Genomic DNA, 129,713 nt, shown 5'->3' on the forward strand with positions numbered 1-129,713 from the left:
GTTCGGTCGTAGCTACTGAGCTTTGGGGCATATTGGATGGATTACACATACTTCAAAAACAAGGATACAATGAGGTCACCATTCATTCTGATAGTCTAGAGGTTGTAGCAGCTATTAGCGATAACAAGCCTAAAAGAACCAACTCTGCTTTAATCAAGAGGATTCAACAGATCTTTGTTAATGAAGAAAAATGGTCCTTGAGATATGTTCCTAGGGAGACTAACAAGATTGCAGACGCATTAGCAAAAATGACCCTCTTGAATGACGAAGTTTTACACATGTTTGATGACCCCGTATAAAGATACAAGAAATTCTAAAAGAGTAGAGCACTAGAGGCAATTTATCTATGAATACATCATTGTAATCTTTTGTTTTATTTTACCAAAAACAAAAACCAACTCTTTAAAAGTCATTGGAATTAATAGGGTTAATTTAGGTGTTTTAAAAAATTCTATTAAATCTTTCAATTTAATAATTATTTTTATTTTTTTAATATTCCCTACCCATTATTTTGTATTTAGCCATTTTTATAGGTTAAACATAACTATTATAAATTAATAAATAATTTTGGGTAAAAAGACATCAAATTATATAGACAAGGATAAATCTTATAGGTTCTAACATATTTGCTTTTTTTTACACAATGCCTAGAACTACCCATAGCCTTCCCCAACCCATAAATAGGAGGATAATGCGCTTTAGTGCACTCGAGCTCATGTCTTCCTACATTGGCAACAATGCCCATAGTGTAACGACCCAAAATTCGTGGGCACCGAAAAAGTACATTATCGGGCTTCCATCTTAGAAAATTGAACTTGTAGATAAATATTGAGAAGATTTATGAGTCTAATAGTGTGTTTGATTAGATTTTTATTTAGTGAATTTAGCCTAATTTAAAATAATTAGGAAAAAGGATCAAATTGAATAAATAATAAAAGTCTAATTATAGATTAAAAGAAAGTTAAAAGGACTAAATAGGTAAATATGCCAAGTCCCATAAATGAGGCGGCATAAGTATGATAAAAAAATTTAGATTTTTATGTTTTAAATATATTATTATATTATTTTATTATAAAATATATTATATTATATTATATTATTATGTAAAATAAACCAAAATTATGACAAGTGTGTGGTAGAAATAAATCCAAGTGTATAAATAAAATACATATATTTGTGATTATTATGTATTTACTTATTATCTAAGTAAAATTACTATATTAATATTATGTTATTATTATTTTTATATATATCATAATAGAAATAAAAGAATAGGAAAAAAAAAGAAACAGAACAGAGTAGGAAGAGACGAAACAGGGGAGAAAAGAAAGAAAGAAAAAGAAAAAGAGAAAGAAAGGAAAAACTAAGGTTTAAAGTTTTAAAGCTTTAAAGGTAAGTCAATCACGTCCTTTTCTTTTAATTTTGATGTTTTAGAAGCCTTAGAACAAAGTTTTGTTGAATTTAAGCTAAAATTTTGAAAGTTAATAGATTTTTGAGTAGGGTTTATGTTGACTAAATGATGGAATTGAGGGTTTATTTGATAGAAAATTTGATTGGAATTGAATAAATGATTGAATTGTAAACTAAACTATAAGTTTTGAATTTTAGGGATTAAATTGAAATAAATTTGAAATTATGAAAATATGATAAAAATTAGATAGTTAAATGTGAGTTTGGCAAGAAATTGAGTAGCAACAAGGTATGAATTGAGAAAGAAAAATATATAGGTGTAGTTAGGATTAAATTGGAATTAAAGTAAAAGTTAGATAAAAATTTCAGCAATTAAATTGTTTTGTGCTAATGATTGTGAAATTATTTTAATTGTTCGTAGCTAATATCGAGCTTGAAGCATCGGCCCAAAAAGGAAACGAAAAGATCGTCGAGGATTAAATCCGAAGAGAATTCTGGTTTGTATCACTATAATTCAAACTTTATTATTATTAAGTGTTTAATTTGCTAATTATGTGTGGTAAGTATCTTAAGGTAAGTGTTTAATAAATGATAAATTTATAATGTGATATTGAAATTGAAACTGATGCTGAACTAAATTATGGAATACTGGATATTGTTTTGAGTACTGAGTGAATTGTGAAAATACTGAATATTGTATGTATAATGCATTGAATTGTGAAATTACTGAAATAATTAATTACTGCAATATTGTGAAACTGATTGAAATAAGGAATTTATAATTGATACTGAACTAAGATGGAAATTGTACTAAAAAGTGAATTAAATTCCCTATTAACTAGTCGGGCTAGTCGGATATAGTTGGCATGCCATAGGATATGAAAGAGTACGGGGTATTTGTCGGCTTACTGATCAGGCACTTATGTGCCGACTACTGTTACTGTTACCGATTCAGCACTTTGTGTGTCGAATACTGTTACTGTTACCGATTCGGCACTTTGTGTGTCGAATACTGTTACTGTTACCGATTCGACACTTTGTGTGTCGAATACTGTTACCGTTACTAATTACTGTTTACTGGTGTGTTTGGTTGGAATCCGTGTATCTGTCGAGTCCGAGTCAAGTTAATAGGGACAAATGGAATAAATTTACTGATAAAACTAATCTTGAATGATATAGTATATGTGAAAGGTGAAAATTGATATAAAGTAATAAGAATGGTATTTATATATAATTAATTGATAATATAAAAAGATTGAATTATTCATTAAGTAATGCTAATTGTAATGAAAAAGTATGTGTGTGATTTAATGTATTTAATTATAAATTGAATTATAGTGATACCACTGAGTATATGCATACTCAGCGTACGATTGTTTCCGTGCGCAGGTTGTAGAAGTCAAGTACTAAACCAACATCCAAAGCCAGACCCGACTTCAGCAAACTTTTGGTGATGTATAATTTCTTTTGGTAATGTAGCATGTACATAGGATGTGTATAAAAGTTATTATGTTTTAAATATAACTAGTTAAAAATGTCAATATTATAAGTTTAAGAATTATAATGAAAGAAGTTTATCCATTTCAATTTAATTAGTACATTGTTAAATTTAAATTGATATTATATTGATTGAGTTTGATTAGAATGTATTTAGAATAGAAAATGAGAATGTGAAATAAATTGGTTGAATTGGTTATGTTTGGAAATGATATGGTTTTAATTGCAGGGGATTTTATGTGAAAATAAGCAGAAATGTTGTCGAAATTTATAAAAAAAATATATTCGAAATACTCGAACAAGTTTCGTTCTACTTTAATACATGTTTTAGACTTTGAGAGTTCATCATAAGGATTTAGTTATTCAATTATACTATGAATGTTATTTTAATTATGAATTATTCGTAAGTTGTCTGATAGGTCCGGTAATGCCTCGTAACCCTGTTCTGGTGACGATTTAGGGTTAGGGGGTGTTATACATACCAATCGAGCTAAGAAGTTAAATAGTTTTCAATAGATTATTGTTGATAAGGACCTTGATTAGTTAGCAATCAATTGCATAATAATAAAATTAATAGTTAACTATAAATTTTAAAATGTATAAAAGAAACTACGAATTTAAATAAAAAAGTTGATAATTGCTTATTAACTATTTCTAACTATCAATCATGATTGCTAACTATTTCTCAATGCAATGACTAATTTAATTTAGGCCTGCTCTTTGTGGCACGTTTTCTCTCTGCTCTTTGTAGCACGTGATGTTTTTCTTTGTCTTTTTCTTCTCCTTTTTGTTTTTGAGAATTTAGTTCTAGATAAAGTTGGTCTAGTAATGGATGCAAATTTAGCTAGGTTATCTTTGGAAGATAGGGAGGAGGAAGGGTGGGATGTTACGGGGGGAGATAGTGGATACGAACCAACCTCTTACAAGCTTTGTTTGGTGGGAAGTTTTTTTATGGCTAGTATTGTTAGCTTTTAGGCTATGACGAACATGCTAGCAAATGTTTGGCACCCTTGGTGGTGTGGTGATTTCCAATTTAAGTGATAAATGATTTCTCTTTCACTTTTCGTATGATGTGGATATTAATAGGGTTGAACACGATGGCCTTTGGACTTTCAATAGCCATTTTTTGGTTTTCCATAGACTGAAGGAAGACGAAGATCCCAAATCAATCTCGTTACTCTACGTAGATTTCTAGGTACAAATACATAATCTACCGAATAGGCTGATGTCTGAAGTTTTGGCTAAACAATTTGGTAATTTTATCGACCAGTTTATGGAGTATGATACGAAGGCAGCCATGAGGAACTTTCAAAATCATATGAGAATCCGAGTTCGGATTGATATCCGGCAACCATTGTGTTGACAAAAGAAATCGTTATTAGGTACGCAAAATTCTATTTATGCTACCTTTAAATAAAAAACTGTCTTTTTTGTTTCTTGTGTGGGAAACTTATACACAATGATAGTTTTTACTCGAAACGTATTCATAACAACAAAGCAGAAGCTGTTATGGGGTGGGATGCTTCCATCCAAGCACCGTCTTAAAGGGTGGTATCGAATCAAAACAAGTGGCTTCAGGAAGATGTAGAAATCAAGGGCACGGATTTTGTTTCCTCCAATTTAGGAAATGAATTTTCTAAAGAGCTAGATTTAGAATATCTATTTGTTAATCAAATCAGCACCAATCTGGGTCTAAACATGGGAGGTGCGAATGGATTGGGCATAAATAGGGGCATATTGCTTGATACTAAATATGAGGATTGTAGATAAGAATCAACAAAGAAAAAAAAAGGTGCAGGTGGAATTAATGTCTCCTAAAGTTTCTGATTTTATGGATTCTGATGGGACCACACAAGGGCTGATTATTGTTCCTAATTTTGATAATCGGTTGAGCTTGTTAAACGGGCTAGTTGGGCCCAATGAATATCCTAAGTTGGTTCGTTCGTGGGCTAGGAAACCTGTAACGATCCAATAGTCACGGATATCGGAAAGTGTATTTTCGGGTTTCTATTTTTGAAAAACAGATTCGTAAATATTTAATAAAAATATTTACGAAGTTAGTTGTGTGGTTAATTAGATTTTAATTAGGTGAATTTGCTTAATTTAAGAGTAATTAGGTGTAAGGACTAGATTACATATAGGGAGAAAGTTAAATTATAGATTAGAGAAAAGTGAAGGACTAAATAAGTAATTAAACCTCAAATTAACAAATGTGTGGTATTGGTAATGACATGTGTAACATTTAAATACATACATTTATAATAATTATTACTTACTTATTATTTAAGAAAATATTAGTATATTATATTGTTATAATAATTAAAACATAAAATAAATGAAAGAAAAAGAATAGAAAAAGAAGAACAAAGTAGAACGAAACAAAGAAGAAAAAGAGAGAAAGAAGAAAGAGAAAAAAATTAGGGTTTTCAAGAGTACAATGCTTAATTGGTAAGTCAATTTAGTCCCTTTTTTCTTGTAATTTTTATGTTATTAGAATCCCGGTATTAAATACTACCTGACCCATGTCAAAATTTTAGAAATTATTAAGTTTTTAAGTGATGTTTATGTTGAATCATTTTTGTATTAGGGACTACATTGATAGATTTTTAAGCTAGAAATTAAATGTAAAGAAATAAAATTAGTCTCGATTTAAGAACTAAATTGGAATTTAGACAAAAGTCGATGTGAAATAGCTCGGAATTCCTGATTTGTATTTCTATAATCCGAATCTAGTTATTAATTATTGTATTTTGATTTAATGCTTATGGTAAGTGGTTGATGTGAGTATTTGGTATTTTGATATTGAATTGAATTAAAGTTAATGGAAACTGATTGAATTGGTATATATATTATGATTGTATTGATTATTTGATTTGAATTGAATTTATGTGATTATATGAAAAATTGATATTGATTATTGGTTGTTTTTGAAATGTGAAATTTAAACCCTATTAACTGTATCGGGCTGAGTCGGATATAGATGGCATGCCATAGGATTGGAAGAGTTCAGGGATTTCTTCGACTTCAAGTCAATGAGACACTGGGTGTCAATTTACTACTTCGGATTAATTCGATGAGATACTGGGTGCTAATTTACTTCGGTTTAACTGATGAGACACTGGAAATCAACTTATTGCTTCGAAGTATCCGATGAGGCACTGAGTGTCAAACTAGTTTGTTTTGGTTGGATCCGTGTATCCTCCGAGTTCGTGTCATGTTAATAGGGGTTATTAAATAATATAGTGTTATGATTAATATTGAGTGGTGATTTGAAATATGGTTAGAGACACATGATTTGTGTATTTATGAATTGAATATAAATGAATAATATTGTTGTTCAAATGATTTGTGTTCATATTGTGAAAAGCTATCTGGGATAACAAATGATAAAAATTGAATGTGTTATAAATATCTTATTTATGAATTGAATAATTGTATGACTATAGTTATTGTATGTTATATTATTTTACTTTTAAGTATTCGGATTATAGAAATATCACTGAGTTTATACTCAGCGTATGGTTTGTTTTCCGTGCGCAGGTTAGGTTAAAGTCAGATTGTCGATTCAGCATCCATCAACAATCTCGAACTCAAAACGTGGTAATGTATATTTCTTTTTGTGTCGGCATGTACCTAGGATGTCTTATGCTTGTCATTTTGGGAAGTGAATGTAAATGATGTTATAAGATGATATTGGTTACTTATATACATGATTATACGTGTTAAGTTGAGGTTTAATATGAAATGTTTAAGTTGATGCATAAGTGAGAGTGATATAGGCAAATTTGGTTTGAAATCGGTATCAATTTAGAATTGGTTTAAATGGTATTTTATTTGATTGTTTTGATAATATATGTGAAGTACCTATGAGGGTACATCGGTTAGGAAACTAGGATGATTGTTTTGCCATGTTTTAAAGGTATTAAATTGTGTTTTAAAGTGATTGAACGATTGGTTTTTGAGTTGCTTGGTGTTCAAGGTTGTAGGGAAGGGTAAACTTGATGTTTAAGGTTCATTTTGAGTCCACACGGCCAGACATACGGGCGTGTGACTGGACCATGTAAGACACACGGCTAACACATGGGCGTGTATCCCCTGTTTCTTTGAAAATTTTTGATGTTTTCGGAAAAAAATTCCTGGAGCACCCGATTTAGTCCCAATTTGTTTTTAACACATATTTTGAGCCTTGAGGGCTCATAAAAGAGACAATATTTGATCTGAAAAGTCTAGTAATACCCTGTAACCCTGTTCCGACGACGAATAAGGGTTAGGGGGTGTTACAGAACCCACGGGTTGTTTGTAGACTTCAACATTGGTTGAAAAAAATAAACCCCAAAATTAATTTTCTAATTGAGACTAAAGTGTCAGGTGTAATGATGGAGTAGATTAGACGTAGATGCCGTTTTAAAGAGGGAGTTGATGTTGACACGAAAGGATCGAGAAGAAGGTTATCGTTAGGATGGGAAAATGATTTTTCTGTTAACACCCGAGAAGTTCATTCTCATTTTATCGACGTAGACATTACTGATGATGCCAATGGTAAAAAATAGAGGCTTTACCGGGTTTTATGGAGCTCCAAATGAAAGGTTTAGGAGAGAGTCCTAGAATTTACTAAGACAACTTGGGAATAAAAATGTTGGTGCATGGATGGTTATAGAGGACTTTAACGAAATTGTTTATTCTTTTGAAAAAATGGGTAGCAGAGCTAGAAGAGATTGTAAAATGGATGAATTTTATTCTCAATTTTCATATATACACATACAGCACTAATTCATATAATCATTTTCAATTTTATATCATTTATCAAGCTTACGTTTTATAATCCCTATTAACTTGAGTCGAACTCAGACGGATATACAGATCGTCCAACCAATATACCAATTTGACACCGAAATGCATTTTCGGATAAATTAAAGTAAGGGAAGTTGACACACATAGTGCATACTGGTACACAAAGTGCATAAACCCGTACTTTATCTGATTATATGGCATGCCAACTATATCTGACCTTATCCGAACAGCTAATAAGGTAATCAATGTTCCAATTACATTATATAACCAATTTTCATATCATTATTATCAATTCATATATATATAACCAATACCACATAGCATAGTTCAAACTATTTTCATATCATAAATCATATATCAATTGAATCATATTACTTTCTGTTTTATTCAATTCAATCCACTATCTCAATATTCAATATTAATCACAATGAATCAGTTCATACGACCATTATATAATCACCTTGATATTTAATCACGCAATTAACATGAATATGCAAACAATTAAATTGATCTCGAATCATAAAAGTACAAACCGAATCCTCGCGTCACTCGTCGACAACTCTCGTTTTTCCTTTTTCTCTCGACGTCCCAGTATCGTCTTTAGCTACATACAATAATTCAAAAAAGCACACAATATCAAAATCCATCCAATTCAAATTCAAATACAAAGCTAAATATATTTTGTATTTTATTCAATTTAATCCCTATACTCGAGATAAGCATGTCTTTCGATATTTAGCATCAAATCAAAATTTGATTTTACATTCTTTCATTAGGGACCTTATATTTTCTATTCCCAGAATAATTTCATAACAGGTTTTCAATTTATTCAAAACTAACTATCAAGCTTATAGCTTTACAATTTAGTCCTTATCATAATCTAAGCTTAATTCTTATTAATTTCAAGTCTAATTCATCAATTTTCTAGATTCGCCCTGACTATTAGGGCAATAAAGCTTATGCTCTGAGATGCTCTTTCATGCTTAAGTTGGTGAAAGGGAAAATGATGAAAGCTTGAATAAATATTTTAATAAAGTAATGACAACAGTAATAGAAGGCATCCCTTTTAAAATGGATGTACTTAGGTATGAATATCAGGGGCCTTTAGTGTCCTCATAGTGGTCTTTTCATGTGACTAATTGGAGCTAATATCCTTATTTTAGGTAGGATTGTATCTCCATGCATTTTGTTGATCCTACCCTGTAACCTATGGCAGGTATCATTGTCAAACTGTAGTGACTTGTTACTTGCATGCTATGTATCAGTCGATCATCTTGTAAAGTTAGAACGTTGGGTTGTCCTCATTTACTTGGACTTGAGGCATATTCTCTTACGCCTGAACCTTATTTTTGATGGCATCATCTATATCAATCCTGGATATACCAAAAAGAACATTAACAATCATGGATGGCATAGGATGGAAATTGAGAAGACAATGAAAATGGTTGTTTATAGTTGTGATTCTTTTGGATTTGGAAGAGATAGAAGCAATATACATACGTACTATGGGATTATTTTCCTTTCCTAATATAACCGAACCTGGCAATGGCAATGGCAATGGCAAAGGCAAAGGAAAATTGGCAAATGGCGTGGAGTACCTTCTTTGTACATAGCCAATAAAAAAATATATCATTTTCAGAGTAAGTCACCCCCGGCCCGCTGGCTAGTCCCTTCCCTTTAATTCATTTTGTTTTGCTTTCAATATATGTATTTTGGTAAATTACAAGAACATGGCAAAACTCGAACAATAAACACGACTAGCGTGACTCGTACCTGGGCCACACCTGAAGCAGTAAACAACATGAACATCATACTATCACTTAGGGGCTCAACTTTCATTGTTTAGCTTATAATTATTATAATCATAATAATGTGTAACTGAAAAAGGAAATGATAATTGATGACGACTCACTAAACTCTTACACTAGACCACCAAGAAAGGAAGTTAACCCTAGGCTGCGGATAATGTGTTTGTCCATTCCATGAGAGCATGTATCCAACATTTCAAACCACTCCCATTAGCTGAGAGTTTAAACATCAAAGGGATAAGAATTCAACTACCACCATTAACATTAACTCTTGAAACCATATTAATACAAACTCTACCCTGCATTCATCCACAAGAAACAGTGGCACGTTGGTTCCAAACTCATCCATTATCCAATTTTCATTTGAATTTAACTGATTACAACTCCCAAGCCATCTTTCAGCAGCATACCAACATTCTTTTTTCTATTCTTAACAACAAAAAGAAAAAAGAAATATGGCGAGTCCTTTTCATTTTCTTTCCTTCCTTCATAGTTAGGCAACTCCATAATCAGCCTCGCCAATTGTCCTTCATCTGCCTTATCTCCCGGAGTGCTTCAACAGGAGACTGGCAACCAATACTCCCCTGCAAATCCGATAAATTTCCACATAAGAAAATATGTATACCACGTCACAAATCAGTGCAAAATGGTCCCAAAACAAACAAATGAAGAAGAGTAAGCATAAGAACATCTTGAGACTAGTACAAAAGCTTGAGCCATAATCTGCAACAGTATAACATGACATTGAAACATATGTAGATTTGTCACTTTAAAGGTGTATTTTATGGTAAGGAGTAAACCTGAAGTTCAGGTAGGTCAACTCGCATAAATGGATTTGTCTCCATTTCTTCCTCAATGGTTGAGGGAATGGTGGGTAGACCAGCTTTGCGCTGACCATTAGCCCAAGCTAACTTCTGTTGTATCCTTGCATTTTTCGGCTCAACTGTCGATGCAAATTGCAGGTTCTTCACTGTGTACTAGAGAAACATAGGTCCAAAAAATTTCATTAATCTTCAGAAATGAGTAGACATGCAGCAAAAACAAAATTATTGCAACCAAAAGTGTCTTCTGTTGAGGTGTAACAAGTTCTTCACCAGTGTACCAGAGAAATATAGGACCAAACATTTTTATATAGTTTCTGAAATGAGAAGAAATGCAGCAAAAACAAACTCATTTGCAAATGCAGAGTTTCTTCTTTTAAGATGTAACAAACTTTGAAAGAAATTTGGGAGTATTCCTCTAATTTCAAAGATTCCATGAATTATTCAGCACAGCAGATTAATCCAGCCTTGAATAGACACTCCACAGACTGCAAATTTATCTTCACCTTTTACTTACACAATCATTGCTAATTTTCTAGTTTAAGATTCATGTACCTTGTAAGCTAGCTTAACTAAATTTCAATGGCATGTGCAGCTACAGACATTGTCAATATATGCTAGCTTGCCATTCTTATGCCAAACAGGAAATATGGCCCTCTTATCTGATGAAAATATATATAGAAGTAAAAACAAAAACAACCATAAGAAGACACCCAAAACAAAGTAGAACATGCAGTACAGCATCAATAAGCTAACTAGTTGGTCAGACAACATCAATATGACTGCCAATCATATATGTGACGCGTACTGTCAAACTAGTTTTTCCAAGTTTATTCTTTCAAGAAATGACTAGGCATTTGACCATATGAACTGGATAATAAACCATTGCATGCCTAAGTATTATACCCGAAAATTTTCCTTAGCCAGGACCTTTGTGGACACTGGATGCTGACAAGCATACATAGTGAATATCTAAAACAATTCAGCATAGACTACAGAGACAGACAATAAATGGGAAAGGGTAAATCTCTGTACCTCATGGCCACAGTAGACACGAGTTGGCTTTGGCAGTGAACCCAGTGTTACACAGAGTGATTGATACATCTGTTCGGCTGTGCCTTCAAAAAACTTCCCGCAACCAGCAATGAACTATACAATGAGAAATGACAAATTATTTCCAGACCAATCAAAACGACAGAAGTAAACAAGATAAAGATAAAGATAAAAGATCTACCTCCTAACCATCAAAAAGCCTTTTGGTAAGAGCTAAAGTTTTGTGCCTAAAACTTAAAGTTAACAAGGTAATATCCCAACAATTGGGAAGAAACTCAAATGCTCCATGCAAGTAAAACTTACACAACAACCAAGAACAACTTGCCAAAATAGTAGCCAAGGGAAAAATGGAATTAGTATCATGTACTGAAGAACTCTGCATCTTAAAAGCTTAAGCCAGTAACTAAGGAGATAGAATTCGTTTTGGACTTGAATAAGCTTCAATCAGATAAAGGAGAAAGTAACAAGTAACAGCAAATATGTGTATATATATATATTATATGTATGTAAGAATGAATGCATGCATATAAAGGAAAAAGAAAGATAGAGGTTCAAACTTACGAGGGTATCTCCGGTAAAAACAGCAGGGTCCTCCCCGTCTTTGCCTGTGATGTAGTAACTAATGTGACCCTTGGTATGGCTGATGAAAAGATGAGAGGGTCAGGGCAAAGAGGGATTCTATAAAAGTAAAAACTGAGATATAGAAAGAAAGAGAAACAAGCAAACGCAGGGAAATAATAACAAACATAGAAGGTTTGTAATAGAAGAGAAGAGTAAATAATACCAAGGGGTATGAAGAGCCAAAATGTTGAGATGAGAGCCAAGGGATAAGGTATCGCCGTTTTGGAGCTGATGAGTGCAGCCCCTAACATTATCAAGGGAACCACCATATACCTTGATCCCAGGCACCAACTGCTTTATCTTATCATTCCCACCAGCGTGATCCCTGCAGATTGAATTACAAAGCAAACAAACATATTCCACTCCGAATTCTTCTACAAGCAGTCAATCTTAAATGAAAAGCATAGTGATTACCAGTGGTGATGAGTGGTAAGAACAAACTTGAGGACAACCCCATGCTGATTTGCTACATCAAAAACTTTCTCCGCCTCCACAGGATCCACCACTGCCGCCTCTTTTGTGCTTTCATCTATCACCCTTTTTTATTAATTAAAAAAAAAACCGAATTCAACAATTCATCAATCAACAAACAAGAACAAAAAAAAGAGAATTAAATAAAAAAACTCACAGATACGAGTAGTTGTCTTCTAAGCATGGAACCTCAAAGATTTTCATATTTTCCTTTGAAGTTGAAAGTAAGGAAAATTCCGGACAGAAGAAAAAGAAGGTAGGTAAATTTGCACCAGATAGAAAATTGATTCCTTTTATTTGTTTATCTATTTATTTCTGGTATTTTCTAGCAGATGATTTTCTTATTTGTTTGTACTGCAGTTGTGTCATGTCTCCGGTCGAATTTGGATCGGATGCTGATAAAATTTTAGATTCCATTATTGGGTTCAATTTAACTTAAAAAATGTACTTAATTTTTTATTCAAACTTAATCTAGATTATATATTCTAAACTTGACCTAAATTTTTTGGCTCATATTATGAACTATAATATTAATACATTTTTCGAAGTATCGATAATTTTGCTTAGGCAATGAGATACTTTTGAGAAATATATCGATACTTTGTGTTAAGAGTATTCAAATTGAGTCGGGCTAAGACTAAAAAAATTACTCGAAGCCTCATCTAAATGGAAAAAAAACTTTTTTTTTAAATTTATTTTTTGAATCTATATTTTTACCTAAATACTCTCACTTTTTGAGCGATTCTTCGAACTAAACCGAATAGTCTAAGGACAAATTTAGTTTGCAGCAAAGACAGAGAGTTGGGCCGAACCATTGGCCCAACTCGGAGGGATTTTGTTTGGATCACTCATAGTCACACTTGACATTTGTTAGTGGCCGTCAGACAATCGAAGAAAAAAAGAAGAAGAAGAAATGGGGAAGCAGCCGGTGAAGATGAGGGCAGTGGTGTACGCTTTATCACCGTTCCAGCAGAAGATAATGGGTGGGCTATGGAAGGATCTGCCTGCCAAGATTACCCACAAGGTCTCTGAGAATTGGATCAGCGCTACTCTTCTTCTCACCCCTCTCGTCGGCACCTACACGTAATTTATTTCCCTTCCACTTTAGGGTTTCATCCCATCCCCCTCTTTTTTTTCTTCGATTTCTCACCGTATCTTGATCTATCTATGATTTAAGTTTCATTCTTTCTTTTATTTTCCAATCCTAAAATTTACTATTAACTTAAACATTTATATAAAATGTTGCTATCGAACTAGTTCATCTCCTTCAACCATATGTTTATATGTATAAGCTTTACGTTAGCTCTAATATATCAGTTCAATCTCAAACTCAAATAAAGAAAGCTAAAAAAATCTGGGCAATTACTTCTTTTTTAACAGGTTTTATCATATATGCTTTTTTTTATACTATGCTTAGAACTAACCATAATCCCTCCCAATCCATAAATAACTCGAATCTATATACTCTGCATTGATAACAATGCCCATGTCAGTTGAACTAAGACTCAATCGGCAATCTGGGCAAATACTTTTGATTCTATGTTTTATCATAATAGCATATTAAATCGAAAATAGAAAATTCTAGAAAGAGCTCCTTCATATAAGCATTTTATCAGCTCCAATATTACACTACACATTACAAAAGATTCGTTTTACCCAAAACATTACAACACTTGTAATAATTTTTATGAGAGTTATCATAATTTATAAGACTGGGTAATGTTTTGTGCAAATTATAATTTGTGTAATTGAGTAATGTTAGTTAGAGCTGATGGAGAACTTACAAGTGCAATTTAACTCGAGGAGTTCTAGGATGAGCTTTCTAGAATTAGAAACATGCCTTTTCTGTACAACTTAGCCAACTTAACGTAGGAATATGGCTTTTTCTGTACAACTTAGCCAACTTATACCCTACATGCCTTAGCTGTTGCACTTCTTCTGGGAGGAACAAGTGGAAAACAAGAAAGAGCAATATGTACGGTATAACCATGGACAGTATGTTTTACTTGTTATAATTTATCATTTTTTCTTGACTCGTTATGAATATTTTTGTTCTTGGAATGGGACCTCACCCTCCCCTTCTCATGCCTGATTAAGTGGAGCGGAATAGATTGCTCTTGCTCATGTATGGCAACAGTTTCAATGTGATTTGATTAGTGTTATATGCATGGATTGGAAGTATTTTGCTATGTTACCTGAATTCTTTGTTTTTCGAGGAGTATCATGGATATGATATCGATAGTATAAAATTTAGAAAAAGAAAAAACAGTGCACATCCATATCCCACATGCACCCTTGAGTCCAACTAAAACGGATACTTTTGTGATGAATATTGAGCTCCACTTGAGACTGCTCATAGAAATTCAAAAGTATACATGCACAGAATCCACAATTTGTTAAGCACATTGACTTAATGCTTAACATGTATTTTGTCTATTTAACTGGGTGCAGGTATGTCCAAAATTTCAAAGAAAAGGAGAAGCTGGAACATAGGTATTGAAACTATTGGGAAGCCCCCATTTTGGTGCTACTATACTTTCATGCATTTTGGTTGGGACTTGGACTAAGTTTTGAGTTGGTGTGTTTAGTTATGGATATGGGATAATGAAATTGGAACATTATCTTCTTTTTGGTTAATAAATTTGTGGATTTGCTCTTCAATATTTGTGTGTGCAAATTATTAGTGATGACCTTGAGCATTTAACTGTGAGTCCTCTAGCCAAACGGTCTCACGTAAGGAAACACCTTATCCTTTTGGTCATAATATGTTATTGGGATACCTTTTTTTTTTTAAAAAAAGTTAAAGTTTTTTAATAGTAACATTTAAGGTGAGATCTTATTTTAGTAGGATATTTTTAAATCAACGGTAGTGGTTAAAAGACAGAAATGAGAATATTATAGTCATCATGACTAAGTCATGTCAAAAATTAAGAAATTGTGCTTGTAACTTGGAATTTGTTAAATTGGTTGTCAAATACGTTATTTTCCTTTAGAAATTAGTTTTTCTCCTTTAGTGTTGAAACCGGTTGAATTGGGTAAAATGTAAACTCATATTTCTCAATACAAATTTTATGTGGCATGATCAATGATGGCATCTATTTAAAGACACCTTTTGGTAGGATCTCGTGGGATCTTTTAAATCAATGGTTGAAATTAAAAGGAAGAAAAGGAAACATACATAGACCATTGATAATGCCAAGTCGGATTTTGTAGATAACTGTTCAAACGGTTCCATATACAAGCAAGGGATTTTTCAATGAAGCTTCAACTGAAAGAAAAACCATTCTCTCTCTATTGCAGTGGAATAATACAAAAAAAGTTGGATTTAAACCCCAAAAGCTTCAATTGGGATTTTTGTTCAAAGTATTGGGGAAAACACTGAAACTGTTGTCAAGCACCTTCATCAGTAAGTACAATAATTTTTGTGGTTTTGCATGATTAAATGTGAAAAATATTGTGCTTATACAGTTCTAAGAATGGCTGAATGTTTAGGACCAAAAAAAAGATGTTAACTTAAATGAAGAATCAGAACAGGGAAGGCCAAATATTTTTGGGAAGAGACGGGTTCATGATTTTATTTTATTTATTTAACAACACTACTAAATTATCATCAGAGGAAGTTGGAGGAATGGAATTCAGTAGCTTAGATGATGCTCAATCGTTTTATCTAAGCTATGCTCATATGCTTGGTTTCAATGTTAGGTTTGGAGGAACGAAGTCAGACCCAAAACTAGGGATGTTGTTACTGTATTTATATTGAAATAAAGAAGTGGAGTTGTTGGAGAAACACATCGACAATAATAGGAGTTGAGAGCTTAAAAATAAAACTTGAACTAGATGTGAAGCGAAGATGCGAACGACGTTCAAAAAGTGTAGAAGTAGATGGATTGTTACGAATTTTGTGAAAGCACAATCATGAATTTGTTGTACATCATGCACAGAATAATCTGATAAGGTCATTTCGTGAAGTTCCAGCCGGTGTAAAGGCTAAAGTATTAGCGATGAGACGAGCTGAAATCCAACCTTCCTAGATGATGTCATCCTTCGCTGTCCAAACTGGGGGATGAGAAAATGAGCTTCAAGAATTAACTTGTTGCAAGTAGAGACGATAAAAGCAGTTGAACACGGGGATTCAAATGCTACTTTAGAATATTTTGAGTCGAGAATAATAAATATCCTAGTTTGTAAATTACTTTTACCAAGGATGAGGACAACCGTCTTCAGAATATTTTTTGGGTTAGCTTTTACAATAGGACGAATTAGGCATATTTCAGAGATGTCTTTGTGATCAACACGACCTACAAAAAGAAGAAGAAGACATAATCTCCCACTATTGATGTTTGTTAAAGTGAACATAACCATAGATAAGCCTAATGCAAATAGCAACACCAAAGCAAAATTGGTGTTATTTGCAAATGTCATATCTTGAAAATAATGACAAAACTTCGACTTCCTTTTCTTCCCTGCAAATTCACCATCAACATGTTTTAATTTTCTTAGGTCAAACAGAAAAAAATGCAGAATATGCTAGTAGTGTATCAATAGTGGGTTTTTCTAAATTTTTATTTTATTTTGAATTTTAATATATATAATTTTTAATAGATTTAATAAACATGCTATGTCAACAAAGGTATCAAGTGATGTGATATGCCGTGTTGGACAAAAACGTTGACCGTTAATTGATAGGTAAATTTTGTCAAAAAAATTTTGCAATATTGTGGATGAGATTAAAACAAAAATAATGCTAAGGGCTGAAGTTAAAAAAACCCAAAATGTTGAATATTATAATTAATTAATTTTAATAATGATTATGAAAAAAAATTATTTTATTAAATAATATATATAAAATGATTATTATCTTCTATTGTTTCATTTTAATGAGCATCTTCTATTTAATTATATATTAACATACACAGCTGGTTAGAATATAAAAATTTTATTTTTGTTATTGAATTATTAACCTAAAAAAATTTATAAAAAAACTAAAAAATATAAATCCATCAAATGTTAATACAAAATCATAAACAAATATTAGATTATGACACATTTATTTCCGTAAAAAATTTAAAAAATTGATAAATAAAATAAATATAATTCTAGTTGAAATGGCAAAGTCTATATATTAAAACTTATAATGTTTTAAGTTATAATTGACGTAAGTGATGAAATAACCCGATAAAGATATATGGTGTGCCACTTATATATCATACTAATGTATATGAATCGGTTTACTCTTTGATCTATCTTACAGAGATTAATTTACTCATTTTTTAGTAAAAAATCAAAATACAATTTAACTCTTAGTACAATGGCCTTTGTGGTACTTTTACCGTTTTTAGATAGTATTAATGGCATGAGTTTAAAGTTCATCGAATACAATTTTTTTTTATTAATTTTACATGTCAAAAGATAAGATAAAACAACTTCACCAAATATAACATATCTAAAAGGTTAAATTCTATTACTAATCCCTGTACTTTATGAAAGTTATGGATTTAGTCACTATACTCTATTTTGGTCGGTTTTAGTTTCTGTACTTTTAGAATTGGTCAATTTTAATCCTTGTACTTTTTTAATTTTAAAATTTTAATCACGACCCAAACAGTAGTAGTTAAATATGTTTGATTAAATTCAACTATTATTGTATTATGTGTACAGTTGTAGGTTTAGTCCATATTCTCCAACTGGATCATTTTATATCCCTATATTTTATAAATTTTAAAGTTTTAGTCTTAACACAAATGACAATGCTAATCCATTAATTGAAATTTTAATAAGTGAAAGTAACAAGCTAATATGATATTACACATATGATAATATGTTTGCCGTACTAGATTTTGGAAAATAGTAGAACTTAACTTAATGAATTTAACAGTTATTATTTGGTGAGGATTAAAATTTTAAAATTTAAAAAGTACAAGGACCAAAAATGATGAAATTAAAGTACATAGACTAAATTCGAAACTTTGGCAAAGTATATAGACTAATAGAAGAATTTAACCTTTAAAATATGATAAGATACTTTAGTAATTACTCAACGAGTTAATCTTACAGCTCTTCACACATCCCATTCCCGCCGCCTCGTCTTGCTCTTCAGACCCAAGCCCTTTCGTTCCGACTGACCAGCAAATTTAATGTAATTTTTGTAGCCCTAAACTTAATCTTCTGCTCTCTGCCTCTGCCTCTGCCTCTGCCTCTGCGTCTCATACTCTTGCTCTTGGTTGTTTTTTTATTCGTTAGACTGCTATTTGTGGCCTTGAACCGTTTCTAGTGGTGTGATGTTTGGTCACACCGCCGCAACTGCGTAATAGAGGCCGTGAGACATCATTAGGCCACTACTATTTGAAACACTGCTTAGAATATGATATGGAGATGCCGCTGGGGCTTCCTGCCTTCAACGCCAGCAACCGCTATCTTCGCATCATTTCGTTTGATATCAGTTCGCCTTTTTTCAGCACCAGAGGTAAGTTCAACCGATAAAAGTCAAGCATTTTCTGGTGAAAAAAAGACACTTATTATAAATCCTCAAATCGTTCACTCTACTCTACTCAACTGCCCTTCTAATTTGATTGCCTTGAGCTTTTTCTTATGGTGTGCTAAGCAACCCAATTATTTTCATGATGTTCAAGCGTTTGATTGTATGGTTAATGTTGTCTCCCAGTTAACTAAAAAGTATCTAACTGTGAGAAGAATTGTTGGGGAATTGGAAAATATTGGTTGTGTGATAAAGCCACAAACTTTCTTGCTTTTGTTGAGGATTTATTGGCGTAGTGCATTATATGGAATGGTTTTTGAGACTTTCCACGAAATGGCCGCTTTTGGTTTTACTCCTAATACATTTGCACGTAATGTGGTCATGGATGTTTTGTATAGAATTGGTCATGTTGATAAAGCTATCAAGGTTTTGAATGATACCCACTTTCCCAATTTCTTGACCTTTAATATTGCTTTGTGTAATTTATGCAAGTTGAGTGATTTGTCTAACATTTCATATGTTAGTAGAAGAATGATCCAGCTGGGATATTATCCTAATGTTAAGACATTTGAGATGATCTTGAATTGTTTCTGTAAAATGGGTAGGCTAGCAGAGGCATATCAAGTGTTAGGCTTGATGATTACGCTTGGAGCTTCTGTATCGATGAATGTTTGGAGTATATTGATTGATGGGTTTTGTCGGTTGCATCAACCTGGTTTGGCTTATGCTTTGTTTAAAAAGATGCTTCGGACTGGTTGCTCACCTAATCTGGTGATTTACACTAGTTTGATCAAGGGATTCTTGGATTCCAGAATGGTCAATTCTGCTTCTAGCATTCTAAATAGAATGGAATGTGATGGATATGTTCCTGACTTGGTTCTCTGTAATGTATTAATAGATTGTTTATCTAAGGTTGGGAGGTATGATGATGCATTTGGTATTTTTCTGAGCTTGTCTGACAGAAATCTGGTACCTGACTCTTATACATTTTGCTCTTTGTCATCCAACATATGTTTGTCCCGGAGGTTTTCTCTTTTACCCAATATAGCTAGTGGACTTGCAATAGAAGGGGACCTAATGGTCTGTAATTCCCTACTTAACTACTTTTGCAAGGCTGGCTATCCATTGCATGCTGTACAGTTATATGATTACATGCTTGCTAGAGGTTTAACACCTGACAAGTATAGTTTTGTTGGATTACTTAGCGGGCTATGTGGAGCAGGAAGATTTGATGAAGCTGTTAATGTTTATCAAGCACTAATACGGTATTACCCTGGTCTTGATGCTCATGTCCATACTGTTATCGTAGATAGGCTCATAAGAGTTGGTAAATATCACAGAGCCTTCAGATTGTTTAGGAGGGCACTTGAAGAGAAATACCCTCTAGATGTTGTATCATACAATTTTGCCATCTATGGACTTTTTAAGAGTGGAAGGATATATGAAGCCTATACACTGTACAGCCAGATGAAGGAAGTTGGTGTTTTTCCTAATGCACACACATATAATTTGGTCATCTCTGGTTTCTGTAAGGGAAGAGATCTCAAAATGGTCAAACAGTTGATGCAAGAAATCAGCAAGACAGAAGTTGAGTTGGACCATCATACGATAAACAGTGTTATTAAACTGTTGTTCAGATCTTATCCATATCCTTCAGCCCTCAATCAATTAATTGAGATGTGTAAATCAGGTTTGATACCTGACGAGGCAATGTATGCACAATTCTCCAAGGGGCTTGCATCTGGAATAAATATCGGTCATGCTCAGCACTCACTCATGAGGGATCAACTATTGGTGGACCCATCTAGCTCTGATGATATTCCTGATGTGGCTGCTTCTGTGGGCTGAGCTGTTGTCGGTGAATAAGTCATCTCATATCTCAGTGGACAGAGCAGCTGTGCTTTAATTCAATGCAGCTGTGCTTACCAGCAGAATGTAGTCGTAACTTCAAAGGTAAAAGTTGTAGCTCTTTCCATTTGATAAAATATTCACCCTATCTTACTGGCTCTTTTGACCAATGCTTTACTAACTTCGATCAAGAAAACATTGAGAACCTTTTACAATAACTTTGGTGTTTCAAAAATTTTCTATATGAATAAAAAATTCTCATCTGTGTAAAAATTAACTGAAACAGGAAAGACAGCAGAGGGAAAGATGAATTGATAAATAAATCAAGGACTAATCGCTGTGTGTGGATATCTAGGGGATACTGCTGAATCACTCTGTGTGGAACTCCTCTTTGAGATGTTGAGAGATAGTGTCTCGAGGAAACAGTTAATTTGTGGATGGTTAGTGATAGTGAAAATTGTCTGCTTTGATGTTTATTCCTCAATATTGATTTGTTATGTAATTCCAGCCAGATTGAGATCCCAGCTATTATTTGAGAGCCCACCTACACCCAAACTTCTGAATTCCAGTAGCTCATTGGTAGGTCTTCCTTCTTTCATTGGCCTATATATAAATATAAATGTAACTCTTTTGGGTACTTTATTTGGTACACTTGCATTATAGAACTTCCAAGTGTCCCCTATATGTAAATTTTTAACCAACCCCGTTTATGGAGTAAAAAAAACTCTAGTACCCGTGCTTTTTCTGATTTAATTTTTTGTTTCTTCAGGCTGAAGATGCCTCTAAAATGGTTTCAGAAGTAGCTGCTGCTGCTTGCAGGCTTTGGTCCATTGAAAGATGAGAATCATATTGGTAAAGGTATGGAGAAGATAATACCATCATCTAGGAATAAAGAGAACACCCACCCACAGATTGAAAATCTCTGCCAAGAATTGGGCAAAAGAAACAACTTCAGTAGGATTATTCTCTCAAAATCTTTATAGAACACCTTAGATATGATTCTTTGTTATTGTATTGTTTTGTATATCCCTTACCCCTACACTGTCTTAAGGCCAGTTTTGCATTACTTCTCAAAAGTATTTTTGGGACAAAAAGTACTTTTGAGATAAAAATATTGCTAAACAAGATACTTTTGAGCTTTACAAAGTGCTTTTGGGACAAAAAATGCTTTGCAAATGCAGAAGTAGAAAATTTTAGCTTTTGCTCAAAAGTATTTTTTAACCCAAAAATGCTTTTGAAAAGCAATGCTAAACTGGTCCTTAATTTTGGATTGGTGATGATAATCTTTGTTCCCAAGGAAAGTCATTATCAAGATGGAAGAATGAACAATAAGAGAGAGATAAGGCAAGCTGTAGTCATTGTTATTCACAGTATTATATTTCTAAATTATCATTGTAAATACTTTTATTATAAGTTAGAATTTAATTTCATTAACATTTTTATTAATTATAATTACTTTATGATAAGTAAAACAAATAAATTTTACATAAAATTTTATTTCTTGGAGTTTAATTTTTCATTATTAATCTTAAAATCAAATTGGCTTTATTTGATGAAAATATATATAAAAGAAGAGCTCAAATTGGATTGAATTTCCTTATTTATGGATTTTAATTTATATAATTTAAACATGGAATAGACTTTAAATGTTAAAATATTCATTAATTTTGATAATTTGTAAAATATATAATTTTATGTTTTAAAATATATATAAAATAAGGGAAATTGTTTTATAAGTTACAAGGATAACACGTATTTGTACGGTAAATAAATACGAAATTCTTTAATTTCACTTGTGGAGTTAAAAAAATGTATTGTACTTTAAAAAAAAACATTGTTAATGATACAAAACACTAACATATAAGATAAAAACAGTATCATAGAAGTCAATAAACATCGCGACACTCAATTTTTTCTTTATAGAGTAAGGTTAAGTCGGGTCATATTTGAGTTGAGATATTGTATTATATTAACATAATCTATTTGTTTAAATCTAACCCCTCCTAAAATATGAGACTTGAAGTTGTTCAAGTATATCTAAATTTATAAATGGTTAAGTTATGCTTATTTTAAATCCATTTAAATTTTTTAAAATAATTTAAAAAATTAATTTATTTTTTTAATTTAATATTTAATATTTTTATGTTTTTTTATTAAAATTTTAAATAAATACAAGTTATCATATTTTTTAATGTTTATATTATAATATTATTTTTACGTAATATAAATTATATAATATATAAAAATAAAATAAAATAAAATAATATATTACAATATTAAAACTGAGACCAAAACTTCGAGTTTGGAGGGGTAATCCGACTTTTGAAGGTTTATAGGGCATGGGTTGGGGTTTGGGCTTTTTGGTTGGGTTAATGGGCTAAGGTTGAAGTTGAAATGAAGAAATAAAGACGGCTAGGGTTTTTGCATTATTCGAATCATTGCAATTCTCTTCTTCTCAAGGCCAGACGACGACATGGGGAGGAGTAAGTTTCTCTCCTTCCTTCTATTGCTTGCCAATCGCCCTTACAGCTGTTCTTGAAATCTTTTTTGCTGTGATTTTAGTTAATTCATTGATGTTTTTATATATATTAGTAACGTTGAATGCTGTTTGTTTTCCTTTCAATTTTTCGTACTTCATTTTCCACAATTAGGTTTTACATTTGCTACACTCCTGTAGTTGCATGCTAAACAAAAGCCCTATGGCATCTGGATTTATTTTCTACCCATCACTCACTACCAGTCTCATCTCCATCACCATCTGCTTTTTTTTTTCTATTGCCATCTGAAAAAGGAACTTTTAATTTCAACTTACCACAAAATTTTCAGTTTTTCAACCCTAAACCCTAAACCTTACTAGGTTCAGCTAAACCGCTCTAAATTGGCATTCCGTGTCAGTGCTTTTTAGCATTATGATTATTAGTCATTTCAGTTTTTCAAACCAAGTAAGAGCTCTTTGTAATAACCCTATCCCTCATTTCTGTCATATAGGGTTCTGTTTTCCATGTGTGACTCAGTTAATTGCTTTCATATGCTTCTACAAAATCTTGGGAATGGCTGCTAGGGATTAGCTCATTTGGCTTACTGCAGCGCTATAGAAAGCATTAGAAGTTTGTTTGCGAGGGTGCTTCAACTAAATTTCTAACATGACAACATATTGAAACATCTATTATGTCTCCTTTTCTTGTATGCCTTAACTAATGTTTTGGTTTCTAGAAACTTCTCTTACTAACAGATTCATATTATTTTATATTTCTATCATGCATTCCATAAGAAAGTGATTGTATTCTGTTGATATTGAATGTCATGCTTGTGTTAGTTTTCTGAACATCTTCCTTATAGGACCTGCAAGGTGTTATCGCCAAATCAAGAACAAGCCATACCCAAAATCTCGATATTGCCGTGGTGTTCCGGATCCTAAGATCAGAATTTATGATGTTGGGATGAAGAAAAAAGGTGTTGACGAGTTCCCTTTCTGTGTCCATCTTGTCAGTTGGGAGAAAGAGAATGTCTCAAGTGAGGCGTTGGAGGCTGCTCGCATTGCCTGCAACAAGTACATGGCCAAATTTGCTGGAAAGGATGCGTTCCATTTGAGGGTAAGGGTTCATCCCTTCCATGTTCTGCGGATCAACAAGATGCTTTCATGTGCTGGTGCTGATAGGCTTCAGACTGGAATGAGGGGTGCTTTTGGGAAGCCTCAGGGAACATGTGCAAGAGTTGACATTGGTCAGGTCCTGCTTTCAGTTCGTTGCAAGGACAGCAACAGCCACCATGCACAGGAGGCCCTCCGCCGTGCAAAGTTTAAGTTTCCCGGTCGTCAAAAGATTATTGTTAGCAGGAAGTGGTATGCATTTTCTGTTTCTTGGACATCAAATTGAAATGCTTGAGTTTGTTCTATATAATGTTTAAGTGTGTATTTGGGAACAAAAGCTCTGATTTTTGCTTGGAAGTTTTTCATTTTAATATATATTCTGCACATATTTGCAACGTCGTGTCACCTATGTTATTGAAATACGGTTTACAATTATTTTGGTATTGTCAGGGGATTCACCAAGTACAACCGCGCTGATTATCTGAAGTGGAAGTCTGAGAACAGGATTATGCCAGATGGTGTGAATGCAAAGGTAGTAAAACGACTGATCTCTTTCAAACAACCAATGATTTATTCTCTGTGATCTTGTGAATGTAATACATCATATAGCTTTTCATAGCTCTTGTGAAGGACTTACTTCCCTTCATGGAGCTGAATATTTTCTGTTTTCCTACTACTGTGTTTATTGTGTTTTTAAAAGCGAAAGTTCGTGTTTATAATGTGCAGCTTCTTGGATGCCATGGACCTTTGGCAAATCGTCAGCCTGGGAGAGCTTTTCTGAAAGCATCATCTTAGGACATTGGAGTATCTAGAAAAATTTGAAGGGCTCCCCAAAAACCTCTGTTGGAACTCTTTGTTAAGCTTATTATTACTTTAACTATCCTTTTGTTGTGTTGTATCATTCCTCAATTGAACAGATGTTGTTGAGGTTCAAAATACTCTGTTTATTGATTTGTTGTTCAAACAATGGCACTGAGTTTGCTATGGTCTTGAAATTATCATTTCCCTTTTGTTTCTTTTTTAGTCTTTTATTTCATATTTATGTTAAACATATTCTTTTAAATTTTAGTTGATAATGAATATAGGCGAAGCGGTGATGATTTTGTATTTTAATATTATTGAACTCTAGTTTAATATTTAAATTTTATAATTTTTATTTCTTTTATTCAAAGATGTTATAGATCATATCGAAAATTGATTCGAATCGAAGAATTTGGATGATTAATGGAATGCATGTTCAAAAATTGTGATTACCTAAAGTCGAATTGAATTTTATTTTTTATTTAATATATAATTAATTTTTAATTTTTTATGATATAAAACAAATGTTTTATATTTAAAAACAAGGCTTATTTATCAAAATAAGTTTTAAAAATTCAAAACAAAAAATTAATATGAAAAAACTTATAATGGATGGTTCAAAAAATCTAAATAGCCCAATCGAACTGAACAAATATTATCCCTAGTTATAATAACATTACTTATAATTTTTAAAAAAAAAATGAGTGTTTTTTTGTAAGTTTATCATTTGAGTTGGTGACTCAATCAAGAGCGAGACTATTTTAGTAAAATGCTTAAATATAAGTATATTATATTATCAATATTACTATTTAAAACCTTGGAAAAAGAATAAAATACATTTTCTATTAATGGTTCCTATAATTATTTTGGTAATGCTTTTGTCTTTTCATATTTTTTGTAATATTTAAATAAAAGAACTAAAATTAATTATAATTTAAAATGAGTATTTATAATTTGATAATTGATTTGTTGACATAGGTAACACCAACACAGTAAAATGTTAAATATAGATATTAAATTATTAATACTATTATTTAAATCCTTAACTGATTTAGTGTCACAGGTTAACCAGTCACCAATTTAGTTGGAAAAGATTAATATATCATTTCTATTAAATAATTGCTACTATTATCTTGATAGCGTTTTTGTCTTTTCATACTTTTATGTAATCTTTAAATAAATAAAAAATAAAATTAACATATTTAAGGATTGAACACATATTTAATGTATTTATAAACAAGTTATTTATCACTACTTCGATAATCATTATTAAATAAATTATTAAAAAACAAAATTTTGACAAAATATTTTCTCTTACATTGTGTATATAAATAATATCATTAATTGAGTTGGTGATATAAATTAGCTCCATATTTACCTTTTTTTTTTTACTAAGATTTTTAATATTGAATTTACCCTTCTCCCTCCTCCTCTTTCCCTCTCCTCCTTTTCTCCCTTTCCCTTACTTGTAGTTGCTCTTGTTTGCTTCTAAGGTGGTCACCGACTGCGTTGTTGTCGTTGACCCTCGTCGGAAATAGTCCGCTCCATTCTCTCTTGCCACCCTTTCTTCCTTATCACCTTTTCTCCATCTCTTTCTCCCTCTTCACCTCCATTGCCACTTCCTTTTTCTCTTGCTAGCCACCCTTCATTTTCCGGTGAGTTTGTTCGGTATTACTGTGGTTTCTCCCTTGATGGAAGTCTCTCGAGTCGGCACAAGTCCAAGCTGACTCGCTTTTGACTACATCTGATCTAATGGTTTTAACGTGTTAGTCTTTTGGGATGGTCACTAGCGGGTACAACGCTTCTGTTTTCTGGTGGAAGACACCTTTGGATGGAGCAGGTGCTCTAGATTTACAAATCAATGTTAATGTTTTAATTTAAGCGACTTTCCCATTGTTGGAGCGTAGACTGGTGCAAGTGTGTATGTAAATTTCTGATGGTCTTCTGTTCTACAAGTATAATAGAAATCCCTTTTAACTCATCTTAGGATTAAAAGTCTTCTTAGTTGCTTGTTGTACAAGAATTTGATGATCTTGATTAGATTGAGGAAGAGGAGGATGCTGAGCGACAACTTCAACAGGCTGAAAGAAAGAGTCGTCAAGAAATTGAAAAGCTTGAACAAGGTGGCAATCAATGATTGCTGGTTAGGTTTCATTGTTTCCCCTCCTTTCTTTCTTGTGTATATTAAGTTTCTGAAAGTTTACTTGCTGGATAAATTGTGACTTGCATTGTACTGCCTGTGGCAGTTGCTGTCTCCATACATTTTGAGCGTCTTGTAGGCAAATGGCCTTGTTGGAACACATAAATTTTGCAATCGAAGTACTTTTCATAACATGACATGCAATTTTTGCTTTTCCCCTCTCATCTTACCTTGTTCGACATTCTTTCTTACAGAGAAACAGGTTTATAATCTATTTTGGTACATGTCGAAGATGAGTAACAGTAGGAGAGTCCTCATCACAAAATAAACATATTACAGTCTTTATGGAAATATCCATAATTACGTACAAATCTATTTGATGAAGCTATTTGGTTCCTAATTTTACTAGGCAAAACCTCTTTCTTGTTCTAGTTTTAGTAAATTTACTCTCCATTACGAGTTAATTTTACCACCAAGCTGGCTATCAGACAACAACCAACTTGAAATTGGTCCTCCTAGCGGCTAACTTTGTTTCCAACATTATGGCAGTTGGGAAAGGGAGTTTGAGCAAAAAAATGGAAGTTATGGGGACGATGTGACAACATCCAAATGTTATGCCAATCTGTGCTTATATACTATTCAAAGAATGAAAAGCTGATAGTCTACAACTACATACCAGCGGGTAGATTGTTCACACTCCTGCATGGTATGCTATTGCTTATCTCCACTCGGTTGCAACATCATTTAAGTGATTACTTTCTTTAATGCCCTTTTAATTCTCTTAATATATAGAAGGCTTGGACGGAGATTTTAAGCCAAAGAAAGAACGATATCTATTGACTTTAACCATTCAGAGAAGATCTTGTTACCAAAATTTTGTCTAACATATTAGAAAAAAGAGGAGGGCATTGCTATTCATTAGAGAGTACTATTGTGAACTTATTCTTCAAACTACCTTTAACAAATGCAGGGCTCCAAAAGGATGATCAAGTTGTTTAGAATATGTAATGCAGCCTGTAGATGATTAATAATCAATGAAGCCCTCACAGTTGCATAGAACTAAGTTGACTTAGGAAGGAAGAAACCTAATTGGTAGTTGGCCACCATAATTCTTAAATGAAGCTAGATGTCAATGCTAAAAGAAATATAGTAGAAAATCTGATTATAATCCTTTTAGCTAATGACACCTGGTCTGTAGTGAGCTTACCACTTGGAAGGAAGCCAATAGGTTGCAAATGTTATTCAAAAATGTTGATGGAACTGTGAATCAGTTCAAGTCAAGATTAGTAGCTCAGGGCTACTCTCAAGTTCCAGGTCAGTCCTGCAGTAAATTCTCCTATAGTGAAAATTTTGTTTTCTCTTGCAGTTTCAAATTAATGGCAAACCATGAAAGTAGATATAGTTCAACCATCATGCTTTTAAAAGTTTGGAGCAAATGGTACACCATTAGTTTGTGAGTTGCAAAAAGCATCATATAAGCTATGACAGGCCCCAAGGAATTTGTGTAACAACCTGAAAGAGTTCCTGACAAGCCTCCATTTCCATGCCTCAAAATTTGACACATCCTTGTTTATACTAGGGACAAAAGTTATTGTTACCTACCTTATTGTCCATGTTGATGATATATACTTATGACTGGAAGTTCTGAAGAAGTTATAACTGATGTTGGTAGCTTTCTTGAAGAGGTTTAAAGCTACAAAAGTGTGGTAGGTGCCCCTCAATACATTTGTCATACATCGCCTTGTTGGGAAAATAGGTACGAAGGCGATCTATTTTTCGTTAGCGTTGAAAGATTCAATTATCAGGCTAAATTTAATCGAAAGGTTTCCGAAATAAAAATGAGTAAAGGGAGGTAAATACTTAACTTATTAAAGAAGTTAATAATTATTATATAAGGTCTAAATTGTAAGGTAACTAGATTAGAGGGATTAGTTGAGAGATTAAGTAAAGCTCTTGATTACAATTTAACCATCACAATTATTAAGTTACTAGTGTCACGGGCCGCAGTTCAAAGCCCGTGACCAGCGCACCAAATGCATCCAATGGAGGTCTGTTGCTCAGATGGAGATCATTTGGCCCACAAGAACTGGCTCGATTCAAAAAGATATTGGAAAAGCCTGTCAGATTGAAGCCTGGTTGGCCCGATAGCGAAGAGATGGCAACTTAGGCTAATATGGTAACTAATCTTAGAAGATAGAGGGAATCATATCTTGTAAAGATTAGATTAGATTTGATAAGGCTTATCTTGTAAATCCCTGAAATTAAGGGATATGGTTAAATCTCATCCGTCGATGTAATTGTATCTTGACCGTCGGTTTTGGGGGAGCTCAACTATAAATAGAGAGCCTCCCCCTCATTTGTACTGACTCCTGAATTGTTTCATTATTCTTTGTGAATAAGAATTGAGAGCATTTACTCAAACTTTTCTCTCAAGCGTTCTTGCTTTTGTTCATCTTTCAAAGATCGTTCTTAATTCGTTCTTCCGCTGTTCTTCGTAGAAACTTTAAGGGAATTCTGTTGAATCCTTTATTGTTACGAGTTGAGCTGACTTAGGCGTTTTTACGGTTGAATCCTTTATCGGTGGAAGTTAGGCTGACTTAGGCGTTTTTAAGCCAAGAAACTGCCTAAGGCCGCACGGATGTGTGGGAAAACTCCAAGTTCGTGACAAGTGGTATCCGAGCCAAGGTTTGAACCAAGTGATATCTGAGTTGTTGGTTCAAAGGCACCGTTGGGATGTCGAGAGAAGAGTTCGAACAAAGGTGGGCGAGGAAGTCTTTGAAGGAGACAATATCGGCAGTAGAGGAACGTGTGGGTAAACTCGAGGGATCCATGGAGGATGTAAAGGAGGCACTCGATGGGGTCGAGGATCACATAGCAAACTGGAAGGAGCAGTCCAGAGACTATGTAAAGATGTCTCTTGGTTCCACCATGGACAAGGTAAACGAGTTGTTTAATTCACACAGGGATAAGCTGTCGGAAAGGAATGATGCTCTCGAGGCCATGATGATGGCTTTGAAGGAGGAAACAATGGCCACGACGAGGGCTTTGACCACAAGAATAGAGGAGCTCGAGGGAGAGCTAGCCTTGTGTCAAGCAGCCGTGGGGAAAGGAGTGGCAAATGCAGCACTCAGTAATGAGGATGTCCCAAAGCCGAAAGAGTTTGTGGGGACAAGGTCTGCATGTGATGTGGACAATTTCTTGTGGAGGATGGAAAACTACTTCCGTGCCAAAGGCATCATGGAGGATGCGGTTAAGGTAAACACTGCTTCAATGTTTCTTACTGACATTGCGCTTTTATGGTGGCGAGGTAGGACCACAGATAAAAGGCATGGTGAGATTGGGACGTGGCAAGAGTTCCAATGCGAATTGAAGGGACAGTTTTATCCAGAGTTTGCCGAGGAAGAAGCTCGGGCAAAGTTGCAAGGGATAACGCAACGGGGCACAGTGGGGGAGTATGTTCGAGAGTTCAAGGAACTCATGCTCCAAGTTTTAGATGTGACCAATGAAGAAGCATCGCTTGCTTTTCAAAAGGGATTGAAGCCGTGGGTCAGACAGGAGGTGGAACAAAGAGGTGTCCAAAAGCTGTCGGAAGCCATGACGGTAGTTGAGTCCGTGATCAAGCTTGGTCTAGGGAAAGACAAGCTTGGGTCTTCCAAGTCCGAGGAAAGGGGTGTATGTGAAATGAATCACAAGGAAGACATTGTTAATGGCAATGGCAACGGCAACAATGGTGGTAATGGGAAACCACGAGTTGGGAAGAAGAAACCCAAGAGGAAAAGGGACAAGCTGAGATGCTTTCTTTGCGATGGTCCACACATGTTAAAGAAATGTCCGAAGAAATCCGCGCTTAAGGAGAAGCCGGTGGGTAAGGCCTTGGTACTTGGTTCGAGCGCAAGGGGTGTTGAAGCCAAGGAGGCCGAAAGCGAGAAGAAGCCAGTGGAGTGCTTCTTGTGTCATGGTCCGCATAGGTTGCGGAAGTGTCCGAGGAAGTTTGTCATCGAGGGGAACGATGGAGCAGACAATGAGCCCAAGAAGGTTGGTTCGAGCAGGGGAAAAGCCGAAGCTAAGAGGGCAAAGAGGAGCAAGAGGAAGCGAGTAAAGTGCTTCCTATGCCGTGGTCCGCATGAGTTGCGGAACTGTCCAAAGCAAGCCGGAGTCAAAAGAAAGGCAACGTCTGAGCTTGGTGAGTCGTCGGAGGGACTTCCACCCAAGGAAGAGGTGAGTTTGTCATCGAACTTAGTGGAGAAAGTTGCGATGAAAACAGTGAAGTTGGGACCAATGAGGCTCAAGTTGAGTGAAGCGTCAGAGTTGGCCGAGTCATCGACAAGGCTTCCACCTATGGGAGAGGTGGGTGATGCATCAGACTTCAAGGGAAAAGAAGTGATGCATGAGGGACAGTTGACTAGAGTAAATGTGAAGGTACATTCCGAACACTGTGATAGTGTTTTGCATTCTAACTTGTTAACTTGGCGAGAACATAGGGGCCCTTTCGAAGTTCTTGAGCAAAGAGGCCGAGAGACTGTGGGCAAAGTGAAGCCAAGTGTGGTGAATCAAGAGGATTCTATTCGAGCAAGGTTAGAATGTGGGCAAGAGAGCGACATAGCTTCTTGTCATCGAGATGTACGAACGAGTAGGACGGTTCGAGTGAAGAAGCGACGTAAGCCGAGGCAAAAGTCCCGAAGGAAGGGGAAGGCTAAGGCATTGAGACGAGACCGAGGCGAATCTAGTCAGTGCCATTCGGAAGTCGCAACGAGGACGTTGCGAGAATGGGTGGGGGAGAATGTCACGGGTCGCAGTTCAAAGCCCGTGACCAGCGTACCAAATGCATCCAATGGAGGTCTGTTGCTCAGATGGGGATCATTTGGCCCACAAGAACTGGCCCGATTCAAAAAGATATTGGAGAAGCCTGTCAGATTGAAGCCTGGTTGGCCCGATAGCGAAAAGATGGCAACTTAGGCTAATATGGTAACTAATCTTAGAAGATAGAGGGAATCATATCTTGTAAAGATTAGATTAGATTTGATAAGGCTTATCTTGTAAATCCCTGAAATTAAGGGATATGGTTAAATCTCATCCGTCGATGTAATTGTATCTTGACCGTCGGTTTTGGGGGAGCTCAACTATAAATAGAGAGCCTCCCCCTCATTTGTACTGACTCCTGAATTGTTTCATTATTCTTTATGAATAAGAATTGAGAGCATTTACTCAAACACTTTGTGAGCGCTCTTTCTGTTGTTCTCTTGTAGCTTTTTTGGCACAATCGCTTCCGCTATACAAATTGGTGCCTTGGAGGAGTTCTTAAGGAATCCTCATTCGAGTTAAGGCTGACTTGGGCGAGTTTGGACGAACGGATAGCCTAAGGCTGCACGGATTGCGAGACGAAAGGTCTAGCCTCGTGACACTAGATAACCATGCTATTAGCCATGGATTTCCACTAACATGTCCAATTAATTTTAGCCATTAGATATACCTTATTAGATTTATTAAGTTAAAATTCAGGGTAAACTACTTAAATAGTCTCTTTTATTTCCCTCAGGTTACATTTTAGTCACTTATGTTTGAAATGTTATGTTTTAGTCACTCACGTTATCGCGTCGTAACATTTTAGTAACTAAGCCGTTAATTACCGTTTAATGATGTAACGGTAAGCTGACGTGGCACATTAAATCATCATTTCAAACACAAATTTTGATTTATTTATACAATCAGTCCCCATATTTTTTTGTTTTGAGCAATTTAATTTTTTTTCTTTTATGTTCATCTAACTTTCCTTTTTTTTTCTTTTTTTTCATTCTCTTCTGCTTCTCCCTTCTCCGTTTTTTTAACGTAATTTTTCTATGTTTCCATTTGTTAAAACTAGTCTCTATACTTTTATTTTTTTGAACAATTTAATTTTCTCAAGTGAGGCGAGCTTCTGGACTAGTTTTAACAAATGAAAAACATAGAAAAACTACGTTAAAAAAATGAATAAGGGAGGAAAACAGAGGGAGAATGAAAAACAAGGAAAAAAAAAGGAAACTTGCAAGAACATAAAAAAAAAATTTAATTGCTCAAAATGAAAAAATATAGGGATTAATTGTACAATTTAACCTAAATTTTTTGTTTGAAATGATGATTTAATGTGTCATGTCAGCTTATCATTACACTGTTAACGACAATTAACAACTCAATGACTAAAATGTTACAACATGATAACGTAAGTGACTAAAACTTAATATTTCAAATACAAGTGACTAAATTTTAACTTGAGGCAAACAAAAATTACTATTTTGATACTTTACCCTAAAATTTAAAAGATAAACGTGACGATATCCTACTACTTAGTCGGCAAATACGAGATTGGTAGTGAAGATCTTTGATGATACGGGTCATTTCGGTATTTGACAAAGTGAGGTTCGAGATGTTCTCTTTCAGCAAAATCTAAATATTATTATTGATGAGAAGAAACGAGATGATGTGGAAGAGAAATATTGAAAGACTATCAATCGTTTGACACGTGATACACACCAACACTACTGTAGCTTAAGTAAGAATGTTTTCATTATTGTTCTCTTCATCTCTATTTCTTAATTTCATGTATTTTCTAGCTTAACTACTTGTTAATCACTTAATTATAAGTGGCTTTACAATAGTATATTAATAAATTTTTATTTTAATATCAATTTAATAATACTTAATTTAAAAGTTCTTCAATAATAATATTAATAAATTATAGTTTTAGATATAATTTTTTTTGAACAATATTAATATTAATAAACAATAATAATTATAATAAATAAGAAAAATAGTAATAATGTTAAAAATAGTGAAATTTAAACTCAATCCAAATTTGATCACTTATTCAAAAAGAATATATATAATTTTAAGGGTAAATTATAAAAATAGTCACTTTTGTTTGTCTCAAATTACATTTTAGCCATTTATGTTTGAAATGTTACGTTTTAGACACTTATGTTATCGTTTTGTTACGAAGTGGTCACTCTACCACTAAACTATGTTACCTCCCTAACGACAATCCTACGTGGCAGTCCAAATGGGTTTTAAATGTCAACTTTGATGTTTAGTTGCTGGGATGAAAATATGTTTTTAATTAAATAAATTTAATTTAGACTACCACGTAAGGCATCCAAGTTGACATTTAAAACTCATTTGGACTATCATGTAGGACTACCATTAAGGAGATAACAGAGCTTAACGGTAGAGTGACTACTTCATAACAAAACAATAACGTAAGTAACTAAAACGTAATATTTTAAATATAAGTGACTAAAACATAATCTGAGACAAACAAAAGTGACTATTTTTATAATTTACCCTAATTTTAATTTATATTTTGAAGTATTAAAACATGTCTGTGTCATTCAAATTTTAAATCCTAAGTATAGGGTTGACCTCTTCTAGCTGTGACATAAAAATAATTCAAGAAACCTCCCTCATAAATTAAACAATGAAATTATTATTATAACTCACTCACACACCTTACCTCTTTTTATTGGTTTATACAATTTGGATTTTATTTTATTTTATTAAATTTTATCTAAACTTAACTATCGATATTTTACAAAAAATCAAATTAATTTTTTCAAGGCTAAATATTAAAACTTAGAGTCCAATTTTTTTAGGAGTTATACACGTACATATGGGCCAAATCTTTTCATGATCATAACAAAGTGCTCTAATAAGGGTTTTTTATATATTTCATCTTAGTTTGTAGTAAAAATTAAGTAAATATTAACATGTTTAGAATAAATTAGTAATAACTAAATTTAATATTATTTTTAAAAAATACATGTCAATTATTATGCAAATTATCACGTCAACGCCATTACAAATTAACGCTTTAACATCATTTTTATTAAAAAAAACCAATATGATTTTTTTAAAATATAATAAGAAAAAAAAACCATTAAAGGGTGGTTAAATGTAACATTCAACTTCACCTAAGACACCGACAGGTATTATGCCATCTCATCAGACAGTTCCCTTTTCCTTGTCCCCCACTGCTTTACCTTAAATTTCATCAGCGCCAACTTAAAGTACTCCTCCTCTCCTCCTTTACCTTATTCAGACTGCACAAAAACAAATAAAGGTAGCAGGAGAAGATGGTGATGATGATGAGGTTGTCATGTCTTGGTTTTGGAAGTCAGGGTTTTGACTAAATAAAGCCTCCTTAAACATTACGAAACCCCCCAAACCCACTCTCACCCCACTTCCATATACCATATACCATAGACCATAGACCATAGACCATAGATCCACCTTCGCCTTCCTTTCCAATTCCATTCTTTTGTTGTAAATTATATTATATATCCATCTGTTTGCAGAGCCTGGGAGATATTGGTTTGTTTCAGTACTGCTACAACTATATATATATATAGCTACGATTGATAGTTGACTGTTGCAGAAGACAATGGTAGACATGTGATGATCCCTGGTTTTGTGGAGCAAATATGACGGGTGGAACAAATCCAAAAGTTCGACTAGTTAGATGTCCTAAATGTCGATTGGTTCTTCAGGAAGTCCCAGATTTTCCTGTATATAGATGTGGAAGCTGTGATGCTATTCTTGTTGGTAATTTCCTTCTTATTAAATGTCAAACTTTTCATGCTTCTTGCCAATCAAAATAATCTCTTGCTTCTTGTATTACTCTTTCCAAGATGGTTACATGACGATTAATCTTGCTTGCAGCGAAAACTCAAAAATCCATTGCCAAAAGCACCTCTGTCTTGCAAGCTGCTGACAACTTATCTATTGAAGGGCACCACAACAAGGATCGTGATACATCCAGATCCAGTAATAGTTATAGTTATAGTGATTGTGAAAAGCTTGATGAAAATGGATCAAATAAAGGACAGAAAAATGGAAAAGGACAGCTCCAGTTGGAAAATTTAGAATATTGGAATGCTGAGCAGCAAGGAGTTTCCAGTGACACTTGTTTAAAATCCACAGAGCTTCATCATGAGAGTGTAGCAGAGGCAAATAACGATACCTTGCGGTTAGCAGCCAATGACAACCCACAAGCTACAAGTGAAATAAATTTAGCTGTTTCAGATGATCTCTTGGAGCAACCTCAGAAAACTGAACTCGTGTTTGACCGTTTAAGGTCTGTTGATACTTTTGAAACTTTAGATTTTGGTAGCCCCAGTTCTGGACTCAGTGGTCCTGATGGTGGAATGGATGATCAGAAATTACATTCTCTTAAAAATAGTTACAAGGCTGCTAGCTATCTTGTTCCTGAAGAAACACACCCAAGGGACAAGTTACCAGCCAGAGGTACGATGGATGGTAGTTCTGGAATGCAAGATCCTGCAAGAAATCTGTCATCAGATTTGTCCAAGAAGAAGCATTTTGCCACACAAAAATACAGCAGGTGGCATCGAGATGAACCCCTAGAACCTGGAAACTGGCCAAGACTTGACATAGATGAATGTCCACCTCACATTTCTTTCTCTAGAAAGGCTTCCCTGCGCAGGTACGAGCATGCTGGCCCTTCACGTGAATCGCAGGATGAGTTCCCTTTTGATTCAACCTTCTATCCGCATGAGAAGATTGAGTGCACTGAGCATGAAAACATGAAACTGCTAAGAATGTTGCATGAACTGCAGGATCAAATCACCAAAACATGCCATCTTAATGGAAGGTCTTCCACTGATGCACCATGGAGGCAAAACCCTTTTCCTACATATTGCTGTCAGGAGCCTCCTGAGGATGAAAATTTTTATCCTAGATATCATGGAAGACATGGGCAGAAGAGCAGCTGGAGCCAGCAAGGTGGATTCGCTTGTATGCCTTTCTCAGGAGGTGGATTAGACACTAGATATAGCATTGACAACTCCTGTTTCTACTGCCATCCTCAAGACTGGAAGCTTAGTTCAGAACAGTTGCATCCACCCATCTTTCGACATGACCGAGAACTCTGTAGAGCTCACCTCGGTCATAGTTGTTGCAATTCCTCTAGCTCTTGTTCCTCTACTCCACTAGGATATTTAGAGTCTGATTTTTGTAATTGGAACCATGTAATTAAATCTGATGATCAGAGGTACAGAGATCATGAGTTGAAACGGTATTTGAGGGAGAAACATCATTCAGTCAGGCGACATCTCCGGCCCACTGCAGGAGGAGCACCTTTTGTAACCTGTTATTTTTGCTTCACAACATTGCAGTTACCGGCAGACTTTTTACTTTTCAAAAGGAAGTTGCATCAGCTAAGATGTGGTGCTTGTACAAAGGTACTTAAGTTTTCTTTTGTAAAAGGAATCCATATAGTGCCATATGAACTTGTTGCTGCTGCACCTCCACCATGTGAAGTCAGTGACCGCAGTGAGGCAATTAATGCAGCGGTTTCGACATTAGCATCTTGTAGCCATGGTGTTCTGCAAGCAGATCCTATGTCTAACTCTGATGATTGTAGTCACACTTTCAGTAAAAGCTGCTTCACTGATGGAGATCCTGTTTCTCCTGGCAATACTGACACCAAAACTATGTTTTCTAGTTCTTACGAACATATGGAACAGAGGAAGGACTTTGTTTTGAAGCAGTCTCAAAACAAACATAAAACTTCAACAGAAACTTTTGATTCAGCTGAACCTTCTTCAACTATGTCCAGGTCAGAGGAAGTGTCCCTTGAAGAGTTGCCACCAACTGGTGGTATGTCGCTTCATCACCTCATGGGATATTCTTCACCAAACCAACTGATATATGGATTGGTATCATCCATATCTGGCACAAGCTCAGTCCATTCCGGTGAAACATCAGACTAAATATCTTAGACTGTAAAGTTTGTTTCTCAAGGTAATAATTTTGCATCTGATTAAAGCAACATTTTTCCTGGCAAGTTGCTGCAACAGTAGCACGAAAGGCTCAGTGACCTATTTCATGATAATAACTTCAGGGTATGAGACCCATCATGTCGGGATGAAAAGGAAGAATCATCAATACTGAGATTCCAGAGGGGATGATTTTCTTGGCATTGTTATCTATATAGCAGCATAGGAAGAAACAGAAAAGCATTTATCCCATCCTTTATCAAGTATTATTATAGAACAGAGGAGTAATCCTCAGGTTTTGTATTATGAGTTCATGAAAGTTAATAGAGGAGATATTGACTTGATTTGTTTGGTCAAATTAATTTGTGTTTGAGATGATGCTAAAATATCCTGCATTCTTATAACTCAAGGAAGCTATACAAGTTCTGTTCATTTAACTGTAATTATTTCATACAGAAATATTGTTCTTTTCAGCTTTCCTTCCGTCAGGGTTCCATTGGGGCTAGGGTGTTTTTAGGGTTTCTTGTAGGGCTTTTTTTCATAAATAACCTAAAAAAAATTTAATTACGAAAATGACACATTTTTGAAAAATATGACGAGAATGACATAAAATAAGCAGTGTCAGGAGGTGCCAGCATCCCGATGGCCGGCACCTAACTCCATCATCATGTAATGGCTACGGCTTGATTGGGTCGGGAGAAAAATAATAAATTTTTTTGGTGCCAGCACTGCAATGGTCGACACCCATATGTATTTTTCCCAGTACCGTTTACAAAATATGGATACGACCCGGTTCAAAATAAAATAATATTTTTTATTCAGTGCCAGTTGAAAATAAAATAATTGTAGGACTCGTCCCACCCCTTATGCATTTTCTCTATATCCTTCTGTTTTGCAATCCATGCCTTGTAGTACGATAGCGTGTAATCATACTGATTGTGAATATTGACAATTAGAATCGGTACGGAAATCTTAGAATTCTCTTCTGCCATAGATAATATTATTTCGTATATCATGTCCGAGCCTAGCCTCGGATGATCTTGTGTTACACCTGCAACAGTAGGAGTTAAAGTCAAATACAGGGATCATTTTTAGGTCATATAGAAATATCGGGTCATCGCATGATGCACCTGCAGCAACACAAGTATGAGAATTGGTATTCTTTTTTTATTGTCCACAATACCGTCTTCTTTTTAAAAGATATCATGATTTTCCATTGGCACCTGCTATTACGCATTGCGCACTTGGCCTCAAATTTCTCCGACTGAGATTTAGTGACATAGTAGTTCACACCGTGCTTGACGCTGAACCCCTGAACCGCAGCAAGAAAAAATCTTTTGGCCTAAACTCCATGCCAACTTGTAATTCCTTGACATTTGACGAAAAACTTGCATGGCCAAGTCTTTTGTGCGGGAGATACAAGAACTCTAACCCACCCTCAGCTGAGAGATCCACATTATGCATGTGGCTAGGAGGCACATATACCCTACATCCAAGATTTGGTTTGGAGCATTGTCCGAACCATCATCGTCAAAATCGTTAGGTTCTGGCTCAATTGGAACCTGGTCTGGTTCGAAAAATAGTGCTACTTTTGAATCATCCGGCCCGACTTGCTGAATCGGATTGAGGTCGGATTTAGATCTGCCACCAACATCTATTGCCTTTTCGTTCGCACTTGCATATTCATCCTCAGCTGCATATTCATTCGCAACTTTCGGCAATACCTAGTACCATATGCTGGGTTGGATGTCCCTTTGTTGAATCCCAACGGAGAGAGTAAATCATCAGTCCTTCTAAACCCCGCGATACTGCCAACATTTGCACTGGATTGCCAATTGGTGTAGGTTGACAGCATACCAGCATAAGTGCTTCTGGCCCAGGACATCGTACCATCGAAGTCAAAGTCAAATGCACTCACTAAATGCTGTGCTCGGGTGTTGAAATTCAGGTTACTGCTATACCCCGAGTGATGGACGGAATAGTCGTCGAAGTTAAAATCGTTGCCTAAAACTGAAGAATGTCTCCCTATTGACGATTCCGAAATATCGTAATGACCGTTTTGTATTAAAGCAATGAAACCACTGCAGCACAACCATGTGATAGGACTTTCTGCTTCCTGTTCGGTTCCAACATGACTCGGAGCATTGGTCGAAGACAAACCGGCTTCATCAACCTCCCTAAATTTGACATATAACTCGAGTATAACATTGCTGCTTGAGCAATGCGAATCCAGCATCGCCTCGAGCTCCGTATCACCAGTCACATGAAAGAGCTCATACTTAAAGGGATCTAGTGAGGCCAAATATCTACATTTCAAGCTCAAAATTCTTCTCCGACTTGAACCCTCGACTTTTCTCCTAATTTTTGTTCGTAGCTCACGCAATTATATGCTATAATTGAATGCCAACTTTGTTGATTGGGCTCCTGTAAATACGACCCTAATGCCCGTATTGCATATTTGACCGTTGTAATAAATTACAGATTTCACCTGTCGACTCATCCTCCTCCCATACGAAACAAACTTCAAATGGTTTAATACAGAAAAAAGCTCAAAATCAGATACAAGAGAAAAACAAAGGGAATGCACTAACTGAATGTTTTGCAAACTGATGTGGGAATGCAACGTCTTTTAATACGAACAAACAATGTGGGAGAGAGGGATGCTTGAAAATCTTACCTAGGATTCTCGGGAGCAAAGCATGGAGAGTAGGTGGTGAAAGTTGGGAGAGATAAAACACGTCTAGCTGGAAGTGTTTTCCCTAACATGTTTAGAGGAAAACACTCCAGCTAGATGCGTTTTATCTCTCCCAACTTTCAATACATGCGAAGCACATTTCTCTTTTCCTTTTTCCTTCCATTATCTTCTCTCGACCTATAAAAAGGGAGACTCCCCCGGCCTAAACCCCTCACCTTTAAATTTTTCTCTCTGGGTTTTTCCTCTCGCTTTAGTGTTTAAATTTTTCGTCAGAATTATTTAGTCGTCAGTGATGCGATAGCGCTTGGAGACACACACATCTTGTGATTAACATAGAAACCCATCATCTGCAAATCAGATTTCGAGGTGACAATGCTTTATAAGTTCATGTATCAAGCCTAAGTAAAGGTCCCGGTCGACGGGCGTTATGCAATCACAAGTTGGAGTATAAGGTTGAATCAATGAATTGATGATCCCTCCTTTTAAAGTGGACGACTCAGCCAACTATTTTTATAGGAACCTCATGGCATTGGAGCAATGCTATTATCCGAACGATACTTTCATTAGGGACCACGTCTTTGTTCTCAAAGTCACGACAACATTTTTCCATTATAGATACACATATGTTTGCCTAAATTAGCCGTATATGTCAAAAAATATTTGGCCAAATAGACCATTTTTTGAAATTTTAGAAAAGTAAGCAGATGGAAACACATCGCAAAAAAATCGGGTTTTGGGGTGACGGTGTTTTATATGGTCATAGATTTTAAAATATATGAAGGTCCAGTCGTTATATGATCACGAGTTATAGTCCAACCTGTAATTATTTCATAGAAGCAATATTGTTCTTTTCAGCTTTATCTACAAGTTGCACTGAACATAATATTTAGTCCACTTCATTTTTCCTTGCATATACATAAAAGAAGCGAAAAGAAAATAAGCAAAATCTTATACATCTATAATTGCAGTTTCTATCTTAAGTTGTCCCTATAGTTGCTTCTTCTATTAGACACAATGGTTATCCTTTGATCCTGAAGCATGTTCATGTCGGGGGCAAGCAACCGTGTGTAACGGTCAAAATACAGAAGTTGTTTCATTAGAAGTGCAAACTCCCTCGGAAATCGCAGTCCATATGACTCACTCACCCGAACCTGCAAAGAGCCGAAAAATTAGAAATGACCAGGAGATCAATATCACCATAAAGAAGATCCATGAAGGTTGCAATTACTCTCAAATACGTTAACAATCCCCTTTTACTTCCAGTCCAACTATAATTCACAGAAATAATTTGCCTCTGTATTTGGTCACTGAAATGTTTAAAAAGAAAAGAGAGAGAATATGCCATGGCAACGGCCTTTAAATATACCAGACATATTATGGCAATACTAGAGTTTCTAATAAAAGGGAACTGGGAGTCCAAATATCAGATGTAATTCAAGTTTGACATGATAATTGCAATTAACTGTTGCCTTATTGGCTTAAAAACTTTGATAACGAACTTCATAGTTCATAAAATAAAACAGCTTACCACATCAAGAAAAAGTGCATTCATCTGTCTCTCATCAACAATTATATTTGCAGAGACAGCAGTTGCATTTGTATTTGTCCCTCGGGCAGTGGCGACAACTACCTCCGTATCAATTTCCTGCATTGATTAAAAAGAAAAAAAAGCTTAGAACTTGAGCAAGGGAAAGTTTGACCAGGAACTTCATAAGAGATAACTAATTAGTCAAGGAGCTTTGCCGGTCAGCATCTTTCAGTAGATTTTAGAAAATAAGAGTTCTTCATGTTCCCACTACAGAACTCAACTTTATTTACAGTCAACACAAACAATACCTATAAAATTGAACAGTAATGCCTCAAAAGTCTCTGATGGTTTATCAATAGCTTATATACCAGTGGATAAATTATCCATGAGAGTCGACTTATTGGTCCAAGGCAAAGTAATATTAGGTCAACAGCAATTTATCTGTTTAAATGGAGGTTTTGTGATTGAGCCTGTGCGTGAAGGCACATGCGCTTCCAAGGATATTATTGTTTGTTTACTTGTTCTTGGTAAGCATCTTGGGTTTCATATGCTTGCCTGTATAGATGAAAATATTTTTTCCAAATCTCTTGCAAAGGCCTTGGCATCAATATTCTGATTGGTTGCACCCATTTCAATCAAGGCAGATGCCATTGATTCGTACTCTTCAGTTGCAATAGATGCCAAAAAAACTTCCATAGCAGCCCATGTCTTTGGTGATATTCGTCCAACAATACCTGTATATTCAAATAATCTAATGAGAAATATACTATTGCTTGTTGACAATAAAACTAAAACATAGGAATCATATAAAATCAACAATGCAATTGCAACATCTTTAAATTTTAACGTAACATTGTGAATTCAACCATTTTAATTAGAGTTCAACACTTACAAGTTAATGCTAACTGTGGTTAATAATGGATGTCAAGAAAGAACATGAAGAGAACCCCTTTCAAGTCCTAATTATAATCAAATAGGATCTTCTTAGGTCTACTTACGGAAGCATCATCAGATAAAAAGATGTAATTGCTTTGGGGTTCCAGTTCGGATATCATGCACAGGAAGACAACGTTTCCAGCATAAAGAAGTTGCTAAGAAGGTTAAGTCAATAAGCCAACATGTAACATCCCAACAATCAAATCTAACTTATTGCGATCAAATTAACAAATATGACCATTCATGCTCATTTCTTAACTGCACAAAAAGTCAAAAGCTAAGTAGGGTCATTTATCCAAAATTAGCGACTGATGCTCCTTCACCCTAAAATAGAAAATATCAGATTAAAGTTGGATGAACCGGGCACCATAGGAAAAAAGAAACTTACCAAAATCAAGAAACCCAATGCGGCCATCACGCAGTAACCATAAATTGCCTGCATGCACATCAGCATGGAAGGTTTCACATGCAAGTAAACTTCCAAACCTGCGCATATTGTTCATGTCAACAACATAAATGCTTCAACTGCATTCCTGTGTCTCATTATATACATTCAAATTTCAAAAAGCATGTCAATCATTCAAGTCTTACCAGACATTAAGTGCAGTTATAAGACTATTCTCTGGGCTAGAGACAAGTGAGCTTATAGAGTCTAAATCAGTAAGAGGAACTCCATAAAGCCTCTCCATAGTCAAAACTCGCCGCGTGCTGCAATAGTTATACACTCTCGGGGCTGTTGCCTGCCTTGTTAATCCCATGGCTTCGAGATATCTCCTGAAGGATTCAATATTTGTAGCCTCCTTATTGAAATCAACTTCTTCAAGCATGGATTCCCGTATGTCTTTAACAATACCAACCTACTGAAAGGAAAAATACCTTATAATAAAAGCTTTTTAAACATCAGAACTTTAAAGTGTGATAGATACGGATGCAATAAAATGCAAAAATATCCCAGGCTTATGTAGTTTCAGAGATTAGTTGCACACACGCTATTGAGCTAAGCTTGCTAACTGATCCAACATTTGTTGGTTTGGCCAAATAATTAACAAGCAAAATGATACCTAAGCAAAGAGATAACCATTACCTCAAAAAAAGGGGTCTGGTATTCTCTCCCTTATCTCCAACTTAGCTACGTAAAAGTAAATAATAGAAAAGCACAGATAGTCAAATAAAGAAGGAAACTTTAAAGTTTGCAATCTCATTTTTACCAGTGAAGCACGGCTGAAATCAGGATTTAGGAACTCCAATATTCGAGCTGCTATATATATGAAGTTGAGGTCTGCCACCAAAATGTCCTTGATTCCAGGTTTCAATACCTTTATAACTACATCATCTTGGGAGCCTTTAAGCCTTGCACCATGTACCTAGGTATGAAAATGTATAGTTCTAATCAATAATTACAAACACTTCCCATAACATACAAGTAATTTTGGGGACAAATATAGAAAGGGGAAGGCGGCACTATGAAATTTAAAAAAGGAAAAAAGATAGATAGATCAAGACCTGTGCTATAGAAGCTGAGGCAATTGGTGTTGGATCAATATATTCATATATGCTATCAATTGGTCTCCCTAATTCTTCACGCAAGATTGCTTGAATATCTTCAAAAGGAACTGCAGGAGCTCTGTCAAAGCATTTTTGAAATTCCTCAACATACTCTGGTGGGAATAGTGTTGGTGCGGATGCTATGAACTGGCAAAATGTAATCTAGGATGAGCAACAAGATATAACATTTACGCGAGAAGGTTAACTGAAAGCCATGAAAACCACAATAGAATCAATTACATTCAGGGGAAATTTTAAGTTGTAAATTCTTTCCACAGGAAATGTCACCAAAATTATGATCGCCTCTCCCACAACATATTGAAGAAATTAAGCAAATGTTGTAATATGGTATCAAAGAGCAATAACACCATTTAAATTTTATCAAGCAATTTATGATCAGTAAGAACTTTTTCCGTGGAAAGCATAGTACTCACCTGACCTAATTTGATATAAGTTGCACCCATACGCTCAAACAGTTTCCTTAAGTAAAGTGGTGAAAGCAACCCCAGCTGCAACTGTGATGGTATTCCAGTAGGTTCATTTGTGGACTGCAAAGATTTAGGGAGAATCAGTCAATTCCTATAGCTTGATAATGGATAACCAAAGCACAACAGTATCCTTCGAAAGAGAAAAGAAAAAAGAGGAAAATACCCTAGAGACATCAGCAAGCCATTCCCCACCAACACCAACAAAGGCTTGAATACCTTGAGCTAGCCTCAGGGCTCCTCGGGGACCTGTGCTTATAGATGTCTGGACGATATCCTCCAGCAGCTTGGGTAAGTTCTCAAGACTACCTGATAACCATAACAAGACAAACTATTAAGTATGATGCTAATAAAAGATTTTGCAATCATGTGAACATATGAAAGGGTCAAACAAGAAAACAAGAATAATAAAAAGAATGATGGGCAATCGAATTATGGGGTACTTACTTTGGAGACGAGATGACAAACGATCTTGCTGTGTTTGAGCTTGAGATGATTGAGAGTACTGGGCAAAAAGAAAGAGGGCCCTTCCGCACTTGGGGTTGGAACTGAAACGCCCATTTGGCTTCTTAAACCCACCAATCGATCTTGTTGTACAAGCAGCTGAAGCGGCTTTATTAGGCAATTGAGGGTGATGAAACAATGGTAAACGCCCGCTTCTAAATGATGAAACTGCCATTTTGGTTTTAAGCAACTGAAGGAAGACCTTTTGATATTATATATAAGAAAACAGAGGGAGAGTTTGTGTACAGTTTGGTTATTACAAAGACAAAACAGTATTTATCAACAATTGGGTCTTGTCTTGTTGTTGCTTTTGGGGCCTAACAAAAATAAAATTTCAGAACAATTTGAAAAAATAAAAGCATGACAGAGCTGACGCCACGTGGCAAGGTTGAATTTTTATTCCATTTTTTAAAGTAATTTGAATAATAGATTTGTGTAAGTACCCGCTATCTATCAATTTTAAAAATTAACAAATTAGTTCTCTTTCAACAAAAATTATAAAAAAATTAAAATAATTTTAAGAATCAAAATATTTATTTATTCTTTTTAAAAAAAATTCAAAAGAATATATAAAGAAAATTTTAAAAAATTAATAATAATTTTGGAACCTAAATAAATAAGTTAATTAATGATTTAAGTTTATCATATTAAAAAAAATTATTTTTTTTTTGATTTTTTTAAAAAATTTATGTACTTTAATGTGAAATTAGTTATTCTGTAACAAGATTTTAATTTGGCATGTTTAAAATTTTTAATTTAGCTCAAACAATTTCATTCGATTCGATTCAACTTGACTTGAATTTTATTTCACTTGACTCGATTTAAAAAAATCAAATTAAGTTAGAATGATAAAATAAGACTCGTCGACTCAATTAACTCAAAAAATTTTCATTTGATTCGACTCGATTCAATTAAACACTAACCCCTAGTGGCAGCTTAATGATTGTTAGTGTCTAAGTGGACGGGTCTGGATTTCGACGGACAATCAGGTAAGGTTGAGCGTTCGGTCGAATTGAGTGAAAATTTTTCGAGTTAATTGAGTTCACAAGTCCTATTTTATCATCTTAACTTGATTTGAAATTTTTTCGAATCAAGTCAAATGAAATAAAATTCAAGTCGAATCGAGTGAAATTGTTGAAGTTAAATTAAAAAAACCAAACATGTCAAATTAAAATATTATTACAGTATAACTAATTCTATGTTAGAGCACATAAATTCGAAACCATATATATTTGAAAACATTTTCAAAACAAATGATAAACTTGAATCATTAATTAACTTATTTAGGTCTCCAAAATTATTATTTTAAAATTATTTTAAAATTTTAACTTTATTTTTTAGAATTTTTAATTTTTTTTTAAAATATATATAAATTTTAAAATTTTTATAAATATTTTGAATTTTTAAAGAGATAAAAATATAGTAACCTTGAAAGCATGTAAATAGGTAATTAAAGCAAATTCTACAGCCTTAATCAAAGTGTTTTTGCCACTAAAGCCTCAAATTCTCACTCAAAATAGGAAGGTTCAATTGATTCACTACACCTCATTTTCACAAATATATCCTCTCTTTTCTTTATTCATTTCTATTTAAAAGACAAAGACTCATGCATATAACTTTTTTTTATAGGTAATAAATTTTAAAATATTTATTATTTAGTATAATAAGTAATTAAAAATGATTTTATAATTAATTAAAATATTTATAAAGATATTATGATACATATAATTCTTTTATTAAATAAAATTACAAATTCACATGTTTTTTTTAATTTCATAAAAACAATATAATATAAAATTTTTATATTATATTTCATTTCTAATTTAATTTCATTAATAATAATTTTTTATTCTTGTTTATTGATAATGACTAACTCTATTTTTTTCTCTTGTTATTGACTTTATAATTACCTATTTTTACCCTTTTATTATGAGGAAATATGGTATGGAACAGACCTTTCTAATAGTTTAATGTCACATTCCAGAATTTTTATTTGGATTTAATTTTTTTCAAGACGAAAATCTTAAAATTCAGGATAAAACCGATGATATTGTTATAAAATAAAGAGAAACGGAGAGAATAAAGAACAAAGAAAATATGAAAGCAATAGAGGATGTACTTTATTGATCAAAAGGGATGGTTACAATGCTTCACCAGAGTCTCTATTTATAGGCATAAGAAATATAAAAAAAGTAAAGATCCAATTCTAATAACTATTAGAATTTAAAGTATATCAAAACTTTATCTTGATCATGATGGACATCCACTTAATAAGATATTCATAACACTTCCCCTTAGATGTCCATTGGTAGATAGTGTTTCTCGTTAAAACCTTATTAGGAAAAATCTCTTCAGGAAATTCAACAATAATCATAACAAACTTTAATCATAATTCTTTTATAAAAATATAAATAGGTATTTTGGATCATTTTATAATCCTCTTTCAACTACTATTCACTACGTCAAATTTACCACATATGTCCAAATTATTTTAATTCATATAAATGAACAATTTCTCGAAAATTTAAATATGTTTCTAGCATCCTAAATCCTTTAAGGATTCTAATATAAACTTTACTATAGAGTGATTCATAAAAGATTGTAAGAATAACCATTAAAAGCAAGTTAAATCTTTTATGAATTGTCAATTTAATAATATATCTAAAAGATTATTGCATCCACCACAAAAGAATATTATATCTTTTCATAATCAATGCCAAGACTTGACAGAAAATTTCATATTTTTATTCCACTTTTGCAAAACTACTTCAATTGTACCATCACTGGCTTTATACCTTTAAATATTTATTCTAACTTATTGTCCTACTGGGATTTTGATTCAAATTAAAATTTTAAATGGTATATAACACTTGGTTATTCTCATTAAGCTTGTAAATAAATCTAACAGTTAACTTGTAATGAGTTATCCTTATTGAACTTCTGGTTCAAATTACTCTCCTCCTAACTCATTACAAGTTATTATTTTTCTCCCCTGAATGTCGAGAAAACCATCGAATCAAAATTGTAATCACAAATCATGTCATAATTGAATTCTAATGCATTCAAAATATGTAATAATATAAAGAAACTTGTAATTAATATATATTCCCAACTTTCTTTGAGGATTCACTCATCTTTGTGCGTTGTGGTGGAGTAATTGGAACATATGTGCACATATAAAAATTCAAAGATGAGAAATATTTAGCTCTTGATCAAAAACCAATTGTAATTGGGAATATTTATAACTTATTGGCTTGATGCGTACAACACATAAATCAACATAACTCATGTTGAAATAGGAAGTTTAGTTATCATAAGTAATGATTTAGATATTAATTAGATGTGTTCAATCAATAATTTCTCTAAACCATTATGCGCAAACTTTTACAAAAGTTTTTCAAACTCAATCAATAAAAGATTGAGATATAAACTCATTAGTACTAGCAAGATGAATTGTCTTAATTGCATGATCTGAAATTAATTATTTAAACAAACAATCTTGCAAACGATAGGTTGCAAATTGATAACATATATGTAATTATTTTGTAGATGCATCTACCAAAATCATATAATTTCAAAACCATTCACATTGTGGATGAATGAGCCCATATTCGTTTCAGAAATACAAGACATTAAATCTCAACTTTAGCTAGTGAGTTTCTAATAATTAATTTTCATTGAGAACAAGCAATATATAAGAATTCTTTTAAATTAAAGAATCTTCTGGTTCTTTAATGAATGTCTATATGAATTCTTAATTAATTTTCACATCATATATGATCCAGGATGGTCTAACTGGTTACTCCAAGTAGTAAATGTTTTTTGTATCAGTAAACTTCTACTTACTTTAACATGTGTTTCAATTTACTAAATTGTAACAAATTAATAATTTTACTATCATTCCTTTTACTTTGTATCAACATATAAGTGTTATTGTCACATTTGCTACTGAAAATGTCTAAATCAATGTAAATATTATAATGTCACTAAGTCAACAAAATAAATATAATTTCCAAATAATTATATGCAATATTCGCTTCAGGGAATATGCCAAAATTTTCAAATATCTAAAAAAAAATTTTTGCAACTTCAGGTGCATCCAACCATAACGAGCTTTAAATTGAATTATAATATTTTATTGCTTATAAATAAATCTTTCATAATCAAATATTTTACTTTCAACCCTTTAATGGGAATGATGACAAAAGAATATCACAAAGATTATAATATAAATTAATAGCCCAATCCTCTCTTTTTCATCTTTTCAAAATATATATTTATAGCAATAGTGATTCATATGAAATATAATATTTTCTTCATTCACAATCTCAATATAAGATACATTATAAATATATTTTAAAACCAATGGATTGACCATCACAAGATATTAATTTATTAACTCTTCTGGAGCTTTTGACTGGTTTTGTACTATCAAATATTGGAATAGTATTTGTTTGTTTTAGTACCAAATAAGATAAATACTTTCTATCTATAATGATAGAATTTATTACTACATTCTCATATCATTCCTCAAAAAATATTAAAGCATATGCCACATATGTGGCCAATAACCTTTCATATCACATTGATAACATAAGTTATCTTTACCCTATGAAGAGTTATCTTAAGAACTCTCATTATCCTCTTATTTATTACTATATTCCCACTTTTAGTGATTCATGATTATATCTTTTATTTTCTTTTTGTTTGCATTCACTCTAGGGAATGCAATAAATCTAGTAGAATAAACTTCTAAACATCTCTATTGATTTTTTATTTTATAATCACCATTGCAAAACATGCTGAATTTCAAATCAAAATTTATCTATTCATGTTGCACTACACCAAAACAGGCATTTAGTGGCGCTTTTTTAGGCCTTTAGCGGCACTTTTTAGCGCCACTATTGCTTATAGCGACGCTTAGAGAAGCGCCGCAAAAAACGCCGCTAATGACAGTGTCGCTAACTTTAGCTAAAGACCCTGACCTTTAGCGGCGCTTTTTCCACAAACGCCGCTAAAAACCACGACCTTTAACGGTGCTTTTTCCACAAACGCCGCTAAAGACCACGACCTTTAACGGCGCTTTTCCCTACAAACGCCGCTAAAGACCGCGACCTTTAGCGGCGTTTTTCCACAAACGCCGCTAAAGAACAAACCTTTAGCGACGCTTCTGGCAAAAACGCCACTAAAAACATAATCTTTAAAAAAATTTATTTTAATCAAATAATATTTATTTTTATGATAAATATTATATTATGTTTTATTTTTTAAATTTGAACTTTAAATATACTTTTTAAGGATAAATAAAAAATATTATTTAAATTAAATTTTCTATAAAAATTTTAACTTTAAAACTAAATATAAAAATTAATGAATTTAGTTTTAGAATTTAAAATAATAAATTAATAACACTATATATTACAACTATATATTAATTCAAGACCAAAAATGTAAAAAGCCCATCACCAATAATCTATCCCTCTCATTACACATTAACTCACAAAAATCCACTCTTTTTATATATATATGTGAATCATACCATCTGCCCCTCCAAATCCCATCCATGAACCAAAAGATGAGAAATGAAAAAGATTTGCTAAGAGGCAAGAAAATCTCCTTGGATTAATAGAGAATCCATTGCTTCTCTCATCCTTACTAACCATATTAAAAGCATCATGAGAGCTCCGTTATCATGCGTTCACACTTGTCTTCTAAAATCTTCACTGCTTCAGTAAATAGAACTTCAGGAGGTAATGCTCCAGTAGATTCAATGGTGACTAGAAAAGGGGAGAAAAACATATTAATCTCAAGCTGTGCCTAACCTTAAGTTGGTTTGAAATCAATGAAAATATATTAATCAAGCAATGGCATTAAAGAAATCTAGAACTAATTTTGACAACACATGCGGAAGACATAGAGTAGCCCCACATTACTTACATATGAAATGATCTTTAACACGGTGCAGTGCCACACGTTTCTCCCAATCGTCACCTCTTATGCATTCTCTGCAAAGTGTGCACGCACGTGGCCTTGCTACAGTTGCCCTTCTACCTGCTTGGCAGCCAAATTCTTCATTAGGAAATGTACCTAAAACAATATCTCCTAACTTCACATGCTAAAGCATATAAAGCAGAACCGGTCAGCACTATCACATAGCACTGACCCCACTATTAGAGGAATATAATCCACATTTAGTAACGGAATACTGGAAAACCCTTTTATAGAGGAAAAAAACATAATTACCAAAATTTACACCATATAGACAACAAATCATAATAAACAGAAGTACCTTTTCCAAGATCTTCTATATCAAACAGATTAACAGGGCATTTGCTTTTGAGTTCTTCAGCAAGGTCATCTTCGATATCTTCCAATAATACAACCTAAATATATAAATATATCATAATATTGTAATAATATAGAGTCAAAATGAGATAGAATAAACGAAAAAAATGAAGAAGGTTTAGAAAAAAAGAAATCTACAGTTACAGTCTATCTTTACCTCAGGAAGCATCCGATACCAAGCAGTGGCCACTGGGGACCACTTTGCATGTGTTTTCCGAATGCCTTTAACAGCATATGCTTCCAGTTCAATTTCCTAGCAAAAAAAGTTAAAACTTTTAGTACACTCGAAAAACTTCATAAGGATTAGATTAACTTCTAACAACTTTAAAACGGATCCTGAACTAATGAAAGCAGTACACAAAACCTTCTTAATCTACTAGCACCACATTTAGCTCGCGATGAGATTTTTTCTAAACCTAAGGCATGATCTGCCATCTTGACATGCTTTATGAGCAATTTTTGAAACAAACAAAAGCATGTAAAATATACCTGTCCAGGGCCAAGTTTAGCAATAATAATATCTGGATACTTAGGGATAATGGGGTTCTTGACAAATTCTGGAATGGTCTCTTGACTGCAACAGAAGTAAGTGTATGTTTCAGGCTTTGATGATGAATCTGAAGTTGCATTTCTTGTTTCCTTAACCAGTTCACTCCCATTAGGCAACCACTTTAATGCATCCGATTTAACTGCATTATTATACATCATTAGAAACAAGGCAAAGCTATAAAGGGAAGACCTATTAATTTCATTTAAGTAAAAAGGTTTCATGTTTCACTGATAAAGCCCAAAACCGTACCTGTAATACGTGGACTACCTCTTTTACACTGAACATGGAGTTTGAAAACAATGGTGTTCTTTTCATTTGGCTGATCATTTTCTACAATTGCAAGAGACAAAAGTAAAGAATTACCAAATACCCTAAGGGTAAACTCCATAAATTCAGATAAACCATCAACCAAAAAAAATGAATTAAATCTGAAAGATAATCAAAAGCCTTGGGTCAACACGGATTGGAACGAGGCCCAACCTATGAGCAAGAACTTCATCTTGGATTATTGATGTGTTGTTTGCAATGAGAACTTTTTCAATTGCCATTGTAGGAAGCTGCAAGCATAATCAGTTCTATCAGTACCAGCACAGACAATATGTTGCAAGCTAACATAGCTAGCATATGATAGCATGCAATATTGTCATTAACATAGCATATGTTAGCACTGAAAAGAGGTAGACCAAAAAGTCAAAGACCTCTGCTATAAGGATCCTCCTGAATGAATTGGCAATAGCTGCATCAATACCGATCATATCAAACTCCATGTCATCTTCATTGAGTCGAACCACTTCAACTCTAAAGTTGTTAGAGAATCGGTCAAGTCGTGAACTATTATCAATTCCCATCGATGCATAAGCGCCAGAATATTGAATACTCTCAGTCTACAAGCAACAAAAGCCCCCAAAACATAAGACGTTTAATTATAATACAAAAAAAGAGACCCACAAATTTCAGAACCTTAAGAACAGAACAAGACAGATGATACAAAGAAACTAACCCAAACCCCAAATAAGGAAAAAGGCTCCATTTTTTTTAATTACCCAATTAAACAACCCCAAGAAACCACTGTTTCTTAACACTCCATATATGAATAAAAGAGTGTTCATGAAAAATTTTCAACTGAAGATGTGTGCTTTAGGTGATAAAAAAAAGGGGGTAACAGAGAAATACATGGATAGGGGCATCCTTATTGCATGAAACACGACTTCGTTGGAGTTCAAGATGTGGTGGAAGTTGACCCATTGGCACATCTTGCAACCCAGATTGAAAATTTCTTCTTTTCTTCTCCTGCCCCCTCTGCCATTGCTTTGTTGCTTAGATTTTGCTGTTAGGAAGTTAGGGTTTAAATGGGAACTGAAAAGAAAGGGGTTTTAGCTATCTACATGGTTGAGGAGAAACGCTTATGTTTAGGGATTTTGTTCTTTTCTCCTTGGGGTTGACTGAGCAAAGAACAAATGAAACTGAACCAATTAACAACTAAATGAGCAGCGCAAAATTCCCCAGGAATACTTCCAGTAAATCCCGATCCCACTCACACAAATTCATCATGAAATTAAATCCTTAACCCATAACTTACTTGTTAAGAGTACTGCTAAAATTACCAAACACATTATCTTTTTTTTTCCCTGCAAATACCGAACAGAACAGAAGTCTTTTTTGACAAAGAGAAAGCACAAAAGGAATTTCAAAAACCTTATCTGCTTTAGTAGCGGAGCTCCTTTAATTTGGAGATTTTAGGCGGAGAAATTTGGAAATAAAACGCACGTTTTTTTTAAATGATTTTTGAAGCGTTTTTATTAAAAATGCCGCTATTACTTATCTTTTACGTCGCAAAAAATTATGTTATTTTGAATAAAATGACACCGTTTTGTTATGTTAAATTTTTTTTATTTTGTATATTAAATAATAACTATTTTAATATTTTAATATATTAAGTAAGCAAATTTGAAATTTTTTTGAGGGAAAGTAAAATTCAAATTAAACTAATTTTTTTTATAAATTATATAAAAAATGAGATAAATTGAAATATAAATATGTAAATATTTGGATAAAAATTTAAATTTAAATTTACATTTAAAAAACAAAATAATAGTAATAATAAAAGAAAAAAACAAAATCAAGGAGACCAATAATATTGTATGTTGTTAAACAAATACACCCATCAAACTTTCTTTTTATAGTATAAGCTAAAGCTTAGATAATTAAATGATCAAATATGCACATGAAGCATTCTTTTTTCTTGTTAACATTCCCTTAATTAATTTCAACATGTAAGCTTTAATTTGTTGACTTAAAAGCATCTTAAATCTTAATTAATACTTTGGATTGAGAGATCAATTTTTATGTCTAAACTCGACTCTTGAAAAGGATTACTAAAAATTTTCATATTTGAATTTAAATGGAAAATTGTTATTAAATAAAAGATAATTATAATTTCATAGTTCAAATTTAAAACTCAATATATTTATTTATCAATTTTTTTAAATCTAATATTTAAATATATCAAATGGTTTAAACCATTTAATCTAAATTTAGATTAAATATTTTTAAATATAAAAACATTAATTAATTGTATAAATTTTCATCATTTAATAAATCTAAAGTAAACCTTAAATCCTAAACCATTTAATATATATAAAATTGATCTATTACCTCTTAAATAATTTAAACTATCTCCTAAACCCCTATCTCCTAAATCCTAAATCATAAAACATAAACCCTAAACCCCTAACCCCTCTTTTACAATTATATAAGAACTTAATTAATATATAAATTAAAAAAATTACTAATTAATCTAAACCTTAAACCCTAACCCGACCTCGAATCTCCAAACCTTAAATCACTAACTCTTAACCTCTAACCCCCAACCCCTAACTCTAAACCCCAAACCCCTAAACCTTATTTAATATATAAATTAAAAAAATACTAATTAATCTAAACCCTAAACCCTACCCTTAACCCCTAAATCACAACTCTTAAACCAAAATCCCTAATTCCATAATCTATAAACCTTAAAATTGTAAATCCTAAACCGGCCTTAAATCCTAAATTAACCATATACCCTAAACCATATATATTAAACCCTAAACTATAATGATAATTAATTAAATATTTTAAAATTAATACTATCGTATCTTTTACAATTATATATGAAATTATTTAATATATAAATTAAAAATCAATCAGTGTATCCTAAAAACTTTTAATTATTTTAAATAATAGTATTTTAATTTTTCCATTTTTAACAAATTCTATGTTTTTTATTTGAAATTATTTCTACGTGTCATTATTTCAAATTTAACCATTTTTAAAAAATATTCTGTTAAAAATAAATTGAATTTTAATTAATATAAATAAACAAATTAAATAGTAAATAGACAGATAAAATGTTTTAGCGGCGCTTTTTCAAAAACGCCGCTAAAGGCCTGAGCATTAGCGGCGCTTTGTCAAAAACGCCGCTAAAAGCCCCGAAAGGTCGAAAACAAGGCCGTTGGGTTTATGTTTTTAGCGGCGTTTTTCGAAAAAACGCCGCTAATGCTCATTTTTGGCTGCGCTTTTAGGAAAGCGCCGCTAATGTTCAGTCTTTAGCGGCGTTTTATTTAAAGCGCCGCTAATACTTGATTTTTAGCGGCGTTTTTTGTCCAAACGCCACTAAAAGCCTATTTTGGTGTAGTGTTGTAATGATTAGTCTCCAATCACATCCTCAATTACAACAATAATCATGATATCTATATTTTCATTTTTCATAATTGTAATGTACTGCTACATTCACTTCAAGGAATGAAGCAAAACTAGTGGGAAAAATTTCATAATTTTTCATTTGATAACTTATTATTTTACTTAGCCACTAGAAGGTATGAGATTGTTCGAAAATACTGTTAAAGTCATTTTCACAATATTGCTATTGCAGAAGCACATTAGATATTTCAATCATAGTGTAATGTATTCCTTCGGGGAATATATATATAATACAAATACATCAGTATATCATGTTATTTATATATATATATATGGTTTTAATGTAAAACACATGAATGTTTTATTCAACATATATTTTCTTGATCTGAAAAATAATATTATATTTTTATAAAAATTTTGCATCACAATGAGCTAAAATATAAGCTCTTAAAGAGCTTTTTACAGTTTGATGCAATATTAGCTCTTCAGGAGCATATATTTATTTTATTGTATAACCTTAATGAATGCTTAATTTAAATAAAACTTTATTTATTCATATAAAAATAAAATGAATAGGTATAAATAAAACTAATATTAAACATAACAAATAATAAATTCATGCTACTAATAAATCATGGTGGTTAGATAATATATATTTTATATATCATACCACAACAAAATATAAAATATTATAATGTCAAATTAAAATAACTTTACTGCTATAAAAGTTTAAATATAAACATTTTCTAACCTCCACCTCTTATAACATAATTTCATTTCAAATTTTACAATGATATGAAATTATCATAAACAATGTGAATATCCCAAAGTTTATGACAAGTAAGTATTTTTACTCATATTCCGCAATAATCATATATCTTAATCAAAATCAAAATCAAACCAATCAACTCTATTAAAAATGAAAAAAATATTTATCTCCATATAAAAATCCGAATAACTAAATGCGTGAAGGATTTTATAAATTCATAGATATACGGATAGTGAATTATATAAATTGAACTTTATAATAGAAATCAAATCAAATTTCAAAAGATGTTGGTTAGATTGACTTCCGTTATCATGGATGAGAAGTAGTAATTATAAACATCATTTGTAATGAATAAAAAAATATCATCTCCAAGCAAATATAAAAAAGCAAACTTTGAGAGTCATCTTACTTCTCGATTTCATATAGATAACGATATCAAATCTTTCACCATCCTTAAGAATAAAAAGTAAAATAAGTTAATCAAAACAATGATAACGTATAATGAGAGAAGAATAAAAAATAATAATCAGATATGAAACATTAAATAAAAGAAATTTCCTGTAAAAACTTTGCATATTGCCGTCAAAGATATTGAAAATCATGAAGGATAAATTTAATCGATGAACTATCACTTTGAGCAAGATCGTGCTGATAACGTGTTATAAAATAAAAAGAAATGGAGAGAATAAAGAACAAAGAAAATATGAAAGCATTAAAGGATGTACTTTATTGATCAAAAGGAATGGTTACAAAATTTCATCTGAGTCTCTATTTATAGGCTTAAGAAGTATAAAAGAAGTAGAGATCTAATTCTAATAACTATTAGAATTTAAAGTATACCAAAATTTTATCTTTATCATGATGATCATCCACTTAATAAAATATTCATAACAAATACTACATTAAACTATTAAAAAAGCACGAAAATCAGAACCAAAACCCCTTCAACTACTGTCTGCCTACTACCACATAACAACAACCTTGTGTCACGGGCCAAAGTGCAAAGCCCGTGACTATGGCACAAGAAGCGCCCCATGGAGGTCTATCAATTAGATGGAGAACATTTAGCCCACAAGAACTGGCCCGATTCAGAGAGCTACTGAAGAAGCCTATCAGATTGAAGCCTGGTTGGCCCAATGATGAAGACATGACAACTTAGGCAATTTTGGTAACTAATCTCAGAAGATAGAAGAGAATCATATCTTGTAAAGATTAGATTAGATTTGATATGGCAAATCTTATAAATCCCTAAAATCAAGGGATATAGTTAATCTCGTCCGTCGATATACATGTATCTTGACCGTCGGATCTGGGGGAGCTCAACTATAAATAGAGAGCCTCCCCCTCATTTGTAATCATCCATTGTAACTTGAATTCTTAAGAGTAATAGAATTCTTGAGAATTTACTCAAACACTTTGTGTGTATTCTTTCTTTGGCTTTCTGTTGTTCTCTTGTGGCTTCTTTTGGCACAATCGCTTCCGCTATACAAATTAGTGCCTTGGAGGAGTTCTAAAAGAATCCTCACTTTTGGGAGTTAAGGCTGACTTGGGCGAGTTTGGACGAACGGATCGCCTAAGACCGCACGGATTGCGAGACGAAAGGTCTAGCCCCGTGACAAGTGGTATCCGAGCCAAGTTTTGAACCAAGTGACATTCGAGTTGGTTCGAAGGCACCGTTGGGATGTCGAAAGAAGTTGTTGGTCAGAGTGAACCAATAGAGACCCATGGGAGGGCCAGAAAAGCTAGTCGCTCGAGGAAAATGCTGACAGCTTTGGAAAATCGAATGGTCAATCTCGAGGAATCCGTAGGGAACGTGAAAGAGACGCTGAATTGGTCGAGGGACGCACAGATGGGTTTGACTCGATGGAGGAGCAACTCAGAGATTTTGTGTTGGATTCTCTCGGTGTCAATGCAGAAAAGATGAATAAATTAGTAGAGTCCACTGAGGAAAAGCTGGCAGAGAGGGATGAAGCTCTCGAGGATATGGTGCTAGCTATGCAGAAAGAAATGGAGGAGCTCAAGGGGGAGCTCACAATCTACAAAGCCGCTTTGAGTAATGGGATATTGTCTTCAAGGCCGAAACAACATGAAATGGATGTTCCCAAACCGGAGAAGTTTAAGGGTGCACGATCCGCGAGGGATGTGGATAACTTCTTGTGGGAAATGGAGCAATACTTCCGAGCGATGGGCATCGAGGATGATGCCATTAAGGTAAACACTGCTTCAATCTATTTTACTGATGTAGCTCTCTTATGGTGGCGACGTAGGTCCACGGATGAGAGACGTGGAGGAACGACCATTGGGACTTGGGAGGAGTTCCAAGGAGAATTAAAGAAGCAGTTTTACCCTCAGTTTGCCGAGAATGAGGCTCGAGCAAAGTTGCGTCGTCTCACGCAACAAGGCACTATTCGGGAGTATGTTCAGGCATTTAGTGAGTTGATGCTTCAAATCTCCGACTTGAGTGAGAAAGAAGCGTTCTATTGGTTCGAGGATGGGTTAAAGCCGTGGGCAAAACAAGAGTTGCGAAGGTAAGGAATCACTGAACTTACTGTAGCCATGGCAGAAGTAGAGTCCTTTGTTGAGCTTGGTCCTGGGGGAGACGAGCTCGAGGCATCGAAGCCCAATAGAAAGGGCAATGGTGAGGGAAACCATGAAGAAGATGAAGAGGGACATAGCGATAATGGCAACAGTACTGATAGCACAAGTGGCAATGGGAAACCACGAGATGCGAATCGGAGATTCGACAACCCAAGGGACAAGAGGAAGAAGATAAAATGCTTCCTTTGTCAAGGACCACACATGGCGAGAAAATGTCCGAATAAAGTGATGGTTTCGACAAAGAAAGATGAGCCGAAAGAAGAGGCGAAGCCTACTGAGGGAAAGACATCGAAAGTCAATTCGATGTTGCTCATTCCTGAGAAGAGGAATGGTGCAATTGGGTTGATGTTTGTGGACATCAACATTGCGGTCAGAAGCGGAGTGCTCTTATTGATACAGGAGCATTGGACTTGTTCATATCGGAAAAGGCTACAAAGAAGCTTGGTCTGGTGATTAGAAAATTGAATAAGAAGATCAATGTAGCAACTTCTGAGAAAGCCCCAACTGTGGGAGTAGTTCATGATGTGGAACTACAAATCGACGAATGGAAGAGCAAGGAAGAATTCGAGGTAATCCGATTAGATGATTACGATTTTGTGCTTGGCTTAAACTTCCTTGTCAAGATTCAAGCAACTCTGCAACCATGGGCCGATCAAATCCATATTGTTACCGGTCCGTCAACAAAAAGTGTTGTGCCGGTGCATCGGGATGTGAAGGTTGGGACTAAGGTGTTATCGTCAATCCAACTAGTCGAAGATGTTTCGTATGGGAGAAACATTAAATCGGCAAAACGGAATGCTACGAAAGCCCATTCGAAAGTGTTAGTGGCGCAAGGGACCAATATGAAGCCTGCGGGACCGACTGGTGAGCCGACACCTTTGGGAAAGGTGGGTTTGCATCGAGCTTCAAGGGGAAAGGAGCGATGCAAGGACAGTCGAGACGAGTAAATGCTACGAGTAAGGTATATTGCAAACACTCTGATAGCGTTTTGAATTTTGACTTGTTGGCTTGGCAAAGTCGTAGGGGCCCTTTCAAAGTTCATAAGCAAGGAGGCCAAGGAACTGTGGGTGGTACGAAGCCGAGATGTGTGAATCCAGGGGATTCCAGTGGAAATGAGTCAAAATTAGGGCAAGTTAAAGCGGAGACTTCTTGCCAACAGAATGTACCAACGAGTGCAACGGTTCAAGATAAGAGGCGATGGAAGCCAAGGCATAAGTTCCGAAGGAAGGGACAACCCGATCACAAGACAAGTCGGGAAAAAGTCGAGGCAACGAGAAAAGGTGAATCAAGTCAGTGTCATCCAGAAGTCACAACGAGGGCGTTGCGAGAATGGGTGGGGGAGAATGTCACGGGCCAAAGTGCAAAGCCTGTGACTATGGCACAAGAAGCGCCCCATGGAGGTCTATCAATTAGATGGGGAACATTTAGCCCACAAGAACTGGCCCGATTCAGAGAGCTACTGAAGAAGCCTATCAGATTGAAGCCTGGTTGGCCCAATGATGAAGACATTGCAACTTAGGCAATTTTGGTAACTAATCTTAGAAGATAGAAGAGAATCATATCTTGTAAAGATTAGATTAGATTTGATATGGCAAATCTTATAAATCCCTAAAATCAAGGGATATAGTTAATCTCGTCCGTCGATGTACATGTATCTTGACCGTCGGATCTGGGGGAGCTCAACTATAAATAGAGAGCCTCCCCCTTATTTGTAATCATCCATTGTAACTTGAATTCTTAAGAGTAATAGAATTCTTGAACATTTACTCAAATACTTTGTGTACATTCTTTCTTTGGCTTTCTGTTGTTCTCTTGTGGCTTCTTTTGGCACAATCGCTTCCGCTATACAAATTGGTGCCTTGGAGGAGTTCTAAAAGAATCCTCACTTTTGGGAGTTAAGGCTGACTTGGGCGAGTTTGGACGAACGGATCACCTAAGGCCGCACGGATTGCGAGACGAAAGGTCCAGCCCCGTGACACTTACAGCATGTTTGGTTGGGGGGAATAGGAATGCATTCCCCCCAATTCGGTGGGCCCACCACCAAACCAACGTTTGGTTGGCTGTAAAAGGATTACAGCCTAATTCCATTCAGGCCTTATTACAGCTAAAGGCTGTAATAGCCATTCATTGCTCACATACCTGAATAGTTATTCCGTTCGGCTCTCTTTTTCCCATTTTCCAATTTTTGCCCTCCTTCATCTTCTCCTTCATCTGCTGTCAAACTCTCTACACAATTTCTGCCCTCAAACTCTCTTGCCATATTTCAGATATTCTCTTTCATCTTCTCCCACAGTTCTGTAACTTTCTCTCTTTCTGTTCCCATATTTCAGGTAATGGCGTTTTTTCCTTATTTGATTTTTCCTTCTTTTCAACGTTTTTCCTCAGTACTTTTTGATCATGTTCTTCTTCTTTTTTTAATTGATTGTTTGCTTAATGAGCATTTCTATTCCCTCTCCTCTCCGCCGAATGCTGATTTGTTGTTGGGGAATTTCGATTGACTAGTTAGTTGAGGTAAGTCAATATATGGCTGCATCTCCACTTCTTGAACGCTGGATAAGATGTGCTTGAGTGTATAAAGAGTTGGTTTTTTTTCCCACTTCATACGGTTTCAGGTTTCTGAAGAATATAAGTTAGTCCCAGACACGCTTTACCTCACCGTGAGCCTCATTGATCATTTTCTTTCTCACAATTTTATAGAAAAACAAAGGCTCCAGCTACTTGGCGTTGCTTGCATGCTAATTGCCTCGTAAGTTCTTTAGTTTGCTTCTGCTCCTAGTACATAATGGAATAAGTTTCACAAAAATTCAAATATCATTAGCATAATTCTTATCAGCAAAGAACTACGTTTTATAAATCTGTTCTGACGATAGTAACTGTTGGTCATGATGATGTCAACAACATTAATGAATCTTGGATATGCATGCGTAAGAAATGGAGATTTTCTTTTTCTCTTTGGATCTCTGGTAGGTTGAAAAGTTACATATCTGTTGAGGTTCATACATGCACCCAACACTTGAATGAGTTTGCTAACATTTGCATCATTGGTTATTATTATCTCTCGGAGTCTTTCTTTAGGGATTCTGACTGCTTTTCTTTTATGGTTTGAAGAAAGTATGAAGAGATTTGTGCACCAAGAGTGGAAGAATTTTGCTTCATCACTGATAATATCTACACAAGAGAAGAGGTATGATCTTCTTTAGTTGCTTAATCTTGCAAATAGTAGTCATTGACTTGTGCTTTGCCATCATTTTCTGCTTCTTAAACCATATGCTTAATGTAAAGAGCTTTAGTCATTATGCTGCACATTAACAAATAGTTAACACATTCATTTTAGTCGATGCTGGAAAATTCTCATCTTGGTATTCTGAGCGCATCTCAACAGTTTTGTAACTTTAAGGCACTCTTTGATCCAAATAGAAGGTAACATGATGGATCTGAGTTTGCCAAAAGGACATTGTATTTTGTGGAAGGACATAATTAAATAACAATTACTCTGGCATTAAAATCTTACTGCAAAACTAAACAACTTGCAGAGGATTTTTTGTTTGTTAGGAAACCACAAGTATTCCCAAAAGAACTTGCCTTGTGGAAAAGCTAACCACTTGTGAGGTCTATTCCTCATGTAAGTCTAACTCTATAAGGCCTCCTTGTAAATTATGCCTAACTCTCAACACATTTCTTAGTCTCAATAACACTTTTATTCATTCATGTAATTAAAAATAAAAGCCGCTCTGGTCTATGGTTTAGATTGAGACATTTTACGAGGAATTCCTTAAAATTCTAAAAACGGTTCCTTACATGCTGTATATTTGTTACATTCTATGTTGCTTGAACTCTTCATATTTCTTAAAGCATTTGTGTCCGACATCTCATTCAGACATGAATATGGGAATATATATTACCCTCCATATATATGAAATACCTCTGCCGAAAATATATACACATCCGAGTAACATGGCTGCAAGGTTCCTGATTCTAATTGCATGATAGGTGCTGAAAATGGAGAGCAAAGTTCTAAACTTCTTGTATTTTCAGTTGTCAGTTCCAACCACAAAAACATTTCTCAGGTAACTAACACCATCTTTGATATTGTGTTTTCTATGCTTGCATATTGTTTTCATGCTGAAACTATGAACTCAACTGGTTGTGATGATGCCATCATTATTGGTAGCTTTATATTTTTGATCTTGCTGATCGGACAATACTTTGGATCCTTACAGGCGGCAAGCACAGGAATCGGAAATATTAACCATTGATGTGAAGCCAGGGTGGAAGAAAGGAACAAAAATTACTTTCCCAGATAAAGGAAATGAGCAGCCAAATCAGCTTCCAGCAGACCTTGTATTTGTAATTGATGAGAAACCCTATGATCTTTACAAAAGAGATGGAAATGATCTTATTGTCAACAAAAGGGTGTCACTAGCAGAAGCACTAGGGGGCACTACGATAAATCTAACTACTCTTGATGGCGGTGGTGGTGATGACACCATTTTCTAATTAACTTTAGGTATCCTATCGTACAATTTTTGTAAAGATGAGCTAGATGTATGAAAAGAACCATATATACATGGTGGGCAGTTGAAACCTCATCCAGTCAATGCTGTTGTATGTGAACTTAATTGGCTTTTGCAATGAAGAAAACCATGAATGTATGGTAGTGTTGGATCTCAAAGTTAAAATGCTTTGACATGAAGGTAATCTAGTGTTGTAAAATTTTATAACATATGGATTATGACATATAAATTAATAAAATTATTTAACTTTTTGTTAATATATAAATATTATGTTTGGATGTTAAATATAATTCTCAAGTTATTTATTACTTCTAATATTTTATTTTTTTATTGTAGAATAATTAAATTATTAATGATATTTTAGCACATTGAATATGTATTGTAGTTTAAAAATAATAAAGTAGATTATATACTATTTTTATAGTATTATATATTATGATTTTAGTAAATTCATATAATAATAATTTTATTAAGAATTTTATTAAATTATATATTATTTTATTAAATTGTATTTAATAATTATTATGTTTAAATATGGTTAAATTATTTATTATTTTTATTAAATTATTTTTAATAATAATCTTATTAAAATTTAATAACACTAATAATAATCATTTACTTAAAAAAATTCTATTAAGGGTATTCTAGTCATTTTAGTTTTTTTCCTTATGCTATTACAATATCATTTTATTCAACCAAACACAAGAATACTATTACAGCTCTATTACATTCCATTCAACCAAATAATTAAATTACTGATTATAGCTCTATTCCATTACAGCTCTATTCAATTACACTCCTATTCCATTACAATGAAACAAACTTACTTTGTTTGCCCACAAAAATCATCTCCCAGCATAGACCTTCAAAGCCATAACACACCAAAATAGACTCCTACCACTAATATCCCTACCATGTGGCTTTACTGCTGCTTTCCAAAACAATCGCCAGCTGAAACAATACTTTGAAGGGTGTGATCTTTAAGATGGAGAACAGTCATAAAACTTAAAGCTTTCTCCTACTGAACACCTCTTCTCGACCCCTGCTGAACTTCCCAAATCTAGTTTCATAGTTATTGCAAACATCAACTACTACCTATATACAGCAAGGAGGACAGTTAAAACATCCTCCTTCCAAGGTAGGGGATGTTCAACATTTTTATGGTGATTAAAATTTTGCCATTTCATCCATACTAATCCTTACAAGTTTTGAATGTATGGTGAATAGCCAAGTTTCAACTCAAAGAACGCCTTGACCTGCTAATTGCCTTAACAGTTTGCAGGTAAGAAGATAACACCACAAAACTTTAGTGTCATCAAATCTTAATAAGCTTGGAACAATTAACATCCAGAAGTAAAATAATGAAGCACAGAACAATCCTAGAAAAAGCAAAACAGAACATGAGAGTGGAGTGACCATAAAGATACAACACACAACCATCCTATTCCTTTGGCCTACATCAGGGATTCCAAAGCAAATTATCTGTTTCTTCAACTTGACTCGTAGGGTGTCCCATTGAGAGATGCATTTTGAGGTGCAGTGAGATGACTGTCCAGCGATTCCATAAGCCTTAACCCCTTGAGATGTTCATCAACTCTTATCCTCAGAGACACCACAAGAATCAAACATAAATGGGTTGAGAAGAAGAAGAAGAAGATGATGATAACATCCTCAGGGTTGCGTTGGGAAGCAGCAAGAGCAAAAAGGAGATCATCTTATTCTACAATCTACACTTTATGGGCCTAGGCCTCCTAATTATGGTTTTCCATTGAAATTTTTAGAAAATTTTAATTAACCCCTTAAATTTTAAAAATTCTCATTTTAAACTCTTAAATTTTTTTTTTAAATTTTACTAAACTTCAAAAACTTAATTCTCTATAACTTCGAAAGAACTCGAAAAGAAAGCGAACTTTGAAATTTTAAGAGGAGAAGTTCACTTTCTTTTCGAATTTTTCCGAAGTTGCAAAGAATTCTCTTAAATGTTATATTCTCTCAAATTATCGTAATTCCATACTTGGCCAAAATTACACGAAAATTAAAAAAGTTACCACTAAAGTTTTACCTTTATTAAAATGTCCCCCAAATACTAACTTCCTGATTTGGATTTTGGCCTAAAAAAGGGGACAAGTTTCAAAATTATGCATAAACTTTGATTCAATGCTCAATTATATACATGAACTTTGATCGTGGCTCAAATATATGCATGAAACTTTTATTTTGATTCAATTATATACATTTAAAGAAATAAATACATCAGATTATTTTTATATTGAATAAATATAATCATTTTTGTATACAATAAACATAAAATAATGCCATATCAATAATATTTTTAGTTTATGAGAATTTTATATAATTTTCTATATTTTTTTCGAAATTTTTCTGAATTTTTTCTATTCTTTTAATTTTCGATATTTTGAATTTATTCTCCAAAAAATAGAAATTGAGTGACGTGCTCTACTGAGAGCACACTACGCCATCTTTTTAATGCTATTAACGATGGGGATAAAGTGACGCACGGTTGAAAATTTTAAGTACCAAATTGATATAAAAATATTCTTTAAATATCAAAATAGTAATTGAGTGCAACTTTGAGAGGTAAACGATGTATTAACCCAAATCGAAAGCATTTAAAAGATAAAAGTTACTAAAAATAATTTAAATTGAAATTTTTTAAAAATAAAATTTCAAAAGCGACGGTTTCTTACAGAGGAAAATTTTATACGACCCGAAATTGATTCGACAAAAGTTAAAAGCCTTTGTCATTGGTACGAGATGTCAAATCAAATGCATGACTTCATTTCAAAGATTAATATATTGGATCGGCCAGTCATGAGAATATTCTTGGATTATTATACGAAAGTCACAATAGTTTTTAGAGCAATACTGGTGTATGTGATTGATCCTTAGATTTGAGGTCACTATAATTTCTAACATCAAGAGTCATATATTTTGATGCGATCAAATATCTTCTATAACTAGATGTGCTATAAAGGATATTGTTGGATATACCATAAGCTTGGTAGTGGGATGTGAGTGACCAGTAGAAGATTTTCCCCTCCTATATAATGGGAGCAATGTCTACGGCCCCTTGATAGAATTAGACTAAAAATGCATGGTCGTCTCAAATGAGTTGATATAAGATACCATAGTCACTTATATATCTTAGTTTATCTGGTATTCAGAAAAATAAAAAGATTAAACTATACAAGTTTGATTGTTTCATGACTTGTGGTTAATCTTGATATTACAAACAAATGGATAGACTACATATTAATATTATTACGGGAAAATCATGTCGGACCACAACTTCTTGCAACTTGGGTAGTAGTGATATCAGGGGTGTATCTAGGGGGGTTGGCATGGGCCCTAGTCCCCCTAAAATGAATTTCTTTCATTTAGACCCTTTAAAATTTTTAAAATTTTAAACTAGTAAAGCTAAAATTACACTTTAGTCCCCCTAAAAAATTTTCTAGTTTTGCCCCTGAGTGATGCATCGCTAGAAACCACCCATTATTTGTAATATTAGAATTATTTTAATATTACTACCAATGATACAAGATCCTACAAAGTTGCACCATATGGTCAAGCGATTGGAATCAAGAAAAAAAATGAAATTATGTTTAATTTGTCACATAAGTTAGGGTCCAATTAAATTTATGTTTCGAACTTTCTCTATCCCAGATCTATTATCTCGCACATGGATCTATGGTGTGAGACCGTTGTATTTTAAATTCCGTTGTGCCAAAGATGTTTCAATGACTCAACATATGGTTGGTAGGAAATAAATGTGAGAAAATAAATCGGAAAAAGATAATCATTTTCTATTTTAATGCACAAAAATTCCAATTAAAACAATAAATGCAACAATTTAATATTATACCACATTATCATCTGAAAAATTATATAATTTTTAAAAATTTCAAGTGATGACGTGGTACAATTTCAGAATACCACACCATCTAACATTTAAAATTATCAAGTTTAGAGACTAAAAAGGACCTAATTGTCAAGTTCAAGTATCAAAACAGACAAATATATATATACACATATATATAAATACTAAAAAAAGAAACCTAAATATCAAATTTAGTACAAAATCAAATCTTAAATCTTAATCATTGAAAATGGAATAGAATATTGATTATTATACTGTTCAAGATTCTAGAAGCAAGGCAAGGAAAACTCAAGGAAGCCACATAATTAGTTAGCCATTGACTTCCTGTATTAATAATTTATTTAAATAAATAATAATTACTTTCAAATTGGAAAAAAATATTAATTTAAGTAATTAATTATTTATTATATAAAGTAATTATCTACTTAATTTAATAATATTAAAAAATTATTTGGTATATTGCCAATAGAATTATTAGAGGTTGACAAGTGTCCTATAAGGATATAGTAAAATATTAAAGGATAAACTACCAAAATAGTCACTATTTTATTTTTTTTAAAAATTTAAAAAAATTATGTGTAGATTAAAAATATGACTGTTGATAATATATTCTACTAATTGTTTAAAGTAAGTTTATGATAATTTATCAAAATTAATTATTTTAAATACATTTTTATTTAAATTTGGAAAAATAGCTTATTTAAATTTATAAGAATTTTTATGGCCAAATTTTTTTACAAGAATTTATATTAGATTTGTAATCTTGTTTGGTGGCAATTAGTATAATAATATTAAAAATAAATAAATGAACAAAATCATCTAAATATTTGATTTAAAAAAATTAATATTTTTAATTTCAAGAATTTAATTTTTGCGATTAATTTAAAAATTAAAATTCAATTGGTAAGATTTTTATTAATTTTTTTGCCTATTTTAAATACGTGACATTTTAATATTTAAATATTCGATTTAAAAATTAAAGTTTAATTAATAATGTTATCGATTAAACTTTAATTTTTTAAATCAAACAAGTAGATGGATGAAATTTCTAAAATAAAAATCGAGTGGAGAGACTAAGGGTCTGTTTGATTGACGTAATTGATTTTCCGGAAAATCATTTCCAACTTTTCCAGCGTTTGATTGGCGGAAAACATTTTTCATTTGGAGAATGAACTCCAAAACAAGGGAAAATGGGTTACTTTTTAGGGAAAATGTCTTACTCTTTCAATTTCCGTAAGACATTTTCCGTGCTCTCCTCTCTATCGCCTCCTTCATTCCTTCCTTCATTTCCGGTAGAAAATTGCTTCTGTTTATCGATTTTCCAGTAACTTGTTTTTTTAATTATTCAATACTTGTTTTTTTAACACAATTACAAATAATTTATTTGATATTAGTTTTTTCAATTTATAACGATTAATATTGGAGCTTAATAATTGAGTATTATTATAAATAAATCATTGCAATATATGTAAAAACAATTTAAAATATAAAAATTTATTAATACATATTAATATATGCAAAAACAACTTTTCCGGAAAATATTTTCAGAAAATCTGCCAAATAGCAAAAAATATTTTATACAGATTCAATCAAACACCAGAAAATATTTTCCAGTAAATCATTTTACAGAAAAGTAAAATATTTTCCAGAAATCATTTTACGGAAAATATTTTACTGGCAATCAAACAGACCCTAAATTCCATAAGTTAAAAAAGTATAGGGACATAGGGATAGTTAGACTAACTTCTACATTACTTATTTTAATATATAGTTTTAGATTTAATGTTGTGAATTTTAAACTAGATCTGATGTCCGTTTTACGGTTCATATTTGAGGTTTATAGTTATTCTTTCTAATAATATCCTCTTCAAAATTTAAATCTCTCTCCTTAAGAATACAATATACCTTATCATTCAGGGGTGTAGCTAGGGGTTGGTAGGGGGTCCGACCCCTCTAAAATGATTTTTTTTCATTTAAGCCCTTTAAAATTTTTAAAATTTTAAATTAATAACATAAAATTACACTTTAACCCCTTAAAATGATAAAATTTTGATTTAATCCTTTTAAAATGATAAAAATATAATTAAAATGATAAAATTATATTATTACTATCTAAAAATTATAACTTAATTTCAAACCCTAAAATTTTTTTTTCTAACTTCCCTATTTATTGCACTTGACGAGGAATATTGACAATTGTATAGACTAACCCTCTTATTCAAGATTATCAGTGCATTTAGTCAAAAAATTGGATTTGGTCTGTATCTAGAAGCATGGAAAGGAAAACTCTTGGAAGCCACACTAATTATCCCACTCACTCATTCACGTTTCAACTCTCTCTTGCGGCTGACCTTACTTTCTGTTCATTCACTTTGCCTTTTTCTTACTACTGTCTTTTCTAGATATAGTAACTTTGACAAAAATTAATCTGGATTTACTTAAAAAAAAATTTTCCTATTGCCATTTTGCTATTATATTATTATTATTTTATAGACATTTACTGGTTAATTTATAATTATTTTAATGTTATTTGAATATAAACTTCTTTTTTAAATGTGTTTTTAATTTATTAAAAAATATTTATTTTAATTTTTTAGACCGAATAAAACCCGAACTTAAAAAATGAGGTTAGAAATTTTGCCATCAGCCAACTCCCCTCGTGATCACGTATAGATGCCATTGTTTTCCTACTTTTAACATTAATTTGATGTAGGACCAATTTCAATTTCATACTCATTTAATATTCTTCGAAGGGCATGTTATCTAAGATGATCTTGGAATAAAATTTATTATTATAAACAAGAACATTGTTTTGAAGGAAAAAGTAGAGGTTTGTCAATTCCAGAAGAAACACAAGTTGCATCAGCCTTCCATCATCAACAAACGTCAGCTTGCTTTTGTCAGCACTCAGAGGAGTTCCTTCCTTTTCCTAATTCCCATTTCCTTACATTTTCCTTTGATTTGCTTCTAACCTTCCCCTTTTGCTCCTTTATCCTATATATATTTCACTAGGTGTAAGTACTAAGTAAAGCACTAAAAGAAAGAAGAGGTTTAGCCTTCTATTTGTTTTTTGCTTGTAATAGTTATGGGTACTCTTTCTCCTTGGCCTGAAACGCTGTCAAATAGCAAGAAAAGGGTTATACAACAACTGGTTCATGGGCAAGAGTGTGCTACTCAGCTTCAGATTCTTTTCCATAATCCCTCTGAAGAAGGTGGGCGTTTGTCAGCTGAGGAAGTACTTGTGCAGAACATCTTGACATCTTTCAATCACACACTTTCTGCTCTGAGTTGCATCGACTCTTCTGAGGTTTCTCAGAACCAGACAACTTGTAATGATGATTCCCCATGGTGTGAAGATCGGAGATCCGAGGGTTGTAGTGAGAGCAGCAAGAGACCTGGCTCTAAGGATAAGAGGGGCTGTTACAAGAGAAAGTATGATTTGTTCATTCTACATGTTTAACTGGATGTTCATACATGTATAAAATTTGTATTAATAATTAGATGTGACTGGTTCCAGGAGGGATGCTGAGGCATGGACAGTTGTTTCGGCTACAATGGAAGATGGTCAAGCCTGGAGAAAGTATGGGCAAAAGAAGATCCTCAATTCTATACACCCAAGGTAATTCATTCCTTTCATTCAAAAAATGTAGTGTTAGAGGAAATGTGAGTGAATTTCTTAATCATTTTGAGCTTGTTATGATAAGTACAGGAGTTACTTCAGGTGCACTCGCAAGTATGAACAAGGTTGTAGAGCCATGAAACAAGTCCAAAGAATGGAAGATGATCCCCAAATGTATGAGATCACTTATATTGGCACCCACACCTGTACGGATTTATTCAGGGCTCCCCAAATCATCCCAGACTCTGAATCTTGGGAATCTCAAATGGGATCCCATTCCCAAATCCCAACCAAGCATCATCATTTGAACCCAGCTGCATTTCCATCCGTAAAGCAGGAGGCCAAGGAAGCAGCAGCAAGTGATGTTACAGACATGGATTGCATGGTGTGGAAAGAGATAATGGGTGGTGGTGGTGGTGGTTTTGAATACTCATCGGAGCATGGGATGGGGTGTGATTATGGGGATTGTCGAGCTTTCCAATATGAGTTTCTGAAGCCTGCAGAGATTGAACATGATTATCATTTTGATGAAAGTGAGTGTCTGATAGTGTAGCTTCTTGTCAACTCAAGGACTCTGCCCACCGCAATGTTTTCGTATTCCATTTTAAACAGTAGCTAGATTTTATACCCGGCTATGCCGGTGATTTCAAGAATTAATAATAAATAATGACATTCCATTAATAAGACTAGGTTTATTAATTAATTAATAATAATAATAAATTACACTCGAGGCCAGTAAGTTCGATGTCAGTAAGTTATTATTAACTTTATCAAGTTACAAAATAATTTTTAAGCCAAGCAATGATTCTTAGTACTCATTGATGAGTAAAAGTACATACCGTAGATCCAAATTGATTTGACAATCAATGTTAAAGGTTGGAGAAAAAAAACTATTTTGATTTGAGTCACAGATTCTTGATACTCAAAACAGTTTCATTTAAAAAAACATTAAAGTGTAAAAGAGAAGGAGAAATAGAGTTTCCGATTGGTGCAGACTATGCAAACAAAGAAAGTCATATAGCAACAATTTTAACAGCCTAATGACTTAAATAAAAACTTTTGAATAATTCAGTAACCATTTTGTAACTTTTTGGAGTTGAGTGACTAAAACATAAACTTATTAATAGTTTAGTAATATTGGGTGTAATTTACCCAAAGAAAAAACAATGTTTTCGAATTTTAAAGGTTTAATAGAACAAAAGGCTCTTGAAGAATTTTTAAAAAAAATTAAGTTCCTCCCAACTTTTTGTACCAAATTGAGCCTTAAACTAACAAAATTGACCAAAACACCCATTGATGGTTTAACAGCTAGTTTCTAATAAGATTGTTGACATGACTATTAACGGCTACTGAGTAAGGCAATGGATATTAACATGACAATCCACGTTAGCACTAAAGGCGATCATGGGCCGGGAGGCCCGGCCTGGCTCGACAGCCCGCCCGAAATATGGGAGGGTTCAGGTAAAAATATAGGCCCAAAATATGGGTTTGGGCAAAAAAATGAGGCCCATTTAGAAAACGGGTTGGGCCTTGGGCACCACTTTTTTGGCCCGATCTGGACAAAATTTTAGGCCCATATTCCGGGCCCAAGCCTAGGATGCGGGCCAAAAATTTTTCTGGGCCCGGCCCGGCCCATGATCACCTCTAGTTAGCTCCAATTGCCAACATGGCAGTGCCACATTAGCAAAAATTAAATTTCCAAAATTAAAATAAGAATTATTTTAAAAATTGGGAAAACCATACATATGGTCACTCAACTATGCCAGTGTTCCTTTTTTGGTCACCCAACTTTAAAATTTTTCAATTTAGGCATTAACATTTGAATTCATTCTTGTTTTGGTCACTAGTAGTTAAATTGATAACGAAAAGTTTTTTTTCTAATTGATATAATAAAACATTTAGTCCTCAATACTTACATATTCTATCAATTTGATACTAATTCTAAATAATTTAATAAATTTAACTCTTCATCTTTACAAATTCTATCAATTTGATCCCCAAACTTTTTAACAAAAGCTTTTAGCTTTTAAAACAAAGGCATTCCAGAACTATTAATGGTTTTATTTATGGTTGAAATTATTTTTTTACAAATATTAAATTATTTATATAATTTTATTATATATTATATTTTTAAATTTTAAATTTTCTATTATTTTTAATGGTATTTAGTTAATTTCTAACACTAACTTCTTAAAAATATAAACAAAAAGGGTTATATATCGAATTGGATAATTTCAACCATAAATAAAACAATTAATAGATGTGGGATGCATTTGTTTTAAAACCTGAAAGCCTTTGTTAGGAAGTATGAGGATCAAATTGATAGAATTTGTAAATGTGAAGAGTTAAATTTATTAAATTATTTAGAATTAGCATCAAATTGATAGAATATGCAAGTATTGAGGACTAAATGTTTCATTATACCAATTAGAAAAAGGTTTTTTGTTATCAATTTAACTGTTGGTGACTAAAATATGAACGAATTCAAATGTTAGTACCTAAATTTTTAAAATTGAATGACCAAAACAGGAACGCGGACTTAGTTGGGTGACCATTTGTATAATTTTCAAATGTTATGCCAGAAATTTTTTAAAAGATTGATTTAATCAATTTTATAAGTATAAGGGTTCAATTAAGTGAAAAAAATTGAAAGAGGTTTTAATTTTTTTTTTAATTTTTCTAAAGCCTTTCATACTATTAAATTTAATCCAATTTAATTTGTTCCATTTTTATTTTCGTTAATGTTATTATTTTTAACTCCTTAGGAGGTTGAGTTATTTTTTATTTTCTTTTATTATAAACTGTGGTTTGGGATTTAGTTTTTATTTAATTGTTAGATGCATTTCATTCAGTATAGTTTATAAAATTTATATTATTATTTGTTAAAATTTAATTTAATTTAATTGTTTTATTAAAAAGATTTACGTTTTAATTCCATTGCTATCTTATATAAGTTAAATTAGGATATAAATTGTAAATCACCTGAATAAAATGTGTTTTAAAAGGAAAATTGATTTTGATAAGAACCGAACCACTTCGATAGTTAATGTAATCTCCCAAAATCGTCTAGGCCGGGTTGGGGAGGTTACAGTATCGATATCCCTGCCTGGTATCAATACCAATTTGAGCTTCGATATTTCAAAAAAATTGAACAAAAATCAAAAGTATCGATACATTTCATAAAGTATCGATACCTTATCCTTGTATTGATACTATTTTAAGGTTCGATGTTTTGGAAAATAAAGAAAAAATTGCCCGAGTATCGATACCTTCCCTAAGGTACCGATACCTCATAGCAAGCATTGATACATTCCCTATTGTATCGATACTATAGGCTTAAACGGTCACTAAATTTAGGCATTAAATGCCCAGAGTATCGATACCCTTTCAAATGTATCAATACATTTTGTTGCAAGAGTCCTTAATGCTATGGTTTTTACACCTCCAACGGCTCAATTCATTTTCTCAACAACCTCAACGGTTGGAAATCAATGAGAGACCATAAATATCAGCTTCTAAAGCTTCTACAACAACATAAGAGATTACAAGAGATCAAGAGCTATCAAGAAACATCAAGAAATTCTTTACCAACCCTTTTTGCTTAAATTCTTCATCTTTCTCTTGTAAATACTTGTGAGCATTCATTGTATTTTCTTAGCTCAAGTGTTTTTATTGGGTATGTACTTCATTTGTAAACATTCTAATCTTATAAGGATTGTTTCTTTGTTTCCTTATTTGTTTGCTCTTTTGATAGAGTTTGTGTCTTAAGATTTGGGTAGAAATTTTAAGGGAGTTGTAAAGTTAAACCTTGTCCTCAAAGGTTTATCAAATTAGTGAATTAGAGAAAATCCTTAACGGTGAAAAGCTAAGGTAGTAGAGTAGGCAACTGGAATTGAACCTCTCGAAAACCATTGTGTTCATTGTCTCATTTTCTTATCTTTGCTTCCACAAAATTTTTAAAGGTCAATTCACCCCCTCTTGGCTATTTCAGTTAATCGATTAAGCTAACACGGACCGATAGTTGAACCAATTAGGCCATCAGTTCGCCAGTTCGACTGATCCGTCTAGTTCAATTAAATAAAATATTAAAAAATATTTAAATATTTAAAAAATCGATTCAATCGTCAATTTAACAGTTTTCTCTAAACCGATATCCTTGTAGATTTCGGTCTAATTGGTCCAACTAACTGATTCGGTCCAGTTCATCTTTTTTTATGGTTTTTTTTGTATTTTTTTTATAATTTTGTATCAATTTTAATACTTTTTATACTAGAATTTTAATACGGTTTTATAAAATTTTAAATATGTTTTATTAATTTTATAAAAAAATTATAATTTCTTAGATTTATTATAATTTTTATAAGTTAATATCAATTTTCATATTTTTAATATTTAATATTTTTATTTTTTAATAATTTTTTTGATTTTTCATAAATTTTATGATTTTTATAACATTTTTAATCATTTTTATAGGAAAAGTATTAGATTAAACCAAAAAGTTAATGTGTGCCACCATTTAATTCATCCATCAATTTATTTTAACGGTCAATGTGGTCAATGATGAAAACTATTAATAGAGGGGCTTAATTGGGTGCGAATTTAATACATGGATTTAATTTTTCTTTCTTATATTTTCTTAAGAGCTTTTTTAACATATGAGCAGTAAAAAAAATATATTTATATAAAATTATCTTAAGGCCAAGTGAGGCTTTGATTGAAATGGTTAAGTTAAAATTTTAAGTATTATATGTTCTAAGTTCAAATCCTATTGCAGTATTATTTTTGGTTAAAATGTGTCTAAGTCATTGTACTTTTCAAAATTTGAGAATTTAGTCCCTATATTTGTAAATCTAGAAATTTAGTCCCTCTACTTTTTTATATTTCAAAGTTCAGGTTCAACTATTAACACTATTAATTTTTTTTCTTAAATTGATTGTTGTGACGTTTTAAAATTAAAAAAATACTTATTTGGCAGCCATGTAATTAAAAAAAAAGTTGTAATTAACCTGAATTTAACAAAAAAAATTAACAGTATTAACAATTAGACCTAAAATTTAAAATTTGAAAAGCAGAAGGATTAAATTACTGAAAATACCTTATGTTTTTGAAAAGTACAGGAACTATAAGCACATTTTAACCTATTATTTAATTAAAAATATGAAAAGACAAAAATACCTTCATATTAGAATTTAAAGATTGAGCTTTTGAAAATTTCACAACTGAGTTAAGACCTGGTTGAGGATAACATCAAATTAGTCAAATATTTAAATAATAGTATAGACTAGATTTATGGCATGATCACAATGTGAGTGAAAAAAATTTATGTTACAAACATATTTATTAAAAAGTTACATAAAAATTAATTTATGTTTTGGTTATAATAGTAAAGGCAATTGTTCATCGTGCTTGGTGTTTTGAGTTCAATTCATCTTATGATAAAATTTTTATTGATTTATTATATAAAAAGACACTTATAAAAATATAACTTAATGTTGACACCATTTTTTGATAAAACGGGGTCGACTTGGATTTTGAAAATGAAAACAAAAATAGGAGTCACCACTAATCCTTTTTGATGAGGTGTGATCGGGTCACCTTAGAAAATTGTTGTTTTTAATAAACGATTTGATTTTATCAAAACAACGATTTTGGTCTACGGAATTTAAAAAACGGGTTCGAGAGTCGGTTACGTACGAGGAAGGATTAGCACCCTCATAACGCCCAAAATTGGTACCTAGTTGATTATTTAATGTCTTGGTGTCAAAAATTAAGAACTCGAAAAGAATTTAAAAATACGATCCCTCTTTATATTGCGTTATTTCAAAATTACTCGAATAAATCAAAATGGGAAATGCCTCCTTATCTCGAACTAACAAGATGTCACATCCAGTAAGTTAGGACACGAGAGTAAGCTTGCCTTTTATTTTTTTTATTTAAACTTCATTTATTTCAATTTTAAAAGGATATTCAGTTATTTAGGTTCAACGCGAGAAAAATCGAAACCCAGTAAGTTAGGGCACGACTTCTCGAATTTCTAAATACGAAATATTACCTTTATTTTTTTTTGAAAAAGCCTCGTCTCGAGAAAACAACGTGTCATATCCAATGCGTTAGGATACAACGTATTGAATTCCCGGTAATGAGCTTTTTATTTATGTTTTTTTTTATTAAAGAGCATTCTCGATTATTTAGATTCAACGAAGAAAATTGGAACCCAACACGTTAGGGCTCAATCCTCTCGAAGATCCCAAGTATCGAGTATTGCCTTTATTTCCAAAATTTTCTTTTTTGACGAATCCGAGTAAAAATGGATGTAACGTAATTACAATGATGATAATGTAAATAAAATAATACAAACTAGGGCTATAAAATAAAATAAATAAAAAGATAAACTAATATATTACACCATAACAACAATAAAATTAAAGCATTCATTCCAAATAATGTGAATACAAATAAAGAAATAGACGAAGAAAATGAATAAGATTAGGTAAATGTAAAAAGATACATAAATATGTATACGTTTAAAATTATTATATATAAAAATGTATATATATATTATAAAAGGTGTACAAAAGTATGTTTTTATATACATGTATTTATAAAAATAAGCATGCGTATATAGATATCTATAAATGTGCAAATATATGTATATAAAAATTATAGAATATAAAAAAATATATGTATGTATATATTCATGAAAATAAAAATATGTATATATATAGATATAGATATGTATGTAAAATATAAAATATATATATATGAATATGTATGTATATATATATAAGTTTTTTAAAAACAATATGTGTACACATATATTATGAAAATGTATATATAACTAGATTTGAAATAAAAATGGTATGAATGAATAAATAATTATAATAATAATGAGGTAAGTAATAACAATAAATAAAATAATAGTAATAATATTTAAAAATAATAATAGTAAAAATAATGATAATGTTAAAATTAATTAATTAATAGAAAAAATAATAAAACAAGATTAATTTGAACTTAAAACAGAACTTCGGGGGCAAATCCGCAAACAAATAAAGGGAAAGGACTCCTCTGAACGCGCGTATAATGTGAAGGGACTAAAAGGGTAATTTTCCCTTCTCCTCTAAAACGACGTCGTTCGAATAGGGACCGAATTGAAATCGGTAATAAAATAAAGGGGCAAACTTAAGAATGTAAAAAAAATCTGATTGAAAAACATTAAAATGCGGAGGGGCTAGATGCGGAATTTGTCCCTCCTCACAAAACACGCGGATCCTCAGGACCATCGGGTCGGGTCACGGGCCAAACACCCAAACGGCACCGTTTTGGCCACTAATGCCAAGGCTCAAAACGGCGCCGTATTATACCCATATAAATACAAACATTTCCCTTCACTTTAAAAAAAAAACACAGAAAACAGAGAGTCAAACTTTCTCAAAAATTCCTCTCATCCGGCCAGGGTCCGGCCGTCTCCGATTATCAGGCCGCCGTCCGTCGACCACCGTACACGGTGGTCGGTGGCACAAAATCGGACCTTTTTGGTCCCTTTTGAAGCCGCTTGCCTCTAGGACACGGATTCGAGGCTGAATCCCGTGAGAAATGAGCCCGTACTCGAGAAAAACGAAAAGAGACCGTTCGTCTCCCCTCCCTCTGGCACGGCGCAGGTAAGACTTTCCCTTTTTATTTTCGTTATTTTATTAATAGTTTAAAAAAAGCCGATTAAAAAGAAGAAGAAACAGAATGCTAAAATAGAATGAAAATCGAAAAAAAAGAACCTATACAAACTGTTTTTCTATTATTCTTCTTTCAAAAATTTTCCTTCCCCCCCCTTTTATTTTCGTTTACAAATCGGCTTTATAGCCGAAAGAAAAATCAAAACTAAATTTTGCTAATCTAGTCTTTGTCTGCTTCTGCTTCTCTTGTTGCGTGTTTGTAGGTCCTGGTAGAGCAGGTGGCGGCAGAAGGCTGAGGTGACAAGGGCGGTGGCAGCAGGTCAAGGGTGCGGCGCTAGTCTGACTATTTGGGTTTCGGGTTTGGGCCTAATTTGGGGTATTAGGCCTGTTTTTTTAAATGGACTAGGTTTTAGTTTGGGCTGAATTGGGTAGCTGGGTTTGTTGGGCCTATTGGGCCCGGACATAAAATTCGGCTGTACACTTAATTTGTATATGAGAAAGTATTTTAGTAATTTTATAACTAAATTCCCGCTCTAATAGTCGGATTATTGCCAATGTAATCATTAAAAGCTAATTTTTCAGGAATTTTAGACTAAACTTCTGATAAACTTTGATTTTTGGCTAACCCAACACTAACCCTCCGATACATTTTTGGAAGTATCATTGATCCCATTGATAATGAGTAGGACCAAATAATTCAATGGGGTAGTTGTTGAAGCATGCCACATTGTTCCAGCAACAACAAAAGTTGCAAAAAAAAAACAACAGCTATACTACTAAAAAGGACGGTTTCAATATTTCCCATACGTAATTCTTTTTATAAGCGTTGGGGTGGGCGGACACTAAGATGGAATAAACTCGCTAATATGTCTAATGTCCCTGCTCCAATATGATGAGAAGTCCAATTGATTTATCGTGGGTGAAAACAACAACGAAAATACTGAAATAACATTAAATTATTAGAAAGAGATACAAATGATATGATATATCAATCTCATACCCTCCTTTCTCTAAGAAAATTTTTTCTTTTTCATGCACAAATTATTAAGGAAGTAGTGAAGTAAATGTTTTGTTTCCATAATACATACCCATTAGAGTAGAAAAAGTTACAAGAAAGAAAGGAAAGTTATTTGATAAACTTGAGATCAGTGGGTAATCTAAGCCTGTGCGAGGTATGTTGTGAATGAAAGAGATAGAGCCGGCGACCCCCAATTAGTCTCCATTAATCATGAATAACGTTTCTAAGCTTTAGCAAATATTTCAACTAATGTTTCTTGTCCCCTGATCCTGGGGCCTCCCATTTGTCTTCTGCACATGGAAAAATAAAATCCATGCTATTGCTGCTGCTGCTTCCTGAATTAAACATTACATCAGCCATATCCGCCACTACAGAATACTCAACATCCCTTCCATACCGACTGCCTGTAGCTGGGCCTCCTCCTGATGATGAACCTGCACCGCCGCTACCTCTTCCACCTGAACCCGAACCAAGGCTAAATTCCATTGAAAGCCAGCTTCCAGAAGGAACTATTGATGATGAAGTAGTAGAAGAAGAAGTTGGAGGTAGTGCAGGCTGAGACACCATAGCTTGAGTCATAACCATCTGATCATGTAATAGCGGGGGTGGCTGCGGAATTGAGGGCGCGGTGGAGGACATGGTGCACGTGTGCTGACCAATGTAGGTTACTTCAAATGTGTAAAAATCATTGTCTAGACGTTGCACTTGCTTCTTTGCAGGGCAGTTGTACATTTTTTGGTGTGTACACCTGTAGTATGCCCTGAAAATCAACCCCACATGTTTTTAATTTTCCCACTCCCTTTTTTTACTTTTTTTTCTCTTATATATATACTATCACACCTAAATATATTTGGTAAGAAGTGAATATATATTAGAAATGTGCGGATTGAGTATTAGTTAAATTGATATGAGTATCGTTGTTAATGTAAGACGATGTGAGTTTGAATACGCTGAAGTGCATTACTCTCCTATTTATGAGTTGGGGAGGAGCTATGGGTAGTTCTAAGCATTGCGTCAAAAAGATCAAATATGATCAGAACCTATAATGAGATTGTTCGATATATATTAGAAATTTTATCACACGTGTATGTGTGCGGAAACTACGTATTTAGAACATAGGTGTGATACATATGCAATATGTATGAAATCAAAATAAAAAATAGCTTAACTTGTGAGTAAAAGAAAATTAATATAGGTAAATATATCGTATTAAGAATATTAAATATACTTTAATTGTCGTCAAAAGTTATCAAGCTAGCAGTGAAAAGAAAATTCAATATTAAAATTCTATTTTTTAAACATTAAATATCACGTTGACTTGTGACACCAATACAATTTTTTAAAATTCATTTAAGAACTATTGTTGATGTAGTGGTAAAAATTTATTTATAAATCTATTAAATATGGGTTCAATCATTAGATAAATTAATTTTAATTTTTTTATTTAAAAATTATTAATCATTTTCTAACCGAGTTGATATTCAATTAACCCGTAATATCAACTAATGAAACCTAACTATATAGGTGCATGACCATTAATGACTATCATCATCAATTCATCACTCACTTAAACGTGGATCACTATGAACCCAAGTTAATATATCAGATGTCAACCCAGCAATATATATCACTGTATAACGTTGAACTCTTGTATACTAAGATGGGATTGTTTTAGCAGAACATGAACATTCATACATAAGTGTGTGTTTAACGATATTAAAGCAGTCTCCTTAAGAAAAACGATATTAAAGAAGTCAACTTTTTATATTTATTTGTAGGGAAGAAAGCAGTCATTTCTTAATTCTATGGAGTATAGAACGAGACCAAGTCGAATTCTGAGCGACCCTTTTATACTTTATCAAAGTTTTGAATATGAATGTAAACATGCATGCATATATTATATATTGCAGTAATAAAGATGATTCCTTTTTGAAGTATATAGTTGAGACTTACGTTGTGAATATCTGATTTTCGAAGAACTTAGAAAAATCTAATGGTTGTGAACGGGAAAGGAAGATTTGATTACCTGGGGTACTTTGAACCCAGAATTTCTTTCTGTCCATACTTTCTCCAAGTGTAGTTGTCATCGGGTGGAAGGTCGGTATTTCCCATCTGAGGAGCAGCTACTCTCGTTTTGCATTTCTCTTCATCATCCTTCCTACTTGAAATGTACATATATAATCAATATCCAGTACTAGTACATTGAAAAACTGGCTCCAGTATATACATAATTTAATCAGTGGAAACGGTTTTTTTCTTTTTCTAATTTACCTTCTATGGGAACGTTGAGATGAGGAAGAAGAAGCAGCTTTACCAGAATCTGATACATCCATAGCCTGGATTTCTCCCCCCATGCTAATGCTGGGTCTACAAGATTGAATCATGTCCATTGCTTGTGTAATAACACCATACTTTAACCATTCCTGCAAACTGGGATCAGTCTGCATGTGGTGTGCAGATGAATCCTGAGGTGGGTGGAGTAAGTGATGGGTAAACAAAGAGGGGTCTTGATGATGATGGGCATTATTGTTTAACCTTTGCTTGGCAGTAGCAAAGATATTTATGATATCATCACAAGACTTGGAAAGGATTTCAGGCTGTAGCTGGTTACCCAAATTCCCGATGCTTTCTTCAAGCTCTTTAGCTAACTTACACCCATCAAGGATTAGAGACAAGGTGGTGTGTTGTTGTTGTTGTTGGTCCATGGTGTGTTTTGGCGTTGCTTTGGGATTGGATTTCAACATATATAGAATTAAATTTAAACTTGTAAAATGGGATTTAAAATGTTGTCTGGTTTTCGGTGTGTTTCTAAGCTGCTGCTAATTTTTCAAAGTATTTACGTGCCTTTCTACACGGTATATTTTTTAAAAAATTAAATTAGAGTTTGAAAAGATGACCAAGTCCAGCTCTGCTGAGATTTGCCCTTTCAACCATCTCGGCCTATTGGCATTGGGAGAGTCTTCATCTAGACCTTTGCCTCATTGAAACGACCTTTGCGACCCTTAAGATTGAGGAATTTTCTGCGCCTTTGACCATTAATTGGATTCTGAGTTTGAATTGGAAATTATAGAAATTTTCTTCTTCTGGATTTAAGAAACCAACAAATTTTTTCAGTAATTTCCTCTTTTTTATTCTTTACTTTTACAATTTATGGTCTATGAGGGGTTGAACCCCTTACCCCTACGTCATGGGTGTTGACCCATTCGGTCCGCCACCCGCAGCTTCGTGGAGAACACAAATGATTCATGATACATACTCATTGTTGTCAACAACACCATGCCTAGACCTAAAGATCTACTCGAAAAGTAGGAGTATTCGAATAAAAATATAGGTGTAAAAAATAGATTTGGATAAAAATAAGTCTCGTTTTCTGAACGGATCAGTGTCAAGTAAGATCTTTTGGTTCGGGTTCGAACCAAATGCGCCTAATTTTTCCCCCTGTTATTTACTATTATTTTACTATTATATTGTTATTATTTTATTGTTATTGTCTAGATATTGTATAAGTCTTATTTTATTATTAATTTTACTACTATTTTAAAGACGTTTAATTGCTAAGTTGCAACTATCTTAGTGTTATTTAAGTGTAATGAATTTTTTTAATATATTTTCAATTTGACGAGAAACATTTATTTTAATGGTTTTAGTGTATTTGATTTATATTTTTTAAATTTGTTTTTATATAAAATAATTATTAATACGGGCAGGCTAGACTGAGCTTAGGTTTAGCATTTTTTATTTAGATTGAACTTAAACAAAATTTTAGATCCATTTTTCTTAAAATTTTATATTCAACCGACCCGACCCATGTCTAACTAGAGATAAAAAGGAAATGATAATAAAATATGAATGCATGCATTTTTTACTAAAAATAAGATTGAAGAGTGGTTTTGTTTGATATATAAAGGAATTTTCTACGAGCATTCCCAAAAATAAAGTCCTAAGAATAGAAAGAGAGAGACAATGATGGTAAAAAGGTTGAAGGGAGGGATTTGGACAGTGGTAAGTATGGGTTGGATTGAAAGATGGGGCACATTACATGGACCAAATCAGTTCATATCCCCATTTTCTTAGCTGTTTCCTTCCTTCCCTCATAGTGTGAGGACTAAATAAAGATTTTACACCTTGGTTTGAGCTTTAAACAAAAAAAGGGGGGAAAAAAGCAGCTCATGCAAGTCAATGTTTTGAATCCTTCATTTCCTTTGTTCATTCTTTACAATTTACTCCTATTCACATTGTAAAACTTTATAATACCCCCCCGCCCCTCTCTCTCTACTATAGCAATTGGTTGATGTGATAGAAGTGGAGAGGAAAAAATAGGCTTTATTAACAAATTAATCCCTAGATTATCAATATTATCTTATTTTACCCAAAAAAGGTATGGTGTCCAATAGGACCATGCCGCATGTCATATTCTTATTGGCTAGTAATGTTTTTGGAGTAAGCTAGGAAAATTGAGGTATAGTTCAAGGACCAATTGATAAATAAAGCCGAAAAAATATTCTTCTAAAGTGATTGATTTTGCCATTATAAGTTATTTAGTTAAGGAAAGAAGTATCCAACCCAACATTTGGCAAGAGGTGGGAGGAGAAAGAGCAAGAATGGGTGAGTGAAACAAGATTCACATTCAAGACTAGACATGAATCAGAACAGCAGGTAGAGTTTAGAAATTTCTATATTTTGTGGACGTCGTAGGTGAACAAATCATACATGTTTAATTTGGTCAATAAATTGGACTCTCATCTAAAAGTCCCAAAAGGACAGGTTCTGTTTTGACCAAGTAAACCCTTTTGCCCCATTCAGGGAACTGCATGATTAGGTACATAGATTTTCATGATAAAACTATGGGGAGTAAATATAGTTTGCAATGCAAGACATCATTAAACTCAAGTGCTATCAATGTACAGTTTGTTGTTGGGACTATATACATATATATGTTGGTCATTAGCAAAATTGGGTCAAAATTCCCAACCTTATTACCTGAGGCTGAGAAGATATGGAAAACCCATATTTCAAATCAAAGAGCTAATTTCCGAAGAGCTCTTATCAAATTTTCATTATTCTTAATTAAAAAAACAACTAAAGAAAATGAAGCTGAAGATTTATTATTAAAACCCAATTTTGGTAGCTTTAACACAAGCAATGGTCATTAGCAATGGTCAAAGTCATGCATTGTTGCAAATTTCCAAATTACCAGGACTTTTGGCTTTGGGTGCAAATTTGAAACAATTAAGGGGACCTACCTGTCCCCCACACTTTTAATTTAATCAATTTTATTGTATTTTTTTTAGAGAGCTACATTTTGTACCTTTTAATTTTATATAGGTTGGAGATAATTTATATACATTTTTATTTTGTTAATAAATTTTAATTTAATTAATTGTGTTTTAATCTTTTGGAAGTTGCATTTTTAGCTTTAATTCTCAAGGTGGTTACAATAACTCTTTTTCTTATAAACATTTTCCATTCTAAGTTTAATCCAATTTTTTTCATCATCTAAAATTCCTTTTTTTTCTTTTCTTAATATGATTTTCCGAAAATATTCAAATGATGTTAAGAAATATGGAATAATTAAGATGTGCGTGAGGAAGTGTCCACTTCCTGAAGCATTGCGTCTGACTAACCGGCATGTTTTCATATTTAGGTGATTGGAAATTTATTGAATTGGATTTTTGGACTATGTTGATATTGTGGATTACAACTAGCCCATCAATAAAGATTATATCACTTTGGGAAACTTGTTTGAAGAATCAGATCGAATCATGTCTATCTAATCTCTTAGACCAAGGAAGTTGGATCGGATTGGAATATTGAAGACTTAGATGCCAACGGTCCTTGTTTACCTTGTTTGTTATTATTATATTGCATTCAATTGGTTTAGTTCTTTACTAGGGATTGAAATAGATCTTCATTATGTTAACAAGTATCGAAAATTATATATAATTGAGAGACTTGTATAGTTTATTAAATAAAAAATTGAGAGTACGGTAACATCCCCATTTAAAAAAAAAAGAGAATAATAATATTTATGGTAGAAATCCTTGAATAATTGATCTATAAATAAATAGTAGTATAAGAAATTGTGATCGGTTTTAGAGAAAACCGTTAGACATGAAAACACAGAGGATTATTAGTAGGATTATGTGGTTAAGTTAAAAATTCGATATCGAGTTCAAAGATTAAATTGAATAAGTTTAAAAAATATAGAGACTAAAGTGCAATTATCCTATTTTATTTTGATGAAAAGGATTTAATGTTAATTTTTTCATTACTTAAAAAAATCAAAAGTTTCGTGATGACTTTTAAATAATTTTTTATTAAGTAATAATATTTTATTAATTAATATTATAATATAAATATAAAAGAGAAAAAAGAGAGAAAGATAACAACTTTCTCATCTTCTTCTTTTTTACGTCAAACAAGGGGGGGAAAATTCTTCCATCATTTTCCTTCAAATTCAAGTGTAAAGTATGGTTTTTCTTCAATTTTTTTTTAGATTTTAAATTTTTGAAGCTTGCTTTATATATATATATATACACCAATGGTTTTTTATTTTATCAAGTATTTTGAAGTTGCCATTAAAGGACATTGATGAAAGCTTAAAAAATTTAAGTAAAATAGATATATTTTTGTATAGGAAATTATTAGAAGATGAGTTCTAGCTTGTTAGAAGTGTGAAAAAGAAACAAAAAAGGATGAAAAGTTTATTTGGTATATTTGACCATGTTAAAGGGGAAGTAGAGAACATTGGTCACTTTGTGTAATATTAGTGCTAAATGATAGCTTGTGAAGCAGTGAGCGGATAATTGAGCCGAAAGATATGTGAATTTCGGACTAGAAAACTTAAGTTGCCAATATGAATAATCATGCATATTTAAGTTTGTTTTTATTAGTTTTAGTTTTAGAATGGATAAATGATGTTGTTTCGTATTGAATTGCTCCTATTGTAGCTAAAAAACGAAGCGAACATCTTGAAGGAGAAAGGTGAAAAAAAGGAGTAAAGCGATTAAAACTTCGGTTTGTGCTAATATCTTATTTCCATTACATAAAGCTTTAGAATATTTAATTTAATATGACTAATTATATTTATTTTATTTTTATGAGTTTTGGATGAGCTTGAATAATTTAGTTAATATTTATAAAATTATGTTTCGAGATGAATATTATGTTTTTCATAAGACTAAATTAGCGAATTCATTGTTATGATTTGGATTTGAGTATTATGATTTTAGATGATTGAGCAAGAAAATACTCAATATATTTCAAATTGGAAGCCTATTTTACATTAGACGATATGTTATTTGAATATGAAAGAGAATTAAAATGAGAATTATATGAAAATAGAATTGAAATGGATCATGAAATTTGATTTTTACCCTATTTCACTATAAGTTAGACTAAATCAGATATAGTTGGCATACCATAGAGTCTTTATGTCAAAGAATTTAGATCTTCCCAATTCCCAGAGGGTCGAGGGAGAGAAGGCTAAGTCAGTCAGTTGTTATTATTGTTAGCCCAAATTCCCAGAGGATCGTAGGCAGTTCCAATTTCCAGAGGGTCGTGAACTACTCTAATAGCCATATCGTTGCCGAACAACTCGGGGTGGCGGATTTGTGTATCTGGTTACGAGTTTAAACTTGAGTACGGAGTCTAAATTGAAAGAAAAGCAAAAACAAAACTTGAATTTATTTGAATTTCCATATTGTGCAAATTAAATTAATTATGTGATTTTGAATTTAATTAAAAAGCTTTTTTTCTTTATTCGATTTGTCTATATCAAAATATTAAAGCTTATTAATATTAGAATTTTCTTTTATTATGATGTTATTAATGATATTTATAATCATTTTTAGTTTATTTCTATCAATTAATTTGTCTCTAATACTTATGTAATGATTTATATGATATTAGCACCACTGAGCATAAAAATTGCTCAACATACGACTTGTTTATTTTTCCGTGCCAGGTAGTTAGATTCGTTAGATCGTTCCAACAGCATCTGAAGAACCGAAATTTAGCTCAAACAATGTTGGTGAAGAGTTTACTTTATAGTTGATGTAAATGACATGTACCTAGGCTTATAAATATATAATATTATGTCGTAAATTGAATTTAAATATTTTCATTATGTTTTCTTAGCTAGTATTTTATAACTAATGTTTTGATAAAATACTAAAGCATAGAAATCTAGTTTATTGATATGTTTTGAGAAATTGTAGTATTGAGAATTGATTTGGGAGATAATTTAAATGTGAATATTTTATGAAAATCTAAATTTTGTAGGGGGTTTTATGTAAAATAGGCAGAAATGCTGCCAAAATTTTTATAAAATAATTTTACCACTACGTTTCCTTTTCAAAAAAAAATGGAAAAGTGAGTTGCTTCGGCAATGAAATGTGACATTTTATATTAGGATCCAACAACTGGGTCGGGTATAAAGTGTCACAAGTACTTAATTTATTCAAGTGAGAAACATTATTTGTGAAAGTGCATTTTTTTATTGTAAAACCTTTGTGTTGTGGTTTTACAATCTAAGCTCATATGGGTGAATTTAGCGATGATAGTACTAGTTTTCAAGGGTACAAAAGTGAGGAAATTGCCACTATGGTGTGATAGATTTAGGTTCACTTGTTGTAAGGGTTGAATATAGTGAATATTTCTCATTGAGTTAGGCTCTACATACGTAGAGAAACTGAACTGTGTAAACAATCTATGTGTCACCTTTTCTTTTCTTTGTTTCGTAGCGCTTGGAGAAGTGCCAACTTGCCCTGTCACTTTTGCCAACACTTAGCTTGTTCTTAGCAACCGCCTTCAGGTCAACAATTGGCATTAGAGCTTCCCATTTAACGTAGCTAGTGGAGATTCCTAGTGTTGCTAAACTCAAGTTGTGGAAGGATCATCTACCTCACGTCCCCTAATGCTGGAGGTTGGCCATTATGTCTATTGGAAAGAACGTATGAAAGCTTACATAAAATTTATTTATGAGAAGGTCTAGCGAGCAATTCTTACTATATGAGAGTCACCTATGATGGATATTGAGAATGTAAGAGTGCCTAAGACAGGTGCAATGGACCACTAAAGAATAAAAGTTGGCAAATGCCAACTCCAAAGCCTTATTTGTCATCTTCTATGGAGCAGACTTGTAGGAATTCAAAAGGATTGCTAAATGTAATATTGTCAAACCTGCTTAGGATATTTTGGAGACAACTCATGATAGCCTGAGAATGCAAGAATCAAAAACTATAAGAGAGTTCTATGCAAAACTGTGTGATCTATCAAACCAAGTGTTTACACTGGGAGAAGAATACCCCGATGCCAAACTGGTCAGGAAAGTGTTGAGATATCTTTTTGAGAGATTCTCCATCAAGGTTACTTATCGCTATTGAAAAATCCAAGGATCTTGAAAGGCTAGCTATTTTGAATGCACAAACATATCGTTCCAAGACGTGCAAACTCTTCCCTAATTGGCATGTCAATCATATCTTTTAACTATTCTACCAAGTTTATAAGGGTCATACTCTTAACAATAATAAATTCTCAAATTATAATTTTTCATCACATTCATACATTTATATAACATATGAGCACTATATAACTGATGGTCACTAAACTAACTATAAATAAGACGAAGGCAAGCACACCTATCGAGCAATAGTATAGTTATGTGAATAGGGAATATCGTATCCACGAGGACTAAAAATACTAGTAATTACCATTTTTCTGTTATTTAGCTGACAAATTGGAGTGATTTTTTAATATAAAATTATTAAACTAATCTAACTAAGAACGCAACAGATAATGAAATAGGAAAATAATCGAAGATAACCAATGAGATAGACAATACCCAAGAAAGAATCCACCTAGACTTCACTTATTGTTATAAATCTGAATTAAACGATTTATTCACTTGTGCCTTGATCCATAGAAATCCCTAAATTATGTTAATATCTCTTTCGATAGTAAGAACAACTAACTCTAGAGGTTGATTAATTGAAATATCTTTCTAATTAAAACTCCTATTGTTACATTAACTCGATCTATGAATTTCCCTATTAGATTTGACTCTAATCCGGTAGATTTATGTCGTCCTATTTCTAGGATTGCATGCAACTCCACTCAATTATGCTAGGTCTACTATTAAACATGGACTTTTACTCCACTGAAATAAGCGTATTAAACATGAATTAATATCCTAAAAATATTAAAACATGAAATAAGCGTACATAATTGAGAACAAGAATCAACTATTTATCGCGTAAAAACAGAAATTAAATAATAAGATTCATCATAGGTTTCATCCTCCCTAGGTATCTAGGGAATTTAGTTCATAATCCTGAATAAAAACATCTCAAAGTTAGGATAACAACAAGACATAAAGAAACTTAATAAAACTTCAAAGGAAATTAAATGGAGATCTTTAATCTTGAAGGAGATCCGCTACCGAGTTGATTCCGATGGCTTCTTCGAGTCTTTTTTTTATCTTCTCTGCGTGTCCCCTTAAGTCTTCTTCTAATTGGTATTTATAGACTTTAGAATGCTTAGAAAGCCTAAAAATTAGGTTTTTCCGTGTATTTGGGAAGCAAAGTGCGATATTTGACATGGGCTGGCACATAGGCATGTGGCCAACCCATGTGGCTCACACGGGCGTGTGGACAGCCCATGTGGAAATGCCCAGGCAGTGTGGATCCTAGAAACAACTTTATTTATCTGATTTTGACTCGTTTTTCGCTCCTTTCGCTTCCAAATGCTCTCCTTAGTAAAGAAACATGAATTTAAAGGATTAGGAGCATCAAATTCACTAATTTACATAATTAATCATCCAAAAATGCATTAAGAATGATATTAAAATATGTTACTTTTATAGCTTATCAATAACTTATTTAGCCAATATCAAGCATATTAACGTGAATCTTTAGATATTAGCCACACATGTATCATATTATAAATTATGCTTGTCACATATAACATATATCGTAAGAAACTTTGCCATCACCATTCAAATTACATTTTATTATAATACATTACTAAACTTATTTAAAACTAACACATTTACTTCAGCAAAGTCTTAAGCATTCCATCTCCTCCATTTCTACTATATTGTTTATGAAAGGACAAGTGAACATAAAAATGAGTTTCATACCTTTCGAAAACACACACACACACACACAAAAAAAGGCTTCTTCCTCTAACTTTAATATTCAAGCCTTACTTTTCCTTTACTTGAGGCACCGACTTCAAGATTTTTCTCTTCAAAGTATAATAAATACCCATAATAAATACAAGGTTATAAATTGTAATATTAATAGTTCAACCATAAAAAATGCACAAGAGTAAAAAATAAATGTGTCATGATGAAAAATACATGAAAAAAAAACATAAGCTCTTACCTTCTTTAAGCTCTCTCACTTTAAAACTTATAACTAATAACTATCTCTCTCTCCCTCTTACTACTCACATAAACCTTAGGTGATGTGTGATGTAGAAACTGAAGATGGAGGCTTAAATGAGAGGTTTATGGTGTGGGTTTTTAAGAAAAGCGGTGGAGATTTAAGAGGAAAATTAATGAATATGGCAAAACAAAAGAAAAAAATGACTTTCTCTCCTCACTTTGGCATGGACAGGCGATACCAGTCAATTTTTTTTAAAATTGTCACTTAAAAGTAAAACTGAAAAAAAAATATTTTTTCGGGTGTCGCTTGATATAGTGGTGACACCGGTTTTTTTTTAAATATTAGTTTTGAAGAAAAAATAGAAAAAAATAAATTAATTAATTAGTGGAGTTGCCGACGTGTCAGGCGACACTAGTGGTCTCGCGATGCTATCAGGCGGCACCACACAGTATATATATCTCATCCCCAGTGCAAAATTTGTATTTGTTGAAGTTTTTGGTTTTCTGTTGAATAGAAGAAAAAAAAGGAAAAAAAGTGAATTTTTTTTTAAAAAAACATCAATGTTCAATAGGAGGGGAGAAAAGAAAAGAAAAGTTTTTTTTTTTTTTGTATTGGGTGTTGAAAATTTGGGAAGGAAGATTTATTTGTGTTGATGTTTTAAGGAGAACTTATGATAATTTTAAGGTATGTTTGAGTTCACGGTGGTGCAGTGGCACTCGAAGATCCATAGATTTCATTTTTCGCGTGGGGAGTGCACCATCGTCTTAGAAGATGTTGCATTGCAACTCGAGCTCCTAGTTGACGGTGATTATGCGGTCACAAGTTCAAGTATTGTGTTCAAACTTGCACTAGGAAAGTCTCACATATTGACGATGGTTATGCGGTCAAGTTTCATGCCACTAGAAAAAGATGTCTTATAAACTCCATGCATAAGTTTAAGATCATAATTATAGGGAAAAAAGGGGCTTAATCAACTTATTCTTTTTCTCAATTAAAGTAGTATCATTGACCTCATTATTCAAAACATGTGTCATAGGTAAGGGCAAGAAGACCGTCAGGGGGGGAGTGGCAGTGACAGTGGAAACAAGTTGAAACGCGATTTAGGATGGCAACGATTATAGCTATTAAAGTTGTGCATGAACGGAAGGATAGAGTAAAAAAAAAAACAATTGAAAAAAAACACTGAGAAAAAAATGAAGAAAATATGGGGAGCTCGTAACCGCCATTGTGTCATATGATTATTCCAACTATAATTAGTATAATTATCATACAAACTAAATAATAGTGGTGATCATCATATTTCGATCCATTATTTATGTAACTAGAATTTCAATAACTACAAAAAAAAATTCAATTCACTAAAAAAAGAATAATCATTGTTAAGCTCAAAAAAATTACTTTCACTATCAAAATATATGGAATAACGACTTTGACTGCTATCTTTAATTAAAAAGGTGTCATCAGAAATAAAATTCTAAATGTCTTTGACATTACCTGAATGATCAGCCTTATTATAATAACTGGAGTTGTCACTCCAATCATGAATGTTTTTATCTGTATCATGCGACATCTATTAAAAAAATATTTTTTTTCTTGTTTATTTAACTCATAAAAAATTAATAGGTGAAAAAAAATTATTGATATTAGAAAAAAAAAGCAAAGACAAGAAAATAAAATAAAAATAAAAATAATTGAAAAAAAGAGGAGCGTGTGACCGTCCTGTCACGTTGCGGTAGGGCTGTCAGATACCAAAAACTTAAATAAAAACCAAAACATTCAACAGACATAGATTTTTGGCTGAGGTGGGGTTATATATTTTGGGTGGTGTCGCCTAACAATGATGCGGGACCACCAATGTCCTCTGACACGTCGGTGGCACCACTAATAAATTATTTTTTTCGGTCTCTTTTTTCTCTTCACATCTATTTTTTTCTTGACAGCCTATCATTGGTGCTGCCTGATATATCAATGACACTAATTAATTTAAAAAACATTACTGGTGTTGCCTGACATATCGACGACACCCATTAAATTTTTTTTCCTAACAACCTGCCACCAATGCCACCTGACTTACTGGCAGCACCAATTAAAAAAAATTATATTTTAAAAAAATTTACCAGTGTCACCTGACACACCAACGACAACAATTAGAAAAATTGTCTTTTCTTTCCTTTTTTTCACTTACACAATTTTTTAAAAAAAAATTGACCGGTGCCGCCAATCCATTTAAAAATATTTTCCCTTTTTTATTATCTGCTGTGAATACTCATATTTTTCACGAGTATTTTGAAAAATACATACAAGTGCCACTTAACACAATGATAGCACTAAAAAATATTCTTTTTTTAAATACTAATGATTGGGTCATGATTAGAAGAAAAAGGAGGTGATACCATCGGTTAATCAGACGACACCGACTGATATTATAGCATACAGATAATTTTGATATATAATTTTTAACTCCAAACTATTTTTGTAATTAATTAATATTGTTTTAAGTTATTTATATAAAAAAAGCCAAGACGTATGGGATCATGGCAGCAAGAGCTTTTATGGGATAGCACAGCATTGAAAGGAAAGTCTATGATCACAATAGTTCTGAAATTGGCATGAGGTGCTTACATCTACATAATTTGGAGGTAGCACAATACCAAGAAATTCAAAGGAATCCAAGTATCAGGGAATGAAGTCATCATAGTGCACAGGCTAGACTGCTACTGTTCATTGGGGAATTTGAAGGTGGCTAAGGCCTAAGCATTTCCCCCACCAAACTAACAAGGCAGATGAAAATTAATTACTCTTTTTAGGAAGGATTTATAGAGCAATTTTTGGGCCAATACTAAAATTAAAATAACAGTGCTTTACATATATATATTTAGTGTACAATATAATCAAGAAATAAATTTGAGGCTTAAATGCCCCAGTAATTACAAACATATTTGCTTATCTCCAGATTAGGGATGTTTTTACTAAAAAAAAAATACAAAAATTGACAACTAAAAACTACACTCATCTAGAGAAGAGTTTAGTGAAGAAATTCCCAGAATTGGACTTTTCCAAGCACGCAACATGAACATATCTCCCAAAATTGTCAACTTGCCTTGCTTCACCTCTTGTATCTTTCTTGCACACCTTGCATGTTTTGTCCACCCATCCTTCTTCCACGTATTCGCCATTCACTGCTCTCAATTCCAGTCCACACATTATTTTATGTACAAAACATAATAAATTAATCAAGAACCCTCGAAATTAAACAAAATTACATACCCTCAACATAGGATTTGAAGAAATCCTTGTATGTCCCTCCAATTTTCCTTCTCAGAGCCCCATACTGCACGAATTACACGATAAAATTGTTGTTTGATTCATTAAAAGGAACCCCAAAAAAAGAAAGAAAGAAAGAAAGGAAGTGTTACCTGTTCCCTTGACATTCTGCCACCAGACTTGGTGGCTTCTCTAGCCTCATCCAAAAGTTCGGCATCCTTGACAGACCTAACTTGAGAGAAATCCAGAGCCTCAGTCACACTGCTAAACAATGACTGTTTGCTCTTCTTCTCTCCCTCTTCTTTCTCATCATTTGTCTCTTGTTGTTTAGCTGAAACTCTAAACAATGTTGGGTAACTCTTACTTTTTAACCTTTGGGTGTACAAATGTTGCTTAGGGATACTGTATTGCGAAGGTGACAATGGAAGAGCCCTTAATCCCATGCTTGCTTTGTTTTTTGGCAGGTCTCCTCCTCCTCTAGGCTTTGCGAGCTAGCCTTTTTTATATTGTGACTTGGGTGAATTTGGTGGCTTGAGCTTGAATACGTGGCTATTTACCAAACTATTAAAATTGTGAGGACTGATAGGTTTTGCATTTTAGGTCAAGCATACAAGCATATTATAACCAGAAAATATCTTCACAAAAATTTCATGGCAGGGAATAAAGATTAATCAGACACCACATGTGGTAAGGAATAATTGCATCTTGTTAAAAGAGTCCGACGTGCAATTTGAGAATTTCGTGATAAAACTAATTTCATTTCTCTATTACATCGGATGTAGGAACTTTAGCCGTGTGCGGACCGTGACGAAAGCAGGTGAACCTCTCTTGGACCAGTTATATATATTTCTTTACAGGTCGGCCATATGCAACACGCAAAACTACCAAAACTACTTACATCAGAGGCTTACACCACATAAACCATGCCAACCTCTAGCAAAGATACTGGTGGCACCTTAAGTGCCACATCTGGTCCTCGGCAATTCCTTCTCAAGAAATTGTACCCAAAGTTAATGGCCAATCTCTTAAAAACAGATGATCCTTGCTTTGCTCGAACATGTGAGTGCCCTAGTATGAATGCAGTCCCGGCTTCTTGGGCTGCTAACAGATCTTGTAGCTCCTCTCGCAACTGCAACTCCATGTTGGTCCTCACATCAGATTCGGAGTCATCATCGATGGCAAATCTAACTCTTCTTTCAACGGCATGCACAGGCTCCATTTCAATGACATCTGTGACACTCTCTACTGTCGAGAATCCAATAGATACGCTTGCTGGTTGCACACTCTCCTCAATCTCATAAGCTGGTGTGCCAGAAAATGCGACTGTCCCTATCACGGCTAATCTACATTCACTTGTTGATTCGTTAGAGTGGGAAACATCCTCCTCAGAATGGGAACTGTGCTGGCTTCGATGCCAATCATAGTGAATGAAATCAGCCAGTTTGGAAACTAGCTCCGATTCAAAAGAATCAACATCCTGATGCACATCTCGGTACCCATAACGAACAATGCACCTATAAGACCGATGAGCAGCCGGACCCACACGGCCCACAAGATAGCGCTCAGCTGGGGCACAAAAGGAACAGGTACTGATTTTACACACACGAAGACAAGGACACGATGGAAGGCAGGAAGGTTAGTGACAAAACGAGAGAAGTTGGCAGGGATTCCAGAGGTGAGATCGGTAAAAACTAAACCAATACCCGGTACTCGAGCAATTCCTAAGCTTGGACCCAATGCTAATAGCCATTCTAGTGATACCTTATTGTGGAGATCAAATTCATATTTCTTGATGGTTGCATAATGCCAAACAAACATGATTGTCATAAGGAAAAGGGCCAAGAGAATAGGGAGCCAAGCCCCTTCAGTGAACTTGGTGAGTGAAGCTGAGAAGTAAAGCAACTCAATAGAACCAAAGAAAAGAAGAAAGAAAAGAGCCACAATAGGGGGTTTGTGCCAACAGAGGATAATAACCAGGGATGTGAGACATGTCGTCACCAACATCACAGTCATCACTGCCAATCCTGAAACAAATAAGAACGCATTTGTAATGCATCAAACTTCGCCGTTACCCCAAAGCAGAAAGGTCTTCCTTACAACCATTTCCAAAGAATAAGAACAAGGAAACTATTTTAATAATATGTTGGAATGCTTTTATAGGCTGCACATGAAGTTTAACCTTACCTGATGCATTCCCCATGTGTTTTGTGTCTCTAAAGCCAATAGTCACAGCAATGCAGAGGATCATGAGCACCCAATTGATTTCAGGGATATAAATCTGGCCATGTATCTTGTCAGAGGTGTGAATGACCTTCACTCTAGGGAAACAACTAAGTGACTGGCTCTGATTGATTATTGAGAATGTTCCACTAATGATTGCTTGGCTTCCCACGACAGAAGCAAGAATTGCTATTACGAGCACAGGCCATCTCACACTTTCTGTACAGTACATAAAAACAATTAAGCAATCAAGTTTATTAGTCTATAACCATGAACTTAGATATGTAATGCAGCCTACAGTGTAAAATTGCATTCCGTCTTAGGTTGGATAGATACATGACACAGTTTGTCATTTGCACTTTTCTCTTCTACAGATCTCTATTTTCATCAGTCAGCTTCCTACCATTTTTTATTGCATTGAGAACAGATGAGGTATACCTGGAACTGAGACATAGAAACTGATTTGGTAACTCGTATGATGATGTTGAGACAAGTAAGCAGCTTGGCCCATGTATGCCAATATAAGAGCCGGATAAACCAGAAAGGTAAAAGCAGTCTGTAGCAAGACAAGGTTAAATTTCACTTTAGCAACTAGTTTTGAACTCACATGAATAGAATAACACATTAGTATCAAATCAAAACATGGAAGAGGATTTATGTCAGTTACCTGAATTGCAGAATAAGAGAAGTGACCAAGATCAGCAAACATCGCCTCAGACCCTGCATGGATGGCATTTATTGGTTCGTCAGTTGTCACAATGAGCCAAACTCAAGGTATTGGTATTAGTTATCCATATACAGCTACTTTTTGGAAAGACTTTCAGATGGTCTACTAATGATTTAGCTCGTAGAAGAAAGAAACGGATAGAATACAGATTTATTGTTATCTGGCGTATTGCTACTATTATAGCCTTGAAAATTAAAGCATGCTAAATGTTCTGCTCAAAATGATAGGAGTCCTTCCTTGAGCATCATGTGAGTACAACTTTTGAAGTTACAATCTAGTCATATCAACTTATATGGATATTCACTAGCAGGTTAAATCTATGATAAATGTTGAAAGGCTGCCCCACTTGCCAAAAATACTAGATCCACTAACATCAGATAATGATTTATCGACTGTGAATTAGCTTAGACATGAGCAAAAATAACTAATGTCCCAGACATGGATTATTTTGAGTAAGGAGATTATACTGAACCTAAAAACTGTGATGTGTAACAAAAGGTGCAACCCAACATGAAAATTTATCTCCTGTATGTACATAAATATGTGTAAATGTGTCTGTATGTATATTGCAAAGTCACCTGTTATGCAGAGCAGTATGCCTCCCAAGGACATCCATCCACCTTTCCTTGTCTTCTTCAAGAACTTGAACATGTAATATGGAGAAAGAGCTTGATAGACATGCGGGTTCCAGTAGATTATATTATATATCCCAAGGGAACTTATGCATAGTAGCCATGTTAACACAATCGGAGCAAAGAAAAATCCGACTCTATGCGTGCCATAGTGTTGAAGAGCAAAAAGACACACCAAAATGAAGCAAGTGATTGGAATAACTGCATCTGTAAATGAAGGCAAGAAATTCAGAAGTGATAGGAAATTAGAGCAAACACAGGAATTAACTATGCATATGTTTAAACTAAGTATAGCAACAGATAAAATTAACCATACCATTGAAAAAAAACAGGAGTAAATGTCTCTGTCTCGAAAACAATTGACTAACAGAATATGTTTTATTTCCACCTTAAGGTATTGTAAATCATGTAGAAAAGCACGATCATGTACAGAATTCTTTTCAGGAATATCACAACTTCAATATTTTCCTACTTCTTTTACTTTACTTCACAAAAAGTAAAAAACTACCAATTCAACCATTCCAGCAATCTTATGAAACTACCATTTCGAAAAACAGATGGAAGAGGAACAGATAAGAACAAAAGAAAGGATATGGTAATTCCAGACCACGACATGCTCTTGAATGGTCCCAGCGGGCCAATTGGTTTTTCTTCACTAACTCCAAGCGAATGACAAGTAGAAGGAAGCACCAAGCTTATTACTTAATTATTTTTGTTAAATTTCAGGGTGTCAACTTCGCTTAAAAAGACAGCCATGGTCCATGGTTGAAAGTTAATACAAACACCATAGGCCTTATACTTGTCTTCCTTGTTCTTTCCCTTTCTCCACAACAAGGGACATGAATGTCACTCCAAATGCAAATTGAAATTGTTTAATAATCAGGAAATTAAAACTGCTGTTTACACTCTTGCTTTACAAAATACTCCCAAGTCATTTTTAGTTAACACAAAAAGGAAGTTCGGCTCAAACATAATATCAGAGACTCCAATGCGACTGAATAAGAGAGGAAGATCAAAGCTAGCAACTTGAGGAGCTTACACTGGTGATGTTCCTTGGACATGGACAACTCAAGGCCAGACACAGCAGAGAAAACTGCATATATATTAATTAGTCAGTGGCTGAGAAAACTCATTTGCAAATTTAAGCAACTGACTGCTAAGAGGTTTACCAGAAATTGCTGGAGTGAGAACTCCATCTCCAATTACCATACAAGTACCAAGAAGAACCAGGATTAACAAAGCAGTGTGCAAGACCTTATGCTTCTCAAGGTACAGTTTTACTCCTGAACTACTCTTTTTCTCGGGATGGTGCTCAAGTTTATACGTAGAGAGTGCTTCATCGGCGACCTGTCTGTTGGGCAGAAGACTAACTCTTGCATGTCGGCATATCAGAGAATATAATGCAAAAGTACCTCCTGCAAAAATCAAAACCATGAATTGAAAAAACAAAATACTTCAATATAACAGGTAAAGGATATCAACGATACAACTGTTTAAATGCTTACCCTCTCCGTTGTCATCTGCTCGAAGAACCACAAACACATACTTGAATAAGGGGACTAAAGTAAGGGTCCAGAAGACAAAGGATAGAACACCAAAAATCTCTTCATTTGTCTCTGAATGTTGAATGTCTTCAGCAAATGTACTTTTGTAGACATAAAGAGGAGAAGTACTCAGGTCCCCATAAACTACACCAAGACTTTGGTACGCTAATAGCAATGAGGTCCTCCAAGAATTCTTCTGCAACAAAATTCCAAAATAAGCAACTCTCCTACAAGTCAGCTAAGTAACCGAAAAACACACCAATCAATAACTGCATAAATCTTTCTACCATGGAATCTAAGTCTGCATGTTCCTACAAATCAAAATCTTAATGACCAATAACGTCGACCAGTTGTCCAATTTATGCGTTTTGAAAGATAAACAAACCTTTGAAGTATCCAAAGACTTCCCAAACTCAAGATCCATGACAATTAAGACTCAATCTCCAGCCTGAGTTTCTTTCAAGAGAAGAGAATTAGCTGCAGATTAACATTGAAACAATATACCAAAAAGTTAAAAGTGGCACAATCCAACATGATGAAAATGAAAGAAAGAAAGAATAAAATAAAACCAATGAAGTTTGAAGATGAAATTTCCAAAGATATCCACGCATATCTCTACTTTACACACCCGCAAATAGAGGAGATAAAAAGCATGTCACATTCACCTCACATGGTTTCCATACCTCTATAAAATCCCCCCACCAAACTCATTGAAAACCATGCGCATCTTTACAATAAAATCTCACAAAAAGGAAGATAACATGGAGCCAAGTGACACCCTAGATTCCATTTACTACAAAACTTATGGGAACCTTAAAAAAGGATTGGAGCTCAACTTCACTGGAATTCTGGAGACAGATCCTTAAATGCACTTAGTCCTTCCCATTTCTTTTATATAAAAATAGTTTTTTTCTTTTTTTTTTTCTGGTTGATGAAAAGTAGAAGAAATGGTTCTTAGTTTTTAATCAGAAAACCAAACTTTGAACACCGTGACACCACTATTAACCCATAAAGGACAAAGAAGAAGATAAAACAAGATAATTGTGACATAAATAAAAACATATGTATTCATACAATACAATACAAGCAGGCAAAATGCAAGAGCGTTTTTCTACAGTCCATAAAAGAGAAGAGAACAAAGGAAGAGAATCTTTGATTGATGGCAACGAGAGAAGGCACAGTCACGTGATTCAACGACAGTTACATTTACAAACACGATAATATCACACCTACAACAATCAAGCAAGTCCCCACGGAAATAAAGCTGATTTGAAGGACCATCTTTTTTTATTTATCAGCTTTATCAATACACACACACACATATATATATTATTATAATACTTACCCCACGACACAACCCCCCTCTTTCCCAAATTCCTACTAACTCACTTATACCAAACCTTTCATTTTATCTTCCTTAATAAAACTGGGAAACTGTTTTGTGGCAATTAAATGAAAGGTAAAGTTGTGGTTATTAATTAATGGAGTTTGGTAGTAACTCAAAAGCAGATGATAAGAAAAAAAAAAAAAACAAACCTAATTTACTTTGGACCAATGTGATTCAAATGCACTAACTCACTACCCTTTCCTATCTAAAATCCAACTCATCATTATTCACTGATCAGCTTCTTCTTTTTTTCACTATCTGTTTTGGATACACCTAAGTGGGACTTCTTCCCTTTTGCAGACCCACTTATTCCATATCAACATTTTGGCTAAACCAGCCTTTTTCATTACATCATCTTCCACTATGTTACAGAATCTAGCTTTTAAGATTAGTTAACACTTAATACCCAATTTTTTTTTCAATATTAAAACTTCATTACTGGAAACAGCTGTAGCAGCACCTCCCATAGATGATAGGTATTACCCCATTAATCCAATACGACCAAAAACGAAATAAAAATGAAACCTTTACTGAAAAATAAACTTACCTGAGTCTTATCTTTCTTTACTAATTTCTTCTGGCAAATCAGTGGCTACCAATTGGAAACCTTGTTGCATTTAAGCACTAGAGTCTGGAAAAAAGCTTGGAACTTTTTAATAAAGGAGCTGAAGTGATGCTTTAGGATTGAAGGCAGCAGCAAAGAGTGGCTGTTTTGGAGGGATTTGAAGGTTAAATGAACAGACCAAAAGCTATTAAAGTTGTGTACCAACCGACCATGGCGAATGTTGCTCAGTAAAAGACGAATAAAACTTAATATATATTGATATATATATATAACTTTGATTAGAGAACGTGAGCAGAAGAAGCTATAGACATTTGATTCTGTGAAAATGGATTAATATAAATCTGTAGTAGATATGAAAAAGACATCACATGAGCGGGAATATTGGCACTTTAACAATAATCGTTGATCTAAAGAAAAAAACTAGTCTTTGGATTTTGGTCTTTCCCATGTAATATAGTGGTGAAATGTAAATCAATGAGTTCAAGACAACATCGTAACTGCATGAAAAGAATGTTTTTTTTTTCTATTTCATCCCAAATAAAAAGGCATACCCCATGTTCTAGAGCATTAATAACTTTTAATTGTTTTCCAAGTCTTGTTTTTGGTAAATATATGAACCTAAGCCCAATGCAAACTTCATAGTAATATTAAATTCAAGCATTACCATATAAATGAAGCTTTTTTTTTTAAGTACAAAATTACAGTAGATAATTTGATTAAAAAAGTAACAGCTAGCAGACAATCAAAGTGGGGTTAAGAAAATGAATGGTGGTGAGAGAAACTTTACCAGTAGTGTAGCTTTAGCCTCTTGCCCTTAGGGGCAGGTTACACGAAGGATGGGACCAGGTTTGACAAATATTAAGATAAAAATGATTGATGAATGGCATTTTCATTGGTAGGTGAAGTATGGTTCTCAGTCAGTTTCAGCTTTGAAATCACTTGTATTTTGTGTTTGTCATTGGAAATTATGCCAAGGATATGTTAAAAATAAAACAATCTTAGCTAAAGAAGGTCTTCTACTATGTTGGAAGCTATAGGACCCTTTGAAGTATATTTTAACTCAAAATTGATGATGTATTTAGTAATTGATTTCTCGATTACGCTTCTAAAAAACAACAGTAATGCATGGAGAAGCCTTTTACACCAACTCCCGAAATTAACAGGAAAAGCTGGAATGGCTTTTTATAAAAAGACAAACAAATGAGTCAGATGATAGAACTCAATTCAAAGACAAATTGGTAAGCATGGAACCTAGCTTCAACACCTTTGTGTTGAAGCATCCTATGTAAATATAGTCAATAATAACCGGTAAAAGTATGCTTACATGTTAGATCAAAGAGTAAACTTGATACAGGGTTGCGCGCGAAACAAGATCGAGTTGCCAAGTCACGGGAAACTCCTACGAAAACCCTAAACAATTAGATCTGAAACGAAACAGAAAATTAAAAGATTAGATTTTTGAATTTTCAGATCTGAAATAAAATCCCCAAATCAGCAAAGAATCAAATTGAGAATAGAAATAAGTGTTAGGGTTCTTGAAACCCTCAAGGAGATTGTGATTCTGCCCAATTGAACACCAAGATAGTTTTCCCCAAATTTCGACAATCTAATTTCACCCAAAAAGAGTATGGAAAAACCCTAGAAATTGGGGATTTTTGGGCTGATTCCTTAAGATAGAAAAAGGCTGAAAACACAATAAGAACAGAAAATAGATTAGATAATGATTCAGCACAAGTAGAAATAAAGAAAGAATTGACAGTAAGAAATTAAAAGATAAGTCCTAAGAAGCCTTGAAATCTCGAAAGATCTCACAACTCCCTTCAAACGGCTCTAATCTCCCCTCCAAAGAATATCAATGGCAAGAAGAAGGTTGAAGATGGCTCCCACAATCAAAAAGATTGTTAAAACAACTTCTAAAGAAAACTCAAGAGAAAATCCTTGAAGAACTCAAAGAGAATTTTCACTCAAATCAAATCTGAAATTTTCAATGTAATTGTAATGTAATGTAGGGTGGCTGGCCAAGCCATATAAATAGGCCTTTCAAATGTTTTCCTAATTTAATTAGAACACTAAAACTAAAACTAAAAAAAAACTCCTAATTATTTTAATATGGAAATTCGGCCAAGGGTCTAATTATTTTAATATGGAAATTCGGCCAAGGGTCTTTTATTTGGGACTCTTGGACTGAATATAAAAATTTAAACTAAGTAAAATAAATAAATAAAAATAAAACTTTACAACTTGGGCCACTTTGACAATTTGGCCTGATTTTCAACTAAGTATGGGTGGATTTCTTGATTAGGCTTGGAAGAATTTGCTTATTGGGCCTCGCCTTCAAGAATTTGGGCTTTTGTGACTCGTATCAAAACTGTTTTCAGTTAAAATTTTCATCTATTTCTATACGTCAACATGAATATGCCACGTGTCACTATCTTTAATAAAAAAGATCAATTTGCTCTAATTTACCTATTTTTAAGTAAACATGACAAAATGTAATTTAATTTTTAGTAATTGTGCCAACAAAAATAGGAAAAGCTTTTTTTTTGGGTAAAACAATTTATAGATAAAAAGAAGTTACTGCAATTAGGGGTTAGAGCCTATCACCAACCTTATAGGAGGTTAAACTTTTCAGCTTCCAAAAGAAACTATATCTAATTATTCTTGCCTAGATTTTTCTATAGCCATAATTGTCATTGATTATTGCAACCAAATAGCCATGGCCCATATGTACTAACAAAATTAACCTTCCCTGCAAGCAATGCAACTTGTTCTATCAAGTGTATATATATCATTCTTTGGATCAAATACAACTCAAGAATTTCAACTGTGCTACATGACATAATCTTTAAATGTGGTAGGGTTTAGGGGTAACTGTCAACTGAAAATTGGAGAAAGCAGTGAGGCTGAGAGCCCGCCATGGCAGGCAAGACGAAGCAGCCTGGACATGTTGGTATCACAAATATCTTTCCTATTTTGTTTCCATTCTCCACTTTTAAGGCTTTGAACTGTCCAAATTGCATATAATTATCAAATCAAAACTTGAAGCCCAAATTGAAAATATTGTCCAGTCTTGAGCAGGAAACTTGTTAAGAAAGGAGTCTGGAAATGGGAAATTGTCTTTCCCCATCAGCCCATCCCATGCATGAGCATAGTAGTAGCTTAATGTGTACGTACACATAGTTTAAATGGTTTTATAGTATTACTTTTCAGGCTGCTACAGATATAAACTTGACCATCAAGTTGTTCAAGTAATAATAAGAGATAACAGCTAATCTATGGAGTAGAAAAATTTGTACCTAAAATTGTGAAAACTAAGCAAGTGAAGTAGTTGCGGGTCTCTTTGTCTAAAAGCAAGCCATATAGGAGTAGAATTACCCATGATGTTAACTTCTAAATAACACAATCCTTAGGCATGCAAAACCAGGTGGGACAAGGACTTAGCAATCTTTGCCTTTGAGTTGCTAATCAGAGTGTCAAAATCATTGATGTTTTGTCTTCTAAACCACATCACTTTCCATGTTCAGAATTCAAATTAAAGCCACCCTCATTACATAAATGTTTTGACTATAAATGACTCAACTTTATTTTGTCTATAGTTTACTGTCTTGACAATAAAAAACACACAAGTATATATATATAATGTATTAACAAGGAATAGATATGAATATATAGAGAGAGATAAGAACTAGAAAAGAAAATATGGAAGAAAAACGAAAAAATAACAACAACAAGAAGAAGGAGCTTGAGAACATGGCATGGGGCTATCAACTGATAACACTGACTTCAATGACCAATTCCTGGGCTTGGAACATCACCTTGTCTTCTGTAGAAACCATTGTAATCATAATCATCGGGGCTTGGAACATATCCTGAATAATCTTGCTTCTCTAGAACCCTTCTTGTTCTTGTTAATTCCATCTGGCATGCAGGATCACAAGTACTCCAACTAAACCTGCTGCTGGTAACCATAATGGACGACAAAACCAGTGCTGCAACCAAAAACAAGTGAAGAAAACTGGGTTTCGTGATCAGCTCCTTCTTTGCCATTTCACAAACTGAGCAGCTTCGGATTAAGATGAACAAGTTTTGAAGAAAGCTATACCCATCTAAATATTTTATAGGGCACTTACTTGGTAGCATCATGATTATAATGAGATAAAATAGTATTATTAGGTTCATGGAAAGTAGGGTCAGACCATGGAATTTGATCATAAAGTAAGAAAATTGTTATCACTTTTTTTTGTTGTTTTTGGTTTTAATTTATGTGAAGAAGACTACAGATGTCAACTATATATGATGATTAATGAGTACTTGCTGTAGTTTGACTACAGCAAAATCCCTGACCTGATGTGAACCAAGTTCAGCTCACTTTTGACAAATGAAGCACATGAACCCAGTCCACCAAGGGAATGGTAGGACGAAGAGGTGAACATATAGGCTCCAACCCTAAGTCTAAACTCTGCATTACACAACCTAACATTACACCCCCATCCCTCAAGAATCAAACCATTCTCCCTCACTTCCTATATAAGTGTTTAGTGGCCAGGTTTTTTTTGCAAATGATGATATTATAAAATAACTTTCAAATTAACAATATTTCTCCAATCAAGTGGAGAAAGTTTCATGATTTTTCTAATACTAGCATTCAACCAAATCAACATTTTTCTTTTCTTTTGAGGAACAACAATATATTGAATAGTGGCACACTATAATTGTTTTGGGTTGGAGTTCGAAACAAAGAATATTTTCATCTTTACAATAATAAATGATATGAAGGGCTGTTGGGATCAATATAATTAACCCATGTATCACCAAAAAAAAAAAACCTAGTACATTAATTTTATCTACAAAAGGATCCAATAAAGTTTGACATACTAACTGACAATACAAAATGTGATTTAAGTTTAACTCACTCGTTAAGTTACAATATCACTCCTATACATTAACTAGATCACTCTTCTCACCAAGACTTTCTCCTCAAAAGCTTAGTTATTAACTGAACATAAAGAAAAGTTTGACTAAAATGGATTTGCATTAAAATAGGTTTCTTAAAATAAACAAAATAAGTGCAAAGTGTTCTTTGTCACTCGTACAATAACAAGAACAAACATTTTTTCTTAAATAGGCGTATATTGACTTGTCAAAACTTTAGTCAATATAAACCTCAATCTCCTTGAATTATGTTCAAGTGGATCTTCAATATAGAATCAAATAACATAGATCTCTTAAGAATAGACTTCTTATAGAAAAGATCTTTTCAATTAAAGAAATTTGATCACACCAAGGTCCAACATTCATGTTTTAAGTACATGCCCATAAAACTGCATCAATATTTACTTGCTCCATCGAGCAAACTGATAAAACTTAACTGTCAAACTTGATCAGCGTTAGCTAAACGCGTGATTGATTAATTTTTTAATCAATTAAATTTTTGATAAATGCTATTTTCTTTTTTACCATTAAACCCAAAACTTATAGGTAATAAGCTTAACATGGCTTGGGCACCACTTATAGCATATGCTTTGTTGACACCATTTTTTTGATGAAAAACGGGTCGACTTGGGTTTTGGAAAATGAAAACAAAAATGGGAGTCGCCACCAATCCCTTTTTTATGAGGTGTGATTGGATTACCTCGAAAAATGATTGTTTTTAATAAACGGTTTGATTTTATTAAAACAACGGTTTTGGTCCACGAAATTTAGAAAACGGGTTCGGGAGTCGGTTACGCACGAGGAAGGATTAGCACCCTCGATACGCCCAAAATTGGTACCTAGTTGATTACTTAATGTCTTAATGTCGAAAATTGAGAATTTAAAAGAATTTTAAAAATATGATCCTTGTATTAAAAAGTTGAAAATCTTGGAAAAAGTGGCATATTTCACGTTAATCGAGAAAAGACATCATATCCAGTAAGTTAGGATACAACGTCTCGAGTTCTCGATACGCGAATAAAAATGCTTATTTAAAAGATAGGTTTAGCCATTTCGGATTTGAAAATGAGATCACGACCAGTAAGTTAGGACGCGATTTTAATCCGAGATCATTTAAAATTTGAGTTTAAAAATATTCGTGTCTTTAGATTTATTGTGAAAGTCGAAACCCAGTAAGTTAGGGTACGACTTTCTCAAATCTAAACACGAAATTTTGTTTACTCAAAAAGTTATAATTCATACATTGAATGAAATATTTTATTCACGAAATAGTAAAAATAAGATACGATGTTAATATGCGTAACTAAATAAATATGAATACGATGATGTAAAAACAATGCAAGTAATAGCAACGAAAATAAGATAAATAAAAGGTACAGACCAATAACATACGAAATAGCAATGTATACAAGCAAATAAAATTAAAGCATTCGTTCAAAATAATAATGAAAATGTAAATAAATAAATGAATAAAATTATAAAAAATGTAAAGATATATATATGTAAGTATACATCAAAATTTGAAAATAATAATAAAAATAAAAATAAAAAAGTAAATAGTGATATTTATATATATGTTTAAAATATATTAAAAATATAGATGTAAATAGGTATATACGAATTAGAAAGTATATAAAAATATAAGTATGTACATATAAATATATTTATAAAAATTAGAAAATATAGATATAAGTATATGTATATACAAATTATAAAATATACGAAAATATGATTTTGTATGTATATATTAAATAAGTTAAAAGAATACATATACATGTACGTATATACGCAATTTTATAATAATATAATATATCACCTATTATCTAAGATTTATATAAGTAAATATAGGTATAAATATAATGATAGTAATAATAATAGTAGTAATAATACTAACAATAATAGTAAAGATAATAATAGTAAATAATAATAATAATAATAATAAAATAAACAAAATAATAAAGCGACTAAAAAAGGGCTAAATCGAAATAAAATAAAAAAAAAAGAAAATACTGGGCGAATTTGGAATAAAAAGGACGAAAAGGACCAAAATGTGACTCGCGCGAAAGGACGGAGGGCCAAAACGGAAAATATCCCAATTATTAGGACACGTGTCCATTCTATGAGTGCAAGACTAAATCAAAAACGCTAAAAATAATTTGGGCGAAAATTATAAAATCTAAAAAATGTAAATAGGACTAGATTGAAACACCCCAAAAGGGCGGAAGGGCCAAATGGGTAAATAACCCAATCATCAAAACACGCGAATCCTGAGACGCGGGTCGGGTCGCGCGCGCGGGTTTTCCCACCAAAACGGCGCCGTTTAGCTGATCCTATTTAAATTAAAATTTCTCTTAAAAAAACACTTTGTAATAGCAGATAAAAAAAGAAAAAAAAAAGCCTCTAGCTTTTTCTCTGTTAGGGTTTTTTTTTAAAAGCCCTCCTTAGCCGCCACCGTTCGCACATCCGCCGCACCGCCACCAGATCGACGGCCGGCGAAGCGCGATGACTGGTTTTCAAAGCCCCCGGTGAGTTTCTCTCTTTCTCTTTTTATTTTCGTTTTTGTTGAGATAGATTCGTATATATATATATAAACAAGCAAACATAAAAACAAACAAAAAAAGAATAAAAAGTCTGAATCCACCTTTAAATGTTTTCTCTGCCTTTTTTCATTAACTGTTGTGTTGTGAAAATGTTACAAAAGAAAAGGGAAAAGACCCCCCATTCCGGTGATCCCAGCCCTTTTTTATATACCCATTTGTGTACATTTTTTTTTACACACTGTCATTTCTCTTCTTTTCATTGTTGTTGTTGCTGCTTTCTTTACTCGTTTGCAGGTGGGCAGTTGGGCAATGGCAGAAAGCAGGTGAACGGAGGAGCAGAGGAGTTGGTGAGAAGGCCCTAGGTGCGGCGCACCTAGGGTTGCTGCTGCTTTTTTCTTTTTCTTTTCTGAACATGGGTTAGGGTAGTTGGGTGTATTGGGTTTGGGCTTTTAGATTTTGGGTTTGGGTTAATTAGGTTTGGTTGTAATTTGGGCTCTGCTGGTTGTGGGTTAGTGTTTAGGTGGGTTGGTTTGTAATGGTTTTTATTTGGACCATATTGGGCCCCGGGTAAATTTGGGCTTGTACAGCTGCCCCTCTTTGCTCGTTGTCGTGTAATGAGAACAGGGCAAAGACCAAGAAAGACCAAATTTGCCCGGTCTCGCTGAGTCTTTACTTTTGGTGCCTTTCTTCTTCAGGTAGCTTCATTTCAGTCCACTTTGTCTTGTTGCGTCGATCCTCTCCACTGCAACTTCAAGAAGAGATATGACTTGTGGCTTCAATCTAATCTGCTGTAACTTCAAAGGGGACGAGATTTGTGGTTTTAGTTTGCTCCACTGCTACGTCAGGGAGATAGGATCGGTTTCTTTTGTCTGCTCCACTGTAACCTCAGGGAGATAAGATCTGAAATCTTCAACTTGTTCCACTAAGACTTCAGGGAGATAAGGTTTGATCCAATTCGACCTACTGCAACTTCAGAGGTATATGATTCATCATTTTCAACTTGGGCCACTGCAACTTTAGGGGGATAAGATTCGTGACTTCAACCTGCTCTACTGCAACTTCAGAGAGACAAGGTTTGTGACTTCGCTTCCATCTATTCCACTACAACTTTAGGGGAATAAGATTAGACATGATAAGAATTGCTATCTACTGTCCGCTCCGCTACAACTTTAGGGGGACATGACTTGTTGTTTTCAGTCTATTCCACTGCATCTTCAGGGAAATAAGACTTGATGCGATCTACTCTGCTGTAACCTCAGAGAGATAAGATCCTTTATTTTAATCCGCTCCACTGTAACTTCAGGGAGATAGGATAGTGTCTTCGATCTGCTCCGCTGTAATCTCAGGGAGATAAGATCTCTGGCTTCAATCTGCTCCACTGTAACCTCAGGGAGATAAGATCTGAAATTCTTTGGTCTGTTCCACTGTAATCTCAGGGAGATAAGACCTGTATAATAAACCTAATTATGCCTAATGATTAGGATGACATGATCAAAATAAAACAAATGCTCCTAACTAGACATATGTGAATGGTGTTTGCATGAATGCAGAATTTTATTTTTCCGAGAATGATCTCGCTTAGGTTATCACTACTCGAAGTTTATCAAGGTTTTGTGACTGATGTGCTACAACGCCTTCTCGTTTGACTGATTTTTCTGAAGAAACATTTAGCCAGACTGTCCCCATTGTAAACCTCAAAGTTATATCCACTGGGACGCCAAAATTTGTACCATCATTCTCTCACAGTAATCTAAGGGTAGAAATATGTGGCTTTTCCTCTGTCCTCTTTTATCACAATTCGGGGATATAGGATCTGAACCGTTCTGGTTTCCTACACCATTCTCAAGGTGTCGTACCAAAGTCTTATGCGCAAGTGAAGGCTCTCTTCTCCGAGGTAACCTCTTCCTATTGCCTGATGATCATTGCTTGCTTGTTCATTTAAGCTTTGTAATTAACACGACAGCTTGTCATTTTGTTCAATCAATGTTTAGACAACAAAATCTGAAAGGATAGTCTTTAGCTTAGACTCTTCCTTCTTAGATATTTCACCCTTTAAACTTGGTATTTTCTAAACAATAGTCATGTTTCAGGTCCCTATATTATTTAGAAATTTTCCAGAGTAATGTGCAAAACTTCTTTCCTGAAAGTTTCATTAGTTCGTTAATCACTATTCCTATGCAACATGTTTGCAAAAAGATCATAACAATGGATAAAAATAAAGCTAGTTCTGATCATAACTCAAATAAAACATCAAAGATGGCGAAAGAAAGGTAACAAAGAAGTGGATTGAGAATGTGCGTTTTCACAAAAGGAAAGGAAGAAAGAAAGAAAATAAAAGAATGTATTTTCAAGAATACACATAAGAACTAGGTGCCCCAGTTATCGCAGCTTGAGTTTCTCTGTACAAACTTTCCGAAGACCCTTCTGAGTTTGACATGTGTTCAGGAGATCTGCAATACTCTGTCAATGTTCCAAGACGTTGCATATCCTTTCTTATTGGTTCAAGTAAAGCAAGATCATCATATGCCCCTGATCAAAATTTGATCCGCTCAATCCTGATGTTCCAATCCTGCCCAATACTTGAGTCGCCTTTTCCGGGTTTTCGACTCAAGCCCTCTTTGGTCTCAAAGTGCCCTTTACAGGTTTTCACCTTAGCCTCTCCAAAGTTTTTTTTTTTTAGGAAGCAAAGCGCCCTTCACGGGTTTTCACTTTGGTTCCCCTTTCTTTCAAGTGAAGTATTTCTTGACGGAGTCTGCGTTTACAGGATTTGGTAAACTTTTGCCATCCATCTCGCATAGGATCAAAGCTCCACCAGAAAAGGCCTTCTTTACAACATAAGGGCCTTCCCAATTTGGCATCCATTTTCCTCTAAAATCTTTTTGCATAGGAAGAATCTTTTTTAGTACCAAGTCCCCTTCACGAAATTCTCGGGGGCGAACCTTTTTATTATAGGCTCGCATCATTCGTTTCTGGTACATTTGCCCATGGTGAATAGCTCTTAGCCTCTTTTCCTCTATTAGGTTCAACTGATCGTACCGAGATTGGATCCAATCAGCTTTATCCAACTGTAGCTCAGATAACACCCGTAGAGAAGGGATTTCAACTTCAATGGGTAATACTGCCTCCATTCCATAAACCAGAGAAAAAGGCGTTGCCCCAGTAGAAGTTCTAACAGATGTTCGATAGGCAAGGAGAGCAAATGATAATTTCTCATGCCAATCCTTGTAGGTTTCAGTCATTTTCCCCACAATCCTTTTAATGTTTTTATTGGCCGCCTCCACTGCACCATTCATTTTGGGACGATACGGCGATGAGTTATGATGCTTAATTTTAAATTTGCTACAGACTTCAGCTATTGTGCTATTATTCAAGTTCATCGCATTGTCGGATATGATCCTCTCAGGCATTCCATATCGACAAATGATCTCCTTCTTCAAGAATTTGCTGACTACTGCTTTCGTGACATTTGCATATGAAGCAGCCTCCACCCACTTGGTAAAGTAATCAATTACTACGAAGATGAAGCGATGCCCATTAGAAGCCTTTGGTGATATTGGCCCAATAACATCCATACCCCACATGGAAAACGGCCAAGGAGAGGTCATGACGTGAAGAGGTGAAGGAGGCGCGTGTATTTTGTCTCCGTAAATTTGGCATTTGTGGCACTTCCTAGCATGATCAATACAATCTCCTTCCATGGTGGGCCAATAGTACCCAAATCTCATGATCTGTCTGGCCATCGTGAAACCACTGGCGTGCGTCCCACAAATACCCTCATGGACTTCTTCCAAAATTTTCTTGGCTTCCACAGCATCCACACATCTTAACAGTACTTGATCCTTCCTTCTTTTATATAACACTTCTCCATCTAAGACATATTCAATGGCTATCTTTCTCAGAGTTCTTTTGTCATTCTCTGTCGCTTGATCAGGGTATTCCCGATTCTTCACATATTGTAGGATACTCTGATACCAAGGACAATCATTTTTTCCCTCCTCCTCAATATTGCAGCAATTAGCCGGGGTCTCAGAGATACTCATCTGAACAGGCCTCATTGCCTCAAGTCTATTCACCTGAATCATCGAAGCTAGAGTAGCTAATGCATCAGCCATTTGGTTTTCCTCCCGTGGGAGGTAATAGAAGGTGATATCGTCAAACTCCTCAGCCAATTCAAGAACTAGTTTTCTATAACCGATTAGCTTAGGATCTCTAATCTCCCACTCCCCTTTGAGTTGGTATATCACCAACGCTGAATCCCCGTATACTCTCAGTACTTTGATGTCCCGTTCAATGGCTGCACGAATACCCATAATACATGCTTCATATTCTGCCATGTTATTTGTACAATCGAAGTCCAACTTGCTAGCAACAGGATAATGATCTCCACTTGGGGATACCAAACTGCCCCAACTCCATTACCCGTAGCATTTGAAGCTCCATCAAAATTTAACTTCCATACGTGATCCATTTGAGGATTTTCTTCAGTATTCGCCACATACATCAAGTCCTCGTTTGGAAAATCGAAATTCAAAGATTCATAGTCCTCCAAGGCTCTACTAGCTAGGAAATCGGCTATTGCACTTCCCTTTATGGCCTTCTGACTGACATATACTATATCAAATTCTGAGAGCAAGATCTGCCATCTAGCCATTCTCCCGTTCAAAGCAGTCGATTCCATCATATATTTTAAAGGATCTAACTTTGAAATCAGCCAAGTCGTGTGATACAACATATACTGCCTCAGTCTTCGGGTTGCCCAGATTAGAGCACAACACCACTTCTCAATTGATGAGTACCTCATTTCGCAATCGGTAAATTTCTTACTGAGATGTATATTGCCCTTTCTTTCTTTCCCGTCTCATCATGTTGGCCCAATACGCATCCCATGGAATTCTCCAACACTGTTAGATACAATATCAATGGCCTATCTGGACTTGGAGGTGATAAGACTGGAGTATTAGCCAAGTACTGCTTTATCTTATCGAAAGCCCTCTGACACTCTTCATCCCATTCACCCGGATTATGTTTCTTTAAGAGCCGGAATACTGGATCACATTTCTCTATCAGTTGTGAGATGAACCGAGCAATGTAATTCAGCCTCCCTAGGAAACCTCGAACCTCCTTTGAGTGCGCAGGGGAGGTAAATCTCGTATTGCCTTTACTTTGTCTGGGTCAACCTCGATCCCCTTTTTGCTAACTATGAAGCCTAATAACTTCCCTGATCTGGTTCCAAACGTGCATTTGGCCGGGTTAAGCTTGAGCTGAAATTTCTTTAATCTCAAAAATAACCTTTTCAAGACCTGAACATGCTCTTCTTCCGTTCTAGACTTCGCGATCATATCGTCAACATAGACTTCGATCTCTTGTGCATCATGTCGTGAAACAAAGTCACCATAGCTCTTTGATATGTTGCTCCCGCATTCTTCAATCCGAAGGGCATTACCTTGTAACAGAATGTTCCCCATAAGGTAATGAATGTGGTTTTCCTCATGTCTCCAGGATGCATCTTTATTTGATTGTATCCAGAGAAACCGTCCATGAAAGAAAACAATGAATAGCCCGCCGTGTTATCTACCAAAGTATCAATGTGAGGCAGTGGAAAGTTGTCCTTTGGACTAGCCTTGTTTAAATCCCTATAATCCACACACATTCGTACCTTTCCATCTTTTTTGGGAACAGGGACGATGTTGGCTACCCAATCCGAATACTTGACCTCTTGTAAGAATCCAGCGTCGAATTGTCTTTTGACTTCTTCTCTTATTTTCAACACAATCAGGTCTCATTCTCCTAAGCTTCTGTTGAACGGGTTTACAATCCTCCTTTATGGGCAGACGATGCACCACAATGTTAGTACTTAGCCCAGGCATATCTTGGTACGACCACGCGAAAACATCCTTGAACTCTCGGAGCAAATTAATGAGGTCTTGCCTTGTCTTTGCGGTGATTTCAGTTCCAATTTTCACCTCCTTTCCATCTTCTAGGCTCACTATTTCTAACGATTCCCTATGAGGTAGGATATGCTTATCTCTTGTTCCATCATTCTTAACAAGTCCGGAGATGCATCATAATCTTCGTCATTTTCAAAGTCGTGGGATCCCTCTGAACACACTTCTTGCTCAAAAATAGGCTCCGTGTTTGAGGCAGCGTCACTCATGTCATTGATATCTGAAGACCTATGAGGCATATCAAAGAATATACCAAGAATATACATTTATGAATATGTTTGTGCAAAAGAATTACAAATGAAAGAATTATTTGTAAGACAATCAACCAAATGAAAAATATAAAAGGAAAAAAAAGTGACTGATCGAGATGAACGTAGACACGTATTTCATTAAAATAATGATATTTAGGCCCAATGCCTATTTCACAAAAGATTTCATATCGTTTCTAGGCCAACAAACAACAGGAATGTTTTGAGCATTACTCTGAATAAGCCCTAAAGACTACAGGGATTTCTTCAGCAGTCCAATTGTTTAGCTCGCTTCCAGGCTCATAAGGGCAGATCTCCAACAAAGCCCTCCTTTCCGTTGCTTCTATGGCGTTAGTATAAACGTTTTCCAACATTCCTCCCATGCCGCTACCGGACACTCCACATTCAGAATGAATAAATCCTCCCGACACAAAAGATGTAGATATGTGGGGAAAGGTTAAAGGCTCACACTTAGCTTCATGTCCATTCAAACGCGCCCTTCTTCTCTCTTGTCTCTTCTCTAATTCTTTCTTCTTCTGCTTCATGTATGGCTTGTACCCTAAACCAAATTTCTCAAACTTTTCCTTCGGCATTGGTGCCTCATCTTCCCTGAAGATATTTTCCCAATCCTTTCCCGGGTAAGGCTCCTCTTCCTACCATCAATCGCAATCCCATCTCAGTGGTCCTGGATATTTTCGGTACTGGAATTCTATTTCCCTCCGCAATAAACATGCGTTCACAAATTCTAACGACCGAAAAGAACATTCTAGTGCCTCATCGTTGATGTCCACATAAGGTGCATCACTAGTCATCATTGCGATAATATCCTCCTCTGCATCTATTGTTACCAACCGATCCTCCGATACCAACTTCACCTTCTGATGTAATGATGAAGGTACTGCCCCTGCTGAGTGTATCCACGGTCTCCCCAATAGACAGTTGTAGGAGGGTTTAATATCCATTACCAAGAAATCTACCTCATAAGTGACTGGGCCAATCCTTAATGGTACCTCAATTCTCCCCATAACCTCCTTTTTTGTTCCATCAAATGCCCTTACTATGCTCTGGCATGCTTTCATGTGCGAACTGTCTATTGGTAATCGACTAAAGTGGACAAAGGCAATACATTTAGTGCAGATCCATTATCAACCAAGGCCCCCGGGAGTGTGTACCCTTTGCATCGGACAGTAACATGCAGGGCTTTAGTAGAACCTCTTCCTCCGGATGGTATTTCATCATCACTGAAGAAGATAAAATTGTCAGCACCAATATTGTTGATCAGCCGATCCAGCTTGTTTACCGAAATATGTCAGCCACATATGTTTCGTTTAGCACCTTTAAAGTGCATTCCGATGTACTTCTGAGTTTAAGAGTAAAGCTAATACAGAAATGCGGGCTGGCTGTTTGTGCAGTTGCTCCACAACACTGTATTCACTGTGTTTCAAAAACTTCAAAACTCCTTTGCCTCCTCTTCTTTTATTGGTTCATTTACCAATGGCTCAACTTCTACTGCTTTCCCTTTCCTCTGTTCTTTCTTCCAATTCTCTTCCCTGGACGACTCTGCTTGAGCGTCATATCTTTTTCCATTGCGCGTGTAAGAACCTATTTCCTGATTTCTTTCTGCTTCTATTCCCAAAATGGTCACATTACACCCGTAATTCCACGGCACCATTTTGTTATCCCTATAAGAGAAATTTGATGGTTTCTGGATTACAATTTTCGGTGTTATACCCTCCTTAGGGCGTGAGATAATGACCATAGGATGATTATTTTGGAGCCTTTGTTCCCAACTCTGTCGCGCATATGCTCCTCATTTCTTTCGCATCTTCATAAAACCTCATCTCCTTGTTATCCATCATGCTTTGAACCAAAGCCTTGAATCCTTCACATTCTTGGATTTCATGCCCTGTTTTATGGTGAAATTCACAATAATTTCCCATCTCATGCCCTTCCTCAGAATCTGAAATAACCAACCTCTTTTCGCCATTTCTTTCCAGACCCGTTTCAATGAGTTTTTACTTCAGCAATGTCAGTCTTGACTTCTTCTCCCGTACCTTCGCTAACCATATTCACCCCTTATCTGCGTGATTAGGTAACGGATTCTTTGCGTTAGGTGAGTCGTCAAGTTTGACGACACCTAAATTGATAAGTCCTTCTACTACCTTCTTGAAGGCAGTACAATTTTCTATCGAGTGCCCAGAAATTCCCGCATGATAATCACATTGCGCTTCATATCATACCATTTTGGATACGGGGGTTGTAGAGGACTCAAGTAACGAGGAGCAACAACATGTGTATCGAATAAAGTCTGATACAACTCCTTGTATGACATCGGGATTGGCGTGAATTGGGGCTTTTCAGTAGTTTGCCTAGCTCCCGACTCTTGTCTTGATGATCCCTATTGATTAGCAACCACTTTCTTTGGTTGATTCACGGTAATTGACCTACCATAAGTATTCACATTATTCACTTCATTTTCTCTTTTCCTCGGGGGTGCCCTCCTATTATTTTCTCCTCCATCTATTTTTCCACTTTTAATGGCATGCTCAATCATTTCACCATTCATGATTATATCCGAGAAATTTTTTGAAGCGCTTCCCAACATGTGAGTGATGAACGGGGCTTTCAAAGTATTAATAAAAAGCGTCGTCATCTCTTTTTCCAAAAGCGGTGGTTGCACCTGAACCGCACCTCTCGCCACCTCTGCGCATATTGTCTGAAGCTTTCGTTCGATTTCTTCTCTAAATTTTGCAGAGTTATCCTGTCAGGCATCATTTCTGAGACATGATTGTATTGTCTCAGGAAAGCCTGTGCTAAATCCCTCCAAGTAGCAATTTTAGCTCGGCTCAGCTGATTGTACCACTTTGACGCCGCTCCCGTAAGACTTTCCTGAAAGCAATGTATTAATAATTGATCATTATTAATATGCCCCGTCATTCTTCTACAAAACATAGTAATATGGGATCCTGGGCAACTAGTCCCGTTGTATTTCTCAAATTCCGGCATCTTAAATTTGTAAGGGAGCACCAAGTCCGGAACCAAGCTCAGATCCTTTGCATCTATTCCATAGCTTTCGATGCTTTCTATTGCCCTAAACTTCTCTTCTATCCATTTCCATTTCTCCTCAAATTGTTTTGGCAATTCCTCATTCGCCTTGTCCTTTTCAACCATCTCGTCAAGATCTGGGACAGCAATATTATTCGGGCTATCACCGGGATTAAAGCCCGCTCCGGGTTGAAAATTCATTGGGATTGAAGCATCGCCTTGGAACTGCTGGGGCCTAACCGACACAGAGGGTCTCCGCGGATGCAGCTCAGTCTGTACTTGCGCATGCGGAGGCGTGAAACCTGGAGGATAAAGTGGTTCACCATTGTTTTCTTCTTCACTAACAATCAAGGACCTTTACCCTTATCTACTCCCTTCAATAATTGCGTCATCTTAGCCACCAGATCATTTTGGGACTCCTCCATCTTTTGCACCATGTCACGCTGAATCTTTTCTATTTGCTCTTTATTTGCGCCTGCAACTGGTCTTGCATTTCTTTTTGAAGTCGTCTAGCTTCTCCAACCTTTGGTCCATAATTTTTGTCTTAGCTCGGGTGCCGTAACTTTGTTGGTTTTCCAGGTTAACTGAAATGATTTTATTCGATTAGGTTTTTAATGGTCATTAATGCATGTGATGTGATGCAATGCATGAAAAGAATGCAAAGAAAAAGAGGCACTGATTCTAATTCAATTCATTAGAAAACTTTACTAGATAAAGAGTTTCTTTACATAAAATAGACTACATATATGGCTTTGCCCTTACACTTAAAGCCTTAACCTTTCTAAGAAGCCAAGCTAATTCTCGGCCCCTGTCCGACTCTGACTCATACTTCAAACTTAATAGATCAGCCTGAACCGCTAGAGTTTGCAGATGATCAGCTACTTCGCGCACTTGAGTCACCGCCTCTCCCATAATATAATCTCTTTCTCCAATCTGCTCTTGAGACCGACGGAATTGTCTTTGCCACTGCTCATTACTTTCTTCCAGAAGCTCTATCCGGATTCCACTATTTTGCAATGCATTCTCTAGCCCTCCTATTTGTCCTTTTAATTCTTCAATTTTGTCTAAGCTCGCCCTTAATTCACCGTAGCATTACGATTACAGTACTGGTGAAGCGATCTTTCTAGTTCAGCTATCCGGACCTTCAACTCCGTCTTCTCGTCTTGGCAAACTAGTAGACTCTTTCCCAAGGCGACTTCTCGAGCCCGAGTATCCTGAAATTTCTTTTCCCATTGATTAGCTTTCGTCTTTTCCTCCTGAATTTCTTGTCGCCATTGTTCTGGCGTTTTACCCAAGCCAGCAGCTCTTACCGACCTACGCAACTTCTTGTAATCTGTCTTCAGGCTGTCCAAATCTTCTTCTGCTTTGTTCTTTCCTTTTCTCAATTTGTTGGCCTCTAATCTTTGAATGTCCACATCCAGTCCTAACTGCATTTTTTCTTCCTCTAGTTGTTCTATCTTCTTCCCCAATTCTAAACTCCTTTTTTCGAATTCTTGTTTGATGATTTCTATCTCAGAAGGCAAAACTTGTAAGTGTTCCTCTAAAGATCGAGCAGTTTCTGAATTTGACGCCGGGATGTTGTCGTTGATCCTTTGATCACGCCACTGACCATACTCGGGGGTAATTGTCGGACCCACGGCTAAGATCTTCATCCGACGAGTCTGGTTCCAAGCACTAGATATTTCTCGAACCTTCTTCTTGTAATTGTCCTCCCTATAGGAAAAATCACTATAAGCCAACCCCTGGGTTGCTGGTATGAATTGTCGTGATCTATACTGTCTTGATACGAGTAGAGGAGCGTATCCGATAGCTCCCCATATCCCGAGCAGCGGAACCCAGTCAAAATCTCCACATCGGTACAATATCTCATCAGGAATTAACCAAGGAGCCCTCCATTCAATATCTTCATCTTGGAGATTCTGGAGTATCTCTATCCATTTTTCTTCTGAAATATCATCCCGTCTTGGCGTGGCCACCAATTCTCCTAGAGGGGAGTAGCTATCGGAGAATACCCGATAAGAGACCTTTTCGACTTTCCAGAAGTGGCTATGGAACCATGCCAATAAGAGCTGCGCGCATCCAATAAACCTTCCCTCCCCTGCTTTTCGACACGCATTCAAGGATCTAAAAGTTTCAGCTAGTATTGCCGGAACCGGCGTAACCCCTTTACTAAGCCGATCAAACAAATCAGATACAGCCTCGTCTATGTGTCCTAAAGCTTTGGGGAAAACCACTAGTCCATAGATACCTAAAGCGAAGACATCGACCCTTTTCTTTAAGTCAGGATGTACAAGCACCAAATCTCGCAAACTTTTCCAAGGAACACATTTACTGTCGCCTTTCTGTTGGATCCGGGCAGCGACCCACTGCTCGCTCATCCCAGTGATGTTCATTAATTTCTTTAACAACGGAGGGACACAAGCAGCTCTGGAATAAGCCTTGTCGACTTGAATCTTTGGGCACCGAAGCAAGGTCGTATACTCCTCCACAGTAGGCGTCAAATCTACTTTCCCAAAAGTGAAACAACTGTAGGCAGGATTCCAGAACTGAGCAAGGGCTCGGAATAAATACTTGTCCACTTTGACACTAAGCAGATAAGGTAGGTCACCGTAGTTACAATAGAACAGCTGCTTGGCCTCGACATCCCATTGATCCCAGACTTCTTTCATTTCTCGAAGGTCATTCTGGATTACACTGATACGGGTAAAATCCCACAATTCTGACACGCACCCTTCGGTAAGACTATCGCCTTTCTCCCGTTATGTCGTTTCAGCCCATATTCGTACAGCCGCATTATCCTCTACTTTATCAACAAACCCTTTTTCCATGATAAGCTTTCTACCAAGAAACTGAACGTAAATCGACACCTCTTTTAGAATGAAGATGCCATGCAATCACAAACAAAGTAAATTAGCATTAAACACAGAATAAATTTAAAATAAGCGTCAAATAAATACAACATTCATTTAGGTAAGCACTAAAAATTTGGAGTAGCTCTACCTAGGTCGGTTCCTATGGCTCATTACATGTGGTTTGGTTCTAAAGTAGGGTACCTGAACCAGCAAATTCCTCGATCCTCACCCATTATAGGCTCATACGGACCAAGTTCGATTCAGGGGGATACATTTCCCTATGGCCATGCGGAGATGAAAATCTCACGAAGACATAGGTACGGATATATCCCGAAAGCGATTCACTATCCCATGCGGAGGTGAAAACCTCACGAAGGCGTAGCTTCTCACTCCCACCTAAAAAGGTGTGACCAACGGTCATGCAATGCAATGCGGAAAGATACCAAAATTTAAACAAACAGAGCAATTGTAAACCCCAATGATGATAATTATGATAAAGACAGATAAAATGCGATGAAAGGATCGTAATTTTAAACCGAATTTTCAATTTTTTGACAAAAGACAAAAAGTAATCACACGTGGCTTGACCCTCTTATCGGTGTCCCCAGCGGAGTCGCCAAGCTGTTGGCGCCATTTTTTTTATGAGAAACGGGGTCAACTTGGGTTTTGAAAAATGAAACGGGAGTCGCCACCAATCCTTTTTTATGAGGTGTGATTGGATCACCTCGAAAAGTGGTTGTTTTTAATAAACGATTTGATTTTATTAAAACAACAAGTTTGGTCCACGAAATTTAAAAAACGGGTTCGGGAGTCGGTTACGCACGAGGAAGGATTAGCACCCTCGATACGCCCAAAATTGGTACCTTAGTTGATTACTTAATGTCTTAATGTCGAAAATTGAGAATTTAAAAGAATTTTAAAAATACGATCCTTTTATTAAAATGTAAAAAATTTCAAGAAAAGGAGGATATTTCACGTTATTCGAGAAAAAGAATCATATTCAGTAAGTTAGAATACAATATCTCAAATTCTCGATACGCGAATGAAAAAGTTTATTTAAGAAATTTTAGCCATCTTGAATTTAAAATGAGATCATAACCAGTAAGTTAGGATGCGACCCCTTTTTTAAATTTCGAGATCATTTAAAACTTGATTTTGAAAAGATTCGTGTATTTAGATTCATCGAGAAAATCGAAACCCAGTAAGTTAGGGCACGATTTCTCGAATCCAAACACGAAATGCCATTTTAAAAAATCGTTACATCAAGTAAGATAAAACACAAAATCATAGTGAAAGCAAATTATATTTTTATGCATGGTAAATAATAAAAGTCAACAAAAATAAAAAATAAACAAACAAGAATAAAGACATTTAAGCAAATAATAACGAACATGTAGATAAATAAATAAATCAACATGAAATGATAATTATAATAATGAATAAAATGGTGATATATATATGTATGTATGTTAGAAGCAAATTATACGGGGTAAAAACATAAAGTTAAATACAAAAAAAGAAGTATATATAATTATAAAATACATGTATATACATAAATAAGGAAATAGAAATGCTCATAAAAATAAAATAAAATATTCGTATGCACGTGTATTATATTGTTTATGCGTAGGTATAAATATTATGTAGTATACGTATATAAATATATAGATATTAAATAAATAAAAAGCAGGATAGATATAAAAATATTGAATATATATAATATAATATTATTATTAGATAAATATTAAAGTTTATAAATATATAGATTCGTAATAATTTTAGACGTATATATTATAGTATATAAGCACATATATATATGAATAATAATAATATAATAATAATAAATAAATAAATGAGCAAAAGGAAAAAAACATGATTAAAAGAGACTTAAATCGAAATAAAACAAAGTTTCTGGGCCAATTTAAAAATAAAAAAGGGCGGAGGGACCTAATTGCAAGCGCGCGTAAAAGCGAAGGGATCAAATGGGCAAATAACCCAATCGCCTCAAAACGCAGCGCAGCAGTGGGCCAGATGGAGATAAAATTAAAATTATAGGGATAGATTAAAAATAAAAGGAAATAGCAAAAGGACCGAATTGCAATGCGTTTTAAAACTGGAGGGACTGAGCGCGCAAATAGCCCATCCAGCGAAAACACGCGGACCCTCCCCTCGGGTCGGGTCACCGCGCGGGTCAGGTTGGAACGGCGTCGTTTCAACGCCTGGGGCTATGGCGCAAAACGGCGCCGTTTTGAAATGCTTATAAAAATAAAAATTTTTCTTTTTTGCTTCATTTTCTGCCTTTTCCTTAAAAAAAACTGAGTCTCATCCTCTTCCCTCTCTCCCTCACGACTTCTGGCCTTAGACTCGGCCTCCGTCGCACCACCTCCATGGCCGGTGGCCGGAGTTGCGCGGAATGGGCTTTCCAACCCTCCTTTCGGTGTCCTCGAAGGCTAGGCCTTCTCAACCGAGGGACCGAGTATAAAAGGAAGAAACCTTCCTCCCCGTTCGACTCCGGTGACGGCGAAGGAGGGCTCCGACTCTAGCCTCCGAATCCAACAGGTATTTTCTTTTTTAGTTTAGTTTTCGTTAAGAAAGATTGTAGAAAAACAACAAAAATAAAATAAAATAAAAGGAAAATAAAGGAAACAAAATCGTAAGAATAGAAAAAGAGACAGAATCAACCTTTTATTTTGATCTTTTTTATATTCACTGGTGTTGTTCCTCCCCCATTTATGAAAATACATAGTGTTTGGCTTTTATAGCCGATTACAATATTAAGAAAATGTGGCTGCTGTTGCTTGCTGCTTTGCTCTGCTCTGTTCTTTTTCTTTTGATTGCAGATGCCAGAGGAGTTGGTGGTGGCGTGTGGGCAACGTTTCCAAGGCGGTGGAGCAGGTGGGTGGCGATGCCAGGGACGTGCGGCGCTAGGCTAGGGTTAGGGGGATTAGGTTTCTCTTCTTTTTTTTGATTTGGGCTCCGAATTTGGGCCTCGGATTTGGGTTGTAATTGGGCTTGTGGGTTGGTGCTTGGGCTCTGTTAATTGGGCTGTACATCTTTCATATTGGAAATACGCGTAGCCCTCTTGTCCTTTTGTCAGCGTTAGCTTTTTCTTTCTCTTCAAAGCTAGCCTTACATCAATTTTCACCCTAAATCTCATATATTTTTGTTCTCCTAGTGAAATCAAAGCAACATCGTATTGTATAAATTGTCCAACAAACTCCCCCAATTTTCTTGCTAAGCCTTTCGATATTACTCCATATGGTAGATTGTGAACTTGGATCCAAAAATAAGAATAAAACAATGGGATCTGCTTTGGATATTCTCCGATACTCAATCGGTGGAAAATTAACAGATGCCTGTTAAAAGTCCACGACATTCCATCCAATACTCTTTTAATATCCACTTCATAGAAGAATCGAAATAAGTATCATTTCCCCCTAAATATGTGATTATAACTCCTCCTAACGGATGCCATAAGTCCGTCATAGTTCTTTTAAGAGGCAGAAAGTGAATTACGCAATCCGTTTAGAGCTCTCCCCACTAAACAAAATCGACGATCTTCATCATCATTATTCGGCTCTCTTTCACAGGGAATCGACTATTCTTCTTTATCCTCCAAACTCATATTAGCGGTGTCCGCCTCCATCCGTGGTAAGCTTTTTTGTAGATAAGCATCCACATTTTGCAAATCCTGACTAAACCTAACGTGTGTCGACTTGATGTTGTGAAAACGAAAAAACGAAGAAAATGGCGTGCTATGAAACCCTAGCAAACAAAAGAACTAGAAATCTAAACCTCTTCTCTAATAAATATTGTTTTATACTTTGTCAATTTTTTAATTTCATTACAATAATTTGATTTGATATATATTTTTAATGAATTTTACTTATATGATAATATTGAAATTGAACAAAATAATTTAAACTGGTTTAAAAATACTATTATTATTAAAATTGTATAAAATTTAAATCTGATTTATAAATGTTTTACAATTTTTTAAAGATAAAATCTATTTAACTTATTTTTTCTAAAAAAATAATTAAAAAATCATAATTCTAGAATTTTTTTTAATAAGATAATTTAACATTCTCAATATTTTTAATATTATTAATTAAAAACAAGTTTACTATTTTGCATCAAATAAATTAAATTAGAAAAAATGTCTAAATTAGATTTTTTTTATAAATTATAAAAATAGATTAAAGATATATTTATTTTTAATCATAATTAAATTAGTCTTTTCAACAAAGTGTAAATGTAATATATATCATTTAAATAATTATAAAAGATATAGAAAATAATAGAAAATAATTTAAATTTATTTATAATATTAATCATAAAATTAAATTTATAAAAAAATTAATATATTATAATGGATGCATACAATAAAAGTATTTTAATATTTTTAAGTAATGAAATAGACTTGCAAGTCAAGCTTGGATAATGGATAATGAATATTCCATATTTTTTTGTGAACTCGAATATATACATATGATATTCAATCTTATATAGTATAATTATTTGAACCTGTTTTAGATTGGGACAAAGGAGCTTTGGACCCCTTATTAAATGGTTGAATTTCACTTTTAATCCACTTTAAACTTTAACAATTGAATTTAATCCTTTTTAAGCCTTGACGAGTGAACACTAGTGGAAAAGATGATCCAATGTCTCCTCCGCTTCAATCATGTCTATAATTGCTGCCTTGACACATGAGAGAAGGTATATAAAAGCAATGACTACTAGGGTAGAACTTACTAAAGTAAGCCAACCTAGGGGCCTAATTAAAACATTTTAAAAATTTTAAGCGAAAAACCAAAATTTTCCAAAAAAAAATTTGGGGGCCTTAATCTAGTTTTGTCATGTATTTCGACTAGCTTGCAATTATTCAAGCATTGACAAAAAGCAGTAATCCCTAAAATATCAGTATTGTTGAAATCACTAACTAAAGTTCATTTGGCTCCCAAATGAAATCAGCGAAGCCATTTATGTACACAAGATCATATTCATATTCAGGGATGGATAAATTGTAATTTTCACAATAATAAAAATATAATTTCACTATTTGAATAGTTTATATTTTTATAATTTTTAAAAGATTAAATCAAATTTTTATCATTTTTAGGGAGACTAAAGTATAATTTTATCTTTATTAATTTAAAATTTTAAAAAATTAAATAGAATTTTTTTTTTCTTTTTACGAGACCTCCACGTTACAATTAGTTACGAACCACACAAGACTGGGCTAATATCTGGATTTTTTTTAATATATATGAAATAAGAAAAATATTTAGCAAAATAAATGGGGAGTGAATTACTTAGCAGTTGAAGTTGGAACTTGGCTTCCGTATAACTTTTTCCTGCTCAAAACTAAAATGGAAAAATATCACGAATAGTCCCCCATATTTTATCAAATTTTTATGATAATAAATTTTAGTTACTTTCAATTGCTTTTTTCCCAGTTTCAATAAAATGTTAAGAAGTTTCGAGCAAAGAATTTTGTGAGAACTACAAGTCAATATGGAATTGCTTTTATTAATTTCTTCTTTTACAATAATTGATTTTGAAATTTTAATAAAATTACGAGGGATCATTTGTGATATTATTCTATTTTTAAGTCCAAAACATTGAAACAAGTTTGGAGGTTATGCTAAATTAAAAATAAATAAATAATATCATAAATGGTGTCTTATAATTTTATCAAAATTTTAAAATTAAGTTTAAATAATCAATGTTTTCACTGAAGTCTTGATTTGAACTTATTAATATTGTATTGAAACTAGACTGCCCGAAGGCCCGCCCGAAATATGGGAGAGTTTGGGTAAAAATATAGGCTTGGGCAAAAATTTAGGCCCGTTTAGAAACGGGCCGGGCCTCGGGCACAATTTTTTGGCCTGGGCCCGGCCCGTCCCGGTCCGAAAATATATTAAATATATATATTTATTTTTAAAATATAATAGTTTTTTTAATACTTTACTTTCATTATAAAAGAAATATAATAGTTGTTTCTATTTTCAATAAAAGAGGGATAAGAAAACAATAAATCTAACTTCATTAGCTCTTGATTCTTATTCAGTGATATATACATTGTTGGTATATACAATGACATTCTTTAAAGCATGTAGGTGCATTGAAGTCGTGTAATTTCCATTTCATTTCACCACTTAAAAGAAAGTGTTATTTCTTGTCTCATGACTTATGTCTCACATACTTCCATTACTTGCAGTGTAGGGTTTGATGAAAATTGAAAATCTAATTGAATTCATGTATGCCCATGATCATAAACTGACAATTCTTCTTAACTTGTGCACATGGTAGGTGCATTTTAAAATTTTAAGGTGATATGATATGTTGGAAGAATAGCTTTACCAGTATAAATTATTTGTAAAATTTAAAATTTAGCATATATATCTTAAAAGTGTGATGTAGACATCTTGGGCCATTAGTTTCAAGGATCAATTATCAACCTTGGATAGAAATATCAAAATAGGAATAGAAATGGAATAAATAAACCCATGTATTGTATATGTTTAATAATACATATTAAATGTCAATTCAGTATAAAAGAAATCTGTTTAACAGATTTCCATTAGTTATTATTTTAACAGAAATCTGTTACAAAATAAAAATAATAAAACATCAAGTTTGTTTTACTAATCAAATGTTAGATTTTGTTATAATAATTAACAATTAATAATTTGATAATTTTATTAATCAAATGTTAGATTTTATTACAATAATTAATACAATTAACAATTAATAATTTGATAATTTTACTAACAAGTAACAACTAATTTTAATTTTATTAAAAAATAATTTTAATTAAAAATGGGCCGGGCCGGGCTCGGGCCTCTTATTTTTTTCTCGGGCCGGGCCTGGGCAAAATCTCAGGCCCATATTTCGGGCCGGGCCAAGCCCGTGCCTAATAAGCGGGCTGAAATTTTTTATGGGCCCGGCCCATGGACACCTCTAATTGAAACCAAAGGCGAATCTAGGTGGTTGGCAGGTGAATCTAGGGGGTTGGCAGGCGCCCCAGCCCCCTAAAATAGAAAATTACTATTTAAGCTTTTAAATTTAAAAAAAATAAATTAGTAAAGATAAAATTACACTTTAACTCCCTAAAATTATAAGAATTCAATTTTATCTTTTAAAAAAGATAAAGATATAGGTTATAAAAACTAGAAAAGAAGACAATTGAAATAATCGAAAGTAATTAAAATTTGTTATGAAAAATATGAGGATTATTCATGATATTATTTTTTACAAAAAATATATGGAAATCGACAAGCATTTTCTAAATAATCCACTCCCCTATCTATTTTGCTAAATATTTTTCTTATTTCATATATATATATGAAAAAGAAAATCTCAATATTTTACGTTTTTTCATACAAAACCCGAAATCAAAAATTTAATTTATATTTAAACTTAAAAATAGATATTTGATCAAACTCAAACTCTAATAAATGTAAATTTGATTGAGCTCGATTACACTCGTAATTACAATCAAACCCTAAAGACATTCCCATGTCAGTAGTCTCATCAACTTAACCAAAGATTTAATATTAGTTAGGGTTTAAAAACAACAACGACTCACTTTTTTCTGTCCCTTGGGAAGAGACTAATCCGACTTTTCACAAAACTTGAAAACCAAAAATTGGCCCTTCATTCCATGAACGGTTTCTTTAAAACATGGAAATTAAATTATCCATTGATATCTGTCCAATAATACTTTTACACGTAATCAAAAATTGGCCCTTAAATTTTCCTAATTACTTCTACACTCTTTTTTTCCCACTTCCAATCTAATCCTTTACAGTCCCTTCTTTCCATTGGCTGTTTTTCAGTATATCCTTCGACGAATAAACACACCAATAATATTGTTTTTCAATATCCATTAGGGTATGCATATATCAAGTTGGCATAATTTAATATACTTTTTCTGTATTAAAAAACATTGAGAACTGCAAAAAGTT

At 33.9% G+C, this 129,713-nt stretch overlaps 11 protein-coding genes across 16 annotated transcripts; 5 read left to right on the forward strand and 6 right to left on the reverse strand.

Annotated features, from left to right (window-relative positions):
* Positions 1 to 9,744: 9,744 nt before the first annotated feature.
* Positions 9,745 to 12,902, reverse strand: LOC107931601 (hydroxyacylglutathione hydrolase cytoplasmic). The gene is made up of 7 exons (XM_016863537.2): positions 12,630 to 12,902; positions 12,416 to 12,538; positions 12,165 to 12,326; positions 11,942 to 12,020; positions 11,363 to 11,476; positions 10,307 to 10,483; positions 9,745 to 10,090 (listed from the first exon to the last, which is right to left on the reverse strand). Exons 1-7 carry the CDS (start codon positions 12,674 to 12,676, stop codon positions 10,016 to 10,018), a joined length of 777 nt encoding a protein of 258 aa, XP_016719026.1. The 5' UTR covers positions 12,677 to 12,902; the 3' UTR covers positions 9,745 to 10,015.
* Positions 12,903 to 13,212: 310 nt separating this feature from the next.
* LOC107931602 (cytochrome b-c1 complex subunit 8) lies at positions 13,213 to 15,133 on the forward strand. Its single transcript, XM_016863538.2, has 2 exons — positions 13,213 to 13,555; positions 14,924 to 15,133. The coding sequence occupies exons 1-2, from the start codon at positions 13,386 to 13,388 to the stop codon at positions 14,970 to 14,972; spliced, it is 219 nt and encodes a 72-aa protein (XP_016719027.1). The 5' UTR covers positions 13,213 to 13,385; the 3' UTR covers positions 14,973 to 15,133.
* A 3,373-nt stretch (positions 15,134 to 18,506) lies between these two features.
* On the forward strand, positions 18,507 to 25,400 carry LOC107931609 (60S ribosomal protein L10). 5 transcript variants are annotated; one of them, XM_016863544.2, is made up of 6 exons: positions 21,087 to 21,235; positions 21,304 to 21,374; positions 21,565 to 23,278; positions 24,135 to 24,636; positions 24,835 to 24,916; positions 25,111 to 25,400. In XM_016863544.2, exons 3-6 carry the CDS (start codon positions 23,269 to 23,271, stop codon positions 25,177 to 25,179), a joined length of 663 nt encoding a protein of 220 aa, XP_016719033.2. In that variant the 5' UTR covers positions 21,087 to 21,235; positions 21,304 to 21,374; positions 21,565 to 23,268; the 3' UTR covers positions 25,180 to 25,400. The 5 variants fall into 5 exon arrangements, 1 of the variants encoding a protein (XP_016719033.2); XR_005912317.1 differs by lacking the exons at positions 24,135 to 24,636; positions 24,835 to 24,916; positions 25,111 to 25,400 and adding exons at positions 18,507 to 18,608; positions 18,713 to 20,900 and having other exon boundaries at positions 21,082 to 21,235; positions 21,565 to 22,241; XR_005912316.1 differs by lacking the exons at positions 24,135 to 24,636; positions 24,835 to 24,916; positions 25,111 to 25,400 and adding an exon at positions 18,513 to 20,900 and having other exon boundaries at positions 21,082 to 21,235; positions 21,565 to 22,241.
* A 9,888-nt stretch (positions 25,401 to 35,288) lies between these two features.
* On the forward strand, positions 35,289 to 38,435 carry LOC107931537 (protein ENHANCED DISEASE RESISTANCE 4). 2 transcript variants are annotated; one of them, XM_016863448.2, is made up of 3 exons: positions 35,289 to 35,896; positions 36,014 to 38,116; positions 38,217 to 38,435. In XM_016863448.2, the coding sequence occupies exons 1-2, from the start codon at positions 35,776 to 35,778 to the stop codon at positions 38,083 to 38,085; spliced, it is 2,193 nt and encodes a 730-aa protein (XP_016718937.1). In that variant the 5' UTR covers positions 35,289 to 35,775; the 3' UTR covers positions 38,086 to 38,116; positions 38,217 to 38,435. The 2 variants fall into 2 exon arrangements, with proteins under 2 accessions (XP_016718937.1, XP_016718936.1); XM_016863447.2 differs by having other exon boundaries at positions 35,290 to 35,896; positions 36,014 to 38,435.
* Positions 38,436 to 41,594: 3,159 nt separating this feature from the next.
* Positions 41,595 to 46,030, reverse strand: LOC107931615 (uncharacterized aarF domain-containing protein kinase At5g05200, chloroplastic). The gene is made up of 10 exons (XM_016863552.2): positions 45,728 to 46,030; positions 45,447 to 45,589; positions 45,230 to 45,343; positions 44,754 to 44,942; positions 44,459 to 44,614; positions 43,842 to 44,107; positions 43,639 to 43,736; positions 42,870 to 43,048; positions 42,315 to 42,431; positions 41,595 to 41,937 (listed from the first exon to the last, which is right to left on the reverse strand). The coding sequence occupies exons 1-10, from the start codon at positions 45,957 to 45,959 to the stop codon at positions 41,758 to 41,760; spliced, it is 1,674 nt and encodes a 557-aa protein (XP_016719041.1). The 5' UTR covers positions 45,960 to 46,030; the 3' UTR covers positions 41,595 to 41,757.
* Positions 46,031 to 51,200: 5,170 nt separating this feature from the next.
* LOC107931573 (DNA-directed RNA polymerases I and III subunit rpac1) lies at positions 51,201 to 54,403 on the reverse strand. The gene is made up of 9 exons (XM_041091617.1): positions 53,853 to 54,403; positions 53,378 to 53,563; positions 53,121 to 53,236; positions 52,929 to 53,023; positions 52,619 to 52,818; positions 52,287 to 52,382; positions 52,074 to 52,167; positions 51,722 to 51,835; positions 51,201 to 51,561 (listed from the first exon to the last, which is right to left on the reverse strand). Exons 1-9 carry the CDS (start codon positions 53,922 to 53,924, stop codon positions 51,458 to 51,460), a joined length of 1,077 nt encoding a protein of 358 aa, XP_040947551.1. The 5' UTR covers positions 53,925 to 54,403; the 3' UTR covers positions 51,201 to 51,457.
* Positions 54,404 to 61,914: 7,511 nt separating this feature from the next.
* Positions 61,915 to 64,395, forward strand: LOC121216219 (dnaJ homolog subfamily B member 1). Its single transcript, XM_041091618.1, has 5 exons — positions 61,915 to 62,057; positions 62,425 to 62,473; positions 62,836 to 62,911; positions 63,718 to 63,794; positions 63,948 to 64,395. The coding sequence occupies exons 2-5, from the start codon at positions 62,460 to 62,462 to the stop codon at positions 64,222 to 64,224; spliced, it is 444 nt and encodes a 147-aa protein (XP_040947552.1). The 5' UTR covers positions 61,915 to 62,057; positions 62,425 to 62,459; the 3' UTR covers positions 64,225 to 64,395.
* Positions 64,396 to 71,186: 6,791 nt separating this feature from the next.
* Positions 71,187 to 72,338, forward strand: LOC107931553 (probable WRKY transcription factor 70). Its single transcript, NM_001327331.1, has 3 exons — positions 71,187 to 71,571; positions 71,657 to 71,758; positions 71,849 to 72,338. Exons 1-3 carry the CDS (start codon positions 71,225 to 71,227, stop codon positions 72,309 to 72,311), a joined length of 912 nt encoding a protein of 303 aa, NP_001314260.1. The 5' UTR covers positions 71,187 to 71,224; the 3' UTR covers positions 72,312 to 72,338.
* An 8,352-nt stretch (positions 72,339 to 80,690) lies between these two features.
* LOC107931575 (WRKY transcription factor 55-like) lies at positions 80,691 to 83,171 on the reverse strand. Its single transcript, NM_001327332.1, has 3 exons — positions 82,718 to 83,171; positions 82,473 to 82,607; positions 80,691 to 81,206 (listed from the first exon to the last, which is right to left on the reverse strand). Exons 1-3 carry the CDS (start codon positions 83,149 to 83,151, stop codon positions 80,693 to 80,695), a joined length of 1,083 nt encoding a protein of 360 aa, NP_001314261.1. The 5' UTR covers positions 83,152 to 83,171; the 3' UTR covers positions 80,691 to 80,692.
* An 11,505-nt stretch (positions 83,172 to 94,676) lies between these two features.
* LOC107931583 (uncharacterized) lies at positions 94,677 to 95,651 on the reverse strand. Its single transcript, XM_016863512.2, has 3 exons — positions 95,253 to 95,651; positions 95,104 to 95,167; positions 94,677 to 95,015 (listed from the first exon to the last, which is right to left on the reverse strand). The coding sequence occupies exons 1-3, from the start codon at positions 95,541 to 95,543 to the stop codon at positions 94,846 to 94,848; spliced, it is 525 nt and encodes a 174-aa protein (XP_016719001.2). The 5' UTR covers positions 95,544 to 95,651; the 3' UTR covers positions 94,677 to 94,845.
* A 134-nt stretch (positions 95,652 to 95,785) lies between these two features.
* LOC107931582 (potassium transporter 2) lies at positions 95,786 to 102,596 on the reverse strand. The gene is given in 11 exon segments (XM_016863505.2): positions 95,786 to 96,672; positions 96,675 to 97,124; positions 97,285 to 97,539; positions 97,759 to 97,876; positions 97,988 to 98,040; positions 98,626 to 98,886; positions 99,719 to 99,772; positions 99,849 to 100,094; positions 100,185 to 100,419; positions 100,609 to 100,700; positions 102,158 to 102,596. Coding segments are annotated over 10 exon segments (2,376 nt in total). The 5' UTR covers positions 100,648 to 100,700; positions 102,158 to 102,596; the 3' UTR covers positions 95,786 to 96,007.
* Positions 102,597 to 129,713: the final 27,117 nt, after the last annotated feature.

This window comes from Gossypium hirsutum, chromosome D04 (genome assembly GCF_007990345.1).
Source record: "Gossypium hirsutum isolate 1008001.06 chromosome D04, Gossypium_hirsutum_v2.1, whole genome shotgun sequence".
Taxonomy (NCBI): Eukaryota; Viridiplantae; Streptophyta; class Magnoliopsida; order Malvales; family Malvaceae; genus Gossypium; species Gossypium hirsutum.

Bases quoted from the DNA above. Each gene is read 5' to 3' on its own strand.
- LOC107931601 (XM_016863537.2), bottom strand. From the start codon at position 12,676: ATGAAAATCTTTGAGGTTCCATGCTTAGAAGACAACTACTCGTATCT. The intron at 12,327-12,415 runs GTAATCACTATG...TTCAATCTGCAG, and splicing joins CTTACCACTCATCACCACTG to GGATCACGCTGGTGGGAATG. The intron at 11,477-11,941 runs GTAAGTTTGAAC...CTCATTGTATAG, and splicing joins TTTTTACCGGAGATACCCTC to TTCATTGCTGGTTGCGGGAA.
- LOC107931602 (XM_016863538.2), top strand. From the start codon at position 13,386: ATGGGGAAGCAGCCGGTGAAGATGAGGGCAGTGGTGTACGCTTTATCA. The intron at 13,556-14,923 runs GTAATTTATTTC...AACTGGGTGCAG, and splicing joins CCTCTCGTCGGCACCTACAC to GTATGTCCAAAATTTCAAAG.
- LOC107931609 (XM_016863544.2), top strand. The intron at 24,637-24,834 runs GTATGCATTTTC...TGGTATTGTCAG, and splicing joins ATTATTGTTAGCAGGAAGTG to GGGATTCACCAAGTACAACC. The intron at 24,917-25,110 runs GTAGTAAAACGA...TATAATGTGCAG, and splicing joins CAGATGGTGTGAATGCAAAG to CTTCTTGGATGCCATGGACC.
- LOC107931537 (XM_016863448.2), top strand. From the start codon at position 35,776: ATGACGGGTGGAACAAATCCAAAAGTTCGACTAGTTAGATGTCCTAAA. The intron at 35,897-36,013 runs GTAATTTCCTTC...TCTTGCTTGCAG, and splicing joins CTGTGATGCTATTCTTGTTG to CGAAAACTCAAAAATCCATT.
- LOC107931615 (XM_016863552.2), bottom strand. From the start codon at position 45,959: ATGGCAGTTTCATCATTTAGAAGCGGGCGTTTACCATTGTTTCATCAC. The intron at 45,590-45,727 runs GTAAGTACCCCA...TATGGTTATCAG, and splicing joins TTTGTCATCTCGTCTCCAAA to GTAGTCTTGAGAACTTACCC. The intron at 44,943-45,229 runs GTGAGTACTATG...ACATTTTGCCAG, and splicing joins CTTATATCAAATTAGGTCAG to TTCATAGCATCCGCACCAAC.
- LOC107931573 (XM_041091617.1), bottom strand. From the start codon at position 53,924: ATGGGTCAACTTCCACCACATCTTGAACTCCAACGAAGTCGTGTTTCA. The intron at 52,819-52,928 runs GTACGGTTTTGG...ATAATAATGCAG, and splicing joins AGGTAGTCCACGTATTACAG to TTAAATCGGATGCATTAAAG. The intron at 51,562-51,721 runs GTAAGTAATGTG...CCCCTTTTCTAG, and splicing joins TGTTAAAGATCATTTCATAT to TCACCATTGAATCTACTGGA.
- LOC121216219 (XM_041091618.1), top strand. The intron at 62,912-63,717 runs GTATGATCTTCT...ATTGCATGATAG, and splicing joins ATATCTACACAAGAGAAGAG to GTGCTGAAAATGGAGAGCAA. The intron at 63,795-63,947 runs GTAACTAACACC...GGATCCTTACAG, and splicing joins ACCACAAAAACATTTCTCAG to GCGGCAAGCACAGGAATCGG.
- LOC107931553 (NM_001327331.1), top strand. From the start codon at position 71,225: ATGGGTACTCTTTCTCCTTGGCCTGAAACGCTGTCAAATAGCAAGAAA. The intron at 71,572-71,656 runs GTATGATTTGTT...GACTGGTTCCAG, and splicing joins AGGGGCTGTTACAAGAGAAA to GAGGGATGCTGAGGCATGGA. The intron at 71,759-71,848 runs GTAATTCATTCC...TGATAAGTACAG, and splicing joins CTCAATTCTATACACCCAAG to GAGTTACTTCAGGTGCACTC.
- LOC107931575 (NM_001327332.1), bottom strand. From the start codon at position 83,151: ATGGACCAACAACAACAACAACACACCACCTTGTCTCTAATCCTTGAT. The intron at 82,608-82,717 runs GTAAATTAGAAA...GTACATTTCAAG, and splicing joins TCTCAACGTTCCCATAGAAG to TAGGAAGGATGATGAAGAGA. The intron at 81,207-82,472 runs GTAATCAAATCT...GTTGATTTTCAG, and splicing joins CTGGGTTCAAAGTACCCCAG to GGCATACTACAGGTGTACAC.
- LOC107931583 (XM_016863512.2), bottom strand. From the start codon at position 95,543: ATGGGATTAAGGGCTCTTCCATTGTCACCTTCGCAATACAGTATCCCT. The intron at 95,168-95,252 runs GTAACACTTCCT...TAATTCGTGCAG, and splicing joins GCAGAATGTCAAGGGAACAG to TATGGGGCTCTGAGAAGGAA. The intron at 95,016-95,103 runs GTATGTAATTTT...AATTGAGAGCAG, and splicing joins CTTCAAATCCTATGTTGAGG to TGAATGGCGAATACGTGGAA.